Raw genomic sequence first — 144,179 nt, forward strand, 5'->3', positions numbered from 1 at the left:
ACTTAAATTTGTCCAGTTTTTTATCCAACTGGTGGGGGGTGAGGGTGAAACAAAACAACAAAAACATATAGGATATTTTAGTCAAAAAACATCTTTTCCTTTAGAAATGGTGATCAGTTCCATATTCAGTTCCTGTTCTCCAGGGAAGTGTTTGGGAGTTCTGTGCAAAATTCAGCAACTTGGTCTCTTCACCCGTAGATTGTAAGGAAAGCAGATACTCTAGATGTCCAAGTAATCCATGAAAATGAAATGGATACTTAAGTTATCCCAAATTTCCTGTGCAACTTGTAAGAAGTTTTGCTCCTAAACCAACCAGAAAATAGAAATAAACTCGCTTGCAGAGGTAGGAATTATATAATAATTGAATCTATGTTATGCAGAACAAGCCCAATTGAAAAACATTATTATGTACAGCAGAGCATGCAATTTCCCAGCACACAGAGCGTGACCAATCTGGCCTTTGAAGTGGAGCACCAGATGTATCAGCTGTAATTTGCCAACATCAGAGCACAACACCAGCCCTCGCAACACTGCGCACTTTGCTACGTTTGGGTTTTATTTGATCTTGGGCTTAGTGTGGGGAAGATCTAAAAAAATTAATTGTTTCATAGAAAAAAATGTGAGACCTTTTTTTCCAAAGGTGTTTTTGAAAGAAGTAAAAGAAGTAACAATGTTATAGGAAATATAGGATTTATTTCATTTTAATTAGTAAATACAGTTTATGAAACGTTGTAAACCACTGAATTCTGACTCTTTCAAAATAATTGCAGCCTTTGGCTAAACCTCTGTTATTGCAAGATTAAATTTAGAGTCCTGGGTTTTTTTGTTGTTGTAAGTTTTTTTTCCTGAAAAATTGAAACTTTTAGAAAATAATCAAACTCAGACCAACATGACAAACATTAAGGTCCTTCCACCTTTTTTCTTATAATCTGTCCAAATCACACACACGAAAAGTCCTCATCATTGCTAAAAATGTACCATATGCAGGAAAAAAATAAAATATAAAAAAAAATTGCAGAGCTCAGAAGAAGCTCTGCTGACTTGAAGAAATATTTTCATTTTATACATTAGTTCTCACATAACCAAGCATTTCCCAAAACAACCACTTTCACAGCTCAAGAGAACTGCATATTTTTATCAAATTCCCTGCTGCCTGTTTTGCTGCAGTTATGAATATTTTAAGTATGTTTCTAATAGTTTAGCTGAAGAAGTATTCCTTCCATACAATAAGTAGGATGCACAATAAAACCATGTTTATTTCAGTCCAAGGAAGCAGCCAGATTTCACCACTCTGTGGAGATGGAGGCTGCAATATAACATGATGTTAAGCTAATGATGGGGAAGGTAAGCATCCTCATGGTGGAGCTTGAAAATACTGCCAAGTCCTTAATGTTCAGAAAATGCCTGAAAACTTGCATCTGCTCTCATGGGAAGCTGCTATAGCAGTGAATTCTATCCACAGAATATTTAACATTTTTCCTTGCTCTTTGATGGCATCTGTTCCCTGAGGTGGCTTACATAAGGTATCGTATTTCTAACTGGAAGCCAAATTAAGATCAGACATACAGTAATTGCTCTTTGCTGATGTTTTCAGCAATTCATCATGGATGGCATAATAGTTTACTCTGCTTATATCTCTGAGAACCTAAATGAAGAACACTCTTTTTCTGAGAGTCAAGAGTTTATGTCAAGCCTAAAGGATTTTTAAAATTCTAAATATTGCAGTTTCCTGACCTGAAAATTTGCATTTTGTATAAAAATACCAAAAAAAATGGGGAGAAGGGTGCCACATACCAGCTGAATGAACAGATGGGTAGGAGGAAATTTTTAGAGTCATCATCTGGCTTTGCACAAAGAGAAGGGAAAGTTTGTCATTTCTCAGAAAAACAGTTGACACTGGGTCTGAAGTCTCCCAGATGAAAAGCGTCAAGCCTTTGGATGGATGCTGGCTACTTTGGCTCCTCATTGCTTTTGTGGAGTTATTTTTAATAGAGGAAAAGCCTGGCATTTTCTATTTATTTATGTATTTATTGCTGTGCTCTGTAAGACCAGTTCTCTATGTTGTGTGTATCTACAGCTAACCTTCTTAGGCTAACACAAGAGACAAATAAGGGGTTTTTTTCCTCACGTTGCTGCATTCTGGATTATTACATGTATATGAAGAAATACAGGAGGTTTTGTTCATAAAAATGTAAACCAAATAAAGCAACAAATATGACACTGACACCAAAGACTGCTTATGTGAGCCAGTGGCTCCAAAGTACTTTAGCATCACATTAATTGGGGAATATGGGGGAAAGGTTTATTTGCTGGTTGTTGTGAGCTTTTTTTTTTTTTTTTACCTACTGTGAACCCACACAAAAATGTGGCATTGTAGTCATAATCAGTAAAATAAATTTGATTTAACAATTTAAGATCTTCTATCAAGCTTATATCACCTGAATGAGTTTAGGACTTTTTTTTTCCCCAAATTTTTACAGCCAGTTGACTCATTTATTTGCTTTCTTTTTTTTTTTTTTTTTTTTTTTTTTCCTGAAGATTGCTTATGACACGCCCTCAGAAAGATTGTTGGTCCTTTTCAGTCAAAGGCAAGACAGATCACACTCTGTCCCTGAGAGAATCTACACCATGTTATGCATAGCTCATAGCAATGTATCTCACAAATGTCTTGACATGTGTTTGGTCACATATTTTTACTACTAGGGTCCAAAATATTCCAGCTAGTTTCCAATAAAGCACAGTAATGGTGAATGCTAACCATAAGAGTTAATGTGGTACTTTGGCAGATGCCACACTGGCTCTGTTTCACTCTTTGTTCTCTATATTTTGCCACTGCTGTTCTGGCCAACCTAAAACCTAAATTGTATGTGCCAAAAGTTATGTATTTTCATTTATGTTGTTCATAGATTTGATAAATTCAGCTTTTGGTACATGAAAGCTTTGAAACTAAAGGTACATCCAATGCTGGAGCCCCCTTCTGGTTCCTTGGTTTATTTTAATTTTAGATTTTGTTGTCTTTATTTAAATAATTCAGATATGGCTGTGGATAGCAATCACTACACTGCTTTGTTTTGACACAAGCCTTGTTTCAGAGAATGGCTGGTACAACAACATGGTCTACTCATTCAGATAAACAAGGTCACCATAACATTGCACACCAGATGGCATCAGCTTCTGTCTCTCACATCCAGGCACTGCCATTAGACTTTTCAGTATTCTGAGTGGGAATCATAGAATGGTTTGAGCTGAAGGGGACCTTAAAAATCATCTCATTCTGACTCCCTTGCCATGGGCAGGGAACCTTTCTCCAGACCAGGTTGCTCAGAGCTCCATCCAACGTGGTCTTGAACACTTCCAGCCATGGGGCAGCTTCTCCGGGCAAACCTGTGCCTCATCATCCCCACAGTAAATAATTTCTTCTTTATCCCTAACAAAAATGCTTCTCTTTCAGTCTGAAGCCATTCCTCCTTGTCCTATCACCATAATTCCTGACAAGGAGTCCCTCTCCAGGTTACCTGTAGCCCCTTCAGGACTGGAAGGTGCTCTGCGGTCTTCATGCAACCTTTTCTTCTCCAGGCTGGTCAACCTCCACTTTCTCAGCCTGTCCTTGCAGTGGAGGTGAAATACCCTTCAGCATTTTACCTGGTCAGAAATGAACACCAATGGACCATTCCCTGGAGAATCAGATTCTTTTTCACTAAGGAATTCTAGAAGCAACTGGCTTTGCTATTCCCATGAACAGAAACCGAGGAACCCTTTGTTTCCAACTCCTGAAAATTAAACTCTAACAACAGTAACCCAATCTGAGCCAAAGAAAAAGGAAACAACATGCACAGAAAAATTATTTTTATCAAACCTCAAAACAAAAATAGAGTTCTATGAACAATTCCCTAATTTGCAAGGTGCCAAATCTTGTGAAAAATAAAGCATGGTTAAGTTATTATTTAAAACCTGGGCAGCTAATTTGTCTCATGCTAGGTGAAGAAACTAGGTTGGAAGAGAATTGTGAAGTTGAAGAAACAAGGTTGGAAGAGAATTGTGAAGTTTTCTTTGATTCTGCTTCTTATTTAATTCCCCAAAAGCTGATTATACAGATAGATCTGTGCTCCCAAGAAATGAGAACTGAACTGTATGGAAGGCTCCTTTTCATAACTCCTAGAAAAAAATCCTTGACCAGATCGAATAGAGGGCCAATAGAGAACCGTGGTTTTACCTTCTGAGAAGTTTGTTATGAAGACATAGACAAGTTTTCATCTTGGAGATATTTTCTTGCTCCTTAGTGTGTAAAATACATTACTTCAGTAAAATAATATTTATTATAATAGATGCATGAGGTGTATTTGTGTCTATAAAGCACATTTATGTTTATGTGGGACAGCTTAGTTATGCATCTACAGTGTAATATTAGCTGTCTTCAGAAAAGGGAGTAATTCTTACAGATTAATACATATTTCTCCACAGTTGGCAATATATGCCCATTTTTTAATTTTTTACCTTCCTTTTTTTGCACTTTTGCTACCCAAATTACCTTTTAAGAAAATATGTCTTTTGATATATAAAGATAATATAAAATATGTAATAACTCACAAAGTAGGCTTTAAATATTATAGATAAATATTTATCTGCTTATTTTTACATCAATATTTTGACAAAAAACTTATGAAACATTTTAATAACTTTTCTATGGATATTAATGTAATTTTTTCCCTTTTCTTTTCTTCCTAATTTTTGGTTGTGGTTGTTTTTGGGGTTTTTCTTTTCCTTTTGCTAAATTTCCTAGTCCCAGAATTACCTCGTGCGAGACAGAACTTGTATATATTTTGCTCTTCCTAAATATGTATAATTTGAAACAATATGCACCATTATTGAATTTTAGCATTAAATAAGACTATAAATGGGGTTTAAAAGGCTACAGAAGAGTTAAACTTAATGTTGTGGATTTTTTAATCTACACATTGTGTCTGCCTCATTGACTTCTCAGTGTGTTTGCTAATGAACTACATGGCATTGTGGCAGATCCTGAGGCAGAAGCTGGGAGGAGTAACAACCTTATGAATAAATGTTATTAAAATCATTACATGACATGCTATCCTGCCATGATGTTAATCTGTTTGGGGATACAGTTAAGATGTGGTGGCAAGGGAACTAAGATTTCAGCAAATGTTGTAAAAAATGAAATTTGAACAAAACAGCTGTTGGAAAGAAATTGATCAGTCACCATGGAGACTAAAAATTTGATCCCCCATTTATATTAAAAAGAGGGTGGAAGAAATGAAAAGAGACAACCTGGATGGCTGCATGTTTTATTACTTTCTTGTTTCAGTATCTGAATTATTCTTTGAAATAAAAAATATATTTTAAAAGACTGAAAGTGTTAAGATGCTAAAAAGCCATTTTATTATCGCTGTTATTATCAATTTGTGTCTGAAGCCAAAAAGCTCTGTTTGGTGCATGTGGTATTAGCTGAAGATTTCTGTCATTTGGTCAGAGCAGCCAAACTCAAATAGGTCTCTCAGCATGTTGCAAACAGATTCTCCCACATCCTCCAAGGGTATCCCTGCTTAGGCAAGTGTTTCTAGTTTATTGAAAATTAATGGTAAAGGGGGAAGACAACTGAGTGCTTGAATCTGTTTGCTCAGCTGTTGGTTTGCTGGGTAAAAATCTTGCAGTTTTTCTTTTAAAACCTTTTACTCAGTGAAGGCCACTGATGATAGAGGGAATCATAGTAATAGGAAAAGCACTTGGCTATTTGAGGTGAAATTTCTATTATTACCTAGGATGAGATTTAGTTCTGCAAAGAATTCTTTTTTCATAGCTTTACAGTCTCTGCAGAAAAACAGGTATTTCTGAGGTATAGTGTTATTTTCATATTTGCTCTTGGGTAAGATAAATAATTTTAAGTATTTATTGGTTTTGATTGTTTCAGTCCAGGGGATGGCAACTTGGGAACTATTCAATTATATTAAGATACAAGTGCTTAGTTCACCTGGAGATGTTATTCCTTCTGTAAAAAGCAGGGAGATGCAACATCTGTTGTACAAAGTGCATTTCCTTATGAAAATAGATACAGCCTTACAAAACAGAATGGGGGATGAATGCCAAAGGAATTTCCCCACTGTGTTCTAGATGTTACAGCCACCTGTTGAAGTAAATTCAGAGGAGCACACCAAGATAATCAGAGGGATGGAGCACATCTCCTATGAGGAAAGGCTGAGAGGATTGGCAATGTTCAGCCTGGAGATTGAGAAGGTTTTGGGGTGACCTGATTGTGGCCACAGGAAACATGGAGAGAGACAATTCACAGATACATGGAGTGATAGCAGAGAAGGGAATGGCTTCAAACTGAGCAAGAGTAGGTTTAGATTGGATCAAAGGAAGGAATTCTTCCCTGTGAGGGTGGTGATGGTCTGTTACACACTGAGTTATCACCCTTTCACACACAGCCAGTATCTACAGTTATGAATCCCTTTGTGCTTTGAAACCTTCTTGGAAAACTCTGCAATAAGCTATATTTACAGCATAGTCTTAATTAACTTTTGTTTTGACTGCAGTTCTGATAACAGTAAATTTGCTGCAACTTGAGAAATTTTAAGTGTGACATAACATGCATGTGTTTCTTTTTTAGGACCTGCAGAATGTGGCGACTGCATTAGGTTGGTAGAGCAACTTAAATTTGAATCTAGTTTTATTGTTTATGCATTTTTCCCTAGAGGAAAGTCAGAGCTTGAATCTAAATGTTTATCACAGACTCTAGGCAGGCTTTGTTGCTCTGTCAACAGATGAGTTTCTTATTTAAGTCAATTTTGTTCATTATAGTATTTTATGCATATAATGTCAGATAATTAAGAAAGTTTTAGTCTCCAGAAGAGAATAAATATCTATATACTTAAATTTTCCTTTTTTTTTAATAGAGTCATAGTTTTATTTCAAGTTAATTGAATCTTAATTTAAAATGTCCAAGCATTAAGTAGTGCATGCCCTTCAAGTTCAATGTGGTACTTGACACGTTGTAGCAGATTAACTATTCTTCTAATATCTGGAGTAAATATCTCAGACATAATTTATTGAAAAGTACTGAGCAAAACTTTGTTAAAAAAAAAAAAAAGATAAACTTGTTGGTTATCTCTGTGTATTTTGCAAATCCAAATATATTTTGTGCTGCTGGTAGCTTACTTGGATCCATACTGAAAAGATATTGTCAGGGTGGGGCAGCTCAGTTTGGTGACAATTCAGAAAACAAATTATGCTACCATAAGTCAAAAGTAAAATATAGAAGAAGAATATGGTCTTGCTGTTACCAAAATGCTGTTACTGACACTGCTGCCGAGAAAAAGATGAAATAAAACTTGTGTCTCGTCGGTGCAGTTGGAAGATATAATTATCAAATTACCTATCGGCCTGTCTCATGAAAAATTCCTGTAACCTTTTCTTGAACAAAATAATTCTTTTGGTGACATCTTCATTATTTGCAGCTTCATGTGACACTTTTGGGCTACCTTGTCCCTGTCCCGAGTGCACTCAGCTGCTGCTGACACACACGGCCCCAAATGCTGCTGCTCCCCTGAGACACTTTGGGAATCCGTGCCATCCTGCCTAAACCCTCGCTGAGATGTGAGGACCAGACTGTCACCATGAGGAAAAATAAGGCTCTGCTGAGTGCCAGGGGAAAACCAGCAGTTTTACCTCTGTAACAATGCATAACATGGGACAAGAGTTTAGGGTGGAAGAAGAAGCCACTTTTCCCAAATTGTCACTTGCTTTGTCCAATGGAATTTTTGGACCTTCTTGCCTCCTCTGCCAGGGCCCTGAGAATACAGCCAGCCCTGCCTGCCTCTTCTCTCCCACACCAGTCAAATTACAGAACTCCAAGTGACAGCCCAGTATTTAAATCACAAGATTGTTATGCACCATTTTTAAAACTGCATTTCCTGCGTAACCATTAGCACGTGCACTTTAATTACAGAGAGAGAGAGGGAAATATTAGTATTTCTGCCAAATTTATGTCTTAGTGAAGGTGTCTGCTGCACAACAGAGCCAGGTGGAGTTTGTGCAGAGGTGCCAAAGCAAGAGCAGAGGATGAGGAGTCAAGGTCTCCTGTCTGCAGATGGTTTCACCATCTCCATGAGTAGGAGGGACTGGACATGGAAATAACCTCTCATCAGGAACTGCAGTCAAACAACACATCTCCTATTTCCTAAGGAATATGAAAACATATTTCTAGGTGGGAGGACAGGACATGGCATCCAGTGGCGCAGTGTACATTGTAATGAAAAAACATCCAGTGAGGATGAGTCATGAAGAATGGGAAATACTTCTTATAGTCAACTAGGGAAAAAAACCCTTGGAAAAATAATGAAAATATGACCAAACTTATGAACTGGTTTTTTTTTACTATTTATTTTTTAATTAAAAATTTTTTAATTCTTATAGATGAAGTCTCAAGTACACTCTTTGCTGAGTGTACTTGAGACTTCATCTACATGAATTTCAGAAAATTTTCATATTTGCCTTTAACACATGTTTTATTTTATGGATTTTTTTGTCCCACTTTCACTTCACCATGACACAATATGAGAGTGGCAGGGTGAGAAACCTACTGTGAGTAGGACTCTGGATGCAGACCTTCAACATGCCAACCTAGTAAAGCTAAGTATAACACAATTTTTTTATCTACAAGTGATTTTTTTTACCTACTGCTGTCTTATCCACCTCTGTGATTAGGATTCTCGAACGACATGATGTGAAAATGGTTTCTGTGAGTAATGCAGAATGCAAAAAATGAAAGCCTCAGAGAGTGTGCTGTAATTGCCGCTTGCAATAGGCTTTATTTGCATAAATTTGTCTGCTGTCATATTTTCATTAGGTTTATGATGGCTTTTAAACAATAATTTAATCTTAATGCAATGGACCCAGGTTTTAATTTAAAGAAGCCATCTCCTGCTCTTGCCATGTTTAAAGCTGATGATGAGATAACTGTCTTTACAAATGAATTACCACTGGACCGTGACCAACAGGATCTGAGCTGAATCCATTAATTCCTAGTTCATCTTCAAAACCAAGTCTGTCATTAACCTTTTTGTCCTCCATCCCTTTGCATAAATAATTTGCTGCATTCTTTATCAAACATGAAGTGCAACAACTTGTACATTTGCAGTCAAGACACTGAGAAATTTTTCACTAAGAGCTTTCATTGCAGAAAGCTTGAAATATCTTGACACTTTCACTGAGAGCTTCAATTAAATTTTGATCAGTAACGTTACCCTGAATGTGGAAATTTCTGGTTTAAATGAGAGACACAAACAGTCAGATTTCAGAATAGCACATGACAGAGGAGAGGGCAGAATGTTTCCTTTAAAAGCCTGGGTCACAGAGTCCTTCTGGTCGTTTCCAGATACATAAATTTACATTTCTTTGGTATTCATCTTTTTGTCCGCTTGTTCATCACATGCCCGGTTCCCTGCTGCTTCCAACCCATTTCTGTGGTTGTTTATTATCTCTCTTATCAGTAGATAGTGAATGGGGTGAGAATGGTAAAAAAACAATGAAAGGAAAATTAAATGGCCTTGGATAAAATATATAGTGGAGGGGGGGAGCCAAAACAGAAAAGGAAAGAGAAATGGAAAAAGGAAAAATTAGCAAATTTAGTCAGTAGGACAGAGGGACAATTAAAGAGCTCTCTGAAATAGCTAGAATAAAGGAATACAAATTAATGTTGTCATTTCCCTGTCAGTAGCTTTGCAAATCCTATCTGTATTAAAATAAATTATTTCAGAGCAGTATTCATACTTCTATATTAGCAGATCAATACTAATCAGACAATTATATTTATGAAACCATGTTTTGCCTGTAAGCAATTATGATTGTCGTTATCACTCAGATGCCTTGGCGACAGTTATATAATCATTTCTTGTTAACAAATATTTCATTATTTGATGTTCCATACAAACTTGATCCAAACCTTCTGATGTAGTTTTTTGCCAGTAATACAAATATCAATGTTAGCAGTCAATGCACTGATCTGTTCCCCATTTTCAACCTGGATAAAGTCTTGCCCCCACCAAAAAAGTGGTAGGTCTGTAGGTGGATTGGCAAGAACCTGGCTGAGCTCTAGAAGCAGCAGGCAGGCCTTTCCTCTACTTTCTCTGACTTTGGGATTGCTGGTGTTTGATAAGCCCTAATCATTATCTGCAATGTGCCCCTGTTGAAGAGAACAGGAAATTCAGAGGAAAATGTGTCCCATGAAAGCAGGAGCTGTAGTCCAGTGGCATGTGCTTAACCATGCATCCATCTGATCCTTCTTGGAAATTTTACAGATTGCAGTTTTTCCTCCAAGGATCATTACAAGATGTTCTCCCTTTTAGTGCTATGACTGGCTGATGTCTCTAAAGAAAAGGACTTTATTTATACTGTATTTTTCTGCTGGGGAAAATCCATGTATGTTAAAGCAGCTGTCTTTTATAAAAAGAAGTCGCTTATGCAGCCAGTGGCAAACTCTTGGGACCTGTTGATACCACACAGAGTCGTGGCAACAGGGGCAGAAAAGGCAGAAACAGCTTCACTCTAACACATATGAAAACTGTGTTGGTAGGGATAGAGAATCACAGTATCACAAAATTGTTAAGGTTGGAAGAGACACTGAAAATCTGAAAATCCAACAGTTAATCACCACCACCACGTTCACCACGTAAGCATGTTCTCAAGTGCCATATCCACACCTTTTTTGAACACTTCCAGGAATGGAGACTTCACCACTTCTCCAGGCAGCCTGTTCCAATGGTTAATGACCCTTTCAATGAAAAAATTATTCTTACCATATCTAAGATGGTAGAATCTAAATCTCCCCTAGCACAATTTGGGGCCGTTTCCTCATGCTCTGAGACTTTTTACTTAGGAGAAGAAACCAACCCTCACCTGGTTCCACCCTCCTCTCGGGGAATTGTGGTGAGTGATGAGATTCCCCCTGAACCTCCTTTCTCCAGGCTGAGTGTCCCCAGCTCCCTCAGCTGCTCCTCATCAGACTTGTGCTCTTCCCTTCCCCAGCTCTGTTCCCTACTCTGGACACACTCCAGCCCCTCAATGTCCTTCTAGCACCGAGGAGTCCAAAACTGAGCACAGGATTTGAGGTTTGGCCTCAGCAGTGCCCAGCACAGCAGATGGTCACTGCCCAGGTCCTGCTGGCCACAAGCTGGCATCTGTAACTCCACATTGCCCAGATTTCTGTTATCTCCTGACCTTTTCCCTGTCACTGTGGGAGGGAGCATACACCTGATGATGAGAAACTGGTCTGCCCTGGTGCATTGTTTGCATCCTTTTGTCTTTCACCATTGCTGAGATATAGAATCTAAAATGAATTAAATAAATAATAAATTATTAGCTCTAAAATCAGCCTCTGTTGTTTTGAATTCATATATCATGGCTTATATACAATTCTCTCTTTCTCAGGTTCATAAAACTTTGATTTCTCATAAAAATTGAAATACCAAATCCGAATCCAAAAATACACTGCATTCTTTAAGTGTATGATTAGAATGGAATTTAAATTTTCATTTCAGTCCTTAAACTTACCCTCTATTTTAGTTCTTTGCTCTCTTCACAAAACAGTTCATTGTTCTTGTACCTTAGGGCCTTTGCTGTGAGGATAAATAATTTCAAACCAGCTCCAATATGTGTTTGTTTATTTCTTTGTTTGTTGTTTACTTTAGAGGAGCTAAATAACCATAAGGATTATCATTAACAGAGGACATTTTACACTGAGGACATTTTACACTGCAAGATGTCTTTAATACTTATTACAGCAGTTAATTTAGTGATATTGTTTCTTTTGTGAGTGAGCTGGGTTTATTTTTTTCCAAATGAAAAATATGCTGCAGGTATTACAGATTCTAAATGTAGGATTGACAATTCCCCCTGTCAGTATAAAATGTAAGATCTGTAAAGTACAGGCAAAGGCTATGAGCTATCAGTAAAACTCTCAGTGTTTTCTATGTTCTTATTCATCATATTAATTTATAATATAAGGCATCACTGAACTTATTTCTTTCTTGCATATACTCATTCTAACCTTGAAAAAAATAACTTTTTGACCACTAGGTTTTTGGTTTTTTTTTAATGTTAATATTAAATTACTTCTTTTGACTTAATAGCTTTGGTAAACTATCTCTAAGCATAGATTCCCAGCTGATCCAGAATAGATAAATGTTGTAACACAAGTTTTTGGTTTCTTCTTTTAAAATTTTGCCTCTTTGATGTCACATATTTTCCCTAAAAATTTAAGTGGAATTGTAAATTCATGTTACATCTCATTGTTGAGCAGCTACAACAGTTGACTCCATAATTATATCTATATAATATATAATCTATATATATACTAGAAGGTAAAAAATAGGAATCATAAGAAGAAATTCACTTTAAAATCTTAATTGTAGGTTATTCATTTTAAGTGTTTATGTTGCTTCTTACCATAAGGGTACTTGGAATATGTATTTGTGCTCTTACCTGTGCATAAAGCAAAATAATTTACAAATTTGTTTTCAAGTGTTGCATTTGCTGTTAGCAATACTCATACTCATATTCACATTTTTAAGAATGTTGTTATGAATTAGTTATTGACAGGTGTGACATAAGAAAATATAATATGAACTTACTGGTAAATTTAACTTTCAGTTTATCCTGTTCATATTCATATTGTTGACATAGTTTAAAGAAATATACTTTTCTAGGAAGAGAACTGCAAGATCCTTCCTAATTTTTTTTATTAGGTTTCCTCAGGGAATTCATGATCATAGGATTTTTTTTTCCTATCTATTAGTAAAAAAAAAGTTAGTGATTTTTAATTAATTCTGCTTATTAGAATGAGAATACCATCCTAGAATTCGGTTAAATACAGCTGGATACACTAAATCCATGGGACTAATTTCAGAAGAAAAATCAAGGTAGGATGTTATTCAATAATAGCTACACAGATTCATTAATCTATTTTAATTAAGAAATAAGCATAATTTAGTATATGGGACAGGAGGAACTGCCAACAAGCTTGAGGTTTTTTACAAAATTGACCAAAGTTTCCAGTAGGACCAAAAAAAAATGAACAACTTAGCTATTAAAACTCTAGGCAATGCCAAAGTATTTCTGAAAGTGCCAGCTTTAAACTGGCATGGGTCCTCATGTAGATAAGACCTTTTTTATATCAATATAAAATAACACAATATTTTCTGTGGTGTACATGACAAATAAATCAATTAACATGAATGTCCTTGACAAAATCACAAATTCTTTCCCAAGCCTGCAGTCCTAACATAGAGAAATTGTACTTCACAAGAAAAAAAGGAATACACAATCTAATAGATAAGAGACCACTCATACTGATTTCTCTAACTGATAAACCATTCAAATCAAATCAAGCTCATCAAGTGCTCCTCACTGGAAAAGAGAATAAAAAGAATACTCTATATTTGAAATGTACAACTTTGGACAAAAAGATTTATCAGTAATACGTAACCTTCAAACAATGGAAAATTAATAGAAGAGATAGAAAAGCAACTAATAATAATAGTAAAATATCCCAAAACAAATAAAAACAAACAAATAAACATCTCAAAACAAACAAAGACAACAAAAAAAAAAAAAAAAACAAACAAAAAAAAAAAAACCAAAAACCAAAAAACCAATCAACCAATCAAAAAACCCCAAAAGTACTTGTGAATATGGGACTGTGAGAGGTATTCCATTAACAGAAGAAATCCATTTGGCAGGAGAGTGTAACAACATCTTAGATGTTCTGAGCAAGGATTGAAGCGTTCGTTCCATGTGATTCTCATGTCTTTCTCTTGGAGTTTAGCAGCCAAAAATAAGTAAAATCACTTTCCTTTTTGTTTTGATAAATGATCAATGCTCTACAGTACCAATTAGAAATTCCTGAACAACCTGAAAATAAAATTAAGCTACCAGAGTATAATTCATGATGTTATGTGAAGACTGTGGATGACTTGTTGAGAGACTGGGCTTTAGGATTTGGCATAACATGATGGTTTTTTTCTTCCTCTCCAGAAAATACTGAGGAAATTTTTGCTATCCTCCACCATGTCCTAGAATGTCTTTTATTTCACCAGCACCTATAGTTTCTGATCATGTTATCTTTACACTTACGGGTAAAATTTACAATAAAAAATGTGTTTTGGATACAAATCCAGAGCAGTTTTGTCCTCTCCATTGCGTGATATTGATAATTGATCAATATTACAGAATATAAATTAGGATGATCCTAGTGTTGACTTCTGGACATTTAATCTCTGAAACTCAGGGAATTCTGTTTTCAGAGACAAGTACAACCTCTTAACCAAGAAACATCCACAAAACAAGCCTTAACAAACAAATGTGCTTTTGTTACACTGTTCCAAGTAATTATTCATCAAAGTAATTCTCAAGTTCTTTCATATTGTGGAGAATTTTTTGTCCATTCATGACTGCTTTTTTTTTAGGCCTCCTTCTTCCAGATTTTGTTTAAGCAGAATACAATGCTTCATTCTGTTACAGACAATGGCATTAGGACCTTGAAATGAGAACAGATTAAATCAAAATTTAGTTTCACGCAGACATTAGAGCTACTTGATTATATTTTAATAGAACAGCAACATATTTACTGACTCCATTTTCATTGAACATAGTCTATCTGCATCTTATTTTCCCAGGTTATTTTTAGCACCCTTTTTCTTTGCCTGTGTTTCCGATACTTTTAATTTTGCTGTTAATTGCAAGTTTGAACACAGGTGCATCATGATAAAAGTCATAATGAAGTTGGATAAAATGCAATCACGGTAGTCCAGGGATTTTTTTTTACTTGTTCAGCCAGTGTAATTAAACAAGGTCTTCTGGAAAGCTTAAATAGGGGACAGAATTTGACAGCAGACTTCATCAGCAGTGTCATTAATTGAATAGTTGCAGTGTTTGTAAGGTCTTGGGGCTGTGTAAGAGTGTAGTATAGACTGATGGCTGAAAGATGAAGTTACTCGCTACATGATGTGAGGCAGGTCCTCAGTTTGCAGCAGAAATCTTCCCTATTGAGACCAAAGTGAAGGAGATAGTTTTTGAAAGGTCTTAACAATCTTACTGTCGTTTAGATGGAATTTAATAAATTATGTTGCTTTAGACATTGAAACGTTATATCAACATCTGTTATGGTTCTTAGGAAAGAATAAGACCCACTGAATTTTTAATAGCTAAGCTTTGACAAAACATGGTGTGAATATTTTTGAGTCTTTAAGTACCAAACGGTGCTGTCTAAGCAAGGCATGCTTATTTTTTGTGTTGACAATGAATAAACCCCAACAAAACCAGAAATTATCTGTGAATTTTCCATGATCACCACCTGAATCCATAATAGGAAAAGATAGCTCTGGTGAAGTTCTGATAGCATCATACTACATGTTTCTTTCTTATTTTTTGATAACATTACTTTTGCCCTTATAGCTTCTTGTGGGGAATTTAATTTCAGGTGATATCGTAGGGACAAAATAATAGTACAATAATGGACTTTTTTGGTTGAGTCGCTTTGCTCTCCATGTTTTATAACATATTGTAGATGGCCTGAAAGATTAACCCTAATGACCAAAACTGCTGAAATGTGGGTAGCACATAATTGCTTCCATAGGCTGCAGCATATCATATCTGGTCACAATTTTTTCTGTTAAATCCAGAGCAGCACAGAGTGTTCCAGTTGATTCTTTCCCTGCATCTAAAGCCCTATAAGTATTTGTCCTTTACAGGACAAGCTGTAACTGGAAGTCAGTTGTAACCCATAGTGTTAAGAATATTTGGATTTGGCAGCTGCAAGTGTTGTTAGCTCTGGCCCATTTTTGCATGGTCTTTTGGGTGACAATCAAAAGCCAGACAGCCCACAAGAATTTCTATATCTTTCCACCAAACTGTCATCTGCAGTGTTATCCCTGAGAGAGCATGGCTAGTGCCATGCAAAGTGTCAGGCTCTACATTTTGGATATATTGGGATCCCTGTCACTAATCTTACTACAAGTCTTATTTTCATATAGAATTAATCAGATGGACCTCATTCCCTTCAAGGTCAGATCACATGCAAACCAAAAGGTTCTGACATTTTAACCTTATCCTTCTTAAATTACATAGTGATATTTAAGTATCACTGAGCTGAGTTCTACTGAATTAACCCTTGACAATGAAGTAAGACCAGAATCAATGTTAAACAGACAAATGGGTTCCTTTGAAGTTCCTTCTTTTCTGCCTGGGAGCTTCTGTGATATGTATATGACCTTTTATCACTACACTAATTCATGCTTGTTGTACTTTTTAAGTTTATATTCAAGAAGTAGCAAATGTATTGGAATTATTTTCCAAATAGTTCCTACATTATTACCTTAATGGTTTGCTGACATTTTATTCCTTATAAACAAAATGGCAACCATCTTTTATGAAGAAACTGGAAGATAAACTTACTTTTTTCTCATTCCTTGCAAATGCTGCAAAGATATCCTTCTTGTTAAGTATAATCATTAATATTAAAAGTCAGCTAGGTACATAAATATCTTAGACTTTAATCCATCTACAATAATTAAAATTTTATAAAATTGCTCTCTGTGTCTTTCTCGATTGATTACCTGTGACTTCAAGCCACTCCAGAACTTTCATTAAGTGTATCACTTTCAATATGGAATATCTCACAAATGTGTTCAGCATATTATATCACACAAAAACTCTGGGAACAGTTGCATTTAACAGCTATTATACCCACATGTTTAATCTGAGCCAAGTTCCTTCAGGCACAGCTTAACTACCCCTTCTGCTCATGTAGAAGCATCTGTGCGAGGAATCTGTGAGAGCATTTCATTGTGTGCTCTGCCAGTGGTAGTTCCTCAGAACTCTGCAGCAACTTGCACCGTGGGCATCTGAAGTGGTGTCTCTGCATATTTATGAATTCAGGTTTTTGGGGACCTGAATGCTGTGTTATTCACAGAAAACAACACAGGACCGTTGAATGTGTACTTTATACAGAGCACAGGAAATATGGCATCTTAGTTATTATGATATCTGTAGGTTTGGTTCTTACTCTTTTTTTAATTTCTTCTAAAAATCTAAATATCTAATGTAAAAAATATTGTAGATTTTTTCCCCATATCATATTAATTCCATTCCCTTGTGTTATGTTCTTTGAAGAGAAAACAAAACTGGGAATAGACCATGTTTGGGAGAAATTGGGTGATGAGGATACACATTCTGTAGGATATTTCTGTTTTTCCTGCCTGCAATCTCCTCATGCAGAAATTGGCATTCATGAGTTATATCAATGTTCATTATTTATACAATTCCCAAAATGAATTCATTCTTCTGAAAACTGTGCCACTTACTATGCATTTCACATGATTGAAGCCAAGTAACCACAAATAGCATCCTATTGTCCCTACTTTGAGAGGTAGTTATAGCATATGAAACTTGTAACATTTTCACTTGAAGCCCGTTTAAAATAATTTCTTAATCTGTGAGTTCTAAATCTCCTCTTCTCTGAACCCATTTGATTTTACTGTTAGGTATTTTCACGTGTTTTGATATTTTTGCCAGTGATACAGCAATATCAAATCAGGCTGTCTGGTTTATTCCTACTGTTTCAAAAAGAAAAAGTATTTCTTTAAAGAAAGGAAAATACTGCAATTTCCCATGATTGGAAGAGCATAAATATTTTAGTGCCCATAGCTTCAAAGTTATGTAAGGGGTTTCTTTGAATGTTTCTTGTTCCTTTGATATCAACCCTACCAAGTACACAAATAGAGATATCAGAGAGCTGTGAAATCACACAGCTACAAGAGGCAAACACTTGTTTAAGAACACATACTTATTCTAATTGATCAAGTAATTTACAGTAATTTCCTTTTTTTCTTCTAAGTGCTTATGTAACATGAGAAAATTTTCTCCCAGAATAACAAAATAAGGGAAAGAAGTTTTGTTTCATCTTAAGACCAAGGGCCAAATATCTACCTCTATACATTTCAACACACGTTTGTAGTTAACATATGAATTCAGATTCCTATTTTTAAGCAGTGAAAATTGAATATACTGGCTATTAGCAGTATTTGGAACACAGAAACTGCTATACCAGTAACAGTGGTAAATGCTGCAGAATTTAAATATCTCACTCTGCACTGCAGATATTCTTGCAGTTTTCTTCCATGAAAGACCATTGTCTCCACCCTGTTTTGGTTGTGTGATAAAGCATTAGCATATTTGCAGAGAAAACTTCCAATTACATCAGGATTATTAGGGTAGAGTCTTTCTGAAAATCTTTTAATTATTAAGTATATATTTACCTTGGAATGAAGGGACATTGTACAGCACTGAACAGATATCGGAGCAGAGTGGGGAAACAGGCAAAAAAAAAAAAAAAGAAAAACCTAGCAAGCTGTCAGTGTGGAACCTTTCATAAGCACATCTATAAATACACTTTAAAATGGTCATAAATCATGTTTTGCCATTGGAGAACAAAAAGGGGAAATTATAGTTTTCCCACTGACAAAAATGGGAACAGAGGGAGGGGAGAGTCATGGCTCTAAAGTCACCTCTACTCTTATTTTCCATTCTAATCTAGTCTGCTTTTCATTTTGCAGCTGAGCGATTGATTCACTTATGCATTCGTTTTCTTGGCTTGCTTGATATCAAAGACTTTAAGCATTTGCAGCCAAAGAGTGGATTCTTTGTCTGAGCAATCAAGGGCTGTATCAGGGGCTGCAGTGCCTGTGAGGAGGGAGGGCAGCAAACCCCCCAGTCACAAGGAAAACTCAGACACCAAAAAATAAATTGCTCCTACACAGCACAGAAACAAGAATCTACAATGATCTTGCTAATAGCTCCTTTTCTGCCCTCTTGACCTCAGATGATTTTGATGTTAAGAAAGGCTGCCCTGAAACAGCCTCACAATCTCACAGCCTTTCTGCTCACAGAGGGGATGCTGTGTTGCGCTGCAGTAAAACCTCTCTGCTGAGTGGAGAAATAGCAACAGTGATTGTGGGACTTGGCCCTTAACACCGACACATTGAGCTCTGCTATTGCCAGCACTTGTGATCAGTGATGAAGCAAGAATTTTCAAAATTAGGGAAAAAAATTGTGTTTCTGCTACCAGCAACATTTGCCAGGTCAGATGCTTGGATACAAAGATATGCTTCCAAATCTTTATGAGGGTGGGCTGGTTTTGACTGGAATAGAGTTCATTTTCCTCATGGTAACTTGTATGGGGCTGTTTCGGATTTGTGCTGCAAACAGCGTTGATAAAACAGGGATTTTTCATTATAACTGAGCTTTGATCAGAGAATCAAGGCCTTTTCTGCCACTGGAGAGTGGCCTGGGGGTTTACAGGGAATTGGAAGGGGGCACAGCAAGGACAGGTGACCCCAACTGACCAAAGGGCTATTCCATTATATTTGTCATCATGCTCAACATATAAAGTGGGATGAAGAAGGAAGGGTGGCATTTTGGCGAGAGGAATTTGTCTTCCCAAGTCACCATTATGTGTGATGGAACTCTGCTGTCCTGGAGATAGCTGAACCCCTGCCTGCCCATGGGAAGAAATGAGTTAATTCCTTGTTTTGCTTTGTGTCATGATCCAGTTATTAAAGTTATTAGAAATGCCTCTGCCCTAATTAATGTGCAAACAAGACCATATGCCAAAGTCACTAAGTATGGATTTTATTTGATAGTAAATATGAAGGGGAGAGAGAGAGAGAGAGAGAGAAAGAAACAGAAAAGGGTGGCGGAGGGTGGGGGGGACAGAAAGAGAATGACAGAGACAAAATAAGGAAAATATCACCACTCTGTGGATCCCAGCAATCTTCTGTTGATCCTCTCCAGCTGATCTTCTTGGCAGATTCCCATAAAGCAGGGAATCTGATGGGTTAATACACACTCAGGCTGGGTAGGAAAACCCAGGCACATCCCTGGGGCAGGGGGGAGTTTGCCATTGTCTCTTACAGCAGACTCTGGATTTGTGGCATCATGTGCAGTCCTGTGGTGCCAGGCTTCAGGAATGACACTGGGGGGCACTTTGGGGGGCCTTTGATGAATTATGACACCCTCTCAGGTGCCTCTCATGTGAATGTCCCGTGGATGTGGCCTGTGGGATTGGGGGTTCCACAGCTGGGCTGGTTTGTGTAAGCGAGGATGGGTGTTTGCTGCTTCTGGCCAGAGGATGCACCCAAAACCTCTCCCTCCACATTTCAGGGGGGAGTAAACCTGGCCTCTACATGCTCTGGCCTCCCTCACCCCAAACTCAGCCAGGGAAGAATATCTGCTGGGTTTGGCTTTGTTGTGGATACATTCCTCTCCCTCAGCCTTGTGTTTCTCCCTGGGCCTGAGGTGATTGAAGAATGGGTTTCCCTTTATCTAATCTCAGCAGTCCAAAGTTCTTCAAGGTGGTTTCTGTGGTTTTAGCTTCTTTATACACTTTTTACTATAATGGGCAAAATTTCATAACAATATTTAAGGTATGAATCATTTCAGTCCCTGACACTTTGCTTGAGTGCACAGCTTTAAATTTTCCTATTAAGCTGTCTTTAACCCAAACCATGAGTTTCCCCACTTTGACTCTTCCAATTCTCTCTTCCATCCCACCACGTAGGACTCAGCCATTGGCTGCAGTGTTCAGTTGCCAGCCAGAGAGACAACCATGACAAAGGGACAAATCTGGGTAGTTCTGCTATTTAGTTCCAAAATGCAGTTTTCAGAGAAAAATGGGTATGTAGGCTAAATATGAAGGACAACAGCTCTAACATGCCCCAAACTGACTGATGAAAGATCAAGGAATCTTTTTTTGTGCTAAGGCACCCCTGAGAAAGTTGTTATAATATAGGATCATAGGGGTTGGAAAAGGCATCCAAGGTCATCAAGTCCAACCTGTACTGTGTCAGCTAAACTAAAGAACAAACTTGGTGTCATCAGTGAGCTTACTGGGGGAACACTCTATTCCCTCATCCAGGTTGCCAATAAACATATTGAGCAGGACTGGCCCCAGTACTGAACCTTGAAGAGCCTCACTAGTGACCAGCCACCAAGTAGATGGATCACCATTCACCACCAAGAGATACAGGCAGAAATGATTCAAGTCTCTTTTTCATTAAAACATTCTAAAGGAATTCAAAAAAATCTATATTATTTTAAAAACTTGACAAAATCAAGAATCTCTTGAACATAAACAGGTCTTTAGAAATTAAATTAAAACTTATGATTTTCATGTGTCAATGAAACATCAAAAATGACACAGAAGAAATAACTGTATGTTTATAAAGATCTGGAAAAAATCCAGCAATAAAATGCTGAATCTGAGTTTAAAATACACTTAGAATTAAAAAAAAAATCAGTCCAAGGCACATATAATCCTTTCAACTTAAGGACCAACATTATCCAGGACACATGAAGACATTCTCAAAAGCAGCCAACATTGGCATAAAAACCCCAGAGGATTTAGTGAAGACTTGAATGAAGGAAAGAGATTAATTAAAATATTGTAACAAGAATTTGAGAGAATCTGACAAGCTTCCACTCAAAAAAATCATGTCATCTGTACACAGGGCAGCAAAATTATAACTCCCACAGCTAAGGAAACTGTGTCAAGACTTTCCTACTAATATGGAGAGTCACTAAAGTGAAAGCTGGTGGGTTCACCTTGCTGTTGAAAAACCTCTGACTTACAGCCATTAATACACATCTTTTTCTGTATTAATATGGTATGCTATAGCAACATTTTAAAACCTCACATCTGGACAAAGAAGCACAACCAACTTAGTGATTGTACTTAGTTTTTCTCCTTCCTAATAAATTCCTTCATTTAATGCTAAAGAAAAATATTCTGTGACTGATTGAATGGCTTTCAGCCATTTTAATTCCTCTGCATTCTGTGTGCCTTCCATGAAGAGATAATTTTCAGACACAGGAAAACTATAGACATGAATGTATAATTCAAGAACAGGACCAACTGAGCATGAGTCTAGGAATGAATCCCTTAGACAAAGAGAATTCATTTTCTTTGTTCTCATAGCTCTCATATTGCACACACAGAGAAATATATATATACTGCCATGGGGGTGTTTGTTATTTGTCTGGGGGAATATACCTGTCTGAGAGCATCTGTTCAGAAGGATTTATGACTCCTGGTGATATTAACAAAGAAAGATCACAAAAAATCAGAAAAAGCTTTTATACTTCCAACCAATTTAATGCAACATGAGCATTTTACATTGCAGAATACACCCAGTAATTTTAAGCCATTTTCATTTTCATTGTGTATCAGTAGCAATCTTACCAAGAGTAACACCTGGAGTTAAGTTGCAGAATTTACAACTAATACATCAGATGTGATTTCAGTGTGTGTCTAAGTTTTGGGGAATGGGGAAACATAAAACTTGCCCAGAGCAGAAGGTGATCGGACTTCAGTGAGAAGCAACAGAAAAGTTTGACAGAATCACCTTAGACTCAGTAGTCTTACATGGGCACAGCAGCAACATGAAACTTGGACATAAGAGATGGAGGGAAAAGAAAATTTGAAAGCAAAGAGAAAATTTGAAGAAGGAGAAACTGTAGAAATACAGTATTGTTAAGGATTGAATTAGTAAGGAACAATATAATATTGAATAATATATTATATGTATCTCTCAGATGATCTGGGCTGTACTCATCAGATAAAAGATGAAAGAAGCTTAGAAAGAAATAATGCTGTGTCCTCTACTTGTGCAGGGTCACCTTACAGATCTCTTGACTTTCATAATAATCTGCAGCAGGCCTGTTTGGCTAATTCCATTATTCACATCCCCATTTCAGCCTGCTCCAAATGATAACAAGTCTGGCAAAACAGTGCTTTATGACACTGGCTTGCAGATTAATCAATAGCTGAGCAGAGACTCACATACTTTTAGAACCTGTGCTAACATTAATAGATTTGCAAAACCAGAGGAGTCCCACTGCCTCTGACTGGCTTTGTAAGGCTTGCACGGAGCATCTGAAAGCTTATTGACAGAGAGGTGAGAGCGGTGGTGCCAGTTATCCTGCTCCTGGATGAAAAGGGAAGCACATTAATGAGCTCCTTTTTCTTTTGGCATGATACTTTATTACAGAAAGTAATGCACATTCCCAGACTCTTGCCAAGAGGGGATGCACAACCCACTTCCCCAGCTGCACCTACTGCTGAAAGCAGCTTTAAAACTCTAATGTGCCCCGACACTTCTGAGTGCCCTGGGAGAGCAGAGCTGGCTTTCCCCCCTAATCCAGCCTGTTAGCAGGTGCTGCAGATCCAGAGGCAGATGTTAATTGATTCACACTGACAGCTTTGGCATGTTCTGCTCATTAGCCTACCCTGAATGTAGCTGCAGCCAAGAGTAACTCCCTGAGCACAGGAATTGAGGGTTAAGTAGTCCTGGTGTGCCAATAAGACTTTGCCTTAGGAGGTAGATAAGCTTGTGCCTGTTTTCTGTTTTGGCTTAACTGGAAAGAGACCAAAGTATGAGGAAAATTCAGGTATGGGTGATGTCCAGCCCTGGGTGACTTTTAGGTTATCCTTCCATGTACAAAACCCTCAATTTTTAGCTGTTTGCTTATCCTAGTTTTGGTTTATCTGTTACAGTGAAAGCGTTTTGGATTAGAGCAATGTTTTTCTGTGAGATGTTGTGTATTGACCCTGTCCTGCATTATTTGCAGTGAGGAGAGTTTCAGAATGGCTGCTTACTCCCTGTTTGATGGAATTAAGTCCCTGATGGAATTAAGTCTCTGCTGATTTCTTTTCCCTATCCAGTATCACTAAAAAAGTAAATAGTGGAATAAGAGATAAAAAATCTTGTCTCATGAGATGCCAAACACCTTGGTTGTTATTGAAAAGACTGATTCTCTTTGTGCTGGGAAAGTTAGGAAAAGATCCCTTTCTTTTTTCTTTTTTTTTCTGATGTGAAAGTAAAGAAGGAAATAGAAAAGTACGAATATCAGTAGGCTTCTTTTAAATGTCAGTCCTAAAATACCTGTGGTATGCTAAAGTTTGTTTTCTCTTAGACCAAATGTGATTTGAAGCTCTTTTTCTATTATAATGAATGAGGGAAAAAACCACTCAGGTTTTACAGCTCTGTATTTTGTTTTATAAAGCAGATTTCTTATGAAGCTGAAAGGATTTTTATTAAGTCATGTTGTATAATTTCTAAGCTTATAAACTAATATTTCCCCAAGATACACAAATGAACTCTGTGTTGAGACGTAAGGAAAAGAGCAGCCTAAGAACAGGCAGGACTCCATGCCTCTGAGGGAAGACATTCACAAGATTGTTCTTCTTGGCTAGTGACAATGTAGATACTAAATGTTATGAAAATTAAATTAGTTTTTCTTAAGAAATACCTCAAAATCCATTGTTTTATTTTGAAGCACTGGAGAAGCAGGTTGGTTACTTTTGGAGGCAAGTAGGGAGGAAACATGATGTTTTCACATTAAACAAATGTTACAAAAAATAAGGGCATTTTTGAAATACTAACTGGAAATTTGATAAAAATAAGAGTAGAAAGCAAAGTATTCTCTTTTCTGTCTCAGTTATTGGCACTGCATACTGATCTTGTACTGCCTTGACTCTCTCCACCTCTAAAACCTCTGCAGTGTCAGCTGCATTAAGCACTTGCAGTTTTTTACTGTTTACTTCAAATCCCAAACTTTACACTCATTTTCTGGGTTAGTAGATGATGACCAGCTACATCACTGCCCTCCAAATCCACAGAAACAAATATTTGTCTGTCTTTGTGCTTGGGGAAGGGGGTGAGGAGAGATGTTAGGCTGCTTAAGAAATCTTATACCATTGTTCAACAGAGATAAGTTTTTAATCCACTACAGGGAGGAAAAGGAGCATTTATGTGATAGAGGATATACTGGCATGGTGAGAGAGGGAGATAACTCTTAAAAGAGCTGCCTGAAGGGCCTTTTGTGCTTCCAAGTCACCCAGACCTAAAAAACATTTGAGGAGTCTTTGCCCCTTAATTAATGCAACAGCATGTGATAATTTACCCTCTGAGAAGCCTCAGTTTGAATTTTTTTAATTTTTTTTTTTTAACTCTGACAAACAAGCCAAGAGGATTTGCTTTTGCTGCTTAGGAGGAAGTGAGGAGGAATGGCTTGGGGAAGTACTGAATACTTAAACAGATTTAAGCTATGTCAAAGTTACAACTGATAGCTTATTTCATCTAATGTGCTGTTTGCCTTGTGTAATAAATGTTAGCAGGAGTTCTTATGGTTAATATAATATTTGTGTAGTCACAGCTTGGACTACAAACAATTCAAATGTAGAAATCTTCTTAAAGATCGGCTTGTTGGCTCTTCTGGATGAATCCAGATGTTGTAATAACTGCTACCTCAAAACTGATAGCTTCCAGTGTCTTACTAGATTTGTATTTTAGACACACCAATTGTGTCCACCCAAATAACTTGGTGTAAATAAATTCTCCATGTCACTCTATGGTATGACTCTGACTTGTTTAATGTATATTGGGAAAGAATTTTAGTTAGAAGTTTCAGTACATGAAGAAACAGGTTGTCACAGTCAACACATCTCTCCCTCTTAACTCATAGTTCCAGGAAATATGTTACTGTAATGATAGTTTCTAATACTTAAAACTTCAGGCTGCCAAAACTCAGAAGCCAAGTGGGCTCTGCTGCAAGTAGACACTTATTACAGCTTCCTTTTGTGACCTGCCTGGGTGCTGTTTTATTCTGTAAGCCATTTCATTATATTACAGGTATTTTTAACATAGGAGAAATTGGTGTGATGACAGGCCATGTACTTAAAGGAGTATTTGGGTCTTGTCATTATTTTATTTGGAAAATTAACAGAAATTAATGCCTGTGATAAATATTTTCACCATAAACAGATTGGAAATGTATTTTTCTTTTTTTTTTCCCCTTTATGCTCTTACCCCTTGTATTTCAAATTTTGCTGCTGTTAGTTATACTGCATTGCCATGGACTTAGTTAATGGTACTGGGTAGCATTATTTACTGTGGAATTACTGACTTCTTGTTAGCATTTCCAACTAGGAAATGACCTGTCACTGGGCTGATGCAAGTAGTTATTGCTCTGTGTTGCCATTCTAAGTTCTATTGTGCCATTTAGGTGCACCCTTCTGGTTTGCCTGACCATTCCTTGACAAATAAAGACAAAAACTTTGATCTAAAGCAGTGGCAATAGGCTTGGTGGGATAGTCAGGAACAATCCTCTGTGTCATGCATGACAGATGGCTTTGGTTGCCATAGTGATAGCAGCACCATTTGTCTCTAAAAGGTGGCAGCTCTTTTCCCCCAAGCCCTTTAAATGTTTGATTGAAAGACTCTGACACACTATTTGATATTGATCAGTGAGTGACTGAATGCCCATTGCCAGCAATGGCATTGTATCATTCACCAGAATGTGCCTTAATGAACACACTCAGGCACTTTCATTTTTCCCAACCTCCTTATCAGCTTTACTTCTTTTTATTTTTTCCCTCTTTTTGTTTTTTGTTCCCTTTAATAATAAATGACAATAGCTTTAGTAACTCAGCAGAACAATAGTGCTACATTTTTCTTGTTTTAAGACTACTGATGGGGGTTGGCCAACAGGGTCATCCTGTGATGGTTGAAATAACCCTTCAAGTGGACAAAAATACTTCTTTGTGGTAGCTCATATTGTGCACTGATTCCCCTCTGTCCCACGTCTCTTGTTCAAGGGTACCACCTGTTGACATTCTTGGAAAAGGTTTTTAACCTTTGCTGCAGTCTCTTTGCCCTGTCCTCTTCAAGATAATATTCCATTCCCACTCAGATTTCTCTTCACCAGCAAATGTGTCTCTTTTCCAGTGCCTACCAGGGCAATGGTTAATCTGTCAAGAAATGCTCATTTGAGATTCCAGCAAGTGAAAGTGACAGGATCTGTTGTGCAGCTTTCCTCGGGAGTTTACAAGGATTCTGTTGGACTGAAAATGTACGTTCTCTTAAATATTTCCATTTCTTTCTATGTGATCCTTCAGCAGCTGTTTCTGCAGTTGGTGATACCAGTCTGCCATAGGATGCAAGGTTTTCCCACTGCATGGGATTTCTTTCTTCTCAAGCATTTCAAAGCAAAGCTATTATTTTTTTCTGAAGGGTCTGAGAAACCCAGTGGCTTGAGTTGGTAGTTAATGTTAAAAAACAGTGAAAGGAAACTCATCTAGCTAAGGAGAAATATTATCTCAACACTTAAGGATGATACCTAAGAAACAAATCAGAGTTTTCTTTAACCATAACAATTCCTGTTCTTGCACTGATGAGACACTTCCCACCCCAGTATTTTTATACCAACACCACCTTTTTTCCCCTCATGGCTGAAATTGTAGGGTTGATTTATGTTAGGAGGTGGGGATTTGTCCTTGTTTCATCTGGAGTTCATTCCTGGCTTGGTGCAGGAAATCTTACAGGGAATTTCATCAATGTCTACAGTTGCAACATCAGTGGAACTAGTCCTGGCTGGCCTTTATTCACTGCCTCTTAAATGTGTCCTAAGCTCTTCACAAGCAGTTTCCAGGGTCTGGGTTGCCCATGATAAAACATGAGGAATAACAGAGGCACTGGGCAGCTGTAGGTTTGGAGTGAGTGGTGTTTACTTGCATTGAATCTGGGGCATCTTCTGCCTGAGCTGATCTGAGCTTTTTCTGCTATTATCGTAGGAAAAGAGGAGAGCAACACACAGCAGTACTTAATGCATTTCAAAATGTGATTATCATTTACAGAGAACTGCCACAGAACTCCATTTTAAATAGTAACAGGGATTCTTAAATGTGTTCTTGAGTTGTTACTAGGTTATTTTGTTGGTTTTTTTCCCCTTGGCCTTTGCAAACCAAAAAAAAACTGCACATGGTTACTTTCTTGAGTCTGTTAGATGGATTTTTTTTGTTTTGTTTTCAGAAAGTTTGTTATTTATAATACATGACACAGAGAAGTTCATGCTGCTTTCTGGCCTTGAAATACTACTGAATAATAATGTTTAATAAAAGAAGTTGTCTAGACTCCTTTTCTCTGTCCTTGTTCAAATCTCTTAAAAATGTTCACTATTCCTCTTCTCAGTGACTCCTTACAGTTTTTAGAATTGGTTTGTTGGGCATTCACACTTGAGTAGAATAAGCTTGGTCACCCCACTCAAAAGTTGTAAAGACCTGGCAGGGTTCTATGAACAGTCTGATATTTACTGCTTTTAATAAGTCTGTGGCTACTCTTTTTTTTGTCCCCTTTTTTTTTTTTTTTTTTTCCATAAACTCAAAATAGAAGAAAATAACCGACTTTGAACCTTCTGTTGGTATAAGCCTTTTAAAGCTTAAAGTTTAAATATTTTTCAGTTTGCCTGTCTGGAGACATAGATAGATATTTGCAATATCATTTGTCTAGTAAGGGAATTTAAGCTTGCTAAGAAATCTTGAAATTATTTCATTATTTGTACATTTTAAAAAGAATTACTCCCAATTTAATAGTGAGTAATATTAAGTGAGCAGTTTTCAATGTGGCCTGCTTTTAAAACTTTAGAAAATGTCAACTCAAAGTACAAAATTTAGTTTTGCTTTTGGTTTTTATTTTTTCGGTTTTCTCAGGTACAGGGAGAATGATTTCTTTAAAATTCACTTTTCTATCTAACATGAATGCATGGTATTATTGTATTTTTCAGGTATGTTCTTTATAGGACCTTCATGGGGCTGGGACACATTACTATTTCTGCTGAAAAGGGAATCAGTCTGAAAAGGCTGCAGGTTTCACTGTATTAACCAAGTTAACCAAGTAAGGGCACAGAAATGAAAGGACAGAGAGACAATAATGGTAGACTCAAAATGTGATCCTTTTGTTCAGAAATAAAATAGATATAAATGGTTCTGATCTGATGTTATTTTTTTAATTTGTTTTTTAAGATTTCTAGTTAAATTCATGATCTCAGCAGTCACAGGAGACTCAGGAGACTTGGTCTAATTTTGTCAAATAGACCAATAAGGACAGAGCTTTAGGTATTTGTGAAGTGTCTAGATTGGAAATCTGACTTGGAAAGTTGGCACTTGTGCAACTCAGACTAGTGCCACATATGATAACCGATTCATTTAGGTTGGGAAAGACAACCAAGATAGAATTCAACCTTTTCTCTATCACCACCATGTCAACCAGACTATGGCACCAAGTGCCACATCCAATTGTTCCTTGAACCCCTCCAGGAATGGTGACTCCAGCACCTCCCTGGGCAGCCTGTCACAAACTTTGAAACCTGTCTCCATGAAGAAATCCTTTCCAATGTCCAGCTTGAACATCCCTTGGCACAATTAGAGCCCATTTCTCTTTGTCCTGTCGCTGGTTACCTGGGAGCAGAGCCTGCCCCTCACCCGGCTCCATCCTCCTCCCAGGGACATGAAGGGAATAAAGCCACCCCAAGCCTCCTTTTCTCCAGATCAAACACCCTCAGCTCCCTCAGCTGCTCCTCTCTCATCAGACTTGTGCTCCAGACCCTTGCCCAGCTCTTTTCCTCCAGGTCTTCCTTGCAGTGAGGCTCCCAAAACTGGGCACAGGATTTGAGCTGTGGTCTCACCCGTGGCCAGCAGAGCAGGATTTTCCCTTCCCTGGCCCTGCTGCCACATTACTGCTGACACAGGCCAGGTGCCAGTGGCCACCTTGGCACAGACTGGCTCATGTTCAGCCTGGCTGAGCATCTCTTAGTTTCCCTATATGATTACAAAACCTTTTCCTTATTTAAAAACAATATTTATATTTACTTTTAACGTTGCTTCCGATTTGATATCAACAACATCTGGTGGTGGTAACTTTTTGAGAAAAAACTGAAATAAAAAATAAGAGGTTCCTGGAGCTTAGATGAACAAAAAGATGTCTTGGCACCGTTTGTATGACATTCCTGTTTCAGATTTATCTTGCATATATGTGTCACATTGTCTAAATGTCAGACTGAAAAGATCACAGAAGAAATACCATAATTTATTTTACTTCTAATTTTCACTCAGTGATTTCCAGAACTTTAAAAACATTGTCAAGTGTGCTCTGTGGCCTTGCACTAAAGAATTGAATACAAACTCAGAAAAAGAATGGGTTTAATATTCTGTTGTTTTAGCTTCAATATAATATGAAATACTTAATTTCTGGAAGACTAAGTGCTTGACTTGTTCTACAGTTTTTTATATAATTTTGTACTTATTCCAGAAGTAAAATGTGCTTTGTAAGTGATCCTTTATGGGTTTTTTTGGGGTTTTTTAATATGCTTTGGTTTCATTGTATTAATCTGAAAATGTGCATTTCTGTGAACAAAGAGCTACAAGAAAATATAAGGAACGAATTGCTTAATTCAGTAATGTGTTTAGTTTCCTCTTTCATTTGCCCACTTGAAGCTTTTTTTTTTAAGAAATAAATCTTAGTGATATATTGCTTTTCTAATTTTAATCTTATTTTTGCCTTCAGTGCATTCCTTCTTGAGTGAAATTAAAACCACCACCAACAAAATCATGTGTCAGTTATCACAATGGGTAATCATGATGGTAAGTGATTCAGAATATTCAGAGCAATAACTAACTCAATCAGAATGACAAAAATGTGATAAATTCAGTTAAAACAACCTAACACATCCTTTTCAAAATGTCAGTAATGTTTGCATTATTAGCTAATAAAAATGTCATCTGAATTGTTTCCCTAATGATCTAGGCTTATAAACCTGATCTAATAAACAGTTTAGCGTGTTTATAATTCCTAAGTAATTTAATTAATCTGGCCACGTAATATAATTGCAGTTCAGTACTGTGATTTCTAGGAAATTAAGGAAATGTGGCACTGGTTCATTCCATCAAATAGCTGAAATATTTTCAAAACTGCAGTGTTTGGTAAGAATCCTCATAATTTTGGATTTAAAAAGAGCCCTTACAGTAAATTTTGTCACAAGAGAGAGGTATCTATTACAGTTTCTATCTTCAATGGAAAGTTTCAAAACTAATAAAACAATAAAAGAGGATGTTTAATTTCATAGCTAATCGTAGCATAGTGATTTACCCCAACCACTCCCATTACCTCTCTAGGAGAAAGTAATTTATTATTTTTTTCAATGTTATTTTTTGTTGAACTTTTACATTATTTGCATTAAGATCTGTCTCAGCATGAGGATAGGTTGTGCAACATAGGCCATTTCTTCACTTAATCATATTAGAATACCTAAATGTGTTACATAATCCTTTTTATTTGAAAAAAAAAAATAGCAAACTCTTGATCATTTGCCTAGTAAGGGAATTTAAGCTTACTAAGACATCTTGAAGTGATTTCATGGTTTCTACATTTTAAAAATAATTACTCCCAATTTAATAGTGAGTAATATTTAGTGAAGAGTCTTCAAGGTGGCCATCTTTCAAAGATTTTAAGGTTCCAATTTGTCTTTGAATCATCATATCATATCACCATTTTAACAGGAAAGATGAAGAGAAATAAAATAGTCAACCTGTCTCCTGCATGCACTGCCTGTGAATCTTCAGCCAATGTGCACAGTTGATAGGAAAACACACCTGTGGCTTTGGGAGCACTTTGCTCTTCTTGGCGAGAATAAAGTTCTTCAGGCTGCAAGAAGAGCAGTCAGTCCTCCCAGTCCTGGAAATCAGGGGCTTGGCAAATTATTCAAAACCACAAGTGGAAGAAAATTAATGAGGAGCATTGGATAATCTTCCCAAGTTTCAGGTGAAGATCTGCTGTGTGTTGGCTGGGTAGACCTTTGTTGGTAGAGAGCTGGGGGAGTTGAGCTTGTGTGCAAACCTTGTATCCTACCCACTTCCAGAAGTCACCTAGCTCTGATTTCCATCACAGGTCTGGCCTTCAAAACCATCTTCCTATGCAAATCTTGTCATACATTTTTAAAGGACTAGCCTAAAAATAGATTTTAAAATATCAATTCCCTTCTTTGCGAGGCGACCAAAATGAGGAGTGGATTTGTAGCCTCACAGGAAAAATGGCTTTGTTGAACAAGAGGCTGATAAAGGCCAGACAAATTAGGATTTGTCTCACAGCACTTCAGCCCCTGCTAATAAGTAATTAACACAATGTACACAAATTTGCATCAGGAAATGCAGCTGTTGTGACTGAATTCTCGTACTTACTTTGCTAAAATTATGCATTTAGAAGTCTTTTACAAATCATCCAAATAAATGTTCACCCTAGATGAAGTCAAAGGTCTCATTTCCAGGAGTTATGGAAATCCATATATGTGTATATATTTTATTTTACATGGGCTGAATTAGGAACAAAATACCCTGGTTTTCTCAACAAAATATAGGTAGAAAATCTTAGTTTTTACTTGGAGATTGTAATTCTATTTTTGTAATGCTGGTTTCCTTTTTTATAATACTTTAATGTTTGTAATTTTTTTTAAGACATTGGTTTGTAAGCTTTTGATATCTCATAATTTTTATCAGAAAATACTCCTCAGTGGATAAAGGAATGAAGGAGGAAGCTCTAACAAAGTTTCACATTTTCCCCAGTAAGTGGGTCTATTCTGTTATTTGAAAGAGCCTTTATGCATATTTTCTGCAGCCAATTTATTGGTAACAGGGGGCTACAGATGGTGATTATGACAATATCAAGCTTAAAGCAGGAATACTTTTCTGTGGATGCCCAGTACCTCCAGTCTTTGTGTTCTCATTACAGGTGGGCAGTTCTTTATTTCTTGCACATGTAAGATTTTACATAGCCTTTACATGGGTGATAAAACCCACAAAACTGTTTTATTCCACCTTTTTTTTGATGCATCTTTCTTGATTTGTTAAGTTTCTTGTTTTGTTTCTCAGTCTTTCTTGATCAAAGTCAACTGCCTGTTCCTCCCAGGAATTATCTATTTTGGGCTGGCTTTTCCATAATAAAAAGTGGAGGATTATTCAGCTGTTGGTATTACCTTGGCTTCTACACATCAGAGTTATCAATTCTTTGAGGTGGCTGACAATGTTTATGGATGATCATATCTACATGGGAAGATGTTCTGCTTCTCAGACTTTCTTGCCCTTCTGATCCTTTTCTTACATGAAAAAAAAAAAAGGCTGCTGTAAACTTAAACTTGATATAAGGATATTTTTATTATAGACTTATCAGAAGTTTACAGACCTGATTCCTCTACATTGAAACAGGCTAATTAAGCCTGTGCCGAAGTAACTTGTTTAGGTGTTCAAGTCCTGTAACTTAGTTTTTCTCAGAATTAAGATATAGAAGATTCCCAGCTTTAGCCTTAATGGGAAGGGAGGAGTCACTGTGACATCAATTTCAAACTGATTTTGTATGGAATTTCTGTGAGTTATTTTTCATCTTGTTTTGCAAGATTGCAATTGGATTTGGTTTCTAAGTACTGTGTTATATTACAATGGTATTGAGAATACATTACTGAGCCTTTGAAGTGAGATATTCTAATTATCTAGAACTTGAATAGCTGAATTCAAACATCCCCAGGGATCTGGTGCTCTGCCTGCCCCACTCCACTTTAAATAAACCTGAACTTTTACAAGATTCAAAAACTGGGTGTTCTCTTCTCTATGGCTGCTTCACAAAGCCTTTGTGACAGAGAGTTCTGGCTTGTGAACGTTTCATTAAAGACTTGAACTGAACAAAAGGATGTCTGTGAAGATCCATTGGTGTGTATGAATGCTGCAGAAGTGGCTGCTTAGGAAGAAAAGAATTCAACTGCATGAACTGAACAAATTTCAAGTCAAGATGGATACATGTGGGGGAAATAAAAACAGAAGTAATGAGAAATGGGGTTTTAGTAAATGCTATTAATGTAAACTGGAAATAATTTCTCATTTTCACTGTCCAAACTACAAGTTTTTTTGTGTGCACACCATTCACATAAGGTTAATAAACACCACATGCTGCAAACACAGGTGGTCCTGGGCACTCTGTTCCTTTGGTCAGGTTAGGAGCCTGACCAAAGACTGATTCCCTCATGCCTTGGACTGGATCAAAGTTGTTCATGTTCTTTCTCTCCAATGTGTATCCTGCTTCTTCTGGGTATGGCTAGAGCATCACTCAGCATTACCATCAAGTTTTGGATGAGAATTCTTTGTGCTGTGTTTTCTTTATCACGATTAGTGCCTCTCTGTTGGAAGCTTTGGTCACCTGTGGAGAAAGGACAGCTCAATACAAAGTGTAATGTCAGCTCTGGATGTGACTGCCAATACCTGATGCCAAGAAATTGAAAACTTTAAAACAACTTGTCCACTAGCTATTTATGATAACCAAGGAAATTCAAAAATAAGAAGCTGTCTTCTAGGAACTTAGAGTTCTGAAACAAGTGCAGTCTGAGAAAAAATGTTTTATAGGTTTGTGTATTTAGTTTGTTTGTTACTAAATTCTTTATTTTTTTCCTTTCTTATGCAGTTTCTATGCTTCCTACTACTCTTGATTATTCCACTTTTGTTGATAATTGATAAAAAAATCAAAACAAAGTGAGGGACAAGGTCTTGCTGGCATGTAAAGAATTTGATGTAATAATCATAAATTCACAGAATCCCAGAGTGGATCAGATTGGAGGGGACAACAATGGGTCATCTTGTCCAACATCCCTGCTCAAGCAGGGTCATCCCAGAGCACATAGCACAGGACTGCTTCTGTTCTGGAATATCTCCAGTGAGGGACACTCCTCACCCTCTCTGTGTGATCTGTTCCAGTCACTCTCTCACTGCACAGTGAAGAAATTTTTCCCTCATGCTCAGGTGGAACTTCCTGTGCATACATTTCTCCCATTGCCTGTTGTCCTCTTCTGCAGCACCACTAAGCAGAGCCTGGACCTTCCTTGGCACAATCCTTGTTCAGCATTTGAACAACAACCAGACTGTGCTGGGGGTAAATGACGATGGGTGGGTGGGTGGGCTGAGCAGCCTGTTGTGGCAGACAGCTTTTATGAAAAATCCTTTCCTTAGGATTTTTCCTCCTTAGAAGCTGACAGGCCTCCGGAACAAAATGTAAACATTGATTATCTGCTGCTGTGGAATGCAACAGGTGGATCTGGGATTGGTCTCGTGGATGTTTCTAATTAATGGCCAATCACAGTCAGCTGGCTCGGACAGAGAGTTGGAGACAGAGCTTTTGTTATCATTCCTTCCTATTCTATTCTCAGCTAGCCTTCAGATGAAATCCTTTCTCCTATTCTTTTAGTATAGTTTTAATGTAATATATATAATAAAATAATAAATCAAGCCTTCTGAAACATGGAGTCAGATCCTCGTCTCTTCCCTCAACCTGAGACCCCTGTGAACACCGTCACAGCTTGTTGCTGTGTTGTTGTGTCCCCAGGATGAGGTGAGAGATGAGAATTTGACTCCATGTTCTCAGAAGGTTGATTTATTATATTGTCATATTATATTAAAAGAAAATTATATATTAAAACTACACTAAAGAATAGAAGAAAGTTTACATCAGAAGGCTAGACAAGAATGCATAATAAAAACTCATGACTGACCAGAGAGTCTGACACTGCTGGACTGGGATTGGTCATTAAGTAAAAACAATTCACATGGAACCAATCAAAGATGCACCTGGTGGTAAGCAACCTCCAGACCACATTCTAAGCAATCAGATAATTATTTTTTACATTTCTTTTCTGAGGCTTCTCAGCTTCTTAGGAGGAAAATCCTGGCGAAGAGATTTTTCATAAAACATCATGGTGACAGCCTATGGCTCTGCTCTTGGAAGTGCCACCTGCAGCATGCACTTCTTCTCCAAGCTGCAGAGGAGCATTCCTGCAGAATGCTGCTCCCTGTGAGTTTTCACATGCCAGAGGCCAAATGAGGAAAAATAGGGGACCTTCTAGCTCATAAAACATTTTCACCAGTGCTTCAAGCACACCAGGGATGTAGTTAATGTCTTTGCCTAACATTCTACAGTGTTTTCAGAACTGCTTCCATCAGAAACCAGGGAACATAATGTTGCATGCAAGGATGTATGCATCATTTTCATTTTCATTTTCCTTTTTGCCATTTGGGTGACTTGCACCAGTGTAAGTGAGCTTAATTTGAGCTGAAAGGTTGCATCCACATTGAGATCTGCCCTGTTAAAAAGTTGTGTTAAAGTATGGATGGGTGTGTGTCCTCCACCAAAGTGCAAGTATGCAACTGGAAAGTTGTTTATAAACCACCCCAAAAGTTCTGATTTATGTAAAAGAATACTTTGTCTCTTACTTAATAAGATCTATTAAATGCTGCTCAGAGCAAACTTATACTAGGGGTAATTTTATCTCAGCTTCAGATATTAGTTCAACCCAAACTTTCAGTATTTCCTCACAATACTCTGTGTACTCAGTTCTCAACCACATGAGGAAATAAGTTTGTCCTGGACAAGCCCCTGACAACTGCAGTGAATTGTAAAACAAGCCTTTTCAGGTTCACATCCCGGCTGTTTTTCATGTGCAGTTGTTTTGCAAAGACAGCTTTGATGAGAAGCGCTCGCAGTTTGCTCCTACTGTATCACATTCCGTAATGATAAATGTGTTTTGAACAAAACAATATTGGGTCTATAAAAAAGAAATTATTCATGTGTAAATGGTAGTGGAAGCCCTGCCAAGGGAATAATGAGACTCTGGGAGTGTACTTATTGATATTCAAAGAAGGGAAAAAGCTGAAGGCAACGGTGTCAGCTTAATTTCCTTTTGTGTTCAAACCTTGAATAGTGGTGTGTTCTCTGTAGCTTGCAGAGAACGTGCACAGATTTATTCCATAGGAGTCCCTTATATAGGTCCAGTTCTGGGCTCCTCACTAGAAGAGAGACACAAAGATCCTGGATCAAGTCTAGTGGAGGACTATGAACATGATTAAGGGACTGGAGCAACTCAGTTAAAAGGGATGATTAAGCATCAAGCAAAGGTGACTGAGAGGGTATTTAATGTCTCTAAGCATCTGAAGGGAGGTGCCAAGAGGTGGAGCCAGGCTCTGCTCAGTGGTGCCCAGCAACAGGAGAATGAGAAGCAATGGGTAAAAACTGGAACCTGGAAAGGTCCACCTGAAAATGAGGAAGAAGTTTATTTTGAGGGCGATAGAGCATTGGAACAAATTGCCCAGAGACGGTGTGGGGTCTCCTCCTTTGAAGATATTCAAAAGCCATCTGAGCACAATTCTGAGCAGCGAATTCTAGAAGGCCCTGCTTGAGCAGGAGTTTCAGGGCTCACTTCCCACCTTAAAAATTCCATGGTTGGTTCTGTGATTTTTGCTTCAGGGAATAGATTTTTTGAGTAAATTTGATTCCTGCAGCACAACACTCATCACTAATTATATTTTAGTTTGGTATAGTCATGCAGCAGATGAATTGTTGAGATGAACAATAAGAAAACTTTGTATGTGTAATAAACTTGAGTGTAATTTGTGGACAAACTGCTTTTGTGAGACTAGGAGGAAAAACATGAAGACAGATGAGGAAATAAGTCTCGAGTTTTCATTTTTTTTAATGGATCCAGTCTTTCATGACTATCTTCTCTGCCTTGCCAATTTTTGTGATCAAGCTGTGAGTTGGAGAATTCTTTTTTTTTAATGTAGGGGAGAAGGGAAAGACTCACAGCTGTTTTTATATATTCCCAGTGATATGTACAGCATTCTGTACATTAATCACATCACATAACCATTCAGTTATCAAATACCTTTCACAGAATAGATTTCTTATTAGCCATTTACTTCATTATTCTAAGCAAATTGTTGTATCCATGAACAAGAAGATTTTGTCAAGGTAGAGAATCAGTTTGTGAGGTTTTGTTTGGGGAGTCGTGTTTTGTATTTATTGGAGGGTGATACTTACCACAGCAGGAGATACCTCCCTCCCTTAAGTATTTTGCAGAGTGATTGTATTTCCTCCTTTATTTGATGTATTGCCTCTTTTATTTTTTTTATTCACTTTGTCAGCTACAGACTCATATAAATGGCTTAGCATCTTAGGTTTATAACTTCCAAGACTTCAGATGAAATTATTTTTTTCTTAAAAATCCATAGCCCCAGAAAAATTAAAATACTGGTGTGTTGTTTGTAAATAAAAATTTTAGAGTTGTATGTAGGAATCACTTAGTTTGCTATATGTTTTAGAGGTTGTTTGTTTGCTTGGTTGTTTTGTTTGTGTTTTGTTTGGTGGTGGGTTTTTTAAAGTTTTTTTCCTGTTGATTGAGGAGGACAGCTAAAGCACAAATCTATTCCAAATGCCCAAAACTCTTTTTGATCTCTTGGTTAGTTTCCTGACAAATGATATTGCAGTCTGGATCGAAGCTCCAAAGAAAAAGCCCATCAAATATAATGGCAAGGCTCAATTGTGCCTTATACTGGCTGCCATGGAAACTTTCCTATGATAAGATGTCAGATGTCAGAGAAGCAAGGTGGAGAAAATAGCTTGAAAACCCAGGCTCAGGAGGAGTGTGTTGAGAAGAGCTGAGTGCTTAGTCAAGAATTTAAGTGGTTGGTTTCAGATTAGCAAATCTGAAGTAATCAAGTAATAAGTGTGATAACTGATGACATGAAGTCTGATTAGTGTCCTGAAGCTGTGGCTGTAGAGTTGTCACTTTGTGATTGAGAACCATTTCAGGCTGATCCATGGGTGGTGTGCAGCACAATTCCTCCCATGAGGAGGAGTTAACACCAGTTAATCAGACCTTTTCTCGAGTTTGGTTTTCACAGAACACAGACTTTTTCAAGAATTGGTCTGCGGAACACTAGTATGCTTGTTAACATGTCACACCGGAGGATAGTTATTTTATAATAATCTTCATGTCTTTTTCACCTTTATTCTATAAATTTGAAATTAAACAAAGTGGTTTTTAGCTGTTTCCATCATATTAGGAGTCATACCATTAACTTTAGTTAAGGTTCATTGAAAGAAGTTTTAAAAGGAAGGGTTAGAAAAGGACTCCAGTAGACTTTGATATAAAACCTGTGGTTGTATTTATTCTCTGATAGTCTGGTATTCCCTTTCTTCATCTACTGAAATTATTAATCAGGAAATGGCTCCTAATATCTGAATAGTCATGGGAGTGGAAGATTATAAAAGTACATCACATGTCTCATCTTCTGTAATTCACACTGCTCTATTTCTTGGACTCTGTGTTGACTTCTTTGCAATTGGCATCAGCACTGGTTTTAGCATTTGACCACAACATATTTAAAAACTTTGGATTTTTTTGCAAAAATTATATGCTAGGACAATTTTTAAATGCTTTAAAGATTATTGACATGCTAAAAGAATTAGGGAAAAATAGTATATGGGTAGGGTGAAGACAAGTAAAAATGTGCTCATGTGATTATTCTCACAAAATGAAAAACAGCTTCTCCTTATATGATGTTGTCTCTCTCTTCAACACAAGTATTTATTGTTCCCTGCCTTGCCAAAACAAATCTAACAGATTAAAAGACAAACTAATTCACCAGAACATGACATATCTCTTCTTTCCCAATTTACACACTGAAGTAACAAGGGTAGACTTCACAACGTGCATTTATGCATTTCTGTTCTTTTGATTACTGCCTTCTTGCCCTTTCTAAATCTGATATCAAGGTGAAGGATTTTGAGTTGCCAACATTGTACATTCATCTCTTAACAGAAAGCTTTTGTATTGAAGCTAGAGTAAATTTTGAAAATAATGGAAAATTCTCATCCAAACTGTAAGATCTGGCTAAAATTATCAAAGGAATCACACTTTTGGGCACACAGGTATTCAAAGCACATGAGCAGTTGAACACAGCTTACTGAAATCCTCTATCCATTAGCCAAATTGCTCATTCCCTTCCATGATAAAGAGCTCTAACCCTACAAATGCATCATCAAGCCCCAAGCCATCAACACACCATGTTTATTTGCATCTCTTTCCCACTGGTGCTGCTTTTCTTTTGTTTTAATGAAACTGGTTGCCTGGCAGTGTAAAATAACAGGTGTGTGTCTATCATTATTATAATATTTTTTTCTTATAATTATTTTTTCCTTGCAATGCTGCTGGCAGGTCATTTAAGTTGCAAAATTAGTACTTCTATGGGAATATTTCAATTAAAATGCACACTGCTATCAAATGATTACCTTTAAAACTCTTGAATATAGTGGCTCTATTCTTAAGAGTTTACACTCATAAAGGAAAGGTAATTCCCCATGGCTGCATTATCTCCTCTTTAGATGTACTGTTATGTTCCAGAAACACTAGCCTGAACCAATTTGCATCGAATGCTTTTTTATGGCATGAAGGAGGCATTAAAAGTGTGGTATAAATCAGAGGTAAACTTACTTTTGCATGAAGCCTACTGGCCATCATGTGTTCTTTGATAATGACTTTGGGGGGAAGGGGAAGATAAGAGAGACTTCCACAGTGGGGTTCACTCAGCTCACTAATGCAATTTGAATTGTGTATCGACACATTAATGCTGAGGTCACAAAGCTAATGACTTTTAAAACTGTATATTGTAAAATTTGCCTCAGCAACCTCATAAAAAGCAGGAGTTAATTAAGTACCTTTGATTTGTGGTAACACTAACTTTATTTCTTCAGCATCAAAGCACAAAGTCCAGAATTGTAGCTGGAATGCTGCTTTGATTTTTGTTCTCCTGACAATATTTCTCACACCTATTTTAATGGGCCAAAGCAAACTCCTTCACAAAGGAACAGCATCTATCCCCCCAAAAGTTTCAGTGCTGCAGGCAACCCTCAGAGCTTTCACTGGAGATCTTAACATAGAGCACTTTGGTATCATTAAATTGACAATATGCTTGCAGTTTGCACTGTGTAAGAAAAAAATCCAAGGTTTTCTAACTACAAAACTACTTTTAAAAAAAATTATTAGAATTCTAGTTACACTGAACTGGGAAATTCACAACAGGAAATATGAGTAGAGTTAAAGATTTTACTGTTATTCCAATGAATTGTAACAACCCCAAAAATCCAAACTGAATAATGAGTGTGCAAAAGCCTCACCAATTATCTGTTAAAAAAATAACATTAAAAAGCCATACCCAGTATCCCCCCCCCCCCCTTTATTCTGATGTTCTTATCACTCTTTTAATGTTTCCCTCTTCTTTAAAGGTGATACCACAATCCTCCCTGGGCAAAATCAGGCAGAGGGAAGTTAAAATTATTTCTCCATGCAACATTTTTATGCTTTCATTAGGATGACAAGGATGGCTCTCAAGGTAAAAATGGCAGGGGAAATAATGATGTCAACACTTTCCTCCTCCTGAACTTTGTGTTTCCTCCTGTCAGATCCTTCTCCTCCAGCATTCCCAGGGCTGAGCTCAGACAGGGTGGGCAATGGACACTCAGCCATGGGGCACCTGAAGAACCCATGGCTGAGTGGCATGGCGTAAATTATAAGATCTTGATCTCCTTATAATTTAAGGGGTAAATTATAAGGAGATTTGATATTAATACCTTATATACTATTTTTTATATGTCTACACATATGTATTCTTGATGTTATGTAAATAACTAGATGGACAAAGACGATGTAACTACCCAAGGATAAATTACCAGGAGGTCTGGGAATTCTTCTACCTTTAAATAAGTGAAGCATTTCACTTACTAAGTGCTTCCTCATATTCCTCCTGCTAGGTTTTACCCAGTCCTGTTCAAGGCCTCTGAGTTTTATACTTCTTGGATTTGTTCTTGCACTAGAAATCAGAAATACCTCAATAAGGAGAAACTCAGAAACTAGAAAAAATATATTCAAAACTTCCCTTAAAAAAAAAAAAAAAAGAAAGAAAACTCTTCCCAGGAAATAACAGTATTTTTAAGGACTTGGGTGAAATCTTGCCACTTTTCTTTATTATGGTTTCATTTTAAATTAATGGGTTACTGGATGAATAAGCATTAAACAGTCTGGAAACAAAAATAATAGATATTTATAAACAGATTTTAATTTTCTTTTAGATTTATATCATCTGTATTCCATCACGCTTTAGTCATGGATCTGCAAATGTAGATAAGGACTTCATAAGGAATTATGTCCATAATAAAAAGCATCTTAATATATTGTGCCTACTCAGCAAGCTGCCTTAATTTTTTTCTCTCCTCTTTTTTCTATTGCTGTACCAACTCCACTTAAATGGTGGCAAAGCTAAGCTCAAGATCATGATTAAATTCTTCTTGGAATGTAATTAGTTCAACTGTGATATCTTTGCTTTCTGGAAATAGAGAATATGGTAGATATTCTGGTAATAATATTTTTTAAATACACATATGGTAATATATCTGTATAGGAAAAGAATTTAAGATGCGACAAAACATAGACAAAGAGCTACAGACAATTATGACCACAGATAGGATATTCTGAGTAATTTATTGTGCTGGTTTTGACTGGATAGTGCTCATGTTCTTCACAGTAGTTTGCAGGGGGCCGTGTTTTGGATTTGTGCTGGAAACTGCCAGTATTTCCAGGGATGTTGCTGGGATCACTGAGCAGAGCTTGCAGATAGTGACTCTCTCAGTGAGTGAGTGAGCTGGCAGTGCATGGATCTGGGAGGAGACAGCCAGGATAGCTGAGCTCAGCTGTCCAAAGGAATATTCCATAATGTATGTCACCATGCTCAGCATATAAAGTTGAGGGAAGAAGGAGGGGAATATTTAGAGTGATGGCATTTTTCTTCCCAAATCACTAATGGGTGTGATAGGGCCCTGCTCTCTTGGGAATGGCTGAACACCTGCCCAACCATGGGAAGCAGTGAATGAATTCCTTGTTTTGCTTTGCCCAACCATGGGAAGCAGTGAATGAATTCCTTATTTTGCTTTGCCCAGCCATGGGAAGCAGTGAATGAATTCCTTATTTTGCTTTGTTTGCACGTGTGGCTTTTGCTTCCCCCATTAAATTGTCTTTGTCTCAACCCACAAGATTTCTCACTTTTACCCTCTGATTCCAAGCACAGGGAAAAATTGAGTGCCTGTGTGGTGCTTAATTGCCAGCTGGGGTTAAAGCATGACAGTCATGAAAATACTTCACATTTCACAGCAGCAGTTTGTAACTAATTATTATCCTTTTATAGTATCCTTAAATCCAAGAGAAATCCAAGTTGGACTTGGTTTCAGCAAGCAGCTCAAGCAGGGTGGTGATAGTTTCAGAGTTAGGAGAGAACAAATCATCTCTAGAAATGTGTCTGCTATCTACATATGATTTTAGGCTCCAACCAGAACAGGACTATCACTGACTCTTAATACTGTTACTGATGAACTCTGCTGCTTGCAGGGATTTTGTTTTTAATCATTTATTTTGCTTGGCACCACAACTACCTATCCATGCAGGGACAAGTTTAAGGCAATAGATGGTGCCAAGCCACTGGTTGAGGGCTGAACTCTGAAATCAAAGGGTAGTGAAATAATTGATTATGGGATACAGAGGAAAATTCTCTCCAGAGATGTTATTGACAGATGTCTGTCCTATGTGACTGGAGTGCATTCTGCAGTGCTTTGCCCTTAGGAGCCCAAAAAAAGACCAGTTCCATTTAGAAAGAATTAGAAACATTCACTTGTGCTCAAGGTAAGAGAACTGATATTTGTCAGTAAAGTTAATAGAGGAAGAATGAAGAAATTTTTTGCCTGGATGCACCAATTCACATAGGTGCAAAAATAATAAATTTTGCAGTTGTGGTGTGGGTTAATGCTTTAGATTCCTGCACATTTATCAACATTCACAACATCAGTGCTCTCTAGCAACCTGAAAACTAGCTACATCAATCAGTGCAATTAATTCTGCTTCAAAACCTGCAGCTCTTATCCAAGGCTTGTTTTATTTATATTTTCATTTTAATTTTACCTTCTTTCCTCATTCATCTTCTCTCATTTGGCTGCCAAGGGACTTTCAGATCACGGGATCAGATTCTGATTAGCCTGAAGGGCTGCCTCTAGATTTCAGCTGTTTGCTATTTGGATTCCCAGCACCAGGTTTGTAGATATATCCATCTGGACCAATTGTTCTGTGTTTTATGCATGATTGTAGAGTATTCATATTTTGGGTTTTCTGAGGGTTTTTATTTTTAACTGTTTGTTGGTATTTTCTGTCCTCTACCTTCCAATTTCTTGTAGAAGACTTCAAAAAATTGCCTCCGCTTCCCCAGGTTGTACGGAGATGATTCCTGGTGGCTTATTTTGGTCATGATTTCTAAATCAATATTTTACTCTAATACAAGCAATCTACCCCTTTCTTGCTGTTTTACATCTCTAGCTACAGTTTGAAAATTTGCTAGGGAATGAAGGAGTGAAAAATTCAAAATGAAAAAATTCAGCCACATTCCACAGCACCTCTACAGAGAATGTTGTTTTGTTCTCAAGAAAATGAGGTTACAATTTCTTGTCAGTTCTAAAGCTGCCAGGCTTGGATTTGGTTGAGATTCCCAGAAAAGATGATACAGAACCATAATCACATTCTGGGGAAAAAAAGAGAAATACTTTGCATAAGGTTTTGGAGCTAAAAAGTTAGTTCATTGTTAGTTCATTGAATTATTTAGCAATATAAAGCTGGGATTAACTAATATTGACAAGCTTCACAAATTATAAAAACTAACTCTATGCAGTATTTTATATGGATATAAAAATATAAAGGACTTGTTATCTCTTATCCATCCCTGGGTTCAATATTGCAGCATTTTCCTTAGGGTCAACAGTTCCTGTATTTCTCAAACAAAAATGGTGTATTCTATTAAACATTTCCAAGAATTACCACCTAAGTGGTTTGAATTTTTTTTTTTCATTGTAGAAGAATTAATGCAAATAAGAAAATAGGAAATGGTCCTGATTTTGATGCTTAGATATATTTTCCCTTTCATGCACCTGTGGAGAGCTTTGAGTGAATTTGAGACAAGTGGTCAATGTTGTTAATTAAAAGCCTCTTAAGGACACGTGTTAAAAAAGGAAATTTTTGCTGCATTAGTGAAATGAAGAACTAAGATAGAATTGAAAAAAAATTGATATCAGAAACTATCACAAAAATCAAAGGAAAAAAGTGATTAATTCCATGGAATGGAGAGGATCTGGATATAGACTCTTTGGAATCATAGAAAAATTGTCAAAGCTCACAGATTGTGTGCATACATCTTATTTTTTAAGTGACAGCTTGTTATACTTTTCAGTTTTTGGTTGCTCTAAGCTGCTGAGGGATCTTAAATATGTAAGAGAATATATATTTTTAGATTCATCCTGACTATGCCTTTTCAAAATAAACTGTAACATTGTTATTTTGGGTTATATTCTGCTATATCAGATTCCACCTTGGTGTAGAACAGATAAGTGAAGAGTTTGTAGATTCTTCCCCTTCCCAAGTAAAGAAATTTGACAAGACCACCACAGCTCCTGTCGTTACTCTAGACAATGAGCAGCATGCTGTATAATTTCATCATACTCTTATTAATATCAACATTGTACAGTCTCAAGAAATCATATTACCAGAAAAATCTCAGCTCTTCACTTCAACACTTGCATCATTTAAGCTGATGCATGTAATAAGGAAGATGGAAAAAAACTTTTCAATATACCAACTGTCAGTGAAAGGTGGAAGGTAATAAACCATACTGGTCTAAATGTAGCAATAGATCAGAAAAACTATCTAATCATAACAGCTGCTGAGGATCTTAAAATGTTGGATTTTTTTTTTTTAAACATAGCCCAAGGTTTGCTCTAAATGTACTTATGAATATATCTAAGAAAAAAAAAATGTCTATAGGAAATGGTACGCATTTTGACCTCAATAATCCATAATGCAGAACTTCTCTGTGTCGTATTCAGGAAATCCATGACATTTTAGTAAGCGTTTTGGATGACTGAGAAACTCTGCCCTAAGTCTTCAATATATCTTCACTTTGTGAAGTCTCAAATAATGGCTGTTTGGTTTTTTCTTTTTTCTTTTTTTCTTCTTTTTATTTTTTTCTTTTTCTTTTTCTTTTTCTTTTTCTTTTTCTTTTTCTTTTTCTTTTTCTTTTTCTTTTTCTTTTTCTTTTTCTTTTTCCCTTTTCCTCTTTTCCTTTTCCTCTTTTCCTTTTCCCTTTCCTTTTTCTTTTCCCCTTTTCCTTTTCCTTTTCCCTTTCCTTTTCCTTTCTTTGTTCCTTTTCCTTTTTTCCTTTTCCTTTTTTCCTTTTCCTTTTCCTTTTCCTTTTCCTTTTCCTTTTCCTTTCCCTTTTTCTTTTTCTTTTTCTTTTTCTTTTTCTTTTTCTTTTTCTTTTTCTTTTTCTTTTTCTTTTTCTTTTTCTTTTTCTTTTTCTTTTTCTTTCTTTTTCTTTTTTTCTTTTCCTTTTCCCCTTTTCCTTTTCCTTTTCCTTTTCTCTTTCCTTTTCATTTTCTTTTTTTCCTTTTCCTTTTCCTTTTCCTTTTCCTTTTCCTTTTCCTTTTCCTTTTCCTTTTCCTTTTCCTTTTCCTTTTCATTTCTTTTCTTTTTTTTTTCTGCAAGTAAAGGAATGAAGTTTAAGAATATAGGAAAGAGACTTCTTAATTGATGCGCTATATGGGCTTGTATATAATTGTTGATAGTTCCAGGAGCTGCTGTTACACAGAACTGCCTGAGCAATCCTTGTGACACACTCTGTATTCGATGTAGCTGCAGCACAGAACTCCAGTGAGCAGGGTGTGAGAGCAGGCAGCTCCTGCAGTAAAATATATGTACTATGATAGATGCAGGTCTGGGAACTGCATGGGTGAGCCCATGGCTGATAAACCTGGGCAGAGTGGAGGCTCTAAAGAACAAATGGGTTTGCCTGCCCATCTGTGCTCCCAGAGAAAAGCAATTTTGAGGAACAGTACATTGCATGAGCACTGAGGTGGAGAACTGTTATGGAGCTGTTGTGGAGCTGGACAAATGCACAGCCCCATGAGCCACAAGGGTTTCCTCTGGCGTGCACTCCTGAGGGGATTTGATTTCAAGGGCAAAACTGCCATGCAGGAGCCAGAGTTTGGCATTCAAGTACTTGGAAAGAATATGTACTTTGGTGGAGTGGGGACACTTAAAATACAACTTCCTCTTGTCCTCACCAAATGTAGCATCTGATATGTGGGAACATGGTGAGATAATTGATTAGACAACAAGGCTAAATCCTGGTGGTCAAAATAACTAAACTTCATGGAATTTAAATAAATAGCTACTTGTTCAACTAGTAAAACCATAATGATCAACTTTTTTTAATATCTAAGAGGCAGAAATATATCTTTCTTGGCTATTCATTGCTATAAATTCTTCCACCATTTTCAATGTTAGAAGTATCATTTGGTCCATTTTTCTTTCTGAATATTTTGTTTGTAGAATAAGCGGATAATATCATGATTTTTTTTCCTTCTCACTCTTTAGTGTCCTATACACAAGGAATTGTACTATAAAAGAAGTATGGCTGGCATAGTCCCATTGAGAACATGAAGATCTGAAATGAATCCTGATGTTGAAATTTCATTCACAAGTTGCTGTTATATTTTTCATGAAGATGACTTTCAGTATTTCTTTTCCAGAGATAAAATTGGACTATTAATGTATGCATTTGGATAAAGCAGATACTTTACAATGAGGTATTTTTTGTTAACTATTAAATTTTTTTTGGAAATGTGAACTTTCACATTTTGCATTTATTGGAGAAAATGCCTTGAAAATAACTGCAAAGAATACATTCTTATTTCTTTTGAATTTATAATTAAAACACAATGTCTGCATTTTTTGTAAACTTCTCAGTGTCCTACATTTATTTGAAAGCAGTTTTTCACCTCAATATTGCTTTTTTGATGGTTGAAAAAAATTTTAAATTTTTTTGTGAGAACAGAGGTGATTGATGGCACAATTTTTTAGTATCTTGAACAAAACTCAGACTCTTAAAAGAGGACAAAAGTATTTTCTTCTAGATCAGGAAAGAAATATGAGAATATATATGTGGTATATGCCTGAATCATAGCATTTATGGCACATTATTAAAAAATGGACGCAACCACAAAAATGTTTGCATTAATAAACATCAAGAAAAAAATTTAGAATATCACACAAGCCCAAAATCCCAGCAACAAACACAACAAAGGCCACCACTCAATGGAAAAATGATTGCAATTAATTTGGGATTTTTAGATAAAGAACTTCTACCCCTGTATTTTTAAGGTTGCCATTAATGATTTTCTTACCACACTGGCTTTTTTTTATCATTTCCTTGGAGTTATGACTGAACTTTTCTGGAGTTGTTAGGGCTTTTTTACTTCCCCATTTCTTTTTTTATTCTTTGACTCATGCAGTTATTGAATCTTATATGTAACTATATTTGTCTCTACATATATATGGATAATATATATGTGGACTACTATAAGAGCCTAACTGGAATATTTTCTGATACTAGTTTTCTGGATTTTGGATTGGAACTCTTTATAGAGCTCTTAGCCACATCTTCAGCCAAACAAATTGTAAGGCAGGGTAGTTTTTCAAAACTGTTGGAATACACTTCTGCTGCTACTTTATTGGAACTTTATTGGAATATGCTTTATTTTCCAGAAGGTTTTATTGATTTTTTTTGGTTTAATGGAAAGCCTAAAGACATCAAGAAAAAAAAAATCATTATTTAAACAAAACTTTTAAAAGCATTTTGGAATGGTCTGCTATCATAATGGAATAGAAAAATGAACGTACTTAATGAGTTAAAGAAAACTGAGATAAGGATAAAGACAAAAAGGTTTAAATTGTATTGAAATTGTCAGGGTCATATATCATATTTCAGAATGTTTTCAAGAACTTTAGAATAGTATTCTGAAAATTGCATTAAAAATCATGACTTTATGAGAAGAAAAAGTCTCTACAAAAGTCTGCTTATATACTGAAGCAAAAGTGCTCCAAAGTATCTATTAATGGGTATTTGGGGACTATGACTTTTCAGCAGCTGGGTTACCCAGCTAAAAACAACTCAAAGATATCCCAGCATTTCCAAGAGATTCCATGTCTTGAGTCTGGATCTGCTGTGCTGATGCTGTCTAACATTAAAAACCGGTTTAGCAATCACTTTTATTAACGAGATAAGACAAAATAAAGAAAAATTTCTATCACATCTTTTAAGGGCTCTTATATATTTTTTCTCTTCCTTTCCCACGACATGAACAGTGATAAACGCACATGCACTGTGCAGCAGTTGTGTTTCAGATCTCTCAATACTGATAACAGTCCAATAACGGGGTCCTAGGCCTAGGGGTGGGGTGTACAATCAGTGCTCTAGAATGTGGAAAGCAAAGGGTCCATGAGGACTTTAGAAACCCTTTTCTAAACAAGCAGAGCACTGGAACCTTCTGCATGAGAGATTTGCTCCTCTAATGTGCTGTGAATGGAGTTCTGGTGCCATGTCCCACAGGAAGATATCCATCTTCCTAAGGCTGCAGCTGGAAAGCAGCATTCCTGGGCACAGCATGCTCCCAGCCTTATTTGTCCTCTGAACCCAGAGGAAATTAACTGCAAAATAAGAACTGTGGAAAAGAATAAAAAAATACATCCATAAGATAGAGTAGTCAGAGTTGTCAGTCATGAGAGGTCTGGGTTTTTTACCTGAGGCATGTGGAGCTACAGAATTCCTATGGATACAGAAAACACCTCAATCTGTGTTTCTTTTTTTCTACCAGACACTGGCTGGAAGCACTTTTGCCCTTGGGAATGCATCTTGCTATAGGAAGTCATAGTTGATTCTGTACTTTCTATATTGCAGAACTCTTTGATATGTTTAATTTTACAACTGGGTTATCCAGTCCAAGGCTTGTGACCCCAAATAAAATGTAGTATAATGCCATTCATGTCAGCTTGGTATCTTTCCAAATGTGTGTGTGTCTGCCTTCAGCAGCTGGCTCAAACACTAAACTCAAACCCACATCATTTTTCTGAACACTTCAATACTTTTCACTAATGCAGGAACAGTTAAATAACAATAACTGTATTTAACCTCAGCTGTGGCTTTTGCAAAACTTTCATTAAGTATCAAGTTTAGTTTAATACTATAAAAGAATGTTCAGACACATTGAATTGAGGGAATAGGGCTGTTTGATGAAATACGTGGCTGGAACATAGCTCTGTTTTTATTTAGCTTAGAAATTGTAACATGAAAGCACAGTGTTAACTATAATTTCTTTAGTTTAGAAATTGTAACATGAAAGCACAGTGTTAACTACATTTGCTACCTTGCAATCAATTCCTATAAACCGTCCTGGCCTCTGAGTCTGCGATAAAAGTGTGTGCATGAGATATGAAAGTGACATTTGAGTTGGCCTTCCTCAATTTAGTGAGCCTGCAACACACTAATTTTACTAATAAAGGACTGAAGTTTCATTTCCCTTTCCATCTCTAAGATGTAAAGGGTATCAGTTCTTAATAGAGGAAAGTCTGTAATGAATTAATTATTCCAGTATTAAGTTGCTTCTTACAACTATTTTCAAGTGTCTTTCCAGTTGAGTATATTTTTGAGTGGCTTGATTTTGTATATCTCTGTTCTTTATCTTTTTTAGTGATATAAAAACTACATTTTCCCTTTTTGATCCTTTTATTTTTTTTTAGAATATTCTCTACGGCCCAATTGAATTCTCAGCACCCCCTCTCTTTAGAAGAATATGTCAGCTCTCAAGTGTCCAGTAGTCCTTTTTATCTGATGTGGACTCTTTAAAACCCACAAGCATGTCCAGGATATCAGATTAGCTTTAAAATGCTGCCATTCATCTGCTCAGTTTAATGCATTCTCAGCCAGGGAGTTGCTGTGCTGGCTAAAGGCTGTGCCACGCTGCAGCTCAGAAAATGAGAAAAGAAAGGCAGCCAGGCTGGGGCTAACTATACCATTAACTTCCCTTCAGCCTGCAATACATCAGCAGAGCATCAGACCCAATCATGTGCTTTGGTTTTTTGGGGATTTTTTTATTATTATTTTTATAGCTGCTCTACCGCAGCAAATAAGGATCAGAGGTATTTATTCAGAAAGGAATAAATGCTGTTTAGTCCCCTGGAAATTTGCAAATAACGATCAGAGGTATTTATTCAGAAAGGAATAGTCTGAATAAATGCTGTTTAGTCCTCTGGACAGTTGCTGTTCTCTTAAACGTGATATGCAGTGACTGCCCATTAATCGTGCCATGTGTTTTTCTCTCTCCTTTACAAAAAACAAACTGAGCTCTGCATGCTCAAGGAAAAGGGAGAGGGGAAGTCTTTATCTGTAAAAGGCAAGATTGACTAATCCCAGAGAATATCTAACATAAATGGTGTTATGTTGCTTTTCCTGCCAGTGGATATTGTGGAATCATGTATATTGATTAACTAGTGATGCAAACCATCTCTTTTCTGTGTCCTATTGACTGGGTCTGTGTTGTACTTGCTAATAACTAATTGGGTCTCGGGGCAGTAAAGCTTGCATTTAATTTAGAGACAGTTTTCTTTCATTCCACATTGGAAAAGTCAGATTTTAAGTACCATGGGAGCACAAGATTCAAAGCTAATCACCTGTAAACCTTGAAGAAAAAAGCCGGCGTGAGGCAGGATCTCTGCAAAATATTTAACTACTAGAAGGAGGCAGAAAGTGGGAGAAACACCAATTAACTGGGGGATTTTTTTTTTTGTTGTTGTGAATTATGAAAGACAGTGGGCAAATTCAGCAAAAATGACAACAGTGAGCTGCAAATGAATTTCAGCCAGAACATGCATTTTAATGGATTATCTGTTTAACCAAAACATATACTATCTGCAAAGTAGATATTAGCTGTCAGAGCTTGCAATTTGTATTTTAGGTTAGAATACTTCAATTTATTTCAGAAAGTACAAAGCCAACTGACTTATTTTGAGCAAAATGTAAGGACTTTCCATTTTATTTTGTGAGAATAAATGTGTGAATAGCTATCACATCATCATTTGTATAAAACATATCAAGAAGCAATATTTTTATTTCTTGCTTTTCAAAAGTACATCTATAAATCATCAGCCTCTGTAAATACTTGAAAGGTTGTATAAAATTTGGTACTTGGCCAGATGTGTCATGTTTCACTATATTGCAGATGTTAAATGACACCACTTGAGGCATGCTCCCTCATCTCCTCAACAAAAATAAGAACAAAAAATAAAACCCAAAAACCTGTGGTGGCGTTTGCAGGGGTGCCAGGATGAGGGAAGAGATGAGAACCTTGACTCCATGTTTCAGAAGGCTGATTTACTATTTTATAATATATATTATATTAAAAAAACCCTGATATATTAAAACTACATTCTAATAACTACAACTCATCCCCCTGGTCCTTAATACAATTAGAAAAAATCTTATCTTTTTTGATTCTTTTCTGTTGGCTTCACTGTGTTGAGGTCCCTCTTGTGTTGTGTGTCTGCTGTCCCCATCTTGCCATCATTTCTCTCCGTGTGAGAAGTACACACATACCTGTGGCTCATTCTCTCCTAGCAAAGTTACTCCCTTGAGCAAGTCTAGAGAAAAATGACACACTGCTGGCAGACAAGCATTTACCCTGGCCCTACTCTCCCTGAATGTTTAGTGACATGCTGACACTGCAGACCTTCCTCCCCTCTTGGATCTCGACTTCTTTTGGTCATGGTTCCAGTGTGGCACAGCCTGTGAGCATGCCTGGGCTCTGCTGCTCCACATATCCACAAATAATTTTGTGCCAGTAACTTCTGACCAGGTACATTCTGTTTCCACCTTTTGACTTTCCCTTTCACACTTTTTTTTTTTTTCTGTGCTGATAAAACAAACTTAATGAGACTTTCTGTCTTCCCACCACTAATTAGTTAGAAAAAGTTCATCTTCATTTCAGTAATGTAAACTTGATAATATTTCTCATCCTTCCATTTTTGTGCGTCAGTGTGTGTTGTAAGGAAATCGTTGAGGAGCTGGGAAGGGTCAAATGTCAAATGTTTAAAAGATGATGATGTGAGAAAGCTGCAGGAAAGTGCCAGGCTTCAAAAATTGAGTAGAGGTGTCGGACTGATAGTGCATGTCTAGAATGCTGGCATAGAATTTATAGTGGCAGCTCATGAAACAGATCTGTCCCATTTTTGTTTTTCCTCACAGTCAGAATCAAGGCATGATTCAAGCAGAAAGCGTTCAAAGAGCTGTGCAGCCAAATTCCTTCACTTTTTCCTTGATGTCTTTTCAGAACTGGGAGCAATGCAATTATGGATGCAAAATAGTTTCCAACTAAACAACTTCTGCAAAAACCTTATCATTCTTTCTTTGAACTGTTTGCCTCAGCCCTGTCCAATCCCCAATAATACACCTGTCAGAGACTATTTATCAAAGATCTAGAAACACTTGTAAGCTATTCCCAAGGACAGATAGGAAATGAGCCTGGCACAGGGGAATATGGACAGCATCACATTTTGTGCCATACTGAAGGGCAGGTATCTTCTGTCTGTGTGCTTTTCTTGTGATAGCCACTGTCCTGGGGATCTTTTTTTATCTCTCTGCTGAGTAACTGCTCATCTTGTTCTCAGCTGGGGGCTCTCAGTGCTCTGGAAATAATAAATACCTGCTCTCCTGTGCACTCCCACCGAGCTGTTTCTGTGAGATTGCCCAATGCCATCTGGGGGCTTGGCCTTTAATCACTTGCCTTCATCTGTTCACTCTGTGCCTGGAGCACATGCTGAGCTGAAGGGGGCTTGTGTTGGAGGCTCAAGAAATATAATGTTGGCAAAAAATGAGAAACAAAACCGTGTCTGTATTTGTTGCATTCGCTGTATAAAGTCCATTTCCCAAATCTCTTTAGAACTTTTTGTTTTCGAAGAGATTCTTCTTCCAAACTGAGTTCTTTCTAACTTCATCACTTTTTAAGTTAAGAAAACTTCTATATGTAAGAAAAAAACCTATATAGGAAATTAGAGCTCTCTAGGTTTTTAAACAGTTAGCTCTTTATTTTACTAAACTCTGCTTAAAGGAAAAAATGTTTTATTCATGTAGATCACTTCTGTATTACGATACATCTCAAATAAATATTGAATATTTAATATAACCTCAGTATAGTATGTAATTCGTGCTGGAATTCTTTTCCTAAAGCAATTAGGCAGTTTTTAGAGAGCTTAAAAAAGAAAACAAAGTATCAAGTTGATGGTTTAATGGCTTGCTCGAAGTAGTGTTTCGCTCAGCTTAATAAAAAAACACTGTTGTGTCTTTATTTCCTCCATACAGCCTCTAGAAAAAATATGTTTTAAAAACATTGGCTGAGAGGATCTTGAGAAAACAATTATTTTGTACTTTACATAGATACAAATATATCTTTTACTACACATAGGAATGGACATTTGGGAAGAAATCTCACTTCATCCCCACAAAAGAGTAGGTACACCATTTCTGTGTGGTTCATGATTTGTCAGAATAACCTTGTGACTTGTTTACATTGAGAGGTTTGTTGCAGAAGAGATTCCTGAAGGATTGCATGGCTTGCACTGTTATCTTCTAATGGAACTGGAGTCAGGGCTGATATGCAGGCTATCAGATCAGCCAGGCTGGCAGGGAATAAAAGGTATTGATTTGAAGGAATGCTTGAGGGAGTGACATTGGCCATGCAATGACATATCTTTAATAACAAGGCTTATGGCTTGCCCATAAAAAGCTTAAGCACATCTCCGTGTTACTTGGGTATTATTGTTCAAAATAAGTTAAGGGATTTTCCGACTAGCTTGAAGTGCCTTGAAAGAAAATTGTGTTCAGGTGCAATCATAGTCAATATGCTTAACAAGTGTTTCTCATTGATAAAGATCTCTTGCCTCCTTTAGCAGCTTAATGCAGTATTAAAGATTCCACTCAAGCCTGGCTGTCCCAAATCTGGGATTTTTTACCCTGAGTTCTTCCTCATCTACATCTGCCTTGTCATAGTTAACAGGGACAAAAATCTAAAATTTCAAAGGGAGAAAATGTACCTGTAAATCCACTCTACAAGACACATTAGGAGCTTAGTGATCCTGAGAGAGAGAGGCTTGCTAACTTCACAGTCCTTAAACATGGCCATTACACCTGCAATAGTGAGTAAATTTAGAAAGTGCTGAGAAATTGGATCCTAAGGGGTATAATTCCTGCTCCACAGCCATGTCAGCTTGGGAGCACTGCCTTATGTTGCATAAAGCCTAATCACTGCTGGAGATGAAGTTTAGAGCATTAGAATTCTTGGAATCAGCACTGATAAAAGCACGTGCCTCTTTACCTGGCACATGTGCTGCTCATGAGAAGCACTTTTAATCTTTAATTTAAATTTCACGTGGCCAAAAAGTTCCTTAAAGATGGTTAAATTTCCTCTTGGGGAATCTGTGCTGTGAAAATCTCACATAGCACTGAAATTGCTGTCTGAAATGTGCTTCTGTCTTCAGTGTATTTCCTGTGTTCTATAAGGGCAGGAATAGCAAATTATGGGAGGGGGTAACTGTATCTATTTGGGTGCTTCATTCCTTTCCTCTGGGAAGCTTCAGTCATCTTCAGGCTCTGCTATCCAATCACAGATTCCCTGAAATTATTGAGATGGGTTCTTCTGACTAATGCTGAGTACAGCAAAAGTTCTGTTATTGTAGTTAAGTTTGTACAAAGAAGGAATAACTCACTAATTAAAGAAAAAAACAAACTGTGTTTTATTTCAGTAGGTGTATTGTTTAAGGCAAATGCCTTTTTAGCCACTTTTGAAAGCTCTTAATGCAATCAACCTGCTAACTACAAGGCCACAATACATTTTTCATTTAGTAAATATTTTCCCAAGCCAAGGGAACTATAAATTATAAATAAGCCTTTAATGAAAATACATGAATAGGTAATACCAGCTACAATCTCCTATTATTAGCAGCACGAGATATTGCCTGATGTTATATTTAAATTATGCAGATCAGAATAATTTGGTATATATCAAGGGATAAATTATATTGTTCTGTGCCATCTTAATTATATCTTTTGACATGAAAGAAGCTATCTGAGTGCTTTGCTAATTAATCTTGTCACTCTTGACCCAGAAACATACTCTGTGTGGGTTGTTTCAAATTGCTGCTGTTAAAAATGCTAAATATATAATTGATATTGATATTAGAAAGAGTTCAGATCTATCCTGCTGTCAAGGAAAGTTTGAAAGCTGGTTGTTGCTACAGCATCATGCAAGAGAGAGATGTGCAGAATTTATTTATTTCATAAATAAGGTTTTTTATTCTATTGCACTTATTGCTTTCTGTTGCAGTGACTCATCATTCTCTTTCTCCTCTCAGTGCCCAAGATGATCAGGTGGTTTTGCCCATTGCAAAGTTTTGTTTATGCCAATATCTCATACCTCTAAAACAAATCTAACTTCCTATATCACTTTCCTTAAAAAGTATATTGTATAGGTAGGATCTCCTTAAAGATGTGGTATTTTTGCAAATGAAGAAGCTAAAAGATATGCATTTGAGACCTAGAACAAAATCTGGTTTTTTTCTCAATCTCAGTATATAAAATAAATGAGAAGCCTCTTCAGCTTTAAGCCCTCATTATGATGTCAATAGATCTAACAATTTTTAACACCTTGATTGTATATAATAAACATATTGATGGTTAATGTGTTGCATATTCAGGGCTTCTTTATCTAGGAGTTGTAACCCCAGGCCCCCTGGATATAAAGCAGACCCTTGTTTCTTTTCTGACCTTAAAGCAGAAACTATGCTTATTTTTTCACTGGGGTCACGATCTCTTGCCAATAAAATGATTCATTTATTAATTCTTGCAATATATAAATGCACTTTTAAACATAAACACGCTCAGAAATTAGTTCCTTGCCAGAAAAGGGGAGTTTAAGATACTTCAGACAAGTTTTAATGAAGATGATGATTCAGGACATTTGGATGTGTCTCCCCTTGGTTCACAGTAACCCTTCTCTGTGTTACACTTCAGAGCAGACAGCTCCCAAAACATGAAATACATGACAGCACAATATCTTTCTGGTGAATATCTTTGTGCTTCTCTGCTGTCAAAGTTCAAAACTGTGGGGTTTTTTTGTTTTTTTGTTTTGTTGTTTTTTACTTTGTCTATGCTACCAAGGTGCATCTACCTTAAAATTAGCTTGCTTTTGGAATAAGTTGAGAAGAAATTTTAATATCTCAGTAAAAATATTCAAAATGTTTTTATGGTAATCCAAGAACTTGAAGTCGAAAATCAAAAGAACCAGTAGATTATGTGGAATTATATATTGACCCTTTTATTGCTGGTCATAAAACCTAGTACACAGCTTGGAGCATTGTGGATCTGCTTCAGTACTATTCTCTTTTTCCCCTTACCAGGGGTACTGACACCTCCATGTGTTTGAGTGAGAAACACTTTCAGATGCAAGGACAGGGAAACTGTTCCAGGTGTCCATGAGACAGCTGTCACAACTGTTGTGGTGACATTTATTTGACCATTAGCACATATGGTCACCTAAAATTCAATGCTATAGAGGTTTTCTCATGCTCTTATTTATGCATCAGTATTTTGGGTTGTTTTTTTCTGAGAAACTCCATTTGGGGGATGACAGAAGGGAGGAATCCTGCCAAACACAGGGATGTTAAAGGAAACACAGACTGGGAGGCTCCTTGATGGCTTGGAAGGAATTTGAAGCAGTACAAATGCAGGCTGCACTCTTTTGAGAAATATTCCCAGTTCACTATTCTCTCCAGTTGGAACTAACATCAGATAAATGCCCAGATTGGAAAGATTAGTGTATCATAACACTGAGCTTCTCAAAAGAAGATCCAGAGTTCTCAGTATGAAGGTTTTTACTGGTACTAAGGTTAAAGCAGCTCCATTCAACTCCCTTCAGTCCCTCAGGAAATTTGCCAGGTGCTCCCCCAGCTGTGAGATGCCTCTGCCTTGGAAAAGAGAGCACACAGGCACAGGATTTATGGAAAGAAAAGTAACAACCATCCAAGCATGAGAGAGACAAAAATAAAGGAGAATTTGGGTTGCATCAGTCATTATGTTCCTGCTTGAGTTTGGTCTTGCTTTCCTATAGGCTGCTGTGTTAATAATCCATGCCTTGACTAGAAAAAGCTGTGAACAGCTGATATGGAAAATCTGGATTCTAGCACAGAATCTAGTGCTAGAAGATGCTTTCCATCAATTTCTTTGCCAAAGGCAGCCAAAAGAAACAGTTTACTAAAGTGCCTGGTAAAGTTGTGCTCTAATATCATTTGTTTCTTCATATTTATGTTAAAATTGCATAATACTTTATAAATACCAGTGAAACAGATACCAATATTTAATTCCAAAACCTTTAAGCCAAACCAGGCTCTCACTGCAGATAAAAGCCTATGTAGACCAGCTATGTAAATTTTATTTATCAGAATGAACTCAATAATAATATTGTTTACACTTCTACATTTAATTAAATTTCATTGCATGGTAGAATTTTCTTATAAAGATATTTTTTTAAACATCATAATCAATGCAATATTAAATTTCTCTTAACAAATAAATAGAGATTCCCTGCATTTAAGGGGTAAAAAAATTGTGTTAGTTATAGTCAGAATTTATTTCAAGTTAATAATAACCACTCTTAATAACTGCATGAAGCAGTTTCATACAATATCTTCTAGTTTTTCCAGGGAATATTTTTTAATACTGAAAAATGCATAGTCCTGAAAATGTGCTGTTAAAATCAAAATTCTATATATAATGAAATTAAATTAAGCTCAATCAGGATATTTTGATGAGTCACATGCTTAATGGGTGAGGCCAACAGCTTCAGAAATGCTGGTTTGCAAATGAACAATATTTATTCAGTTTATTATTCCTTTGGAGACTAATTTCACTTAAAGCTAATATATAGATTTATTTTTCTTTAGTTAATAATTTTTAAGAAATTAACTGTAATTGTAAGGTTTAAACAGTCTGCTAAATGTTCATTCTTTCCTTTTCCTCTAAATATAATATATCTTCTACTGGGGTTTGTTGGACATGCTCCTCCACAAAGTAGGATATGCACTGCAGATGCTTCAGCTGATCCATTTCACCATTCTATTTCAGATTTATATAGTTCATGAATGAATAAACATTTATCCAAAAAAAGCATCTCTCTATGCACATTTATTTCTTTATTTCTCTTGAAAGAAAGAACAATTACCCACAGTAATCATGCTCAATAATTCTCTAATTACCCCTTAAAAAATTTAAAAAATACATGCAAGAGGATGCAGCATACACTTTTTTATCAGTGCCAAAAGGATGGAATTGGAGAGATTCTTTAAATGTCCAAGTATAACGTCCTTGGCATAGAAATTGTTAGCCAGGAGACATATTATATTTCTTCCTAGAACAACTCAAAATATATTCCACATCAAGCAAAGAGTCCTTTTCACTGAAGTGTCAATGTTAAACTGACATTAGAGTCGAGAGGTGCCAAGGATGTTGTGGGAACTAGAAGAGAGGTCAGACCCGAGTCAGCCTTTGCCTTCCCTCCTGCTCCCGAGAATATGTGGAGGAATGGAAAATCTAATGCTTAAAATAAAACCAAGTGGTAGGATACTGCCCTGAAGGCTTCCTTCAGAAACTGTCAGCCATGTTAAGGGCACATTGATAGTCTGCCCTGGAAACCAGGTCATCCGCACTCCTCATAGGCCAAAATTTCTTAATTATTTTTATTAGGAACTGTGGGCATCCTCAGAATTAAGTACTTTATTGTTTAAACTAGTTTCAAGTGTGCAAATGCATCTTGTTTTTACAGTTCTCCACACCAATTTAGATTTTCTTAGCTAAAAAATTATGGTTATTAAGTTGCCAATTGAAAGAGAGCAGCCAGATAAAATATGCCTTGGTTTAAATTGTGTCTAAGCTAATTTACTGGCATTAGAATGCTTAAAAAGTATTCTTTGTCATTTGGTTCAAGGTCCTCAATGTTTTTAATTCTTGAAGGAGAAAATATCCCTTTTTAAGTCTTCAATTGAAAAAAAAAAAATAAAACAAACCCCAGATTTGTAACCAAGGCAAAACTTCGGTGTGTTTTAAGGATATGATCTGATCTTTTCTTAATTCCTTAAAAAAAATATTCTTTTAGCAAAAAATTATTTTTATTTAGCCTTGTTTGTTTAATTAATGATTTAATTGATGCTGTCCAATGATATACTAGGGTTTAATTTGATAATTTTTTGTATCACAGGTATTTCAGTGCCCAAAATATCATTTTTTACCATCAATATCATGGTCAGGTTCTTTCTTAGGGTATAAACTCAATAGATAGAAAGTGCATCATATAGAGCTGTTATTTATCTTAAATGTTTATTATTTTTATCTGTCACTCCCAGTTTCTCCATCACAGTTTTCTCCCTCAATCACATAAATGCTCTTTATTCTCAATATAATTTCTATATCATTATTTCTATCTCCCCCATGTTTTCTCCAAAGATGAGAGTAAAGTTTCAAAGTCAAGCCATCAGATCCACTTCTCTCATACTTCTGGTTATGACCTGAATCAAACATAAATCTAGATCCATGGTATTTGATTTATCAGCAGATGAGCCAGTATCATCCATCCCTGCTTTGTGGCCATATTATTTTAAAATATATATGTCAAAACTTCTTAAAAGTTATGAAGTGTCAGCTCTGTCTTCCTTTGTTATTGTAGTGGTTTTGGTTGCAAAACCATGACAGCCATACCTCAGATTCTCACAAATCAGGATGGGCACCGAAAGGGCTTTCTCCAAGACAAAAAGTACAGTCTGAAATAGAATTCAGAGTTTTGGAAGGGCTTTTTCCTTAACTACAATGGAAGTTAATGAGTGTGCTTAGTGATAATAAGAAATGCTAATGTTATTTCTGGCTTTTCTTGTGCTCTGTTATTAAAAATAAATCCAAGTGGTAAAACTAGGACTTGTTAAACATAATGTTTCTCTCATGATAATTTAAGCATGTTCAAATTTTCCATTAATGAAGATAGTTTTATTTTCAGAACTTTTATAAGGAAAACAACTTACCTGTAATATCTATGTAAACATCAAGCAAATCAAATATACTTGCATTATTAAGAAAGTACCTAAGTTAATGTTGTAAAAATAAGTTGGTTTAACATATGTCCCATGGATGATGTAGTAGATGTGCTGACTTATTCTTAGTTGATTTCACTGAAAAATATGTTTCCCAAGAAAAATTTTCTTGATCAAGTGCTTTTTTTCCAGTAGTTTAAGTTTTACTGAGTTTTTTTAAAATCAAACATCCTGGTTCCAGATATATCTAGATACTTAGACATTTTAAAATATCTAATATATCTAGAACCTAGATATATCTGGGTTCTAGATATGTCAGATATTTTTAAACATCTAAATATATCAAATTATTTTCTAGAACTAATGTATGGGCAGGAGGAGAAGAGACAACAACATACATGGCACAGGATTGAAACTTAACATTGTATTCTTTATATCATATGCTGCTTTTTCATTTCTATAATCTTTAATTATTGACATGACCCATATTAATTCTGATGAAGTGGTATAAGTGTCTTCTACCTGAACATTTCTATTAACTTTCTATTAACTTTAGAATACTTATGTAGCTAACTTTAACATACTTATGTAGCCTTGAGAATGTTCAAATTTATGATAAAATATAGTGGAATGTCAGTAACTCAGATTTCTATAACTATGTGGAAATATCCAAGAGATTCACAGAGTTAAGGATCACATTCATCAATAGAACAGAATTCGTTTTAGAAAAATACACATTTTTAATAGAGATTTCTTTATAAGTTGCCTGCACCTTGATCAGCCTTTCAATAGATAACCTAATAAAAAAATACATTAAACAATTTCTTATCATTTTAAGCTGCCTTAAAATTTCCTAATTTTGTATAAAATTTTAATCTACATTTATCCCAATAGATTTTAAGTAAAAAATTCACTATTTAATCACATATCCCACAACATTCTTCAATCTGCAAAAGCTAATTCACATTAATGGCATGTTAATCTGTATGCTTAACATTTGTCTTTGGTAATAATTGTTGTTTAGTTTTATAAAACACTCATTAAATGTCTTGCTAAATTACATAAAGATGATAATAGGCATTTAATGGGAGCTTTTAAAACTGAAGTAGGAATCACTTTAGATTATAAGTAACTATAGGCTTAAAAAGCCATCATTATATATCTATTAAGACCATTTAACTTAAGTGTTCCATAATTAGGGAAGAGCCAGAATTTTAATTGCACATTTGCAAACTGCTACCTAGGACTTCTGAGAATAGCTCTCCTTTTATCTTAGAAGAATTTGCACTCTCTGCAGCCTTTATTAAGAAAGTTTTTTAAATTTGTAAGTAATATTTTTAAATTTGTAAGTAGTAGACTATGGTTAACATTATGGGACAGAAATTAGAAGTCATCTGATATATAATTAGTTCCTTAAAATTATCTCTAATATTTGAAAAAAAAAATAAGATTAACTTTAGTTTGCAAAGTGTTAAGTTTGAATCTCTCTATGAACTGTTTCAGCCAAAGTATTGACAAGGGAAAGCAGAGTACTTTCACCTCTGGGTGACTGACTGAAAACAGGCAAGAACAACAATTTTGATCAAATTGAGTTCTTTTCACCTAAATCCCTCTCTTAGGTAGATGTCCAAATCATAAAAATACACTTATCCTTGGTTCTTCTCTACTCAGTATCATTGGGCACCCCAAAAAACTTGTACTTTTAATCATGGAGAAAATAGAGTGTGTTGATGTTCCAGATACACCCCCGTGTGGAAGCAAGGTTCCTCAGGATGGCAACTTTGCCAAGTCCCTTCTGTTTCATTCTTAATTCAGTTCTCACACCTCACTTTTCTAACAAGTGACACTCAGAGTCTTAAATATTCTTCCATAGTTCAATGAAGAGATTTTTCACCTGAAATCTTTATAAAACAAAAAAAGAAAAAAGAAACTGTCTTGGATTATTTCTTTACTTACATGCAAACACAAAACAGGCCTCTCAAAGCAAAGGAAATACATAGAAAGACCACTGGTTTCTCATTTCTTTTCAAAGCACTGCTTAATGGCATTATTGGTACATCAGTTGGCATTTTCCAGGATGGGTATGGGATCCCATCCTGGATCCCATAAGAGAGAACCTTGAGTGTGAGATGGTCTCCCATTTGAAATACTGAGTGAGCTGCCTCTGTTTAAACTATTTTGAATTTCCCACTGTTTTTGATGCTCATATTTTCTCTTCAGTGTGTGCTCAAACAAAAGCAAACTATTTGCATTTGAGTAGTAAAGTGTTAGAAATGGAAAAACGGCAGGAATGGTTAAACTTCATCTCACAGCCAGAACTGCTCCCTATTTCATTGAATCTGTTTCCTTTTCATTACCCTCAGCTCAAGGCTGACAAAATTGCTTTTTTTCTGTTTAGTTTTGTTATGCTTTGTTCTTAAGTCTTGCATCAAATAGAAGTGTTAGTCTCTATGGGCCCCCAAGAGAGAATTAAATGAAGTGACAAACAGTCTTGAAGGCAATTTTCTATTAAAATCCAGTTCTTGTTTTCTTTTGTAATTCTTCCTACTTGAATTTAAAGGTTTTTTCCCCTCAAATACATTTAGCTGGAGAGCAATTTTATAGAGCATGCAATCATTGTACTTGGGTAACTGTGTGCTTTTCTAGCCTGAAGTTCATCTAATATTCCATGGCTGGGAGAAATCACAGAGAGCTCTTTCTTTTAAAAAAAACTTATTCTTTGTGATGAATTAGTACATTTTTCAAGAAATATAACTATCCTGCAAATTGATTGCATTTCCTTCACTTCTGAGGTTTTTTTTCTTTATGTAAGAGCTCTGGTCAAGCTGTTCTCAATGTTTGCTCTTGATGGTCAGCTCTCTCTTTCAGTTCAGTCATAGACACACAGAAGAAAATAGTCCCAAATAAAATTCTTCTGATGTAGCTTAGTGCACCTACTTTACAAAAAAAAAAAAAAAAAAGCTTTTAATTTATTTATTTATCTTGGGTTTGAAGAGAGGCATTAAGTAGTATAAGGAAATGGAAAATGAGAGGGATTTGTATGAAGATAAAATGGCATAATAGTTAACTCCTAAGGCTAAAAGTGAAAAAAAAAAAAAGTAATAGGAGAGTAATAAACATTTGCAAAATCACCTGTTACTAGGAGAAGAGGAACATAAAAGCAGAAGAGGGAACAATAAGGAGAAAATAGGAAATAAAAAAAGGAGTAATTAATGAAGTCCATCTTAAAAAAGAAAAAACTGTTGAAGAACACAGTTGAAGGTTTAGTCAGCTAACTGCACTGGGACACATATTACAGCAAGCCTGGCAAAAAAGGCAGACAGATGATACTAAATCCTCCAAATTGAAATAAAATGATCACTTAACAATTGTACTTTGGCCCAGGCATACTTTGCCCTGAGAAGCACAAGGGAATTGCTGTTATCTGGTAGAGATGCTGGCATTTTACTCTCATGTATATTTTCATGTATTGCTATGAAAAATCAACTTGAAAGATTTAATTTTTTCTCCTTAAAACATTAGAAGGTCTGTGCCTGCTAGAGATGGTATTCAAAAGGAAAATGCTTACAACTGCTCAGATCTGTTTTGCCAAAAGAAAGTCTGAGTCTGATTTACTTTTTCATTAGTGCACAGAACAATTTAGAATTTTTTTCTTAGATATCACAATTCTGTATTTCAAGTCTGTTTCCTCAGTAACCAAGTTCTTGGGATTGATTTGAGTAACAACCTTAGGAAAAAAAAAAAACCTTTTTTTTCTGGATTCTATATTTAGTTCCTGATTGCTTGATATTTTAAGCATATAAATATTTATGCTTCTGCAATATCTCAGTGGCACTGGAGTGTTCCAACTTCATTAATCAGTAAAACACTGAGGCAGGATCCTGCTTCTTGTGTAACTCTGTCAAATCTTTAAGGTACATTAAATACTGTGATTTTTATTTGCTAAAATCACCAATAATACCCTGGTTGTGCAAATATACAAGAATTTAGTGCTGGACAAAATAACAGTATAATCCTGGCAGCCCCAAGTGAACAGCTACAGAAATCAAGAGGTGCAGACAGCCTCAAAATCATGACACCAGAAGCTGTTGTTATGGAAACTGAGTTTCCCAGGACACATCTGCAGATCTTAAAATATTCCAGCTTATAGGTAGAAGTTTGCAGCTGCTCTCTACTTACAGTGTAAGAACTTACTTGCAGCCTTTCAGCCATCTGTGGGTCAGAAATGGCTTTCCTCTGAGAGCCCAGAAGTATTTTCCCCAAAAATTTTCAGCTTTGCTACTTTCTTCCATTTTTGCTGAACAGAAGCATCAGTTTTGAACAGAATTCTGACATGCAGCAAGGAAGTGCTGACTTGCTACTTCCATAATAAACCCTGATGTCTGTGACAATTTATTTTAACACTGTAAGTCATCAATTGTGACATGTTCCTAAAGCTCCATAATTTTCTTTTGCATGAGATGGATACTATACTCCATTAAAACATTTGAATTAATTTAACTCATAATTTGTCAACTAGATGCATTTTTTATTCTCTCTCAAATGGAATGCTTAGGAAATGACAGAGACAGCAGCAGATCATATGCAGTGATTTCTTTTTCCTGGAGAGGATTTGACAGTCAATATTTATTCTCTTTAATTCCAATGCCTCAGTTCAGCTGGGTGTTTTGGTTTGGTTTAAGTTTATTGGGTTTTCTTCCCTCTTCAAAATGTCACAATTCCTCTAGAAATAAAAACTGCATTCAGGTTTTCATTCAAACCTAGAATGGATGGTAATATCTGGTCTTGGAATACATGATTATTCATTATTCTGCAAGCATTAGCTGATCTTTATGTGTTGTGTTAGAGTAAAGACATAATAAATAGTATATGAGAAAAAATGCCCTGAGGTGAAATCTCAGCTTCATTGAAAATCAATGGCAAAGCTCTTATTTCCCATCAGTTGGACAAAAACTTTTCTGTCCATGTGAGAATTGAAAGATAATTTAATTTCTCTACTTGTGAGAACTTGTATTATGTGATTATTTTATTTGGGTTTAATTCTCAGTTATTTCTTCAGGCAAAGCTCCAATTGAAATTTCTTGTCTCTTGTAATCAGTGGGAATTTTTCCTAAGGAGAACATTTTGCCAGAGCTGTGCAATTTGTTCTTTTTCAATGTTTATCTTTTGTCCATTTTATTATTTGTCTTATGGAAGAATAAGGGAAATAGGCAGCTTTTTGGAACTGAGTAAAGTGAAAAAGAAAAAAAAATACTGCAAAAAAAAAGAAGCAATGATTAAATGGGGTTGATCAAGGTTAAATTTACGTTGTGAATATGGATATAGGACTGCCTGACTTGCATAAAGGTTTTGTCACTTCTTTATTACTTTTTTTAAAATTTTGATAAGTTTACATGGAAAAAAGGGTAAAGAAGTTGGCCCTAAAGTCTGTCTGTTGCTCAGGTCTCTGTGCTATGGAACTTTCTGGAAGGGATCTAGTCTTGCTTAGCATGGGAAGAGTCTGTTCCTTGATACCTGGTGGAGTAACTGAATTGCTCTTGCTATTTTTGTATCTGCTTTCTGGTATTATTTTGCTTTTACCTGCTAGAGGAAAAATCCACCCACTTAGGTTTTTTAATATATAAATACTTGTAGACTATAAGCAAGGCATCTTCTACATATAGACTGAGCTAAGGTTTGTTAACTATTGTCAGGTTTTAAAAATCTAAGTCACTTTATGCGACTACTTTTGAATTCTGAGCACTCTACTGATGCATTTTATATTATTTCCATCAGAAAAAGTTGCTGTATTTCAGTAATAGACTCAATATGATTTGGATAATAAACCCCATTCCCTAAGGATTCATCCATTTTAAGGCCTCTGATTACTTTATCTGAATCATCACAGAGAAAGGTACAGTTCTGTTATTGAAAAATTGCTTAGAAACTCAACAAAATATCCTTGCTAATGGTCTGTTGCAGGCTGGCTACCAGAGAAAGCCACAGAGAAAAAGTGCAATAGAATTTATACCCATATTACTATTACATTGAAATGTGCCTTCTTTTATCCTTCATCTCAGAAAGGAGTTCATATTTGTGCTATTGATTTAATAAATACAACAAAACTGCAAATCTAATAAAATACTCAAAAGTTTCCAAGTCATTTAGCAATGTAGATGCTCTTAAAAATTATATTTGTCCATGTCTTTTGCATTTTTCTCCTATGGTTCATCTCTTGGTCTTCTTTGCAGCCCACATGAGAGAAATAAATCATATAGACTTTGAAATGCAAAGATTTTATAGCTGCTGCAAATAAAGGTAATTTTTTTTTTTTTTTTGATCTCTTAAATGTTTTAGCCACTTAAAAAAATCAGTACTGTACTTTTTAAAGATTAATTTAAAGGTAAAGTCTAAGTGGTGTCACTTCTCCTCCCAAATAAAAATTAAAAAGGCTGATATTGATAAAAAAAAAAATACACCCCTTTTTAAAAATCTTAAGACAGAGAGATGCTGAAGAATGAGAGGGTGGAGAAAGAAATGGTTTTAGTTCATTGTTGCATAGTTTTCTTTTACTATTTATTTGATTCTGGTGTGGAGAGCTGCATCTGGAATGGTGCCACGTGTCCCAAAGGTCAGCTGCAGGTGCTAAAAGAAATCATGAAAGTTATTTCACTCTTTGTACTATGTTAGAAACAACAGGAGGGGAAAACAGCCTCCAGAAGTGAATGGAAATAAAAAAGAAAGTTCCCTGTCTTCTGTATATTTTTTTCAGCACAAAATTACATAACTCTTCAATTTTTTTTTTTAAGCTTTTGTTTTTATGAAAAAAAATTGAGAAGTCCCTTGAAAAGAATCTTTGCCTGAAAAACATCCAAATATTCTATTATTTACTATAAAGAGAAGGGAGTTTAAAACAGAATTTATAACTAACACGTGACAATATTTCCAAATTACATATTGGTGGGAAGATATAAACACTATAAACAAAATTAAAATGTGGTATGCATACAGCTGTATAATACAACTTACACAGCTGAAACCAGCCATTCTCATATGACAAAGATCCAGGTTTTCAGAGCTAATCCATTTCCCATGAGTGATCTTGGCTGGTGTGGGCATTTTCTGCTAGGTTTTTCTCACTGCTGATGGTAAGGCTCCAACACCTGCTGATGGCACATCCAGTGCCAACTCTTAATATCTGTCAGCTATAGCCACTATTAACTGCCCTTAAAATGAAATTTAAAAAATAGGACAGCAAATACCAGCTGGGGAGCGCTGGTATTTATTATCTATGGATGCTGAGCTTCCATATATAATATGTTCTTTGTTTGTGTTAATAAAAGATACATAGTTGGTTTTATTGGGTATGTTGAACAAAAGCCCAAATAATTATCTGTGCCAATAAATACAGGGCAATATTATTGCATTTTATGTAGCATCAATTTTTTATATTAAGACCACTACTATCAGTACTACTATAAAATTAGGAAATTTGCCTCTTATCACAAGTACTTTAAAGCTAATTTTAATACTGGAGGCACAGTACACATTAAAAGCTTTGTATTTTGGCTACTATACACTAATACATCAATGGAAAATATTTATGAACTTTTTTTCAATAGAATGGCTGAACTCCATGCCAAAAACAGCTAATGAAGGGAAAAGGGAATAAGACAAACTAAATAAATGATATGGCTGCTGTTTGATTTTTAAAAAAAAGACACTGTGTATTTAATGATTCAGATTCAAGTTTTTAAAGTCAGTTTTGCTTATAACTTTTTATATCATATAAATGACAAAAAATGCTTGAAGAAACCTCACTTAGATACCTGTTTGAAAATTCTATTGTATTACTGAATTATTTCTGGTTTCTACAGGGTTATTATACCCCTATTCTTCTATCAATTTCATTGTAAAAACCTACATTTCATATGAATTAAATGAAACACTTCCAGTTCCTATGGGTTTTCTATTTTCATCCCTTACTTGACACCAGATGGCTTCAAGAAGTCATTCCTTTTTTATTTTTTCCATCCTATGGTAAAACACAGGAAAAGGAAAAGGAGACATTCTTGATCTGATTCACTGTGAAAATGAGGGGCAAATCACAACATGACAATAAAGAAGGAGGAATTCAGGTGCAAACAGAGTGCCTGGCTGTTGTACAAGAAAGTGAAGCAGAGAAAACAGAGGTCCAGGTGTGATTTCTAAGGCTTGTGAGGCAGGTGGAGGAAAACATGAGTCTCCAGTTAAATTAGCTTTCAAAATACACCAGTGTTTCAGTTTAGTAGGGCAAGACTTTAGCAGTTTTAGCAAACCAGGCTGTACCCTAAGTCATGGTGTCTAAGAAATGTAACCAGGTTGAAGAGACAGGCTAAGTACAAAGCCCAGAGAACCCTTTTTTCCATTAAGTTTCTAGCAAAATTTCCTTCCTTAACTAGTTCACAGCTGTCTGTTTCAGTATGGTACAAAAGTATGCTAAAAATGCCTTTTACAAACCTGAATGCAATATGGACTGAAGGGCATTTTGTAGACCAAGTGCTTGACCTTTGCTCGAATTTAGAGCTGTGTTCACTAAATTATTAAACAATACTTTATAATTATAAAAATACAATATCTAAAAGAATATTCTTTCTTTTGTCCAAGCTAAAAAAAGCCAGATGATTTTTATTCTACTGGGAACACTCAGGACTTGATAAAAATTTTCATATCTCAGAGTCAGTCCAGTGGGAATATTTTTGACATTTCTTCAGAAAAATTGTAAGCCCTGTTCCTCGCCCTCACTCACTCGTAAGTGACCGCTGAAATGCATAAGCCATTTCTGGTGCCTCAGATATTGTTCCCAGGATCAAAAGGCCACTTCTGGCTGTGAAATTCTGGAGATTGAAATGTTGTTGTGTATTTCAGGACACAAGGTTATGCTTCACTAAAACTTCATCTTGGAAGTGAATATTCAGAAACTGAAAGAAAAGCAAGTGTATATTGAGAAAAGTGACCTAGGTTATTCTATATCACTGGTATTAAATTTTTAATTCCCACAAAAATGGCTCCTGATGTTCTTGTCTTCACTTCCCTGTTTTAGCATGACCATATTAATTTAATAAGCAGGTTGCACTGCAAAAATAGAGCGGATATGAACTGCCTGTTATCTTTCTCTCACTTTTAAAATACATCTCTCACGTATTCTCAACGAATTCAGAACAAGACATGACTCACTGATGAAACTGACAGCACAGATTGCCCTTGCTCATTGATTTCACATATGTGTCCCTGCTACTCTTAGCATTTGCATTCAGGGTCAAAATTATGTCAAATCCTTTCATTGGGATATTTTTCACAGTTGTTTTTCTTCCTGACAGTCAGTTCTCAACCCTAATCATCAGGGTATTTAAGCAAGGCTTGCTATTAGTAATGCTGTGAAAGAGTACTGCAATAAATTATTTTAGAAATGAACTTCAAATAAAATAGTCTTTTATTGTCAAAAAACTCTTCTAAATGCAAGCACAATGATGTTGCATGAGCATGTTGGGAATATCTTGTGTCAAGCTACAAAACCTGAAACATTCAGGGTAGCTCAATATTGAGAATTTGCATTAAAATTTGACTTTTCTAAACCCCAAATCTTTCTCTCCTGCTCATGTGCCCTAACCCTGCCCTGCTCTCACACTCATGCACAGTCACATACACATTTACAGACCTTTACTATCAAAGAGCAAACATTCTTGGGCAATGGACTTTACCTAAATGCAGGTGGGATAGCAAAGACATTCACATTTTTAAATTATTTAAGAATGGTAATAAGTCCATTGATGTTCTTTACTTCACGGCCTCAGATATTGCAGTATTTTGCTAATGTGGTTGCTTTTGTTTTTATTTTTTTTTTCTTTTTGTTATTAATTTCTGAAGTTTCAGTTGTTCTTTGGGGTTGTAAAAGCCGAGAATTCAAAACAGAATTCAGCCTCTGTCCCATAATCAGGGTATGGCCTCCATTGTCATTAGTACCAGGTCTGTGTGACAGAGGATCTCCCATTACCAAACAGCTGATTGGAATCAGACAAAGATGTATAAATCCATTTTATTGATTAACCCTCATAATTCAGAAAGTGCTTCAGAGTTTATGCCGTATTCCTTGGTTTGTTGGGTTTCCTTGGTGTATTTTCTAGTTTCACACCTCTTGCAGGAAACCAGGTAAATTTTCATGGGTTTTTTTGGTTTGTTTTGTTTTGTAAGGATAGCATCAAGCAACTACTGACATCTTTAAACTGCAATTAGATTCTGCAGGAAGGAAATGCTCTGCCAGGTCTTTGAAAAAAGCCTTGAAGCTAGATCTGTGGTGAAACTGCAGTCTAGCACTTCTGTGTCCATGAAACAAGGGATTCAATTATTTTATTCCTGCTCTTTGATGTGATTATGCTTTCAAATAACTCTTGCATTCACCTGTTCTCTCTGAGGGCCTCCTAATCAGCAAAATCCTGACCACATTTTATCTTTTTCTATAGATGATGCCCTCATTCCTCCTTTTCTTTGCTCTTGTGCCATCCTGCCTAGATTACAGTTTCAGAAAGCTCCAATCTAGATAAATTTTTAAAGCAATTAAGGTACCAGATAATTTAAATACTTACGCACTTAAATAGTTGAAATATGAATTTAATTAAAAGTGATTACTTCTTTTCTGATAATGTCTTATCATACAAACCTACCCTGACAGTTTTGATAAATCTATTTCCTGGCACCAGTGTCCGATTGACATGGAAACATGACTGCTGTTAATAGTGAAATGATAATTTCTCTAAACAGAAAATAATAGGTTATTTCATTAAACTGCAGCTACAAAAAATGAAAAAAAGATGTCTATTCTTTGTGCACCAGCAGAGTTATCACATAATTTGCACACAGAAGGTGATCATAATCTGCTTATAAACAGTGTAACACTGAGCCTCTGGGAAATATACAGGTAAGGCCAGGAGGGTTAGTATTCACAGTCAGAAATATTAGGAATTCAGGTTTTCTGCCTAGTAAATGCAATAATTTCTGAAACTTGGATTTTTCTTTGCTTCTCAAATATATAGGATTGCTCTTTCTTGCTTTCTTGGTGAAATCTTTGCTAACTCAAACACTTGTTAAGCACTCATTCAACTTGTACCTGGATAGATATTTAAGGCGAATCATACAAAAGGATTCCTTTAAGTAACTTTTAGAACAGTAGCACAGTGTACCAATTCAGGCAATTCTAACAGTAAACTGAAAATATTATCAGGTAGAATAAGGGTCACAAAGTAAAGGAGAAAGTATAACTAAACTGTTTAGATGCAAAATTGATATTAAGACCTCCTGTTCATATAAAGAAAAGCAAATATAGAGGGAAAATTTAGAAAATAACCATAAAAAAACAAGACTTAATATTAATTCAAAGGCTTTCTCCCATGTCAGACACATGGACTGTGTGAATCTTCACAGCTGCAGTTGGATTAGAGCGGTGTATGGTTACCCCAAACAAAAACTCTGCTCCAAGAAGCCAAGGGAATATAATGATTCCTTGAATAAAACATTTTACAAAGCTGTAAATCTTTAAATTAATGATTTAGGGCAGGGGCATCCATGCTTGGTATGAGAGGTCTCAGAAGGGGAGGCGCAGGATGCAGCACAAAGGGGTGCCAGGCACGAGGAGCTTGGGAGCCAGGAACGCAGAGCCCTAGGTGCCCACCCAACAAGGATTGACCAGAGAAGCAATTACAGAGCTGGAGCTGGGACAAGCTAGCTTCAGGGGACAAAGAGAACAAAAATAAAGTGCTTTACATAAGTAAAAACGCCCCATGTTGGAGGGATTGGATGTCATTAAGATTGGATGTTACAGAGAGCTGTAGATCGCAGAAGAACATGGTGATACCAAGCAAAAAAAAAAAAAAAGGAAGCGAAAAAACCTCACCCAAAAAACAAAAGCAAAAACAAAACTACAAAATAAATCTTCTTTCTCACCCTGAGATATGAAGGCATTAACTTCAACACCATGTTTCTCCCAGGAGAACTCTCCAGATGCTGCCATCTCACCACACCCTTCCATAGACCGAATCCAGAACTTTGGGACACAGGGAGGCAGTGTAAGTGTAAAGATGGGGCAGGTGCCAGGAGGTTTTTGCACAGTACTTTTAAATATATTATTGTGGTATTTTGTTTCTTGTGTCTTTTGATGTGTGCAAAAAATGTGAATTCTGTGATTAGATTGTCAAGATAGGAATAATACTCACACCAAATCCTCAGCCTTATATTTAATTTTTGCTTAGAACAAGACTTTCAGCATAAAAGATGGTATGTTATCAGTTTCCCAGACACAAATTAATTAAAATAGTCACACTGGAAACAAATCTCCAGGAAAAAAAACGGGGTTTCCACATCTTCAGTGTTTTCAGGTCACAATAATGCACCTTTTCAGAAGACAGTTTTATCAAAACTAAACATAAGTTATTTTATCCATTACAGAGGTGATTCCAGATAATGGAAAATAATTCAAAAAATAATAAACAGGATATCCATAGACTGTATTCTAGTAAGAAGGATTTTATAAAATCATTAATAATCTTACTAAAAAGAAATCTTACTAAAAATAAAAAAAATTAATGAATAAGAAATTAGATGGAAAAAATATTTTCCACAATATTTTCTCTAGATTTCCCTGGTGAAGAAGTAAATGCAGATAAAGGAGAAGCATATGGAAGCTCAAGTGTTTTTTGAAAAAAATTATTATCCATTGCACTTTCATCTTTTAGCATAATCAATAATTATCTTATTGGTCAACAAGGTTTTATTGAGGCTTTTTGTGTGTTTGTTTCCTTCAGAGAAATCTTTTCAGGTTACTCCCTGATGCTTAGAAAACAGATGGTATTTAATAAGTAGACTCTAATTGCAATCAAGAGTGAATGATGAACAAATTTAAAATTAGATTAAGTTTGCAGAAGTATCCTGCTATCTTGTTTTGCAAAAGATTATATTTCTTTTTTAAATCCTAGCACTAATCAATGATGGTTGGATATGTAGGCTATAAAGTTTTACTTTACTCTTGAATTTTCCTCAGCTGAAAACAGCACATTGAGAAATAATAATTGAGAAAGAAGGTTAATCTAAAAATTGTGAATCTCCTTTAAGTGCAGGTTTCATGTGGCCGTAAAATTGCATATGGAATTTAAAGGCTTTGTCCTGAATTGCTGTCATGATAGTAGCAGTTGTTACAGGCTCATCTCTTCCTAGACTAATAAAAGAGAGGAGAGAATCTGAGTTCACATATTCAATCTAAAAAGGAGCTGCTGACAAAATGAATAGGGATGATGTCCAAGCTAGTTGTCACACAGAAACAAATTTAGTGTTTGTAGGAAAATTTTGTAGGTCATACTGAGCAACAATGAGTTGCTCAGTTTCCAGAAAATGTCAGAAAAATGTCAGTTGAGCTACAGAATCCTCTGCTCTGTTACCTAGGCTGTCTTCTGTCCAGAGCTGTTTCACATCATTATTTCTAAATCATCTGTGATGGATGTTCATACCCAGTCTGCATAGCCTCTGAATATTTATAGCAGTGACAATTCTGTGATTTCTTGCTAGAATCTAATTATTTGACTGTCTATTTTGAAAGTTTATTGGCTGTTTTATTCTGCTATACTGAACTTCTTCTTTTTCAGATGCACTTTTGGGTTTTTTTTTTTTTAATTGTTGTTCTAAACTCCATTCAAAGCAACACAGAAAATTATCTGTAACTGTAAGAATCAACAAAGGGAAAGAGAAAATTGATAAAATGCTTCTTGTTTATTATGATATATAAAGGGGGGATTGGAGAGCAGAACAATTTTAAAGAAATTTAATAGAAACAAAGTGAGACAGGAAATGGAGGGAAAGTATATGTGAAATCTTGGTAAACAGATTGACCATGGGTAGGAATACACATTAGAAACATTGATCTGAGTAAATGTGAATGGAGAGGCTCAGACTGTTATGTTTTGGTATCCCTTTTTGATGAAGCATCTTGCTACGTAAGTCCTAAAATTGCTGCAAGAAAATACTTCTCTTATCAAACAGATGAATGTATTTGAATTATATGTCTGAGGAGTTATTCTGGTTTTAAAGAGTGGGATGCAGAGCTGAGTGGGAACACACATTAATTAAGCTGCCTTGCCTGGAAAGTCACTGCTGCCAGATTTTCTTGCTGAGGAACCTGGATCACATCCTGCCCCCTCCACTCAGGGCTCCCAGGGTTTAAATTTAGATTTAGCCTGGTTTGCCCTCCCCATGAGAAGGGGCAGCACTACCAAGGCTTCTGGTGAACTGACCTGAGAAACAATGCGAAGCACCAAGCCTCCAGGTAGCAGCATCACTACTAGATGTCAAATGGCAAGTTTAGATGTCTAATTAAATTTTCATAAAGGAAATGGTGGAATTAAATACAAGAGGAAGTTAACTAAATATAGAATTGAGGAGGAATTCCTCTGAGATCAAGTTTGTCCTGCTGTGTATTCTGACTCCAGAGACAAGGAAGGAAGCTGCTTTATGTGTATTGGAGACATAAGAAACACTGGGTAGTAATAAAGCAGAAATAATAATTAAATAGGGCTGTTCACTGCTGTTTACTGTTGTTACTGAGAAAATAATTACTTTTGAAAATCCTCATGTCATAAACCATCTTCAATTTTAAAGCAGCTGGTATTTGTTTTGTGAAATTTTCACCCGTGTTTTTAAAATCTGCATCTTAAAAAGAAATATCATTTAGAAACATCTAAAAGACCCCAGCTACATTAAAATAAGGAGCAAGGGATTCTGCCTTTTGTATTTTAGAGGTTCTTTTATTTTGCAGATGTGGATACAGGAGTGACTTTGAAGACAGCTGGCACTGAGGCTGGAATGAAGACGGAAATAAGTTTTTCCCGTGGCACCCATTGGCCATTGCTTCTCTCTGATTTGAGGTCAGGTAGGGACTTTTCTGCAGTCAAAGTACCTGTCAAGAAGATCTACACTTCACACAGCATGAGGGAAGAGCTGGCCAGCATACTGATGTAAATCTATTGTACAGCACCTTTCATGTGCCTGTGAAATAGAAATCCTCCTTTGTTCTGGTCCTGACATTTTCCAAGTGTTTTGCAACACTTTTGGGACGGACAGAATTTATAAGCTCTCCTAACTTCCAGAATTGTTTGGAAATTTCTATACTAAAGGCAAGAGTGGGTTACTCTTCTGAAAAGACAAGGCTGCTCAAAGCACTTGTAAAAAGTCCATCCCCGGCCTTCTTGTTGGCCTCCTTCAGGTACTGGAAGGTGCTCTAAGATCTCCCCTGAGCCTCCTCTCCTCCAGGCTGAGCAACTGCAGCTCTCCCAGCCTGTCTTCATAGGATTAACAATTTACTTTGAATTGTTAATAGAACCCTCCAATCTCGAGTGACAACTTTGTGAACAGAGCCACAGAAAATAATGTGATGCTAGAGCAAAGGAACAAGGAGGTGCATCAACAGTCATGTGGGAGATGCTGGCAGTTTAGATGAACAAAAATTAGCATGAAGACAATACTTCAATCAAAAAATGCAGAAATGCTTGCTTTTGATAAGAAATATAGTGGGAGTTCGTTATAACTCTTGGTGCTTTAGTTTCTGCCCTGATACAGGGAAGAAGCAAATGTGAGAACAGGAGGCATTCTCAGAGAAGATTACCAGTCCAAGCAGTACAGGCACAGTTCTTCAAAATGCTACAGCTAGGATTTTCCTAACTGATTCCTGCTCTGTTCATATTCTCAATCTGAGTTAAGTAAACCTAGTCTTTAACATGGAATAAATGTGAATATCTGAAGAACTCTCCCCTTTGGGTCAGTTGTTGATAAGAATTGGCTTTGGAAAAGCCTGTTATAAAACACCTTTTAAAAAATTCCAAAGTTGAAAACTAAAATTTTGTGTTGGTTCGAAACTCATCCTTAGTATACCAAGAAACGTTGCAGAAGGAATTTTTCAGTGAACTACATACTGTAGTGAGTATGCATCCTGCTCATAAAATCTTTCAACAATTTCCATTAAATGGATCTATTTATTATTTATTGCTTTGGAAACCACTCTTGTAGAGAAGGTCTCTAACATCTGGCTGTATTAATGTGTGCCTCTCAGTTGCCATTAGTGATGCTGACAATACCCAGCTTCATCTTTCTTTGATTTTCCTGAAAAACCATATTTAGAATTGAGGCCTCAGCTTCCATTATATTTATAACAGAATAATTATAAGAATGCAAGACAATAGCAGTATAAAAAGCATTCAAACCAATAATTTCTCATGTTTTGAGCTGCTCATAGACACATTTAGTCCCGTGTTTGTGCAGCCTCCAGATTGTGATTCCATGGGTGTTCAAATGGAATCTTAAGCTGAGGTTTCACTACATCACCAGCAATGGGATTGCAATGGAAGATTTTTCTGGGTATTTTCAATTACAAGTTTTTGGCCAAAGAATTCTATCTTTGCTACTAAAGATGACTATGCAGGGCTCTCTTGAGACCAAGCTCAGCCTCATCTTGCTGGAGCTTTTGTTGCCAGCTGTCTTAGCTCCCACTTGGGGAGCTCTGTCCTCATCTGAGGGTTTGGAGTCTTATTCTTGAGACTTCTCCCAGACATTCAAAGGTTTTGTCTGGTTTTATATGAAGCTTGGGGGTAAGAGACTTTGTTTAGACATGAATTGTTCAGAAAGGTTTTGTAAGAAACCCAGTATGACTGATTGTGCAAAGCATGTGTGCCTTTTGTTTCTAAAATTTTTACAATGTAAACACAGTGTCAAACAAGGACAAAACCCTCAGCCTTGATATTTCATAAATATTTTATAGCTTCAGCATCAGGAAATGAGAATAACAACCTATGCAAATGAAGAAAACACATGCAAAGTTAGTTAGTTTAGAAGTTCACTGATACCTTTATGTGCAGATACAGAGTCTGATTAGGCTGCAGGGAGAGGTGCTCAGACACATTTAGGATTTTTTGGTTCCGAATTACATCTTAAATAATAGATACCTTGCGAGGGGAAAAGAAAGAGCAGGCACTGATCTTTTCTCTGTGGTGACCAGTGAAAGCACCCTATGGAATGGCCTGAAGTTGTGTCAGGGGATGTTTAGTTTGGATATCGGAAAAAAGTATTGCACCTAGAGGGTGGTCAGGCACTGGAACAGGCTCCCCCAGGGCATTGTCAGAGCACCTGACAGGTCTCAATTGTATGGACACTGATCTCAGGGACATGGTGGGATTCTGGGAGCGTCCTGTGCCAGGGTCAGGAGTTGGACTCAATCCCTGTGGGTCACTTCCAACTTAGGACATTGTGTGATTCTGTGAATATGTGCTTACATGCAACTCCAAATCCCCATTCAGCACAGAGTAGCCTTTCTGCCTGAGTCGTGGCCTGTTGCACTGTGTACCTTACCGGATGAATTTCAATTGGCCAGGGACTACTCGTGTTAAATAGCTCTGAGGTATGAGTCAGAGTCCTGGAACATTTATAAGGCAACAGAAAAGTTTAAAGTACAGGATAATAAAATAATTCTGTTTGCCGGAATATCTTTCTATTATTTTATTCAGATATAATGCTAGTAGAGTTCTGCAGAATATTCCAAATAGCATAGAGCTGAAGTTAGATCCAATTCTTGAAATCTTATCTTTCCCACCTGAAGTAATAGTAAACTAGCCATAACTAAGCCACCTTCAACTTGAGTTAAATTGCATGGAGAAAAAAGATAACTTTTCAACATTTTTTTTTTCTTATTACAAGGTGAAGCTAGGATAACTGAAGTATATTTTCTTTTTTATTGTACCGTGCAGTAACAACTACTAATCGCATATTTTTATGCACACGTGCGTAACTTTTCCCTCAAAACTCACAAACAGATTTTCCAAAACTGCTCACTTCTACATAATTCAGGGATGATTTCCTCTGCTGCCAGAGTTAGTGACTGAAACCTCAGATTCAGCACTACATGGGAGATTTAGCCCGTGATCGTGACAATCCATTTCAGCCTAAGACTCCCCGGCTTGTCTGGCACTGATATGCCATCGCTGTGCTGTGTGTGCCTCAGCATCTCTGAGCTGCCTGACTCTGTAGCACCAGCTCAGAAACTGCACTGCACACATTTAGGGTATTATGCTTTAAAGGCTTTAGCTGTTGGGGGGTTTCTGTAAAATGCTGATAGAGTCAACATTGATACAGTCTTATACTGTTAGAAAGGGCTGAGATGGCGCATTTAAACCCAAAGATACAACTCAGCTGGAGTCTAGGAGCGTTCTTTTCATTGCACCACAGTTTTATATTTCATTCCACTCTTTCCTTTTCTTTTTCAAGTCTATGAGACCTGGTTGTTTTGTCCTCAGCACTCACCTCTTACTCCTTAGTATTCTAGACAAGATGAAACTTGGAGCTTCTGGTACAATTTTCTTATAAGAAAGTACAGTTGGAAATCATACACCAGAGCATCTAATTAGAATAATTTCAGGAGTGTTAAAGCCAGCCAAGTATTTCAGTTCTACTGAGTGGCAGCAAAATTCATTTTCCTAGATCTATTACTAAATGGGTATAATGGTGCTGTTCAAGCTTGGTCACTTGACAGGTTTAATAGTCTGCTGGAAGCAGCTGGGTGTCATTCCAAACCCTCTTCCAAAGACTGAATAATAATGTAGAAACACAAAGAGGGACTGTTGGATGTTGGATGCTGGGTCACCTCATGCCTTTCTGTAATAGAATATTTCATTTCAGTGGAAAAAGCAATTTATACACAAAAATCATGTTTAGGTGTTACTTGGTGTGTGCTCAAGATTATTTAGCTGTACCCACCATAAGAATTCACAAGTGGAGTCGGCAGCTCTATATTCATGGCCACAGCAGTTGTAGATTGCCTTGCTTTGCAGATTTCTTTGCTTATTTTCCCTTCTGCTTGCTATCATTTCCCATCTCTTTTCCTCAGTCTCCTTAGATAAGCTATCAGCAGGTAGCAGGGCCACGTGGGAAGCACAGCCTGCTTACAAATTACATCTCATCCTGTGGAGATGCATTCCTTCCACACCACACAGCACACAGAATAAGACCTTTCTATTTACCTTGGGGACCAGCAACTTCTGCTGAGAGAACAAGTGTAAGGAAATGAAAGGATTCAAATACTTTGTAGGAATGCCTCGTGCCCAGTTTGAAGCCAGGAAATCTTTGATGTTTTAGGCATGAAGAATCTCTCTGGCCATCGCAGCGCTCTCGCAGCGCACATCTAATTCTGGGAGATGTAACTCAGGCTAAATGAATTCTCTACCCTCCAAAATTGCTAACCCAGACTCCTGAGCTGACAAGGGTGAGGGCATGGGGTCTGTCTTGCAGGGAGAAGGCTGTAAAGGAGGGAGGATCCCATAAAAATCCTGCTGGTGTATGCTGCTGAGGGATGTGGGAACAGCATCCAGGGCCACCTGGGTGTTCTAGGATGGGATAGGGTCAAGGCTCTGTTGATGCCACAGAGATGGTGGTACCCCCAAGAAGTTCTTTCCCTGCCTGCCCATCCCCTGCAGACACCTTTTCAAGAGCTCCTGAAGCCTTGAACCTTTTTGGTACAGAATCCCTGTGGCACCCTGGAGTTAAACTGCTGTCAAAAAGGAGACAGGGAGGCTGGAGCAAAGTCAAAACAGCTCAGGAATGACCCACTTGTCATTTTTACCCAGGCAAGGCACTGAACCCTAAACCTTAACTGTTCCAAGTAATTAGTCCATATCTGAGCTATTTTTGCATATCATGGGACTGCTGCATCTCAGATTGTCTGTGTGTAGTATCAGTCCCTTCAATTTTTTGCACCCATTTTCTTGGACAATGTTTCCGTTTTCTAGCAAATTTTTTCTAACCTTTTCAAATCTTTTCTAATGTTGTTTCCTTGACAAGTTATTTACCTATTTTCTGATAGAGATTTCTGCCTCCTGCCTCTTTTTTGCCTTCAAGGAATCAACAAAGAATTGGAAATATTCATGAGACTTCATCTCCTTGACAAGCATTTATTCTCTTCAGATGAGTGGCTCACTGTCCTGTATCCAAAAGAAGTCTCATTTCTCTGACAAAAACTAAGTCTTCAAATAGATCTGGAATTTACACTGTAATCTACAGTACTATTCATTTTTTGTTGTCATGAGCAAGAATTATTTAAGAAAAGGTTTGTTAGGTTGTTTTTTTTTTCCCCACAAGGCATTATAATCCCTATGACATTGCTCTTTTCAAGTAGAAATGTTAAAGGAAGAGAATTCAATACAAACCCATTTCTTTTCTCAAAAGAGATGACTTATGATGGCAGAGTATCTTTTATAGATTTCAAGAAAAACAAAAAAAAATTGAAAGTGTTTTGGTTTTGTTTTTTTTTTTTTTTTGTATCAATGACTGCAAATTTGGAGAAAATTTTAATATATAATCTGGGTCAATAGGGTTTAAACCTTTTGAAGAGAGCAGGTCTAGAAATTAGAGCTCAGACAGAGACATTACTTGTATAACTTGCACCATTCCATCCTCAATTCTTTTTTTCCTTCTCCAAAACTGTTGCGTACACACACAGCTAAAAAACTTCTGTAAATTATTCCATATTGTGTGGATGCTATAAGCATGATTGTGTCTTCAGACTTCTGCCAAACTAGTGTAATGTCTTTGACTTCTGCAAAAATACTATTGATATATACAGGTTAATGTATATTGGAAACAATTTTGTAACTGATGTGTAATTTTTTAAATTCCATAGTGCATTCTGAAATTTCTTTTTTTTCCAGAAAAATTTCCCTTTAAAAGTGTAATTTTAAGTGGAATTTGATAGGGTATTTAAAATTTATTTTATAATAGATATAATACTAATGTAATATAATAAATTCTAGTAACATATATATAATATATATAGATATAATATAATCGACATAATAATAATAATAATATAATAGATTCTAGTAATCTACATGGTATGTAGATTACTAGAATCTATTATAATACTATAATATTACTGACACCAGTAAACTGTAATGCCTATTTTCTTGCTTTTTCCCTAGATATTGAAATGTACTTTTTTTTCTGTTATTTTTGTATTTTTGATCAAGTGCATCACCATATCATAGCAATAAGGAAATTTAGAAATTTAGAAATTGTTAAATTTCACATAGATATATATAAATATGGAACAAACCTACTGAGATGATGGAACTGCCTGACATTACAGAAATTTAAATGTTGATTTGCTCTGGATTTACAGCAGTGAAGCTGAGATTGCTCTAATTGTAATAGGGAATCTGCATAAATCAGGTGTGTGATGTATTTTGATGAATCACACTAGATCAGTCAGTTTGGTGACCGATCAAGTTGTGCACACAATACTTCAATACCTTCACACAGGCCTAGCATGAAGCATAAACCCAAGTATTTATGTGAGTTTATTAGAATATTAACTCCAATGTAATGAACACATCCACAAAACATCAGCCATGTCAAACAGTGGGCAGAACAGATAATTTAAATGTTTGAAGCACAGTAGACAGATCGAGTAAAACTTAAATCCTTTTGCTATATATTTTGAGCATGTAAAAAAAAGCTGCATAAAGGCCCATGGCAACTTTACTTTTTGATTTTCAACATCACATGTTTTAGAAATTTACACAGCAAAGTGGAGGGTTTGTTTTACTTTGGGTTTGCTTTTTTGTTATTGGTGGTGGTGGTTTGGGTTTTTTTTTTTTTTTTTTGGTTTTTTTTACAATTGAAGCTGTTTTCGTTGTGATTTAGAAGTACAAAAATCAAGGGAGTTACCTTATGCTCTTTCTCAGTGACCTATGAGTTGTGTGGAATCACGCTGATGAATTGCAAAGATATCTACTGAGAAAACTCAACCAACAAAGGTATATTTTTGGAGATATCCTTAGTGGACAAAATTTATCTGCACTCCTAATGGGATGCCAAAAGCCCTGGAAAATTCATGTTATGCTTTAGCAATGAGTTTTCCCTGACCTTTCTGCTTTAGATGTGGCTGATTGCTTGCATTGAATATGGAATGTTTTACCTTGATACCTCACCAATTATCTTTAGAGTATTACAGAGCGCTTCATAAAGCTGTACATTAAATACCAATAATGCACTAAATGTGTAAGTAAAGGTATCAGCAGTTATGCATTCAGCTGTAGCTTATGCTCACCTATGCACTTTAGAATTCTTTTTATTAAGAGGAATTCCCAAATCGTGCCTAACCTTAGAGAGGCAAGTTTCATACTACCACCCAATTAGATTTTAGAGACAGACAGAGGCTGTTTTGGCCCAAAACTACCCTTAAATGCAAAGTATGACTCTCTGGCTCTCTCTGTCTTTGTGACTGAGATGAACACCCAAGTGTCAATCAGACTGGGTGGAAGCATGAAATTTCATTCCTACTGTTGACACAAGCAGGAAAAAAAGATAAACTTTCACTTCCATTGTTTCAATCTACAGTAAAGTTGCAAGTCCATCATCCCCCTCTCCTATCTATCTGTTTTAGCAATAGTGTTTAAACCTTTTGAAGAGAGCAGGTCTAGAAATTAGAGCTCAGACAGAGACTTTACTTGTATAACTTGCACCATTCCATTCTCAAATTACATAATAAACAAAACCAACAAAAGCAAAATGTCTTTCTGATCAGTTGAATTGCTCTCTGGATTTTTTTTCTCCATAGAGAAGAGAGGGAAACCACAAAAACTAATTCCTGACTTAATGCTTTAATTTAATTGGGATAAATGAGTACTTGAAATAATGATTGACTACATTGCTGTTTTAACCTGACCTACTTCCATTATCTTCTCATCTCAACAACAAACATTTCCTTAGTAAGTTTCTCCTCAGGGATAACAGTGGGCATCCCCTTTTGATGTATTGCTCAATTTAGAGCAGCCTCTGGAATCTCTAAATGTTCCTGATGAATATTTTGTTTAGAGCCACTGTGACCCAGTCTCATCCTGTCTCCCATCTCACACAATGGCTATAAAAGCCATTCCAGTTTGGAGAGATTTGTAGTGGACAGTCTCTGTGGTTTTTCGGTCATTCTTATCAACCTTTACACTGTGACTCTTATCAACCTATCAAATAAGCTTGGGAACCTCTTGGATCCCTCATTCCTCATCTTCTGGACCTCCTTTGGGAGCCAACAGGACCCAGGTTCACCCCAGTCTAGTTTGGTCCCTGGTGTTTCCAACAGCAAGGGGAGCACATATTCCAGACAGAGAGTCTGCTATATGCCATGTGCAATATATATTTCTATATATTCTCTATATATTTTTATTTCTATGGCCACACAAATAAGACATACAAGGCACTCACAGGAAGAGTGGCAGCACCAATTGTCTGATGTCTCTGATGCATCAGGATGGGTTTCTACTAGTAAAAGAAATATAAACGTGCACATATGAAGAAGGTGGATTGTGTCATTCACATTCTCTGATAAAATCCCTTCACCCAGGATTTTTCTCCTGGGAAGCTGAGGAGCCTCAGAGAAAAGGAAAACAATTCTTATCTCATTTGTTTCTCCTGTGTTGTGCTCATGTGTGGAATGTGTTTGGAGATTGTTTACTCACAGGTGATTGTTTGATTGGAGTGTAAGTTGTTTTGACTCTCTGGCCTATTGGTGCCAAGCTGTGTCAAGACTCTGGAAAGAGTCACGAGTTTTCATTATTATCTTTTTAGCACTGAGTAAGTATTTTGTATTCTTTAGCATAGTATACTATTCTTTTATATAATATAGAATTATAAAACAATAAATTAGCCTTCTGAGAACATGGAGTCAGATTCATCATTTCTCCCTGCCACAGGGGTCCAGGCAAATACAAGAGTGGATTTCTCCAGCAGGAGGGCTCACCCTGCCCGGTCTCTGCCTCTGGCTCCTGGACTCCAGTCTGTCCCATTCCTGGCATTTGGACAAACAAAGCCCTGCAGCCACAGCCCTACTGCAGTTGCTGGTACAGCCATCACTCCCAGCCCCTTCACAGCCCCCAGGACTCCCCTATCCCCATGTCTGACTGCCTGTGCTCTTGTCTCTAGAGATACACACATGTAGATATACATAAATGTATATATTTATCTCCTCAGCTCCCAGACCTCCACACCTGCTTGTCAGCTCATCTGGCTTATCCTTGCTATCCATCACACACTCACTTGCACACACACCCTAACTCCAGTTACTGCAGCACAGACACGTAAAGCAAACAAAAAAAAAACAGCACTTGCATGAAGATCTTTGTCTATGCAGTATATCATATTATCTACTTTTGTTATGTCAAAATTGTCAAGAAAATATTATGAAAAGGATAGCATTTTCTGTGATGCTATTTCTTCATACCTTTCAAAACTGAGTTTTTCATTTTAGTGTCATACACAATGTCATAAATGCACATGAAGGTCTTTAAATGTCAGATAATGTCACATATCAGCCACTGAGAATTAACTAGGAGACTGTAATTCAGGTAACCTCTTCATGTAAACGTCTTTGATTTTATCCCCTTGTTATGACTACTGGCAGTTTTCCATTTACCTTTACACAAAAAAGTAAGTATTCCTTAAGTGGTTTTTTGAATGTGTATGACAGTTGAACAATGTGGGTTTTATATCTATTTAATTTAAAAGCAATATTGCTCTCAAGTAATGATGAAGTTGTCATCTTCTGACTTGCTTTAGATTTCCCAGCTTTATTAAAAAAACATAACACATCAAAATTCTTCCTACTTCTTCTCTATCTATCTCTCAGCAGCAAAAAGTAGTAAGTTTTCTCAAGACTCAGTTCACAGTTGGACCCCCAAATGATGCTGTGGCAGTGGAAATAATTGGGAACCTTTGTTCCATTCCTCTTTGTCTGGAGGGCCAAGATATGATAATTCATGCTGTGTCTGATGTGGTACTTATTTTGCAGTGCACATATAAGCAACCAAGGGAGCAGAAAGTCTTAAAAAAATCAAATTAAAATATCTTTCTTCTTAAAAAGTAGGATATGAATTTAGTCTTGTCTGACTGATTACTCTCATATATACGTTAGCCATATTCACTCCCCATACATACAATGAGGGTGGTTTAGCTCACAGTTATAAAAATTTTAGCTAACATATGGTTTTGGGTTCAATTTACTAAACATGGCCTAGTTAGGAGATTGATTTTTCAATCTAGCATACCACAGTAATTATTAACAGCAGATAAAGTAATTGGAAAACATCTCATGGGATGGTTTATGAAGACTCAAGGATCTGTTCTGCCCTATTTATTCTTATCCTTCCAAGATACTGCATTCTTTAAGGTATGTTTTCTATACACAGGTGTTTTGTGTTTATGAGATATACAACTGTATCTTATGTATAGAGATTCACGTGAAAGTTTAAACAACCTATGAAATTAGATAATTTTATAGTAAATATAGAGCAGCTAATGAACACCAGATTTTATCTATTTTCCTACAATCCTCCCTGGTTAATCTTTCTTTCACTTACGCAAGGAAATTATTCAATTCCTCAGCAACTTTCAAGTGGAAATAAGATAAAATAAAAATTAAAGAAGTGGACAGATTTTAAAGCAAGCAGTTTGAAGAACCCCATAGCTGAGAGAGCCATGGGCTTTGTGCTGTGGGGGAGAAGCTCTGCTGGGCATCCAGGTGGGAGCAGATCCCTCCCACTGGGTCCCATTCTTTTGTCATTCCCTGACAGGAAAAGAGCCATGGCTGTAGTTTGACCTCTGGTTTGGGCTGTGCAAGACTGTCACCTGAAGGGGCAGAGCACACTTGTCATCGTGTCACAGACTCAATTTTCGAAGCTAGGACTTTAACAGGGTTCTAAAAGAAACTGGAAATTTATATGGGTATTCAAGCAATTGGTTCACTTCAAGATTTAAGATGGAAATTAATCCATATTTCCCACAGGAGTCGTATATAGACTTGTGCAGTACTTGAGCTACTCAGCATCACACACAGAATAGAGGGTTCGGTGAACCCTGACTTTGATGTGGTACAGCAATTCCATATTCCTAGCTCTTCCCTAAGGAACCAAGGTGGCTCACTGTGACCTTTACAGTGAGTCAGACTCACCAGTTGATTATATCCTGCTCTGAAAGCACGCTATATCATTAATGAGAATAGTGCAGAGTAATAATTAAACATCTTCGCGTGTTCAGATTGCAGAAACATGACAGACTGTGCTGAGGGACCTGCTCTAAGGGAAAGTAACTCGAGTCATTAGGCTAGTCAGAGTCTGTTCCACAGCCACAGAAATGACTGGAAGAACGGGAGACAGAACATTTACTCTTTTACTGTGATACATTACCATTTCCAGACCTGAAAACTGCATTAAAAAAAAAAAAAAAAGTGTTAGTACACGATCAAACACTTTCCTTCCATTAAAATCACAGTTAGTCCTATATCTAGGGCTGCATATTTGAAAGTTGACAGTACTTTATCCTTGAAAAGGAAGAATTAAGAGCAGGTGCAGCATTGTGGTCTTTAGAATGTTATTTTGGAAACATGAATAATGCCGTTCAGAAGGTTAGCCATCTGCTTTCTGAATATCTGTTACTGCTGCTGCTGCAGCAATGTGAAAGTGGTGCACAGGATTATTTCTGCAGTGGATTTATCAGAAAGCTTGTGCATTTTAAGGAGAAAAGTATGTTCTATTTTCAGTCTGTTTTCAGTAAGTATGGGTAAAGTATGTGGTTTGTAAATATCGTAAAAATGACTATAATTTGATGCACTTCACTTGTGTAGTTTGCATCCTATTTTACTGAGATTTAGCAGAACATTTTGTGCAAAGTGAAAGCTAAAAGGCAGTATTTTTGTGATGTAGGATAGTTTTACTGAAATGGGATTATTTACAAAATATAAACCGATGGAAAGGGAGTAGTTAGATCTCAAATGCTAACTACAGAGAGCGTGCTTCTAGACAATCAGCTGTGACAGGAGTACAAAATTAGCATCTGAGACTCAGGGCAAGTTCATCTGACAAAAGGGAAATGTGAGAGGGCAAGCTAACTTCAAAAAACAGCAGAATCTGTGAGCTGGAGTCAGTATTTACAGGGGCACTGTTATACCAGATTTATTAACAAGCTTTTGAAAATGACAGAAATACCACCTTTTAATGCTGCTGTGAATAACAAGTAAATCTATCTTTACAGGGACAAAACATTTTCATTATGGCACAGAGAATGAAACCTTCCTAGAAACTGACAGGAAACAAGGAAAACTAAATAACTGCTTAGAGACATGCAGGAGGAAAATAAATTTTGGCAAGGTCAGGACAGAATTCATAGCGTGCTGTAAACATCACAACAAAAACTGCAGATGCACTGCTGGCTACCAGGGATCCAGCAATAACAGCTTCCCTAAACACATATTTACAGCACTAAAACTTCTAGAAGTATTTAGTCAGTGACAATGAGGGTCCATTTATATCAAAGGGATTCAAAACTCGCATCAAACAGAATGGAGTTAAGCACCGGAGCGATGGTGGAGGAAACAAGCCCACTGCGAGTGCAGGGGATAGAAATCAGACACACAAAGCAATTTGCCTTGCTCAGCTGGAGTAGAAACACTTCAGGGGAGGAAGCAGCGAAATTCTTTCTAGGTGGCTGCTGATGTGCTCTGCCAGGCTGACCAGAGATCAGCTCCCCACAAGGAGGGCTCCGTGTTGTACAGACGAGGCAATCAGGAGCAGGGCTACATCGCTTGCACTATCAGGGCCCCAATTACTGTCAGAAATACCAAATGTACTCTCTACACAGCTCCCCCTGTGCGCTGTGAAAGCAGAAGGACAGTTCTTTTCTCTGCTCTGGCCTCCCTGGGCGTATCTGAAGAAGGCACTCACCACACAGGCTTTATCTGCTGCCTCAAGGGAATCAATCAACGAGAGCTGACCAGGACATGACAGCTGTGCCCTGGACCTTCAGAGGGACAGCAAAAAAGATAAATTTTATTTACAGGCCCAAAGTGGGTGATCTTCACTGTGTAAAACAATGCATGGATTATACTATATATACCATATATATTATATTATATTATATTATATTATATTATATTATATTATATTATATTATATTATATTATATTATATTATATTATATTATATTATATTATATTATATTATATTATATTATATTATATTATATTATATTATATTATATTATATTATATTATATTATATTATATTATATTATATTATATTATATTATACCATATATTATATTCAGGAAGGAGCTCAATTAGTTTTGATAAAAATGCAACAGTCTGATCATTCCTTGTTACTGATTTAAGGCTGATCAACTTTTATATTCCATTAGTACAGGGGTTTGGTTTCATAATTTCTCTTGTTTGCAATTCTTTATTTCTATGGCAAATAAAAACGCCCTTGATCTCTAACTCACCACAGTACTGAGGAATGAGATCAGTCATGATGAAAATTAGGTATCGCACTAATAAATAATTATTTACCAAGTAAAAAAACCTTTTAGCAGCCTAAAAGAATTAGGCAAAGAAAGGAATCTACAGTGATATGCATTTGAATTTCCCTTTACTCAGATCAGAAAAGACTCCTACCAAGAATGCCTTAGAAATCTCACAGCTCATAATCATTCCTCTTGTGTAGAAAACATTGGATTAAAATTAAGGATTAGGAACACATTATTTAATTAGGAATTACAAAGCTGCAGATCCACTACTAAGATTCACAAATCCTATCCCTTAGCAGTATTTCCTTTCTGTAGTTCCAGGGTGGGGAGGTTTAGCGGAGGCGAGATTTTTTTGAGGCTTAGGGCAAATAATTCATGTGTGAGGCTTCTAAACCACAGGAGATTGAACATCTACAGCAGAACTGTCTCACTGCAGGGAAAACAACTCCATCCACATTAACTGGGAAAACATTTGGCCAGCTTGGGAAGCACTACAGGTCCCATGTGTGAATAGTGACTGAGCTTCTCCTTGGGCTTCACTACACAAGTCAAGCCTCACACTATTTATAGAAAAGCTAATCAACCACCATCTGAATTCAGCACCTTTTTATGTAAATCAGGGCAATTCATTTCCTTTTTTTTTTCTTTTCCCCACTCCGCTCTGCCAAAAAAAAGAATTCCATTGATTCTGGCATGCAAATAGTGTTCTTTCTGCCCGCCCACAGATAGTATTCACACAGCTTCTGCCTCCTGAAAAATTCAGTCAGTTTAAAGTTTAGTTTATTTTTCAATTCATTTGCATGATACAAATTGGTCATGATTACCTTGCACCAGAATTATTCATAGATTTACTGGAAACATGCCCATAATTTCCATGCCGTGTACAGAAATATAATGGGTGAAAACAGAAGAACAAATAGAATATTTAAATAAAATCTTAAATCAATCAAATCTAGAGTAGATAGGCATGTGAGATTAAATTTAGGATGGAATTTACCAGTACAAATATCCATCTTGTGCCACATGGATGGATTCCCTCTTTTGTCACTCTTCAATATTAACACTAATACTAATAATATTAAATGTTAATTCTAATATTTTAGTTCATTGTAAGACCAATATTTGGAAGACATCAATGTGAATAATATTTTAAAAGTGGCTTTATGCAAATTATGTAAGTAGAATTTTCTTATGTTGTTATTATTGTCATTACTAGTAGTATTAACTATCAGTATATCAGTTGCCCAGTTTCCTGAAAGAAAGTAAGTATGAACCTGGAAAAATTGTTTTAACTGAGAGGTAACATTTGAATGTAAACACTTCAGTGATGACTGGATAAGGAACACGTTGACTTACTATGTAGAAGAGAGAACTTGATAAGGAATTGAGGTTTATGAGCAAAAGGCTAGAGGATTCAAAGGGAAGTAAGGCAAGTTGAGAAATCACAGGAAAAAAATTCTAAAATTAGTGAAAGGGAGGAAAAAAGGATACGGGGTATGGTAAACCCTACATCATACCCTTAACTTTTATTTGAAAACATTAATTTAGTGAATTTTGCCAATGTTTGTTGTCCTGTCTCTCAACTGTATTCATGCCAAAGGGTGTTTGTATCAACACCATTACCACCTTCATGTCCTGAATCTCAAATCATGCAAAATGGTCACAGTCCATGATGTTTTGTCATCATAAAAACTCTATCAGGGTTTGGCCAATCCAACAGAAACACACCCTTGTGTCCATGCAGGATCAATGCATATTGTTAGGATACCAACTATGCTACTATGAATCTTAACACTCCCTTTAAAGTTTAATTGTATCCCAAAAGTAGAAATATAAAATTTGGGAAAAACTCATGACCCTACTCCAGGGTCAGTCTGATCATCATTAATAAAAATAATGCATCATAGGTTGTATATATACATACACATGAAGGATTTGGCAAATATTTTTCTAATGCATCATATTTCATAATTTCCTTGTAAGTATTTTTTCAATTCCAGTTAAAGGTCTGGAAATGTAAACAAATGCAGCTCTCTGAATGTGAGATACCATCCATATTTATGATAAAATCTGTGGTTGTTTCTTTTCAGATCTTTTTCTTTCCACAGAAATTCTTAGTGGAGGCTGTATTGGTTTTATGTGGCAATGTTTTGGCTGCTGGAGTAGCTCCTGTGAGAAGGCACCAGAAGCTGCCCCCATTCCTGAAAGAGCCAAGTCCACTCAGCTTCAAGTCAAGCCAGCCTCCAGCCACAGTTGAGGCCAGCAGTGACATTGGTGGCACCACTGGGACGACAAATTTAAGAGAGGGTAAGGGATGCTCCTGGCAGGAGCTGTGGTCCATGGAGCAGCAGGGTTTGTGGCAGGAGCTGTGCCATGTGGGGAACAGCCTGCTCCTGAAGGACTGCTCTGTGGAAAGCAGCCACACTGGAGCCATTCTGGGAGAACTGCAGCCTGGGGGAAGGGCTCATGCTGGACCAGTTCATTAGCAATGGTTTCCTGGATGGAACAACCCATGCTGGAAAAGGAGAGTGATGACTGAGCATTATAAACTGCCTGTGTCACTCAATTCCCCATCCCACTGCGCCATTCAGGAGTTAAGGGTGAAGTTGAACCTAGGAAGAAGGAAGGGAGGCAGAAGGTGTTTTGTTCTCTCATCCTAATCTCTTACAGACAGTTGGCAATACGTTATTTTCCCCAAATTGAGTCCATTTGCCCAAGACATTAAAATTTAAGTAATCTCCTGTCCTTATTTCAAGCCAAGAGCTTTTCACTACACATTGTCCCTGTGTGTAGTTGAAAGGAGGGAGTGATAGAATGTCTTAGCAAACACCTGGTGTCCAGCCAAGCTCGACCAACCACAGAAGCTTTAAAGTGTTACTCTGCACAGTAACACTGAGAAGTTATTTTTGTCTTGGGTGTTCCAGAATAACTGGAATAATTTTAGAGTGGTTATCTGAATTTCAGTCAGAAGCAGGTTTTGAATCTCAGAACAGGAGAAAGTCTTTTTTTTTCCTTTCTACAAGAGAAATTAAAACACAGGATATTTTTTATTCTTAAATAAAAAAAAAGGAAAGAAATCACACCCCAGTTTTCTCCACTCCTTAAGAAAATAGCTCAGTCTACAGTTTCTTGCAAAGCCAAACATTTTAGGTGTTTGTGTATTAGCATTTTAGTGAGTGTTATTTTTATTTCTCTGAAAGGTAAAGGCCCAGTCCTAGGTTTCTAAAATGCTTTAAGTTATGGGCTGGGTCTGTCTTGTTGATTATGCTTGAATGTACTGTACTAAGGCTTTTCACTTTCCAGCTTTCCCCTCCTGGTGAAATACAAACCCCCTTCAGCTGAATCAGCACAGCTCTCTCTGTGGCACTTTCTGCACAGGAGCTTGTCACTTGCTCATTTTAGAGTATTATAGCATGTGATAAACTCACTGGGAAAAAAGCAAGGTCTGGGAAAAAAAAGGTGCTCAGAAATCTTTTAAACAAGGTTTGCCTCCAGGGGAATGGTGACATGGAATTCCACCCTGGGATCAGCTGTTCACCCTTAGTTTCCACCCATCACGAGGGCAATTGTCTCCTGGCTTTATTGGTGAGCAAAGTGTGTGTCAAAGCAAAGGCACAGAAATCTTCTGTGCAGTTCTTTATTAAGTGACCCCAAAAGGCACACTTTTCAAAGCTGCTGTCAAATTTCTGTCACATGCAGCTATGTATTTACTTACAGTTACCTGTATCTAAATGTAATTTGCTTTATGAATCCCTGTACATAGAGAACTAGATAGGTAAAGGGCAGGGTAGGAAAGCAACAGTGCTAGGAAAGACAAACATATACATTGTTGCATACCCATGCTTGTTTTAAAATTAGTCCATTTTTTCTGCTTCATTACACATACTTTGCTTATCAGATAATTATTCAGCTGTCTGAATGCAGTCACTTTTGTTATTAACACAGTTTAAATTGGAGTTAACCTTGTTGCAGCCTATAGTCTTTTATAAAGAATGATCTTCATGTCTGTAGACTAATTGCACCGAGAAAGTTCACTGCAAAGACATAATTAATAGTCCATAATGTTTGGGAAGGTGACATTTCCTACTTTCTTTGAACTCTCAGTTTGGTATTTGAAAGCCAGGAGAAGGTACTGAATCCAGGATATTTAATCTGGAGTGGTGTCTAGTCGATAGTTAACTGAAACTGCTTCCCTTCCCCTAACAGCAATAAAGCAGAAAGGACTAATTACCCCTTTTTATAGGTGCAATTTGAACTTAAAACTCTAGAGAGAGCACAAGTAGTAAACCACCATTATAGTCGATTTCGCCATCTGCACCTTAAAACTGGGGCTGTGGAACCAGCAAAAAAATACACACAACACTGAGATTCCCTACACAAATTTGGGGTTTGTTTTAGGGAAAATTTTCAGCAGACAGTGATAATTCAGATGTATATTTTGAATCCCTGTACAATCGCTTTATTTAAATGAATGCATATTCCATTTAATCCATCATTAGTACTTAATTGAAGCTCACTCATCTAAGGATGATATATTAATATTTTTGTGAATCTAATGAACCCCTCTCTATTAATACATTTTTGCTTAAGTTTATGTGAAGAAAGAGGCCTTAGGTTTTTTTCCAGCAGGAATGGCAACCATCACTTTTCTAAGCCTAGAACTTATTCCAGTATGTTTGTTTTCATCTGGTGTTTAATATTGTGGGTTTTTTTCCATTAATAGGCATACCATTAATATTATTCCTCAAGCTTAATACGTTTTATTACTTCTGTTTTACTGCTAAGTTGCAAAGTTCTATATCTTTCATTATCTTTGTAGGTGTTAACACAAATGAGAAATTTTTAAAGTTGAGGTTGATTTCTTAAGTATGTATTTTGGTAGTTTGGAGTTTCAGAAAATATGAGTTTTCTGGTTGGCAGCTGAAGGGCTGCCCACTTTCACCATATTAGAACTCTTCCTAACCCTTTGCTGCAGATTTTCAAGTCTTGAACTCTGCATTTATTATTTTCAAAATGTTGAACACTCACCCATGGATCTTGCTGTGCTTTTGACTGTTAATGTTACCAAGCCAGCTCACAAAAATGTCCAGGATGGGTGCACTCTTCCACAGCACATGGTATGAGTGTGGCCCTTCGACTGTATAGAAATCCTCTTGAACTGTCTTGTGTCTAGATCTTTCTGTCCCCACTCTGAACAGCTTAAAAACCAGGAATAACTTATTTTTGGACACTATTTTCCCCAAGTTTCTTTGGTTTTCAAGTTATTTTCTCTTCTTCTATGCTTTCCTGAAATAAATTGACAATCCAGAATCTCCAAAAGAGAAACGTCAGAGTTTCTCACAATTTTCCTTGACATAACCTTGGGCTTTTGAGGAAGAGACTTGTTTTGCTTTTGGGTGTGGTTTTGGGGGTTTTATTTAGCAAAGGATCATTGAAGTTTCAGGGGAAAAAGTATGAGCAATAGTTGTAATATTTCAGAGGATAAAAAAAAAATCCACAACCTTCAAGGAAATCAGCTTTCCTTTCTCTGGAAGTATGTGGATGACACTATTTTGTCCTATTTATTAACATAATATCAAGACTGAGAAATGCTGGGCTGTATGCTTTTCTTAGGTATGACTTGAAACTAAATTAGGTTTCAAAGAGGTTTCAGCTCCACTTGATAGCAGCCTGGAAATTGAAAGATGGGCTCTTTGTTTTTTGAGACACAAGCAGAAGTTTCTAAGCAATTTTGTCAAAGAGCCAAAGAATAATGTGAATTTATTACTAGTGCAGGGTAAACTTTGCACAAGACAAAGCGCAACTTGATTTTGAGCCACTTCTGCAAAGCTTTTGGGGAAAGAGAGGACTTATTGTACTTTAAGAGGTCATATATTTGCATGTGTATCTGTTGCTGTCCATAAAGTTGGTTCAGCCATGAATGTCCTTAATTCACATTGAAAAAAGTTTATATACTAATGTATAGGGTAGTCTTGGGTAATTTAAAACCAATATTTGACAATTTTCAATTTACTCAAATCCCTCTATAATATGCAAGAATTAATCTCTGTTTTTTGAGATGTTTCACTGCCCTTCCTCTAATGATCATTTAAACCTGAGTAGAGCTTCTAGTAACCAGAACATACAAAAGCATATGGAGGATCTCTTAGAAATGAAAGGAAAAAAAGGTCCTTCATAAATTTGCTAAGCGCTTGAGGAACTTATTCCAAATACTATTTTGTTAGAATAACACCTTTAGATTTCTTTCTTTCACTCACTATAATTCCTTTCTACAATTGCTTAGTTAAAATAGACACAAAAGTAGAAAATACACCATTTTGTCTACCAAAAAACAAAATATCCATTATCCATTGTTTGTGACTTTATAGTGATTTATAACTTCTGACAATGTTTGATTGGGACAGACTCCCATCTCGAAATTTGTTAGAGAACAAATAGTCTAAAAATAAGATAGATTTGTGAACATTAAAAGAAGATGATAACAGGAAATCTTTACAAAATTGTATGAATTAAATGAGATTGAATTGTGTAGAAATTCCTTTAGATAATGAGATAAAGACCATTCATTTTAAATTCATCTGAAAGAAATCAAAATGTGAAACCTGAAATAGCCCTATTTTTTATCTGGAGAGTCTAGGAAAAATTGTCAGAAAATTTTTTTTATTAGGGGATTTTCAAAAGACACCACAGATCTTCCCAAACCAGAAGGCAAAAGCTTTTAACACCAGAAAGAAAATAAACAACCAAGGAAAATGTAACTCCTTAAATCAGTATTTTTCATCAGATTTTGGCAGAGCTGGGGGCAATAAATGACAGACAGCAGAAATCGTAGCACTGGATCTAACATATTGAAGATGATAAATTTTCCAGGTCCAGCAATGTTCTTTCCCTCTTTTCTGCTGCATCCCCAGACCTTCCAGTTCACTCCTAATATCTGTCCTGAGACAAAGCTGTTTCTCTTGATTTACATTGCCTCAGAGCACTCTGCTTGCCAGTCCTGTTGGCTGAGGCTATCCACCACGAGCTGCAGATGCAATGTGAGGATGTGTCAAGAGACAGGAAAAGAAAATTGAGAAGCTAGATAAAGAAAGGGCAGATTGGTCAGAAACTTCACTCTGAACTCTGATTTTCTCCTCTCACAATTTGTATACAGAGATTCTCTTATGCAGAAATTTCATGACACACAGAAGGAGGTTGAGAAGTCTGCTTGATATAATACTTCACTTTTCTGAGTATTTATCTTGAGGGTTTGGATCTGCAAGAGCAAATGTGAATGGAAATTGCAGACATCTCAGCTGGAGATTGAATTTGTTGTGTGTGAGAACCTAAGATTCCCCTCTAGTCAAACACACAGATGCAATGGCACAGCCCCAAGCTGCATAATGTTCTCTGTGGTGCCCCTCATTTGTCCAACCACCACTGGGCTGGCTCAGCAGGAAGGCTTTGCCTCTGCAAATTCATCTCCTGTGGCCAGGGACAGGGGGAATGTAATGATCTTTTATAAAAGCTGGTTTTGAGAACTGTCTGGTTTGGCCTGGCAGAGGTAGAGGAGGCCCCTGGTTTATCTAAGATATCTGTTGTGGTGGCAGAGGGGGTCCTGGGACTGCTGTCACAGGGAAAACTCTCACAATTTCTCCACTGACACAGGAATGGACTGAACTCTCTGGAGATGAAGAAATCAGCTGAGCAGAATATAAAAAAATGTACTTTGAATTTTTTGGTGCCTAATGAGAGAAGTGATTGTCTCACTCTGCTTTGTGCTTGTGTGACCTCACCTTGAGCCTTGTGTGTAGTATTGGGCACCACTATTTAAGAAAGATATAAAGTTATTAGGGACTGTGCAAAGGAAGGCCCTGAAGATGGTGAAGGGTCAGGAGGGGAAAGTGTATGAGGAGCAGCTCAGGGCACTTGGTCTGTTCAGCCTGGAGAAGAGGAGACTGAGGGGAGACCTCACTGCAGTTGCAGCTTCATCATGATGGGAAGAGAAGGGGCAGGTACCAACCTCTTAAATCCCTTGACCAGTGGCAGGACCCAAGGCAATGGCCTGAAGCTGTGTCAGGGGAGGTTTAGGTTGCATATCAGGAAAAGATTCTTCACCCAGAGAGCACTGGAAGGGGCTCTACAGGGAAGTGGTCACAGCATCAAACCTGACAGAGTTCAAGAAGAGTTTGGCCAACACTCTCAGGCACATGGTGGGATTCTTGTGGCTGTCCCGTGCAAAGCAAGAAGTTGAACTTCAATGAACCTTACAACAATATTTTACTTTTTTAGAATTCTTATAAGGTAGGAGCTGTAATTGAGCTTTTCCACAGCTGACACAGGGTTTCTGACTCATAATAAGAGGAAAGCCAACGCTGTAGGATTTCTTGCAGCAGAAATGAAGACAGATCCTCTGCAGGGCACAGTTAAGCCCTTCAGCCAACAGCAGCACCTCAGGAAAAGTCTGTGTAAGGAAGTGCAAAACCTGCCTGGCAGTGAAGGCTGAGGAGAACAACAGGAGTCCCTGCAGCCCCTGGAAATACCATGGTGTATCAGAATTAATAAGTAAGAAGGAGCAGGACTGGCCACAACTCCATTCCTGCAGTGTAGGGACAGGCTGTAACCCATGGTGATAACAGGGTGAGGAGAGACCTGCTTGGGGTGAAGCTCAGGCAGGTGGTTTCCATCCTATCCCCCTCCCTGGCCTGCTGGGTGGGGGAGATAATGGCTGGGTGGGATTCTGATAGGCAGCTGAGGTTAACCCATCACAGGGTAAAATACCATTCTCACTTTATCTGGGATGAAACCAGAGTTTCACAGAGGTGAGTATAGCCTTTCTATGCAAGAGCCACATTCAGAGTCTATAATTTGTTATTATTATTAATTTTTTTTATAGAAATCTATGTCATGTTGTTTCATCTGAAAGTTTGCATTGTTATATCAGGTCATAAAAGGAAACAGTGTATTTGTTTTTTGGTTTGAAATTTTAAAAGTAATCCAGAATGAAGGTAATCTCTTCCCAAAACCAAAACACAATAGATACGTATATCTAAACAAAGGCCCACATAAAATAAAATAACAAGATCATAAATCACACCAAAATATGGCAGAAATATAAGCAAAATGTACAGACAGAATATGTTCTGTGTTTTTCTTCAAGGAACATCCTATGCAGGTAATAAGAACCTACAGATTCTTGAGACAGCCTACTGCCATCAGAAAATAAATTATTTTATCCTCTAATCATATTATTATATATTTTTAATAAATTAAGGGATATAGTTCTGTGCACAGTACTTTTCATTGTGATTACACAGTTACTTACCTCATGCTCAAAAATTTTCATGCTGTACAAGAAAGCCTATTATAATCCATGGTGTTACAGGACATTTGCTAGAAATTTCTCTAAGATTTTGAGTAACATGCTGAAAAATTTTTTTCCATAATAATGTTCAAGCACACACAGTACAATGAAGTGTTATCTTTATTATTCTTATTTTTTTGTCTGGTGGTGGAAGCATTGCTTCAGGTTTAAAGGTGCGAGAATTTTCATATCCTAGAAACAAGACATCTGGGTTTTGGGAGGGATGTTTTTGGTCAGTAATTGCCATTTTTATATAACCTAATTAATTAACAGCCTTAACTGCAATCATCCAGAAATAAAATTCAATTACACTCACATCTATGAAAATGGTTCCAAGAGGTTTCTTTCTATTTCATTCCATTGACAAACTGTCTATTTGTTTATACAGCATCATAACTGGGGCCCAATATTTAAGGTAATGTTTTTATTCTTACACACTCTTTTCAGGATATATGTATAATTATAGCTGTACCCAGATGCCCAAAGATTTTGCTCAGATTCAGTTTTCTCTGTCTTGACACAGCATATTACGTTTTGAAGTTGTTTTTTAACACTTAAGGTATTTTGTACTTTTGAATAGTTATACTTTCAAGAATCATGTTTTTATGATGAAAATGTAATCCATTTATGTTTTCCATTTTACTTCTACTACCTTCACCTGATTGCTTAGATCATGTACATGGGAAGCAGTTTTGACTTCTAAGAGTTTAAGAAATTGAGATTTTAATGTGTTACAAAATCCAGATAAAGGCAGAAGTCTAAGATTCCTCAAGTATGAATAAGGCTTTAAAGTCACTGAAAGATTCAGATAAAAACATTGGTAAGAATAAAATAAATAAATCTGCTTTGTAGTACAGCTGTACTGAGAGGCTTAAGGTGATAGAAATATTTCTGGATGGATAAGTGAGGGCTGTGTTTCAGAACTAGCTGGTTTCCTTTGAGGCTGTCACAGCTGATCATAGCCTCAGTCACATCTTCCTTCTGTAAGGAAGAGCTTAAAAGAGTGAAGATGGAACAATTGCACTTGGTTTTCTTACAGAAATTTAAAATATTTACAGACATTTAAAATGTTTAGAGGATACTCTATGTGTGCAAAGAGGACTGAGTGACACCCAAATTGAGCAGTGAGACAATGGTTTGAATGCATAATTTCCCCCATCTACTTTTCTTTTTAAATCTGTTACAGGAGAAGGTTTGCAGGGATGTGAAAAGGAGTGTCTGTAAGTGGAAGGAGGTTGTTGAAGGGAGGTAGTAAATAGAAAACACAGGGAAGACACAAACAGCTCAGTAGCTTGTTTACTTGTGTATTAATACTGATATTGCAAACCCATGACTAAAAACCCTTTCTAAATGGCAACACTTCCCTCTTCCACAGTTGAGTAGCAGGGTCTGCAGAGTTCCAGGAATATGCACTGTGTTTATTGTCCCAGGACTCTCTACCACTTGTAAACTCCTTAGTCAAGGATATAAACCAAGTCAAGCTATACAAACCAAAGGAAAGCACCAGGAGCAATAAAGAGCAGCATCCACTGTGCCAGATGCCTGCTGAGCCAGGAACTGTATTGAGTAGTGATAATAATCCAAGGAAGCAGGCCACCAGTATGCTATAAAGAGATGCACAGGGAGATGGGGAGCCATCAATAAACCCCAGAAGTCTTTTCCAAACTAACATGAAGACACATCCTATCCTGACCTTTAATGACCGGTTAAAATAGTGAAGGGGCAGTTCAAAAGAGGTCATATTTCCATGCTGTGTAATTGTTGTTAGAGAGGGGAAAGCTTTTCCTAGGGCTTTTGTTGCGGAGACAAGCTTCTACTGATATAGCTAAATGGGTGGGGGTTATGGTTTGTTTTTTTTTTTTATTTTTATACACCAATTCTTAACTGTAGTGGAATTAGCTTAAAGGTAGGGGCCCTGGAGCACAGAAATGCCTCCTCTCTTTTGGTCTGCTTGCAGATATTTGCCATACTTCAGAATGAGGCAGGGGCCCAGTCCTGTACAGAGATTTAATTTCTCCCTTCATTCTTTCACCTGATGAACTTCCACAGTGAAGGGCAGATGGGAAGTCTTGTCCACCACTTCAATACTGTTTAATTTCCAAAATCGAGGCAAGCCATTCCCCCCACCTGAACTCTGCCCCAGGGCTCTGCTGACTCTTCAGTGAGGGCATTACCAGCCTAAACATGAGACTAATTAGCCTGGACTGTGTTCATTTGGAATATGTGCCTTGGTATTGCAGACCCCAGCGTAAATATCAACTGAGCATCTCAGCGCTCACCATCTGTCTTTGAGGGCTGTTCTGGCTGACATTGCTCCCACTCAGGCACACGCCTGAAGCTCACAGCCAGGTAAATATGTGTTTAATGTGTGCTGGGGAATGTCACCGTAATGAGGATTCTCAAAGGTACTGCAACAGCACCGGCTATGGGAGGAACTCGTGGATGTACAGTCCCTCTGCAGCTTCATTAGCATAATTGGAACTGGAACTTACTTCAGTGCTGCTCAAATTTGGATTGATTGTATAATTGGATGATAATAGTAATGCTTAGCACTTTAGCAGTACTTTACATGGTCAGAAAGCTGTGCAAACATTAACTAAATAATCTTCACAGTGCCCCTGTGAGGTAGTAATTAGAGATGGAAAAGGCCCATTACTACATCATAAAATCCCATTCTCTTGCCAGAGCAACATACATTCACCCAGCAGAGGACGTAGAAGACACTAAACTTGAACTTCTATGTTCAATCTCTGCTCCCCTTGTGACTTTATTTCAATCTGGGAGTTCCCTGAGACTGTAAAGGGACTTAACAAAGTTTTTAAATAGTGAAGGAACTACAGTGCTCCTTTTTGATGAAGGTAAAACAGGTTTTTACTGTCCTTCTCCTTGCCAACTTTTCAATGTCAACAGAGAAAAGTGCATTTGATGCTCCACAAAAGGAATAGAGAAAAAGATGGAACTGTTTAAAGATGGGTTCACACATTCTTGCTTAGAATAGAAAGAGACAAGAAAGACTCCTGCCTCTCCAAAATAAACATCCCTAATAGTACCTATCTGCCAACAGTTCAACACTGGTGGTATAAAAGTGAGACATTTCATCAGTAACTATATAAAATCTCTTTCCATTACCAGTTGCCTTGATAGAAGCACCACTCAATGTTTATAACCTGCATTTCATCAGGTTTCCAAGGTTGCAAAGCTCTTTGAATGCAAAATACCTGCTCAAAATACAATAATCGGTGCAACAATAACCTTCACCACTCTCAGTTGTTGTCTTTTTAGTGTTATTTTGACCAATTGTTTCCCTTGACAGTTCCTGTACTTTGACAATAATAGTGACAAAACAATTATATCCTCTGAATAAGCCCTAAAACTGTAGCCATGAAATAACTTTCAGAGTGTTCAAGGCCATTTTACTTCATTTGCATGAATATTCATGCATGTAGATCCATGGAAAGTGCAGGTCTAGGGAGCACACGTGCTGCAGTTCTGATGCTTGTGGCATTAGCAATCAGTCTGTTCAGGGAGGTGAGCCACAGAAAATAGAAAAAGGGGCTGTTAGTCTGGGGCAGATCAGTTCCCTGACCAGAGTTTGTGTCCTTTACACCTGAAGAGAAGATAAACTTCATGCAAGCTTTGGCAATTTTTCTTAATAGAATCCCAAATTTGTAAAAATTTCTGATTTCTTTTTAATATGAAGAGGTTTGGATGATTTAAATTCATCTGTGTCCCTAAGGATTTCTTTCTCTTTTTTTTTTCCTCCTTTTTACTTCTATAAAAAGGTGGTTTTAAGTCTAAATAAGATATATAGCACACAGTATGTAAATTTCTCCTTGTTTTTTCTACATTAAAAGTATTAGTTTTTCACCAATATTAGCAACCCTGAAACTCTAGGCAGCCAGCAGTAGAACTTGAATAACTAAGGCTCTTGGTTCATAATTTTCCACAAAGACCAGACTGGAAGTTGAGACAAGTAGAAGCCAGAAAATTGCAGGCACTTACCTGAGATTTTGTTGTGCTGGTAAACATAAAAGCCTTAAGTACGTAGTTTTTTGGCTTGTAATTTTCAAGTAATATGCATTATGGAAACCAACAGAAATCATTATCTGTGAGTGGAATAGAACTCTTGTTAAAAAAAAGGTTTGGTTTTTTTCCATTTATCAGACTTTTGCTGTGGTTTTATTATTCATCTGAAATGTTACTTCCAATCTACTTTGCTGCAACAATGGGAACACATGAACTATTAAGAATCACAGGGGAAAAGACCTACTTGAGTCACACTTACTGTACTATTAGCTTTTATGTTAGCACGAAGTTCTTTTTTCCCAAACACATTTGAGACCAAGAGTTTATTTCTATCCATCAAATTTTATTGAACTAATAATAACTGCAGCTATCCATTTGCAGTGTTAACAGCTGTCTTGGTGTCCCAATTATTGCTGAGTAGCTTTGATTAGGATCCAGTCACATCCGGGGCATAATAGTGGTTATTTTTCATTTTTTTATATTAATTAGTAATTTTAGAAAGCATATATGATTTTTAAAAAGGGGGAAATATCAACGACTTGGTTGGTGAACTGAGTGCCTGTTTCTGAACATTTCCCTGTTTGTACAAATAATGTAAAGACACTGAAAAAAGATCTAGTTACTTCAAAGAACATCAATGGCAACAAAATATGAGTTTTATTTCTTTTAATATATCTATCTTTCATTTAGCTGCAAATAAACATAACTTGAAAAGACCATCAGAGTAGATTGAAAAGACCATTTATATACTATTTTTGTATTTTGCCCTGATTTTAGGCAGCACATTTTTTAAGTACTAAATAAAATGTCTCAATGACTTGACTAAAGTTAGAACACCACTGTGAAAAGTGCTGGTCAAATAGAGGAAGATAAGTGGCATGGTTTGAAGAGCTTAAAATTTCAGTATTTTGAAAGCTTAAAATACACTAGCAAAGGATCATGGAGAAATTAAGAAACACTTTAAATTAATTTGAAGATCTTTTATTATCTGGTCTTGTTTATTTTAGAAAGTACACTTTGGAACTTTTTTTACACTTCAGTAAGAACCTATAAAACAACAAAATTAATTTGAGTCATGAGAACTGTCCTGCTTCAGGGCAAATTTGGGAGGAAACTTCCAAATGGGTCCCTCCAGAAAGCAGATTCAAGTGGCTCCTCTCCCAACAGGTTTGGGGAAATATTTCCTTGAAGAAAAGTGGAGAAAAACTATATTTAACAAGCAAAGTATTCATAAGCATAAAAAAGTAATAACATTAAACAATAAAACCTCTTGCTGTTCTGAAGAGATGGCAAATTCAGAAAGTCCTTTTCATGAGGTGTAGCTTGTCTTGCTCAGTCTCTTCTTGGCCCCTCCAGTGCTGGAAATGCCATGTCCCAGAGAGAAGATAGGATGAAGTGGGTCATGACAATATTTTTGTACTGGAATAGGAAATTGCATTTGTTTTATTGTGAGTTTTGAGATAGCTAACTTGATAATAATAACAACATACAGGACAAACTTGGCACTGTTACATCAAGGCCAAAGTCTTTCTGTGGACTGAACTTCTCCATCAGGGATGCAAGAAATAAAAACTTGAATAATTTTTTATAGACTACAATAAAATAAACATTGTTGGAATTAGACCTTGATATATAAAGGCTACTATGCTTTATAAAAGCACAAAATGGTGATGCTGTGGTCATTCCTTTTGTTCTGAATTTAAATTATCCTTTAAACTAGGCTGATCTTATTCAAAGCATTTTTTTAAAAAAATATTTATATTTTTTATATTTTCAGTACATATAATATGTTTATTGTACCTGATGAATGAATTTAACTGAAGTTAAATTCTGTGCCACCTGTTCTCAAATTATTTTTAATGTGAGGTACATCTATGTAATTTTCAACAAGAGAAAGACTAAGGACCTTGATTTCTGATCTCTGAAAAATTCAAATACTGAAAAATTTTCCACTTATTTCCCCTTTTATTGACTTTCATACTTCAGAGGGTTACATTCTGTTATTTTTTTTTCTAAATTGCTGGTTGAATGGGAATGGATACAAATTTGAATGGGTCTGTTCAGGTACTTTAGGCATTTTCTCACAACTGCAACACATAATTTAAAGGACGTTTAGTTTCAAAGGATCTATGGAATCCATTTTATTGGCAGAACTTTTTCTATGTGTAAGAAAAAGATGAAATCTGAGCATATCACATCTGATAGACTGACTACTGTGAATGGTTTTATTTTCTCCTGTACTTGAGGACATATATTGGGAGACAAAACTTCTGAATCCCCGTTGTCACAGTTGTAAAAGTGTTTTTAGATATTTTTTTTTACATTTTACATTTACATATGTTTGTCGTACCTTATGAATGAATTTAACTGAAGTTAAATACTGTGCCACCTGTTATCAAATTATATTTAACGTGAGGTACATCTGTGTAATCTGCAATAACAGAAAGACTAAGGACCTTGGTTTCTGATTTCTGAAAAATTCAAATACTGAAAAATTTTCTAGAATATTTTCTAGAATATTGTCTTTTCTAGAATATTTTCTCAGAGGGCTGCATAGTAACTGAATATCCTATGAAGGATAAGACTATTCCTATGTGTAAACCTTGACTGGGAAATCACGATAGCTGTGCATGACACCAGAAATCTGGCAATCAAATCTGTTTCCTTCTGCCCTGAACATGAGTCTTTGACCCAGGTCTACTGTCTCAGACTTTCCTCCTCTCTGTATCACGCAGCCTTGTGCTGCAGAGCTGGTGAAAATCAAATCAAGTTTGGGCTCATTTGTTGTGTTGTGTCCCTAAAAGTTGGACTGTTCTCTCCATCATGTAATGGTTCTGCCCTGGTTCTCCCTTCCTTCCTTTATGTTATGAATAAGAAACTTGACTAGGCCAATATTCAAGCAGCAATCAATTTATTATTTAATATGGTAAAGTATGAGCAATACAGCACTGGGTACAGTGGGGGGAGTTTTCCCTTCAACTGCACACCAATAATTGATGGTTACAGGTATTTATAGGGGTACTCATCAGTTTTTTTCAGCAGTTTCTATTTCCAATCTTTTACTCATCAGCAATTTTTATTCCAAATTATTATATCACAATTCTATACAGTATTGTGATTTTAATTTCTCAGGATGTATCTCAAAGGAGTATCCCCAGATGGTGACGGTCCAGTTTCTGAAAGAAGAAAGACAAATTCCATCTGGTGGGGTCCAGCTCCCAGATGTGTGTCCACCTTTTAGTTGCAGAGACTATAAATCTCATAACAGTGATGTCCAGTTTCCCTTTGGTCGAAACCATAAATCCTTGAGGTGATGTTCATCTTCCTTTCTCAAGCCGTTTTTCTCTGCTTCAATAAGGCGTGAGATAAGCATATTTCCTTCATATATATTCCAAAGCTATAGTTTCAAGGATATAAGTAATATTCTAAAATTGTACTTCAAAAGGTTATTATTGCAGAGCTTTTTATGGATTAAATGCAAGGAAAAAGCAACATCTTTAACACCTTAATTCCAATGCTCCTAAATCAACTAGGGTTAATTGCAAACAAAAGATAGGTTCAAAGGCCTTTTCCCATGCTTTATTTTCCTCCGTTATTATTAGAATTCACAGCTCTCCCATTATCAGTGTCCAAACATTTCACATTCACAAATACACACATCGCCTGTTTGTACCTGACACAAAACACAGCTTCGCATCTCACATTTATGCTGCCAGTAATCCCAGCTCCTCCCCAGTTTCCTTGGACATTAAGGTACCCTTTCTGAAATCCCTCCCCGATGCCCTGTCCGTCACTCAGCGCTCCCACCCTTCCCTCTGGAACTCACTGGAAATTTCTAACTGGAGCGTCGAGTGATAGTCTCAGGGCCACCCCACCCTCAAGTTCTCCCCATTGGTGTTCTCCCTAAGCCAATCTTTTGTATCCCACTCCCCTCTGACACCCTCTTCATCCAGGGACTGACTCCTCCCCTGTGTCCCTTCCTCCTTATAAGCTGTTGCAACTTCCCGCTCTTCCTCTTCCGCTGCCGTTTCTTCTGGGATCCGTAGATCTGCATTCACCACAGCTGGAGTGCGCTCTCTTCTCATTTCTGCTGACTGTAGCCATAGGCCCAGCCCGGTCCTACCACAAAGGAGCGCTGCTGTCACAGCACAGAGTGTTTGCCTTCGGTGCTGTGCCGAACCACGGAGATGGGCATAGCGCCCCTGGACTGCTGGCGCTGCTGGAAAAGCTACCGGGACGTCCGAGAAGGACCATTTCTCTCCAGCTGGACTGCTTCAGTTCCTGGCACCCATCGTGGGGCGTGAGGGCGTCTCCAGACCCCGCGGGCGAGGCTGTAATTCTCACTGGCCGTCAAACTACCTCCAGAAGAGGCGACCGCTTTGTGGTGGGTGGCGCTCTGGGGGATCGGGAACTGCAGCTCCTCGCACCCAAGGAGTCGTTCCGCCAGCAGAAACCATCGCTCCCAGTTTTCTTTTGGATTGTAAGTATTTCATTCTCTCCCTGCCTTCCTATTCTGTCTATCCCCCGGCGCCGCGCGCCATTTCCCTCTGTCGCTTTTCCCGCGCGCGGTTCCGCAGCCGCGGCACGTTCTCTGCCTGCCCCTCCTGTGCACGGAGGCGCCGGCGTGGTTTTCGGGCTCTCTCGGTGCGGCGCCGAGCGGCTCCCGGGGATTTTTCGGCGCGGCGCGGCCGCGGCTTTCAGCGCGGGCGGTATCCGCCGCAGTTTTTGGCGCGGCCGCTCCCCGGGCGCCGCGGCGGAGCACCGGCACAAGCGGCTCCGAGCTCCGCGTGGCGGCCACGTGGCGCGGGGGGGCCGGCAGACGCCGCCCGCCATTTTAAGACCGCCGCGGGGAGGGCCCGCAGCTGCCGTGTCGCCATTTTCCGCGCGGTGTGCCAAGGGGAGATTTCACTTCGCTGCGCAGCTTTCTCTTTTTTTCTGACAGCGGCCGGTGTGGGGCTCTTTGTTCTTTTTTTCTTTAAAGTTTTCCTCGGGCGGTGGGCAGACTGAGTCGCACCACTTCATGTCTTTATAATGGGTGCTCGGTTCTCCGCGGCTCAGAAGAGAGCTTTTACCCAAGTTGCGGGAATCCTTGCGTGGGGGGGTGTTGAAGTTCAGAAAAAGCAGTTAAAAAAATTAGTAAAATGGTTGTTTTCCCAATTTCCAGAAATTTCCCCTGACCAAATTTATGACCCAGGGTTTTGGGATGATGTTAATCATAAATTGGAAGATTCTGTAAAGTCCGGGGACTCTTCTTGGATAAAAATCATATATTGGACTTCTGAAATTAAATTTGTGTTAAAATCCAGATCAAAATTGGGAAAACAGTCGTCTTTACAAAGCTTAATCCCCAGTTCTCGCTGTTCCCCTGCTCCTAGCCCTTTTCCCTCCCCTGCTCCTAGCCCTTTTCCCTCCCCTGCTCCTAGCCCTTTTCCTTCCCCTCCTTGCCCTGAACGTGCGATTTTAAAAGGAGCAGCTGGCCCCAGCACAGCGCAGGGTGTCCAGCACTCCCCTGGCTCTTCTCAAAGCTCCCAATCCCCCTGCCTGACGCGTCCCGACCAGAATCTTCAGGGTTCCTTTCCTTCCTCCTCTCACCCAGTTAATAAATGCCAAGTTTCTACACCCTCAGTTCGGTTTTGTCTTCTTCCCCAAGATGACTTTCATGGAGCACAAGAAGAAGGGAGCCACATGGTTTTTACCACCCTTTCTCCTTTATCTCACAATGCCTTTCATTCCCCAAAAAACCCCTTCCTGTCCCTAGACTCCTCCCAACTTCTCTCTGCTCCTCCTCCCTCGGCAGTTCCTCCCATTTCTTCTCCCTCCCATGAAACTCCGCCCTTTGACTCCTCCCTTGGGGCGGAGACCCAAACATCTGCCATCCCTGCCCAGTCCTCCAGCCACTCCTCTTCCCTTCTCAGGTCCTGTCCCCACGCTCCAGTGTCCAAGGGGAAGGGGATGCAGACCCGGGACCCAGAGCCGGTTTCCGTCCTTTCAGCACCTCCGGTCCCGTACCACCCAGTGAGGGAGGGGAGAGCCCAGGCCCAATGGACCCCATTGCCTCTCAACATCATCATAGAGCTGTGCAAGGCCCAAAGGGATTTCTCCCGGGAGAGCGAGTATTTCCAGGGGATCCTGAGGGCCACGCTGATACAATCAGGAGTCACCCCCTCCGATCTGCGGTGCCTTTTTTCAGGTCTGTTAACCCCCACGGAATTCATGCTGTGGGAGGCAGCGTGGAAAAGGGAGGTGGTGGAAATCTTACCCTCCCTTAGGGACAATCCCCGCACTGCTGTTGATTTTGATGGTGGGGCCATCTCAGTTGACCATCTGTGCGGGATGGGGAATTGGGCGAATGGTCATTCCCAAGCTAGGTCCATCCCCCTGGAGGCATTGAAAGAAAGTGCCAGGGCAGCAGAAAGGGCTTTCTTTGAGTTGCGGTTAGCAGCGCCTCATGTTAGCTGTACTGAAATTTTCCAGCTTGCAGATGAATCTTTTGTGTCCTTTGTTGAGCGCCTTCGCAAGGCAGTTGAATCGCAGGTGCAGGGGGAGGTGGACAGGATGGTGATGCTCAAGATGTTGGCGTCTGCAAATGCTAACCGGGCCTGCAAGGCTGCCATTTTGAGTTTACCTCGGCACCCTCGTCCTACTCTGCTGGACATGCTGGAAGTTTGTGTGCACAAAGTCTCGCTGTCACCACCAGAAGACCTCGACTACAAAACCCAGCCGCAGCCTCGAAGGATTGCTGCTGCTGACGCCAGAGACGTCACACCTGCAGATCCAGCCCTGCCTTCAGCCGATCATCCACCACGTCCCCGCACCCCAGGAGCGTTCCAAAGGAGAGCTGCTCCCTGCCATCTCTGTGGGAAGCTTGGACACTGGATGCCTGACTGCCCTCTGAGAATCGAGTTTCTTGAATTTATGAAAGGGCAAGGACCTCAGGGAAACACCCAACAAAAAAAGTAGGTTTTGAGTGCAGTGCCCCCCTGCGTGCAGATACAAATGAGGCAGGTTTAATAACGTCTTGCAGGGAAAGGAAAGGAGGAGTGAATTCTAAACCAGGCCTGTCTGTGTCCACAACCAAAACAGACTTTGTTAAGCTGGACTTGACTTGTCTAAATTGCATTCAACTCAGACCCATTTTAACCATGCTTAATAAAACCATGCCTTTCAGGTTATAGCTGATCGAATCACTCCATGTAAGAGGTTTTAATTTCCATCTGGTACAATTATTTTTTTTAATTGCTTCTTTGACACCCTTATTTCCCCTATAGTTAGGCACTTTGGTCACCACGAACAGCTGCAACAGCCAGGCCTCCGTGCCTAGTCAAGGATCTGGAGACCTGGGAGGCAGAAGGGGCCCGGTACCCTGGGGTAGGGGATGTGTGTGCATGTCCGCTCCCTCAGGTTTGAAATGGGTTCCATCAAAATTGGTCAAGCCCTTTGTTCTAAAGAAAGCACCAGTGGTTGCAGTTGTGGCGCAGGTTGAGGCCTGTTGGAGGAGGAAGTGCAAAGCTTCCAGCCTAGATCTAGACCTCCTCCTGGGGTAGAATCAAGGTTTTCAAATTAATTTCTCAATTTTGTTTCTCTGTTGTTTCAGTGTCCCCAGGCTCCCTCTCAAGGTGCTGTTAGCCTATGGGGCCTCTCAGTTTGGGTGGAGTTGATTTTCTGTGCTTTTAACTCTGGTAGTTTTAGTTGTAGTTTTAATTGCCTTCTCCATTATTTGGAAATAACCTTTCATAATTTTTTTTAAACAGAAAGGGAAATGTTGTGTTTTGTCTGTGTAAGTTAGACTGTTCTGTTCACCCCTATCATGTAATGGCTCTGCCCTGGTTCTTCTCCCTTTCCTCCTTCATGCTGCCAGTTATCCCAACTCCTCCCCAGTTTCCTTGGAGATTAATGTACCCTTTCTCAAATCCTCAGTGCCCTGCTGTCACTCAGCGCTCCCACCCTTCTCTCTGGAGTTTTGTAGGAACTTCCAGCTAGAGCGTTGAGTGATGGCTTCAGGGGCTGGGGCTTCACCTCAAGTTCTCCCCATTGGTGTTCTCCCTAAGTCAGTGGTTTGTGTCCGACTCTCCTCTGAACCCCTATTTGTCCAAGGACTGACTCCTCCCCTGTATCCCTTCCTCCTTATAAGCTGTTGTAACTTGGCCCTCTCCCTCTTCTGTTGTTGGTGTCCCCTGGGATCAATAAGTCTGCGTTCCCCACAGCTGGAGAGAGCGCTCTCTTACTTCTGCTGGCAGTAGCCATAAACCAAGCCACCTTCTACCACAAGGTAACACTGGTGTCGCAGCACAGAGGGTTTGCCTTAGGTGCTGTCCCCATTAGTGAAAAGAACTTCAGTTCTCTGAGAGCAGAAGCATCTTTAAAGAAAAAATGGTCTTGATAAGGCTTGAGAAGGTGCAGTTTATTCTTGGAGGATTCAGTTCTCTCCTGAAGGAGTTAATTAATGAGGATCTGTCTTCAGCCTTGTTAAAATTTCTCTTTGGGTTGTGATGTGGACTTGAGAAATAAATGAGGGAAAACAAGGAATGACTGAAGACATAGTGACCTTCCAACATCTTTCTTGTAGCTAAAGAAAAGGTTTTATTGGTTCATCTGGATCACTGCCCTGTCTGTGGTTTGATTTTTTTTGGGGCGGGGGGCTTATCCAAAGCATGTCTTTTCTTCGAAAGAACAGCTCTGGAAGTGATGGCCTCTAATGAGATTTCTCTGCTTGCAGAGAGAGCACAGGATCAAACCTGGTGTGGTGTAGCCTGTGCTGGATTTTTAAAGACCGAAAAAACAATAAGTGCATAAAAATAAAATAAAACGTTTACTATCTTAAAAATGTATATCAGTTAAGTTGGAATGACAAGGGTGATGATTGTTCCTTACCGTAACCTCTGGTTTGTAAACCTTTAATCCTTCTAAGCTGAGTTCATGCTAAAAAAAAGCTGGTTTTAATTGAAAGTTTCTATTCCCCCAGTCTCCTGGGTTATGCCAGAGGCATGAGAGCTGATAGTGCTCCTGCATGGCAAATACACAATTGCTGCATCTGTGATTCTGTCACGGCATGCAGGATGTGGTGCTGCAGATAAAGTAGTTCAGTATAATGTTTTCTTCGCTGTATCTCATAAGTTACACTTGAAATCACATCTGATAAATGATTATGCTTTAGAAAAGTAAACAGTAAAAAGGCATGTAGAATAGGAAGTGACCTGAACTGAAATTGCATTGCAAAGATGTCAGAATGCTGTATCAGCTCAGTGATAAGTTATTTCCTGCCAGTATTTATACATTCATCTTTTTTACTTCTATTAAGAAGTTCTAAAAGCTTTTTACTCTCTGACCTGCAGTTGTTAGTAGTAACCAGCAACAGTATTTCATTTTATAAATATTTTTTTTATTAGAGCAATAATTGTACAAACATATGTATATTAAATGGGGGATTGAACATACTAAACAGCTTTTCTGAATTCCATTTTCGACACTGCTTAAGATAAATTCCCAGAGAGCTCCACAGGGGTTTCAGCCTTTCCTGTGGCTTGCCAAATATATTTTCTGTTCACTCCTGACAACTAAATGCTTCAGCAAAATTCACACTTGGTTCTGTGGAGGTGGAGAAAATATTTTACATGAGTTGATGCAAGGGTTATTGGAACTAGCAGCAAAGTCACTGCTGATATCACACATGCACAGATGTTCTAAGGAAAAAAAATACCTTGAAGCAAGCACATAATTTTAGCAATTGATGTGGTGGCGAACCCTGAATGCAAGATAATATTTTAAAGTATGGTTTTATAAAACCTTGCATTGACACATAATAAATCTGTGGTGGTGTGATTGTAAACAAGATTATTGCCCACACAATACACAAACGTGCCTTTATGTATTTCCCAGCAGTCATCTGTTGCTCATTAGATTATTATCCTTTTTTTAACCCTAATGATCCCCCAGCCATTATCCTCTCTGAGTATCCCAAATTATAGGAGACAAATGAGCTCTGGGAATTACAGCCTGTCCCCCAGGCCCCTGATAGAGCATTTGTGCAACTCTGACCCTAACCCATGGATTCCAGGGGCTGAGTCTTTGGCACAGAATCCTGACTTTCTGCTTTTCAGGCTGAAAAGCACTTGAAAAAGTGGCCATCTGTCTTTAGCATAACAGATTGAGACATTTCCCTGCTCAACTAAAAGACAGTTGCCAGGTCTGACTCAGCTGTGCCACGTAATAAAAAGGTCTCAGGGGTGAGCAAAAACTACATTAGAAAATTTCAAAGCTGAGATTTGGCTTCTGTTGACTTAAATCCCTACCACAGAATTGTTTGGTTTTGCTTGAGCTGTAAGAGAAGCAAAATAAATAAAATAGACACCGCTGGCCAAACATTCAAGCAAAAAAAAAAATATTGCTACATAATAAATGTTTCTAAAACTTTTCTAATGTCTTTGGGTCTTTGTCATATGCATATCATGGATTTAATGGGAAGGTAAATATGGGAAAATTGGTTCTTGACATTTTTTGGGCAGAAGACTAACAATGATTTTGCTTTTCACAAATGCTGCAATCAGCTGACACAACAAATGGTGTGCTTTTGAATTCAACCTACTTTTTTAGTCTTTAGTTTGAGGGATAGAATGATGAAAATATTTCTAAATGTTACGAAAAATGTACTTTTACTATTTTAATTCAGATTAAACTGAAGGAAGGTTGCAGATGGAATTTCCCTTGACAATTTTTTCTTATGTTCCTTATGGGAATGCCCTGATAACATAGGCACTGATATTATGCTTCCTTTTGGTTCCTCTTTTTGCAGTGGAATGATAAAGCATCTCATGCTTTGAATATGTGATAGATGCCTGGAAATACAAAACTGCTTCAGATTCAAAATTTTTTCCAGCTAAATTCCCACCTTTCAAATCAACAGAGGGAATTAACCTGATACTGACTATTCTGTGTATTTTTATTGTGGTCTTGATAGACGAAATTTACCAGTGACAGCACTAAAAGGATTTCCATTTAGCTTGTTCTCCCACTCTCCTGGTAACTCCTTAGCAAGCCCTGGCTTTGCTTAATGCTTGCAGCACAAAGAATAAACTGGTTTGCATAAATCATTTCTACCTTCAAGGGACAAAATATTTTGGCATGCTCTGAGTTTATATTTCCTTGGTTTTCTGTTCAATGTATTTAGAGACCAATCTTGCAGTTTCCCCACAGGCAGATCCTGTGTCTAGTTTGGTGAAGCACCCACTGAATTTATGTGAAAGGAAGACCATACCACTAATCAAAGTGTTTAAATATAGTCTGTCATGAAACAGAATTGCACCCGTGAGACCCAACAGTGACTGGAGCAGCCTGCTCACTGATTAACGTAATAAACAGTAATGATGGCAACATCTCCAAATGGGACATCTTGCATTTCCTGCTGGATGTTATCAGCTAGTTAGGAAATACCTACGTTCCCTATTTCAATGTACAGATTTTTCTAATTTATAAAGTTAAATAAATTTTGGATAGGTGATACTGTTATCCATTGTGACAGAGGATGCATATGAAGTGCAATTAAATTCTGGAGAATTCTTGAAAAATGTAATGAATCAAAAGGAAAAGGTACTTCAGAATGTCTCACCATCCTTGAGGAAACAAGTTAGCTCAAGTTGAATCTGTATCATAAGTTCTTTACGTTAGGTACTTTTTTTAATGAGATTAAATTTGACACTTTTTAAAATAAAATTCCAGTAAGTGAACTTGATAAATAAATGATTTTCTCTCCTTTCTTTAATCTTCCTTACTCTGCCTCATGTTTTTATTTTGTTATCCCCCTTTTCAAAATGTGATGGCTCCTTTCCTCCTTTTCCTGCTTGTCTTTTCTTTTAGCATTGCTAGGCATTCTTCTGGTGTATTTGGACTAAGTTCTGCCTTTTAACAATCCTTTTTGCTTAACCTGTCCTCTTTCTGACAGCATTTTTTTATTTTCAGTTTAGATTTCTCTGACACATGACTATGCCTGTCTGTTGAGTACCTCAAGTAGTTGCTCATGCAACTAGGTTAAATATTTACACAAAATTTATATGCTAGTATCTCTTAGGCCATTTTGATATGCTTAGATTTTAATTCAATGCAAGGCAATATAAATTGCAAACCTATTTACAATTTACAGGTTGTCTATATCAACCAAATTATTTTATGACAGAAAAATGCATATGGAAGCGATGTGGTGATAAGGGATTTCCAGCTATATGATAGTGGCTGTGCAGTTCATCTTGACTTCTCTCTGAGGTTTGTGGTTGGGTCTGCAGTGTGTAGTCACTGACACAGTACTGAACACGGGGAGCATGGCTGGAAACAATGGATTTACTATAAATGATGTCCGCACAGTGTGTCTGCATTTTTCTGTCTGAAATTTAAGGAAAACATAACAGCATCTGTCGTTGAACAGATTATTTTCTGTCCTGTTGATGTAGGTTTTATCTAATTCTGAGTTCATGTGCCTCAACTCATCTCCAGTCTCTGATTCTGTGATATTCCTGGTGAGGATCATGCAATATAAGGAGGCTGTGATCATAGAATGATTTGGGTTGGATCTTAGAAGGATCTTGAAGATGTTCAAGGTCAAAAACCCTGTCATGGGCAGTGACACCTTCCACTAGACCAGGTTGCTCAGAGCTCCATCCAACCTGGGTTGTTCAATAAATCCATTGAACACTTCCAGGAGTGGGGCTTCCACATTTTCTCCAGGCAACCTGTGCCAGGGCTTCCCCACTCCCACAGGAAAAGAATTCCTGACATCTGATCTAACCCTACTCTGTAAATTTGCACACATTCCTTCTTGTTCTCTCGCTGTAGTTTCTGATGAAAAGTTTCTCTCCGGATTCCTTGTAGGCATCCATGGGAGGCAACGTTGCCCCGCATAGTTTGGATAAGTGAAAAGTCTTATTGAGATATTTGCAATCATTTTCTTTAAATGGTACCAGCACTTCATAAAAGCTCAAGAACTGAAGAAACACGTTTGAAAGAGCCCAGAGCAATGGGTTATAAAAGACTGCATATAAATTTCTCCTGTAATCAAATGTACTGAGGTCCATGCAGCGCCACAATGACAGCGCTACTGCTGTAAATGAAAGTAGTAAAGCAGTCATAGGATCTCATGGGGAAAAGAAATGAAAATGGACTATGCTTTCAGCAGGAAAAGCCTTAGTCAGGAACTGAGTCTAGAGAAATGCCACAGGCAAGTCGCTTATATGTTCTCCCAAGAATTATGACTGTTTGTCCACCAGGGCTGCTAAATTCCTTCAGTTTCAGCTTTGCAGTCTGAGTCAAATGCTGCAGATTTGGGGAGCTGTGCAGCCTTTGTCTTGCTGCTATGAATGTTAGTTTTGTTCTTGGGTATTTTATCTCAAGGTTGAAAGGGGGTGGAAATACATTAGCAGTTAGCACTCAGGTGAGTGGAGTTATTTTTATGAAACTAAATAAAGGAAAAAATCTAAGCAACTCCAAGGCCAATAAAAATAAAGAATGAGCTATGCTGCCCCATCAGATGCCTTTTTTTGTTAGCTAAATATCAAGTTTATGCTTTACTGTTTCCAGTTAGTTTTGCTTCCCCACAGTCCATCAAGAAATCTGCTGACAAAAGGAAAGATATTTTTCTTTTTTCCCCATACATATAAGCCTTGAAGGAAGCATAAAGAAACTTCCAAATGATTTCTTAACAATACCTTGTACAACCTTAAAAACAGTAACATGTTAAACATGTTAATTTCCCTTATGACTAATGTGAAGCTTTTGCCTGTCTCCTACCCCAAAAATTACCAGCTTGTTAGAAAAAGAACTCAAGATTTATGACTCAAATGCCTCTTGTTTCATCCTCCTGGGCATCAGCCTGCACAAGGAAAGTTGTATTGATCACTACAGTGATCTATTCCTGTTGTTGAATAGATGACAACTTGAACTCAAGCAGACAAATTCCTTTCAACTATCAAAATGAAACTTCTTAAACTGAAACTCAGCTTTGTAAAAGACTGTAAATAGCTTGAATATCTAAAATGCAGATTATTGAAAAAAAAAAAACAGCAAAAAAACCTTGGTAAGGGAAGTTAGAGAAGTGCAAGGAAAAAGCGAATTATCCCCCAAAGTATTCAATTTTTTTTTTTTTTTTTTTTTTTTTGGTTGTTTGAATCACACAGCCTATATTCAAAATGTCCAGAACTGAGCACATTTACAGAGACCTGCGTGCAAAAAGAAATCAGTGAGTGCTCTTGGCACACACTGCCCACTGTGTGTAAAGGAGCTCACCCTGCAACAGCTGAGAGTGGCTGAAAGACTTACAGCATTTAGATAATGATGATGTACCAGCTCAACTTACTCAGAGACTGAAATCATAAGAAGATCTTGGTGTCCAGTAGAGCAGATTGGGAAGAAATATTTACTTAGGATTTCTATAATCATGTTTTTTTATAGGCAACTTCTTACAGAACAGTTTATTCTTATTTCAGAATAACTGTCTTACTCTTGTTGAAAGCAATCAGAAGAGGGAGGGCCTGGAGTAACAGATCAGGGTGGGATGGCTTCAAAATGAAGGAGAGTAGGTTTAGATAAGATGTTGAGAAGAAATTCTTCCCTATGAAAATGCTGAGGCACTAGAACAGGTTTCCTTGACAAGTTGTGGATGCCACATCCCTGGAAATGTTTTAGGCCAGGCTGGATGGGGCTCTGAGCAACCTGGTCCCTGCCCATGGCAGCAAGGTTGTCATGAGAGAATTTTTAAGGTTCCACCCAGCCCAGCCCATTCTGTGATTCTAGGAAACCTCCTCTAGCTGATCCTACTCCCTGCAGAACAGCTTCTCCATGAAGTTGTAGGGAAGGGCTGCTCCAGGAAGGGCAGAGTGCAGTTAGTAGGAGGAAGAGACTTCTGCAGTTGGAGAAATTGTTAGATGATGGGGAGGATCCTTCCTGTCTTCCAAGCTTCATGAGAAATTTTGGAAATGCAGAAGAGACTCAAATGAGCTTGTTTAAATTTTCCCTCAGCTTTAGTACACAGACACCATGAAGAGCTTCACAGGGATTCTTAAAATGCATGACCCAAAGTTCTTACAGGTATATTGTGACGGTGTTCACAGGGGTCTTAGGATGAGGGAAGAGACGAGGATCTGACTCCATGTTTCAGAAGGCTTGATTTATTATTTTATGATATATATTATATTAAAACTATACTAAAATAATAGAAGAAAGGATTTCATCAAAAGGCTAGCTAAGAATAGAAGAAGAAAAAAGGTTTGTGGCTTGGACAGAGAGTCTGAGCCAGCTGGCTGTGATTGGCCATTAATTAGAAACAACTCTATGAAATCAATCACAGACCCACCTGTTGCATCCCACAGCAGCAGATAATCAATGTTCACATTTTGTTCCTGAAGCCTCTCAGCTTCTCAGGAGGAAAAATCCTAAGGAAAGGATTTTTCATAAAAGATGTCTGTGACAGTATATGGATACAAAGGCATGGCATCTGTTAATGTTACAGGCTAGAACAGCTTTGGATCAAAGAATTTCCATTGAAAAAGTCTGAAAAACTTTTATATTATCATATTTTTTGTTATATAAAAATCAGACTACACTCTAGCAAAATTTTAAACTATTAAAAATTATTTCTCTCAAATTACTCAAAAAATTACTTCTCTCAAATGCAATAAAAGCGGCATTGTCCCACTCTCTCTGTTTCCCATATGCCAAACAAAACGTAATGTGCTTTTTTCAGACATTTCCCTTAATCAGCAAAAAGCTTGGAATAAAAGCTCTCTCTGATTATTAGCCTTAAATCTTAATCTCCTTAACTTGTCAGGTCCTTGCCATTACTTTTGAATGTTTAAATATAGATTAATAAAGAGAAGACATGTTTAGCCACTGCAATCATGTAGCTATTAGAAGAGCAAATATCTTAAGAGCTGAAGCTGAAGTGAACCCCAAGAGAGACGAGGTTTACATTCAAAAGGATGCAGTTTTCAATTTAGGTGAAAACAAGGTGGATTATGAATTGTTTGTCACTACCACCTCAGTGTTTATTTTGCTAAAGATTTGTAGTGGTAATTAAATGTTGACTTTCAAGTAGTGCTGAGTATCCATGGAAATAAATAGAGCCTGTCTTTATAGACATAGAGATGAAATGAAGGTATTTGTGGAGTGAGGATTTGTGTTTATTTATTAATTTAGCTTGTTGTACTGTGGGAATATCTGTCTTCATTTAAAATATTTGTTTATTTGCAAGTCTTGTATTTCATTTTCATTCCCTAGTGGGAATAAATCAGACTTGCAGGTTTTTAAAAGAACTCACAAAACTTCAGTGGATCTTTTGCATTGCACAGTGTCTTCATGAAATACTTTGGGCAGATTTTAGTCCTGAAATAGTTTTAGACTGAAGTTTCAAGACATTTGTAAATTTTAGGCTGAGGTCTGCAAAATTATCTGTGACTCTGAAGCTCAAAAGTTTTCAGTACATTTTTCTGTCAGGATAACTCTCTTGTAATTGAAGAATAGGAACTTTTTTCCTCTATTGTTCAATGCTTTTCTGCCCTCCAGTCCTCTTCCCCATGCTTTGACCATCATGGTAATAGGCACAGTCCTTGGACTGTTGCATATTCAGTACAATGGTATAAGATAGAAATTTTTCCTTTGATTGGATTATCAACACTTAAGTTGATTCTTCATTAAAATGTTGCTCCAGTCTTTACTGGATACAGTTGGATTTGCTCAGAAAGCAGGGGAAATTTCCACTTTCTCCTAAAACCAAAACAAATAGAATTACAACAACAAAAGCCAAAAACCCTGGAAGAAGTGATAACTTATGTTCAGACCTGATTTCTATGCCTATTTTGTGTCACTGTTAGTGCCTCCAATTGTGTGCAGAGTACTCCTAAGAGAAAATCCATTCTCTTCCTCAAATTAGAAAAAGAAGAAAAAATGAGCAGCTGGTTTATTTTTGTGGCTCCCATCTGAATGTAAAGCTTCCTGGGCTTGTTTGAGACCATTTAGATATGATTGTTGTCCTGCTTTCTTTCTATTTCTCATAATGAATATACATCTAGGAGTATTTCCAGATTTTAGGATAATCTCCTGGTTTTTAACTGATTTCTTTCTATCTTGTTTTAAAGCTACATTGGCAGTGTCTTTCAAAGCACTTCCAGATTACTTTTCTCCTTGCAGCACTGTTGGGATTTACAGTAACAAAGCGCAAGAGAAGAAAATATGATGCTTTTCTTTTCTTCTTTTTTTTTTTGTTTTTTTAAGAGGTTCCCTTTTTTCTCCCATTCCCTCAATGAATAGAAAAGCATAAAAGGGTTTGAAGTAAGCTAAGTCCAAGAGGTAGATAAAGCAGAGCCTGACAAACTGGAGTTTGTTTGGAAACCAGTGCCAATATTGCCGTTCTTATCTGTATGGATAATACAAACAATAGAATGACCTATTTTTATGGCATAACCATTAAACCTTTTCCTATGGCCATAAATGACTTTAAACTACTAAAAGTCATTATTTGCAGTTATTTTCTATGTTTAAATGCTTCAGATGAGACTCTGGGCTCTTTTTCAGTTTCACTTTATATTATAGAACAGTGGCTGTTGCTGGGCATGCAAAGTCGTGGCTGAAAGGTGTCCACACTCAGTTATTTTATATTTAAATATATATATATATTTGGTGTCCACACTCAGTTATTTTCATTTGCTGATGAAGATCTGAGGTTAGTCAATCAATTAAACTAAATCTAAAAACAATTTCAATGGCTCAGTGGTTTCCTCCTGAGAGTGTTATCCTACATGGCCAAACACATTGTGCTGCTTATATTCAGTCTGTGTAATGGGTATTTCTGGGTGTTCCTAGAAATTCAGGAGACCAAAGCATGGACAGAAGTTTCTCCAGTGCAGAACTGAAGTTCCTTGGTACCAATGAATGATCCTTTTGACACAGGGTTTGGTTATTGACAAGCTTTCACACAATAAAGAAAGGACAAAATTTTGCGGGTGAGAGTGAAGGCTATACAATTTCAAAATTATTTTTGCTGGTTAAAAAAAGACATCTAAATGTATTTCAATAAAATAGGTATTATAGTAAGTTCATAGTCAGATGGCAATGAACTAACTAATGGCAATGTAATTAGTTTGGATGCTCTGGGTACGCATTTTGCTTTTTTGTTTGTCAGTGTTTATATAACTGCATGACATTTGCTGCCATGAGGGACTTCCAGGTCTCCAGAAATTTTAAGAGTAGTCAGTTTTAGATCTTCAATATATTAAGGTGGGAGATAATATAATATAATATAATATAATATAATATAATATAATATAATATAATATAATATAATATAATATAATATAATATAATATAATATAATATAATTAATATAATTAATATAATATAATATAATATAATATAATATAATATAATATAATATAATATAATATAATATAATATAATATAATATAATATAATATAATATAATATAATATAATATAATATAATACAACATTTATATTTCTCTTCCACCATCAACCAGTAATGCAGTTGTGGGAATACCTCCCTCGTGTGTGTGTGACAATGACCATGAAATTACACCCACGATGGGAACATGGGACATGCAGAAGAGATTGCTAGAATGATATGAACAGTAAAGATGGAGTTGTTATGATATGCTCATGCATGAACTTACAACTTCACATATTTCAGGCACAAACATTTTTTCAGACGGCAGTCTTTATAAAAATCACAAATGCAAGGCCAAGTAGAGTGACTCTCCTGATGAGAGTAAACAGCATTACCCTTCCATAGCTAGTGATTTAAACCTGTCCTAATTAAAGCAGCAAAAAAACCCAAACAGATAATAAAATATGAAATATCAATTTTTCTCCATGTGGAAGGCTAAGATCACAGAAAAAATGGAAAAAAAAAGTAGATAAGGGAAGTGTTTCATTGTTTCGGAGTTATAAATCAAAATACTAGGCTCCTGAAACATGGACTGTGCTGCTTAGGAAAGCAAAAATTAAGTAGGGAATAAAACTTGAAGATATACTTCTGCCTTAATTTCTGTGTAACAAAGAAGAATTTTCTAGAAAGGTCTAAATTCACTTCCTTTTTTAAAAAAAGGATTGCAAATGGCTGTAAAATCACTGAAAAATGCAATGGGAAAAGTTTAGTTCCATTTTTGTGTGCCTAGCCCATGTTCTCCATAGGCTGACTGTCATCAGGACATTCTGATCTCGTTTTCTGCCTTTTTCCAAGATACCTGATGCTCTGCTAATAGCTATTTTTTCCCCCAAAAGATGATAGCTGCTCACAGCTGGTGTCCCCATCCTTTGTGGATGCTTGGCAGCCCCTCCTCTGTCATGCCAAGAACAAACACCTGGTCATATAACTGAGAGGCTGCTGGGCCCTTTGGAAGGATGACAGCTAAGCACCAGCTGTTATCACCAAAAGAGTTCATCCATTTCTCTCATCATCATCTCCTGAAATGTTTAAAGGAAGAAAAAAAATACTGACCAGGAGCAGGCTGAACAAATTGTGGCCCAGAACAGGGGTATTTCAGATTCTAAAGACTTTGTACTCCATGTGATTAAAAAGACTGGGTGCAGTTGCTGTCTTTTGTTCTAGTGCTTATGTGGTTCTGGTTCTACAATGCTGGAAAATATTTGCTGCAGTTTAAACTTTCCCTACAGTGTATCACGTTTTTAACTCCCACCCCAATCACTCACTGACTTGTAAACATGCCTGTCCTGTCAGGATTGATATGCAGGAAAATGGACAAGGATGCTGTGTTCAGTCATAGTTCATGGCAGCTCAAGCCTCATCCTGCAACTTCAGGAAAATTTAATTGCACTTTTTGGGTTCACTGAACTGATTTTCTCTGCTTGCTTAATATCAACTTGTTGACTTTATTTTATCAAACATAGAAAAAGAAAAGAACACCCCAAAGTAGACAGCTAAGATAAAAACCTTACACTCTGTGGCTGGAACTATTTCACAGTTCACTTCTCCAATGAGATTATGAGGCAGCTGCTACATCACCTGGTTGCTTTCTTTCTATCATGGAGCATTCACCTCCTTCATAGTTGATCTTCTCAAGGTGCTGCCAGGAACTGAGCCCTTATCTAAACAGCAGCTTATCATGTTTGAGCTGTTTCTCCTCTGAGAAACACCTATTTCTAGCTTCCTGCACCTCTATCATGTTTGGTTAGCTATTCCCTACTCCAATAGATGTTCCCTGCTGCCCCTTCCCTAATTGCTGCTTACTCAGTGGCCTGTTCCATCTAATGCAGTTTTGTTAATAATTTCATCTCCATCAGCACAAACACTGCTGGGGGCTGATGCAGCCTATACAACATCACTATTCCAAATTCCACAGCTTTCCTGGAAATTCTGAAGTAAAACATCCCACTTTTCATTTTTTCCACAGCACATAATTTGCATCCACATCAGTACAGAATTGGTGGTTAAGGTGAGCTGTTATCTCAGAATTTGACTTGTGAGCTGGTCTGTATTTTCCTATATCCTTACAGCTCCAGATTTTCTCTGGTTAGCTGTGGACTTCCTTTTCAATAACTACCAAACACTAAAATAGGACATGTTAAAATACGTCATGTTTCTTCAGGTCCTTTCATTTACCTTCCTTTCTCTCTATCACAAATCCAGAGAGCTGTCTATGGTCTCTGAAAATCTGCTGTGATTTTCTTTTAGGATCCAACCATCAGGCATATTTGAGAATGCAGAAATTCTGCTCTGCAAGTATAGGACTACAGTAGTGTATGGAATAGGATGGACCCTATTCTCTAATCCCAAAATTAATTTTAGGTGTGGAATTCTGCCTTTGTCTTAGAATTATGTGTGCCAGTCAAAATGCAGAAGATATCTGACACAAAAGTAGGTTTCTATCCAGTAGCAGCTAGACATGCAGCATCAGAATAAAGTATCAAGCCACCAGATTCAGGCCACACTCTCTGACTTTTTCACTAATCTAAATTTAATTGATAGGAGGAAAGCCTACATTAAGAATAGAAGAAGGAATTGTTGCTGAAAATATAGAAAAGTGAGCAAGGGAAGAAATCCATTTCAAATAGATGAAACAATGAAAGAGGAAAAATCTTGATTTTAGGAAGATTTAGCATGGTAATTCACAGTTGCATCTGACTTGTATAGCAAGCTGTGGACAATCAGGTGTGTTAGTCAGTTTAAGAGGAGTTGCAGCATTTAACCACCACTTTCCTTTAGTCCTAAAGTAGAATCAGGAAAAATTGCCCCACCATGTGGATATCACAAAGGGCTGGTTTGCCATCACATTGACAGTCAGCTCAGCTTCATCTGATTAGAAGTAGTAACATTGTTCACTGAGGAGACACTTCTATTTTTGAAAGTCATTAGACTTCTCCAAATTTTTGTGGCCTGTGCTGTTCTGGGAAAATTGTCTTTACCTTCCTAGAAAAAGAGTAAGAACTTCTCATAAAATTCCATAGGGTTCTCAGTATCTCCATTTACTGCTGTGATGTAGCACAGACCTATTTAGTTCTTCCTCTCAACAGTCTCAAACCTTTAATGGATTAAGATATTTACAGTTTATCACACAGAAATAAATTCCCTCTCTCTCTTCAAACTCAGTTCTTACTGCTAGTTATCACACACCTGGCTGTTTTCAAATGCCACCTTCCTTGTGCTGCTAGCTGCACACACTATTTCATTCCTTTTTTCTCAGTAAGAGATAATCTCCAGTTTCTGTGGATCTATTTTCTTTGTATGGGCTCTGGACTGCACATGTGGTGAAGAACACATCTCTTAAATCACCACCAGAGTGAGAGCAGGGCTTTTCTGAGCAGAGTTTGGCAAATACGAGCTCCAGATTCACAGTAATGATCAGTGATGTTGTCTTTTCCTGGGAAATCTCCTTATCATGCACATGCATTACATGAAGGCATTGACTGGATTTGCCTTTTTCTTGGTGTCAGTTGTCTGTAACACTATGGGCTATGGGCAATAACCCTGACAATGGCAGCTTCTTCTGTCTGTCTTGAGAAAGAACAAAAGCCCTGGACTTCCTTCACTTCAGTCGTGGCAAAGGGAGTGCCTCAGAACATGAGCTCAATGTGGAGGAAGAGCTTTTAGATTAAAAAATATATATTGTGTGGATTGCTGTGTGCTGTTTTTGTGCTGTGGAAAAAACAGTGCTGAGGGAGTTTCATTACCCCTGAGGGTCTGGGTGTTTAACAGTGGACAGAAAAATAAAAAAAGCTTCACAATATTTTATACCATCTTTCTTGCTGCTTTTTTATGCTGAAGCAGCTGAGTTTCACTCAGAATCTGGTATCTGACAAGCAGTGTATTGAAATGCACTTGAATACAGTACTTGTAGAGCAGATACTGCTGAACAGAAAATTCACAAATGATGCAGCTACCATTTTTCCAGGGGTGACTTGTAGCTTCTGCAGAGTGACAACCAAATTCTCTGAAGATCCACCCCAGTATAAATTATTTAAACTAATTTCTTGTTGTCCTTTGCACTAATGAGTGCTATGCTCAGAATGAGAGTCTGACGTTTTAGAAGATATTTGCTGTCATTTGTTTAAAGGACAAGTGTTGAATCTTGTGGTGTGGAATGAGCAATGGTAGGCTGAGGCACTGAAGTGAATAAGGGTTTGGTAAATATTTCTTGCAAGGAAATAATTTTTCTGGTATATCCAGGTGGGTGCCTTGAATGCTTTAGTGAAGATCTGTTGGAAGCAGGCAGTAATATGGAAGGAAGCATGCTGAAAATTTCTCAGAGGTATTGAGAGAAACTGTCTCATATGATGTCATTAATGGCTTGTGAAATGCAGTTGGTGTTTAAGTAAAGCAATTCTGGCTGAGCTAGATATATTTAAATTGGTTGCTAAGTTAGCTGTGAAGAAAAGATATCTCCTTAAAGATGTTTTCGATTCTTTACAAAAATCTTGCCTTTTACGATCTTTTTTTTCAGCTCACTTGACTTAATTGAATTTCTAAGACTAATAAATATGTTTTTATGTTGGAGATGTGAGCCTTAATGCCCATTTGAAGCTAAGTTATATTTCAAGTATGAACATGCAGTATAGCACAAGTATTTTAACCTACCCACATCTTCTAATTTGTTATACCTACAATGAGTCTGGTCATCCTTATAAACTGATACTTATCTAAAGCAAATAATCACCGCTGTGTACATTTGGCTAGTACTAACCATGAATCTGAACTTGGATTTGCCTGAGGTAATATCTAGGATGCACACCACTTTGAACTTGATGTTTTCTAGAGAAAGCTTTTCTTGGTTTGTGCGGCAAGAAAGTTTAATGCACTCATGGTGTTCTCACAAAAATGTAACTCTTGATCAACTCTTGCCAGGGTGACCTTGAATTCCTAATTATTAATTTGTTTTCCACTATTCTTTGCAGAGATGACACTTAACTCATTAATTTCTCTGCATTCCCTCTTCACAAGATATTTCTCACTAAAGTATGAACAATTTTATTTGGCTACTTACTATCTTGATTTAGAGATTGCTTATATGGAGCACAGACTGTCTCTGTTTAGGGCATTAAAATTTATTGCTTGGGTGCAGAAAATAGCTACAAGTGTGTGAGTGTTTACTGTCCTGTAAATGATCCCATTTGTCACAGCGGTTGGATTGAGCTGGGGGATGTAACCCCTGGATGCCACATGTTTTCCATAGGAAAACCTGTTAACAGAACACAGCTACACCAAATGGGTGTAAGAACATAGTAATAACAGCTGGTGCTTAGTATGATATTGTTTGGGACAGAAAAAATGGAAGAGGAAGTGAGGGTAGATGCAAAAAAAAAAATTCAAATGGGTTTCTTTTAAGCCTAGCAGTGTTTAGCAAGAAGTTTACAAGCACAGGAGGTCTTTTTTTCAGATATATTTCATGCATATCTATACTAATAGATATGCATGAAATATATTGAGTTGAATTTTGCTTGGTGGCCAGTGTTTCCTGCACCCCTTGCTCTGAGAGTCCCCCTGGGCAATGAAGGCAGGGATGAAGTCATTATTACCTGTCTTCTGATCAAAATCAAACAGTCCTGCTCAATGGTTTTCTCTCTATAACCTTTATAATTGCTCTTTCAGAAATTCATTGCTTATTTTCATTTGTGGAAGTGTCTCTTCTTTTCACTTTGCTTGGCCTTAAGTGCTAGTTTTTCAGCAATGAGAGGCTAGGGACCTTGGTGACCCCAAGGAAAAGAGAATTTTATTCGAGGCTGGACAAAAGAGCAAATATAGGGCCACTCACGTGTATTCTTTCTTGTGTTCCTTGTGTTTCCCTTCTTCATCATAAAAGATGCATCACTGAAAAATAACCCCAAAGCTTTTTTTCATCTTCATCCTTCCTACATGAGAGACTGGGAGAATTATCTCAGGATGCCCAGGGAGAGAAAAATACATGGTCAAACCATCACCCTCTAAAAGAGCAATTCACTTGCTTTTTTCTCCTGGACCTGGAGCTGGCTCCAGGTCTCTTTCTTTAATCATGTACAACATAAACTATTCTGGGATTGTGATAATGTCTTGCTGCTGCTTACCCAGCAGATTTAGCTTCTCATTCATTTGAAGAAATACTGTATTTGTTGGACTTACCTGTGACAGTTTGACTGGGTGCTGAGGCTATAAAAACTGCTTACCTGCACTTAATAAATAGCATTTGCAGTCATTTTACAAGTATCTTGGCTATTTTAGTCTTGCCTTCTGAATATTGTGGATATGGAACAAACAAATCTGAATTTCCCTTTAAAATTTCATCAAAGGCATAGTTCTCATAAGTCTAGGTTTTTGACAGTCCAGGAGTGCCATCCACAGGATGAAATTCATATTTTATGCCATAGTGTCTTTGATAATTTAGTTGGAAAAAAATAGTTAAAAAAAAAAAAAAGGAAGAAAAATCAGCAATTAACTTTCGATACCACTTAAATATTTACTCTGTAATCAAATAGGAAAACCTTTTTCTTTCTTTCTGCTGGAATTGAATGACAACAAAAGATATGATTTAGATCTTTAGGTGGTTGATAATTGACTTCTAGCAGTTTATAAAAAAATAATGGTACAAATATAACTTAGTTATGGTTTGGGTTTTTTTTAAGATTGTTCTGTGATATTGACATAGAACATATTTATTCTGTATTCCTTGAAATCTCTAGGGAAAATACTCTTTGCCCAAAGAGAGCTCATTGGATAATAAAACCAGGAAGTTGTGCAGGTCTGCATTTTCTAGTTAAAGTGATAACATTTAAAGTCAATTTTCCAAACTAAGATTATATTCTCAGAAATAAATCATTAAATAGAAAACATTTCTTCATGTATATTCTGTTATTGAGTCTAACACTGCCTTGAGAAACTACAATGAGAATAAAGAAATTATGGTGATTTTGTAATACATAGGAGGAAAAAATTCCCCTTTCAAGTAGAGGGGAATCTGCAACTAGAGAGAAGTATGTTTACTAAAAGGTAACTGTACATAAACTGTAAAAATGCAAATGCTCTCTCACATCTTTCAAAATACCTGTGAAATATTTCCTTGAATACTTTCAATAATGGGAGTCCACATACAGCAACTACTTAAGACTACAATAATTTCAAAACTAGAAACTATTGAAATGCATCTTCATGATATCTTGGCCAAGATATCATGAAGATGCATTTCAATGGTTTCTAGTGTCGAAACACTAGTTAGCAGTCACAGTGACAAACTCAGGTTTTGGTGGGAAGTCCTAAGTTATTTTTAGTGGTCCTCTACTGTCACTGGTATTGGTACCATAGTTCTGGAATTTCTGGCCTGTAATTTTTGTGACCCTTCTGCCATTAGATGCAATATAAAAACAGATGGACAGCTGCTCAAGGTCTCCTTATGGTCAGGAAAATTTTCCTTGTCTTTTCCTTTTCCTATTCTCTATCTCCCAGTACTGTTTTCTATGCTTGTTATGATTTGCCAACTCACTCCACACAATTTCTTTCCTCCCCTCTGTGCCATTTGTCTGTTTTACTGCCTTTCCTCTCTCTGCTGAACACAAGGCTGTGCTGCTCTGAAGTATGTATGAAAAAATTATGGATGACCTCAAGTCAAAACCCACTGAATCTGTTAATTTCTTTGACCTTGAGTGTACTTTATCTTGGTACAATTGCTAACAGAGTAAGTGTAATTATCTAACTGTCAGAATTTTTTCCATTTTCTATGCTTTTTGTGTGGCTAGGTCAAGCACATTTTCTTTCCAGTCCACAAAATGCATTCCAAAAGGCTCCAAAGCAAAAGTGATTATGATCCAGCTTTCATTTTGCTTTAAGAAGAGATTAGGTTTCATTTGATATATTTGGGAATTATATGCCAGGGAAGCTGAAGACCAATAAGCAGTTCAGATGCCCAGTATAGCTTGCAAAATTAACCTTCCATGATTAACTAACCTTCTGTGCTCTCAGCTGAAAGTAACACTGAATGGGTTGGGATTACTTAAGTGCAACTCCACATACATACAGAAATACAGGTATTAGGACTGATAAAAGTATACAGTCCTGAAAGTCAGATTCCCAGCTGAAACTGCAGGAATTGTGTTTTCATATTAGTTTATTAGGCAGGAATGGAGAAGAAATCCCTATTGGATTCATAATCTTATTATACAGAGCAATATTTCAGAATATCCTCCCTGAAAAGTGTGACCCAGAAATTTATGTTATTTTTTTTTCTTTTGTCAGAATGCTGGTTATCATTGCACAGGTCAGTGCTTAAACAATGCAGCACTTAAAGGTTTTTCTCTCTCTTCATTTCTCATGGAGAGTAAGTTCTGTTATCATGGGGATTCTTTGTTTATGTTATTAGTCTCTGTAAAGTTCACACCTGAGAATGGAGAATAATCCTGAAGTCTGGAGAAAAAGATATCTCAACACTTTCAAGTATTTTTTTCTGGGTTTCAGATATTTTTTAGCTTTTTATTTTTTCTTCAAAGAATCTTTATAATGTTTGCTCACTAGACTAGCTACTCCTCGTGTCTAATTATTTCTGTTTGCACTCTCTGTAGCCTTATTCTCCCATATTCCAATCTGCAATAAACTCATTTTGTTTGGAAGTGCCAAGATCTTTGTCATGTCATATATTAAGCAAATCAAAATGTACCATTTTCTCTACATTTTCCTGTGTTTGTAATCATTGACAGAATCATACTTGGCCTGAAGCTTTTTATAGCTGTGGAGCTCTCTCTGTATTGCCACAGCATTCCTACAATGGGATTTTAGCCAATCATTAAAGATGCAAAAAACTCCAGTGATTTAGGTCACAGATAAAACAACTATTCCCAGAAATAGGTACCTCTTCCAGGATCATAGTGGGAGGCTAGAAAAGGAAAAAAATAACTGTTCATAAATGGAAGACGTAAATGGAGAGTTCTGTGAGAGGCCCAGAGAAGCTGTGGCTGCTCCACCCCTGGCAGCGCTCAAGGCCAGAACACTGATTTAATAAAAGGGGGGTTGGAACTGGATGATCTGTAAGGTCCTTTCCAAGCCAGGTCACTCTCTGAAGGTTCTGCAGGGGCTAAGAGAACAACAGAGCTTCTGTTGTGACACCAGTACCCTCTAGAATGGTTTGCTATCATTTTAACATACAGAACATAAACACTGAGAATTCTGCCACCCTTGAGTTTCTAAGCAAGTCATATTTATTGCCTGATCAAATAATGATGTGATGAGAGGTTGTGCTCCTTTCTGAAATCCCATTGGTATTGGTAACCTGTGTACTGGGGGAGAGCTCCAACATTCTTTTTAATTTCAGCTGCTTTAGAAATTCTTGTCTAAGATACCCAGAAGTAATACACACCTCAGGCCTGGCCTAAAAATATCAAATTGACTCTGAGCTGCTGGTCTTGATGGAAACAGACTGAAAATGGTGGAGGAGGTACAATTTGCTCAGACTTCTTTTTCAGGACAGCTCACAACAGTACAGAACAGAAGTGCTGATCACTTTTGGAAGGTCCCATTTGAGTGTTAACCTTCAAAACTGACCTTCCCAAGCCTGACAGGAGAGATGAGCCCATTGAATTTTTTGAAGGGCAGGGTCTACTGGGGGAAGTAAGGTCTAAGGCTGCAAGGAATTGCCACTTTTGTTCATGGGCTTTAAAGCTGAGTAAATGAGCAGGTAAAGTAAGGAAAAAAAAGCCTGCTAGGCCAAGGACAGATTTATTTACTCTACAGGCAGTACAGAGCACACTGCATTATAAGCATGTTTAACAGGTTGCTTGGGAACCATCTCAGACTTTTATAACATGATATGACAACCTTTGCTCAAATTTGTGCAATACCAGCCTGGATGTGGCTGTTCCAAGGGCTCCTTATCTTGCTTTTCCACCTGGTCTGTGAATGCAGCAGTCATCAACAACTTCACTGGTCCCATGGCTAGCAATGATAACTAATAATTAAGTTAATATGAACATTCATAGTGTATTATTTGTCCTAATCACAATACTATTTGTGCACCAGAGGAGTGTGAGGTCCTCTTTCAGTAAACATCATTGTCACAGTCCATTTAAATATCTCAGATTTAGGGAACAATGGTCTCTGTAAATTAAGCTTTATTTTATGAGCTCATTAGCCAAAATAAAACCAAACAAGACAAATATTGCCTCAATTCCCTTTGTACAGACTCACATGTCTATGAGCAAAATGGTGAGAGAACTCATTCTTCATCTTCCTCCCCTGCATCACTCTGGGAAGCACAAAAGCCTCGGCAGTCCAGCTGCTGCTGGAACTGTTTCAACATTCTTTCAAAGACTCATGCAATCCCTATGGTTGAGATAGACCTCTGAGATCACAGAGTTCAACCTTTGACTGATCACCACGTTGTCAACCAGACCATGACACCAAGAGCCATGTGTCACCATGATATTTTCTGAAAAATCCTTTTGCCAGGATTTCTTCTCCTGGAAAGCTTCAGCTTCTCTGTGTTTTACTGCTTTGGAATGTGATTTGGAGATTGTGTATCCAGCATGTGAATTGTTTTAATTTAATGACCAATCATGGTCCAGCTGTATCGAGGCTCTGAGAAGTCATGGGTTTTTCTTTATCATTCTTCTTAAAATAATAAAATAATAAATCAGCCTTCTGAGAACATGGAGTCAAATCCTCATCTCTCACCTCATTCTGGGGACCCTCACAAACACCACAGCCATGTTCAGTTATTTCTTGTGCACCTTCAGGGAATTGTGACTCCACTCTCCTGGGCAGCCCATTCTCATGTTTAACAGCCTTTTCAGTGAAGAAATTCCTCTTTATGTCCAGTCTGAATGTCCTCTGGCAGAGCCTAAGGCTAAGCTTGAGGCAAGCCAACATATTTCCATCCTGGAAGTTTGGTCAATACCATGACTTCCATTACTTCCTGATTCTGAAGAGACTTCCAGACAATTTCTGTGCAAGAGGACAGGAGGTGATATCTTCAGGAAAGGGTAAGGTTAGGGTGATAATGGCTGCAGAGTGAACTGTACTCCTTCCCATGCATTGCATCCCAACAACACCTTGTTCTGTCTTTGTAGAGAGCATCCATCAGGTCTTAGCATGGGGAGTGTGTCAGGCCAAAAATGGGGCAGCTGTTGGGCCAACAGCTGGAGTCATGCAGGCATGAATTCAAAACTCCCAGGATAGCCAAATTAATTACTGGGTATTATAAGGTTATCTTTATTCAAAGAAGAATTCAGAAGGATATTTTGTTCTTCCCTAGACCGCATCATAGGGCCCACAAAGCCTCCAATGCTTTGGAAGTGTCTAAAGGAATGCAGCACAATCACCAACCTCTTCAAAGTCAGACATTCAGATACGCTGTTCTGTAACTGAGGTGTCATGGCTGGCTCAGGAAATTCTGACCCAGGAAAACTGGAATGACAGCTGGTGGATGAGTGCTCAGAACTTCTGTGAGAGGAGCTGTAGGTGTCTACTGCCGTAGGAAATGTCAACATGCATTTTCTTCTTAGACTGATTATTTATCTTTATAAGAAGCATCCATTTTTAATATTCTTTATTTGAAAGATTCTCCCAGAATGCAATATTTACTACAGATAGCTTGTACCTATTTGCATTAATATGGATGAAAGATTGTTATTTCTTCTTGCAACTGACACATGCTGATAAAAGTAAATATTCTTTGCATAGCTAATGGTTTCCCAGTAAGTGATCTTCCTGTCTGTGGAGGATTCTTGAATGGATTACTTGGTTTCCTTCATGGGTTGATTCTGATGGGAGAGAAAAGGGAGAGAATGTTTTCCCAAGTTAAATAGGCAAAATTAAAATAAATATTCTTCTTTTCCAATCTGACCTAGTTTACTTTTCTAGATTCGTGAATGACTCTATGTGCTAAATATTCGCTCCCAATGACTTTCTTCAAAGAGATAATATAACATCATTTTCTAATATAATATCATTTTCTACATGTAAGTCTTCTGGATCCACTTAGGAGTAGGCTCATTGATTATGGAAGTATTCCTGATGCTTCACAACAGTTACAGTGTGGTTAAAGGATAGGATTTTCTTTCTCATTCTACTTTTAGCTATTAACTCCAGCAAAAATCAACTTTCCAATATAAATTCAGGTCTCTCTGGTGTTCCCTTAATTTTTCTTCTGGTTTCTAGAAAACATCAGAGTGAGTTGGTATTCTAATCGTTGCCCCAGGAACTAAAATGGGCATCATTTATACATGGAACAAAGTGTTTGCTCCCTGAGGCAGAGAAAAATTCTTAGGACAGCCTCAGGAAACCTGCTTAGAACTATCAGTATATATGTTTTTCTCCTGGAGAGGCAAAAGAAAATCCACCATCAGCATCCTTCTCCTGAAAAGTCTTTGGTATGCTGATGCCACTCGAGATCTCTCTGCCTCAAGAAAATTGTCACAACTGACTGTAGCACTTGTAGAAAAGATGAGCATAACACGTCAGAGGCACAGACAACTTGTAACTCTACCTGTACAGCTCTGTTTTTATAGTCAGTAAGTTGTTTTTATTTTATTTGCTAGTTTGAACTACATGTTAGTGTTTTGTAACTCTAATAACTGCTTCTTCATTTGCATTTATGTTAAGATTTTTATTAGGCTAACAGGAAATTCTTGGCACCATGTTTAATGTGTATTCCACTCCACCCATCTCCTTAGTTTTAATGGTGTTCAGTGCTATTCATACAGCAGGTCTGTGCAAGGTAATAAGCAAAATTGATTTGCACATCTATTTTTAAGTCACAGCAAACCCTGAGGCAAAATCAAGGCCTAGCACAACATTCACAATAAGTGATGAAGATTGAAAGATAAGTACATATGAAATTATAGAAGAGTTACATGTGCAACCTCCAGCTAAAACAGCAGATTCCACCAGACTTCATTGCAAGAAAAACTAAACCCCAATTTAAATGAGGAGTTAGAAAAAGGTGCAAGTAGATACATTAGCTACAGCAAGTAGGTACACTAGCTCTTTATAAACTGACAGCTATTCTTCCTCTTATTTTTCTTCAAATGCCCTTGTTGACTATGTCAACATCATCTGAGATATCAGTGTCATTTTTCAGGTAATTTGTGGCTATTTAGCTCTCTGTGCTTCTTGTTCAAAGGTTAAGAGAAGTGAGCTGAGTTTCCCTATTTACTAATTATTTGATTATTTGCAGTCTGTCAGTTTAAAACCCTTTAGCAGCAAGAAAATGAAAAAGAATAATTCTTTATTAATTTTCTATCTTTCTCCTCATAGTTTCTGATTATGGTCCATTATGATAGTATCCAGATGGATTTTTGTTACGGAGCTAAAAATCAGTGAATTTGAAGACACAGGGATCTCACTAGAAGTGAACTGTGGATGTGGAGAAGGGGCTGTGTGGAAGGTGACAATGTAAAACTTCTGGGACATGCACCAAGTTGAATTTTGAGCCTTGTAATTACCATACAAAACGTGTCCTAATTTGATATCAGACCAGATCTGCCTTTCCAGTTGTGAGAAGTGCAACTGGTGCCAACACAGAGTCAACAAATCAAGAGGGACCCTTTCAGTTATCCAAAAGGGAAGTCATATAGATTCCATATCCAAATCCTTTGAAAAGTGGTGATGTGAGCAAGATTGGAAAACAAGAATCAGGGGGATGTAATCAGAGTAAAGCTGGATTCACTGATCTTTATCTAAGAGAATGTTCCCTGGAAATGATTTTTCAAGAAGCACTAATTTGGCTATTAAACTATAGAAACCAACTAAAAAGGAGTATAATTTCACAAGCAGGTCATCCTCAGTCTTGCAATTATTTTTTTTAAACCCATGTAACTGGATGAGAGCTTCAGGACCATAATTCTTTCCCCAAGACAGCTATCATTCTCTTCTGCCTATAAATAATGATCCACACATAAATCTCCTTTGACATATTCAATCTCATTTCCCATCTACAGCTGTTGTTGAGCTTGGATGGATTTCATTAAAAATCCTGTAGAAAAGACTACACTAAATTGTGCATAAAATCACCACCATGCTGGAGATGTATCACCTTAGAAATTCTGTGGGATATTTCTGGGTTCTGTAAACATGAAGAAAAAAATTTTGGAGTGTTATTTTTCTGTGCTGAAATCCTGAGTGATTATAAACCATTGTATGCTCTTCACACATTTGAAGCTGATTAAATAGCAATATTTACATAGGTACTGGTAAAGCAGAACCTAAGGAATGCTTGTCTCATCTTAATGAATGCAGTATAGAGGGTAAGAACAAATGCTAATAAAAAATCATCAGCAACTTTTATTCCTTTTTTTATCTTTTTATGAAAGTTTTCAACAAAAATAGGCTAAATTAATTTTTGGTGGTGTGCTACCTTGTTTTCAAGGATTTGAATAAAAAATTAGTCTAGAAGGTACATAAACATGTGTGTTGCTGAAGGATCCATGCCTAAGGAGTCTGTGTAGCCATCTGGAATGCATTGCTTTTCCTGATTTTTAGGAAGAGGCAATCCTTTTATCAAGAGGTAGATTTGTTCTAGCATAGTGTATGTGATCATCAGTTTCCAAGTGAATGAAAGAATGAAACTATTTTGATAATTACTCAGAGACCAAAATATAATGCGTGAAGAATAAATACAACAATTTCTGGTGACTGCAATTTTTACCAGAAACAAAGTTTGTAATTATTTTCTAAAATTTCCTAACTGCAACCATAATAAAAAATCAGGAAAAATCTCTCTCTGGAGTAGGAAATCAAGGCTGGCATTTTCAGAAATAGAGTTTATTGTTAAATTCTTTTCTTTTATGTAATTCAAACTGAGATCTATTATTTCTATCAAAGTTTCATACGCTGAGTATTGTCAAATCAGGGTGAAACTAAATTTTGGAAGTATCAACACAAAGATTTCATTCAATCGTGGTTTCAGTGGCTAGTTAGCTCCATCCAGAACATAATTTTGGGAATATTTCTGTGTGTTTTCCCTATCCTAAGCTGTCAGAGCAACACTAAGAGCCTTGAAACCCAGGCTTCTTTCTAATGCTTGTCCTTTCTCCCTTCCAAATAAAAGAGGGAAAATATAGGATTTGGAAAGAGCAGCACTGCCCTCCGGTGGGCAGATTAATCCTTCACAGAGGGAAGCCTTGGTTTTCCTTCAGATCTTGGAATATTTAAAAAGCAGTGCTTTGGACTGTACTCCCAGCAAAACATAAGGATTGAAACTTTCAGGGTAAGATTTGAATATGAATAATGAAAAGCCTTTTATTTTGGAGGGTTTGGAGGTGTGTGTGTGTTGTATTTTGGTTTTTGTTGTTTTGATTTTTTCCTTTTTTTTTTTTTCCAGAATTCTATAAAATACTTCTATGTAAAATTAGAAATCACTGTAAAATAGAAGGGGAGTGTTACAAAAGACATATGTCTGTTGTAACCTGAAAACACTACAGTGTCAGTAAAGGTGAGTTTACTTCCTTCATGTCTGATTCACTGTCTCACATTTCCAACCCTGAATCACCATTTGCCATTAATCTGATTGGAATAAAATATTCCTCTTTTAGTTATTGAACAGAGCACAATAAAGACTAACTCCATTCAATAGCAAAAATCTTTTTGTTATTGGACAAAGCACAATAAAGACTAACTCCAATCAATAGCAAAATGGTTTTATTTGAAGTTAATCAGAAACAGCAAAGGAATAAAATGTGAATGTTTTAATTTGCATATATGCAACTGTGTTTACATAGAAATAATGTTGTTAAGCATTTATTTCTGCTGAAATATAATTCTTATGGAACTCTTTCACAGGCTTCCTTCCAGGTACCAAACCACTGATAAGAGCTTTCTGAGAGTAGGATTTCAAAAGCTTTGCAAACACCTTGCAAAGCTTCATTATGATAAATTTATATATAAAACAGAATGAGAAATCTGCTTAAGTCAAAACATCTGACTAAGCCAATCTAAAACCTTTGCTATCATAGAATTCTGGAATGGTTTGACTTGGAAAGGACATAAAGATCATCTCATTGCAACCTCCCTGCCATGGGCAGTGACACCTTCTCCTAGACCAGGTTGCTCAGAGCCCCATCCAGCCTGGCCGTCCAGGGATGGGCAACCTCTCAGGGAATTTTGTTTTGTTTTGGGTTTTTTTTGGGGTTATCTTGTCTAAACTGCTCTCTTCCTCTTCTGGTGGAAAAAAAAATTTAGATTGTTCTGAGTGAATTGTTTTTAAAATGTCCATGTGCTAATTCCTATGTTTTCCTAACATCTGTGTTTCATTTGGGATGCTTACAATGAGTTGGAGTATTTTTTTTTCTTTTTTTCCAGACATTTGGCCTGGGAATTCAACCTGCACTACTAGGTTTGGGGGTTTTGGCCAGCTCTTTTTTCTTTTTTTCCTAAATATATTACATGGTGAAAGTCATTCTGGATTCCTTTAACACTAGTAGTTTAAGATTAATTCAGGGAGATGTTTGGCTTCTTTTAAGCACCTTAAGAAAAATTTCGTCAGACCCAGTTAGCTGAAAGCATGTGCTTAATACTAAATACTTTCTCACCACGACTTTTTCACCCATACTTTGAGCTAAGACCCACTCTTGAATTATTCACTTCTCTAGCCATATGGACATGGCTGAAATTTCTTATAAAGAAACAACATTTGCTCCTTTGCTGATTTTATTGGCACATCTTCCCTTAAAAACATTATTTTTAATGTTCCAACTAATTTTCTACCCTTGGATAATCTTTCTGGCTCAACAGACATTCCCCAGAGGGAGGACTTTTTACTTCACTTTGAGGCTGACTTGACTTACCAGCTCTGTGTTAGCTTTAAGCATGTGTTTTCATACTTTACTGAATTGGTGATAAAATTATGAGTCAGGTTTAATTTTCTCCTGCTGATTTTCCAACTGCCACAGCAGTATGCTTCCCTCAACAATTAATTTGTTTAGTATTCATGATCATGCAATTTATTCTAAAACCATTCTCAAGATCACCACCATCTCACCTAAACCCTTGTTAAAATGTGGGACTAAACTTCACTGTAGAGTTATTAACTGAAATAATGTAGAGACTTTTAATGTGGCTTAGCTTTTTTATATATTCTGAGAAGAGTTTAAAACTAAGCTGACTCTTTGACAAATGCAATAACTCAATGAGATATACATTACAGTTTGTTAGAAAATTACTTTTAAATGTTTAAATTATTTCTTAATTAAATATATGTTTAAAAAGCTGTATTTGAACATAGATTTCAAACATTACTGAAATCTGAGATATTTACATTGAATTTCAGTTTTATTTAACCAGAATAAATATGAAGGTAGTAAGATTAAAATGCAGGTATGATTTTTTGAATAATTTTTTTATAAATATAATCACTATTCTGTGATGTCCTGGAGCTTTCTCTACCACCAGTGATGGCTGCAATGGTGATGCCAGTGAGAGTCTCCCAGTTTGAATGGACTTTAGATCAAGCCTAGTTAACATCAAATTCCAGCTATGACCAGCTGGGTTTTTAAGAGTTGGTTGACATAATTCCTAGAAAAATGGTGGGCTGTTTCTGGAGAAACATGCACTACATCCCCAAGCTTAGCTGATACTTCCAGATATTAGAAGAGACAATTTAATGATCTGTATCTGTACATTTTGGGTGATGAAAGGGACATATCTCCCTGCTATCTAAATTCCAATATACAGAAAAAAAGACCTAATGAAGCTGAACTCACAGCTCCAGGAAAGAACATTTTAGTTCTATTATTCTCCAAAATTGCAAAAGGACTAATACAGCCTGAGGAGGATTGTAAAATGAATTATCCTTAGCTGCACTTTTCCTTATGGCCTGATTCCAAAGCAAAGCACTTTCCTTTCACTCCCTATGAATATCTTTTGCTGTCATTCTTTGGTTTATTTTACTTCAGGGACACGGTCAGCTTTTATCTGCCATTAGAGATCCATTTCTGACAGCAGGTAATGACATTTGAAACCTTTTCCCTGCACTATCACTTTAGACTCTTTGTGCCATGAAATTGGCCTTTTTTTTCTTTTTCTCCTTCTTAGTTTGCAGATAGTGAGTTGATGCATCTGCCTCCTTGATGTTTCCCATTGGGCACTAGGAAATGACCAGGCAAAAAGCCAAGCCTAGGTGAGATCAACACAGACAACACAGAGACCAAAACCAGAAAAAATAAAAAACAACAACAAACCACACCAAAAAAAAAAAAAAAAAAAAAAAAAAAAAAAAAAAAAAACACCAAAAACAAGAGTTTTCTTCCCCTCAATTTTTCATTTAGCTACAATTTTATTGACTTGTTCCAAAGCTCCCTGTTTTTAAGAATTGAAAGCTTTTAAAAACTGAATGCTTCAGTTCTTGACTTAAATCTGTCTTTAAAATTATAGAAAAAAAAATCTATGATTGATTCAGTGACTTTGCCTACTTTGATGTCTAAGGTCAAGGAAGCAGTGAGTGACTCAGGGTGTTTGCAGGGCCGCCAGACTCTGGTTCCATATGTAGCCCACTGAATTGAGCCTGAATATAGGTCCTGAATTTGTCTCCCTTATCCATGATACATAACCTATGTATCACTTCATCAGCACCACAATCCACAGGATCAGCTGCCTGGATTTGCTTTGATGTTGTTAGGCAGCATGAGGAGACCACATTTTGTTTTCTATGAGCAGCTCAGTGGTGTGGAGTGAAGGGTTAATTCTCTCTGACCCCTCTTCAGTCATGTCTGGCTTAGCTGAGCCAGCTCAAGGAGCACAATTTTAATCTGATATAGCCCAGTGGCAAAAAATCCCTCTCCTTTAGAGAGCCCAGAATGTGCTTAGAAAGCATAAAAGGTTGTGTGACTCAGAGAAATCTGTTAGGGTCACAGATCATATGGAATTTGCCTAGATGTGCATTTAGCCAATAGAAGGGTGTCATACAGCTGGAAACAAGCTCTTTCCCACCCACATTGACACAAACTAATATTCTGTTCTGCATTCCATAGAGTCAGAATGGCCAGGGTTGGAAAGGCCTTACAGATCATCCAGTTCCAACCCACTACAGTGGAGACAGACACCTTCCACTAATTCAGAAACCTTCAGAAGTTCTTGAAAAAGTTCTTTTGATGTACCAGGAGTCTAAAATCTGTGTACATTAACCAGTCCTTATGAAGGAGGACTTTTAGAAAGATATATCTTAAGGTATCTGAAAATAGGAACTGTCCAGCAGGTCCCAAAATTATCACAGCAGGTATCTTGCTCAGTGAGTGCAATGGACATGCTACAGTCAAATGCCTGTTCCAAATTTGTAATATTGATTTCAATGCACAGTGGAACATGACTGTGAAAGTTAAGAGTGTAAAAGAACGAAAGGATGGTCAGTGAAAATCCTGTAGCACAAAGCAGAAATCCCAGCGGTTCATACAGTGGTATAAAACCTGATCAACGAGAACTAAAAAACTTGTTTCCTAACATGGGAAAAGAAAACTATGTTTTATTTTTCTGAGTTAAAATATGAATACTGTGCAGAGAATAAGATTCAACAATAAACACAGTGACTGCCTCCTGATATTGAATATATTGTTTCCAAAAGGGTGGCAGATCAAGCAAGGAGTGTGATTTTTAACAATATTGGTCTGACTGTGAGTTATGTTAATGCTGAGATTCATATCTTCTTGCAACTTTTCAGAACTGAGCAGTTAAGAGTTTCCTTCCCAGGAGGTTAACGTTCCTCATTACATAAATACTGATAAGCATTGGAAAAATCATCTTCACCTTTCTTTTTTTTTCCTCTCTTTACCTTGTCATTTAGTGTCACCAACTGTGGCCAATGTGAAAGCTTGATATCATTGAAGTAGATGTAGTGGTTATCATATCTACTTTATTAATACTTATTTACTCCCAAAATTGCATCATTAGATTAAGTAATATTATTTTTATCTATTGTACTGGGTCCAGCCTGGGTGAAGTTAATTTTCTTCACAGCAGCCTGTATAACACCATGTTTGTAATCGTGTCTGAACCTCTGTCATGTTTTGGCTATGGCTGAGCAGTGCCCAGGTTTTCTCTGTCTCCCACAGTAAGCATGGTGGGACAAAGTCAGGTCAGAGGGATATTCCATGCCATATAACATCGTGCTTAGCAATGAAAACCACTGCAACAACACTGGCTTGTATCTCATTTAACCTTTGGAATTCCTTGCTGTGGTTTGGAAGTGGCAGTGCCAACACAAGACCGATGGCATCTCCGTAGGAGTTGCTGGTGTTTGTCCCTGTCCAGCTGTACTGCAGAAACAGCTTTGATGTCAACAAAGCCACATTCAGGAAGGGAAATTTAGAGCACCCTTTCCCAGCTCCCTGCAACCAGGCTCTAGCCTTGCAGGCAAATGCAGTTCTCTGACACGTTTAGTAGAGAAATTTCTATACAAAATTTTAGAGGTGAATGTGTTTCTCATTCTTCAGCAAGTCAGCATAAAATCATGGAATGTTAAAGGGTTGGGAAGGACCTTAGAGACCATCTTGTTCCAAGCCTCTACCATGGACAGGGACACTTTCCCCTATCCTAGGTTGCTCAGGGCCCCATCCAACCTGGCCTTGGACACTCCCAGGGATGGGGCAGCCACAGCTGCTCTGGGTAACCTGTACCAGGGCCTCACCACCCTCTCAAGGAAGAATTTCTTCCTAATATCTAACCTAAATTTCCCCTCCTTTAATTTGTACCCATTATCATATCACTACAGGTCCTGATGGAAAGTCCTTCTTCAGCTTCCTGGTGTATGCTCACTGTTTATTTCAACAGCTTAAATAGGGTTTAACAGATATTTTCTTCACTGTGACATGCAAAATTTCTCATTACTGTAGAGAGAAAAGAGAAGAGAAGAGAAGAGAAGAGAAGAGAAGAGAAGAGAAGAGAAGAGAAGAGAAGAGAAGAGAAGAGAAGAGAAGAGAAGAGAAGAGAAGAGAAGAGAAGAGAAGAGAAAACAATGAGTTTCTTTAAGAAGAATTTGAATAATTAACACTGAATTACTCATAGCTGACAAAATTTTTTTTCCACATTATGTCATGGTTTAGTCTAGACATTGTGATGTTTTCAAAATGCATTACCTTCTCTCATTTTTGGGTTGTTTTTAATTTTTTATTTTTAATTTTTCCTTTTCTGATATTTCTGGTGTTCTTTACCTGGAGTGTGGGGTTTTTTCTAGTTTTCTGGCATAGCCTTCCAACGTGTTACCTCTTTAACTTTCATCTTACCAAATGTAAAACTCACTTTGAACAGAATGTCTCCTAATTATATGCATTTTAATATTTTCTGTGATGATTGAGGATTTTAGTTATTAGAAATTAAGTGAAAATTCAGCTTTTTTCTTTTATTTAATTAATTGTTTATCTTCATTTCTGTGATTTTTGAATGACCAAATATATCTTGTTGACTTTCCCAAGGGTGGTGTAAGTGCTATTAACAACCTCATCTGTTTCAAAATTGTCATGATTTTCATGTATTTACAGGAGATTATTTAAAAATATTTTTAAACAAAAATATCTCTAAATATTTTAATTTGTTTCACATAATTCCTAGTCAATAGAGAACATATAAATTATACAACAGGAAGAAATTATATTTATAATGCCATTATCCTTTTACTTCTCAAGTCTTTAGAATTTTTATAAATATTTTATCATTTGTACAGTTGCACTATTACATCATTTAATAGGCATTTTACTAGCCTGCTTCCCCCTGAAAATTTACCCTTTTTCGTTGACTGTTCACGTGTTTTTTATTTGACTGTTCGTGTGTTCACATACGACTGCAGTGAAAATCAATTTTTGTGGGACATCATGCTCTTTTCAGCCTCCACATATTCTTTTTTCCTGAAAATGCTGCAAAAATATGTGTGGCGACACAATTTGGCTTCATTTTTTATGACCTTCTTTTTCTCTTGGATAAACTTGACCTCAAAGATAAAATCTCAAAGATAACCAGCAAAAACAAGTACTACTGGGCAAGAGAAGGAAAATACAGGATCTTAGTGTTCCCAAATGAAACTCAGCTTGTGGAAGAAAATCAGACATGTGTTGCAGTGTAGGACAAGATTTTACTTAAGAAATAAGAAAAAAGAAAAAAAAAAACTAGATTAAATTGTCATGTATGTTTCTTTAGAAGATATTATCAATCATGATTATTATTTCTTACTTCCGGAAAAGAAATAGAAGTTTAATATTTGTTATAAAATATGTGAGACTCATTCAGCATTTACAGATTCTGAATGTTATGGCTCTCTTGTTCTGTCAACTTAAATCTCTAAAAACTTGTTAGACTTAAAAGTCATTCTTTCAGAGCAGAGACTTTGAGGCCATTTTATAGCAGACTCTGCTAAAAGTTTTTGTCCTCAAGACAATAAGTTTAGTAACTGTAAATATATATGGTATTTTGGTATTTTTTCAGTTCATAGTAAGAGGAAAATTGTTCAATACAGTTGTATACCAACAGTGATTCCTAAAATTATATTTTCAACTCAATATGATCTTACCATTTTAAATTCAAGTTCAGTCTTTTGTGACTGAAACAGTTTAATTTCGCATTTATAATTTGAAGAATTGACAGAGGTATGAGAGAGGGAACTGCAGCCTTTTAGCAATGAAATTTCCAACTTGGTTCCACTTCTGTAATCTTTCATCAATTCTGTTTGTAAATGAAAAAAAGCAGAGATCTCAAATCCATCTGCTGGGCTTGTACTTAACACGACATATTTTTAAAGGTAAATTATTTCAAAATGTGTTGTTTCTGCAAAGTTGAGAGAAAATCAAGGGGTTCATAGGCAATATAATGTTTGCAGGGTTTTGACTTTTCTATTGAAATAATTTACTTATATGTTAGCTGGAAATGCTAAAACTCTTTTGTAATTGCATAGTGATAGATGAATACAAGCTAAAATGCAGATATATTTGCAAGCTTTTAAATGCCTTTTGTAGAATTGCACTGAATCATTCCCTTCCCATTGCCTGTCCCTTCCTTCCTACAAGGGAAAAAAAGATGAAATTTGAAATATTGATCACTTCTTAAAGGGTTTTGTAAGCCCAGGTTTTTGACATCATTGCATTTGATCTGTTTCCAATAATTTTTATGCTTTTGCCATGTTTTAGACTGACTTAAAAGAGCA

Source organism: Melospiza melodia, chromosome 2 (genome assembly GCF_035770615.1).
Source record: "Melospiza melodia melodia isolate bMelMel2 chromosome 2, bMelMel2.pri, whole genome shotgun sequence".
Taxonomy (NCBI): domain Eukaryota; kingdom Metazoa; phylum Chordata; class Aves; order Passeriformes; family Passerellidae; genus Melospiza; species Melospiza melodia.